This window comes from Anser anser (assembly GCF_964211835.1).
Source record: "Anser anser genome assembly, chromosome: Z".
Classification (NCBI taxonomy): domain Eukaryota; kingdom Metazoa; phylum Chordata; class Aves; order Anseriformes; family Anatidae; genus Anser; species Anser anser.
This window is the reverse complement of record NC_139723.1, coordinates 60598447-60742625: the sequence shown is the minus strand read 5'-3', so window position 1 is coordinate 60742625 and position 144179 is coordinate 60598447. Positions and strand designations below refer to the sequence as shown.

General features: G+C 38.2%; 4 protein-coding genes across 7 annotated transcripts; all 4 read right to left on the bottom strand.

Annotated features, from left to right (window-relative positions):
- Positions 1–8746: 8746 nt before the first annotated feature.
- On the bottom strand, positions 8747–14102 carry TMEM174 (transmembrane protein 174). Its single transcript, XM_083819009.1, has 2 exons — positions 12398–14102; positions 8747–11419 (listed from the first exon to the last, which is right to left on the bottom strand). Exons 1-2 carry the CDS (start codon positions 13027–13029, stop codon positions 11317–11319), a joined length of 735 nt encoding a protein of 244 aa, XP_083675135.1. The 5' UTR covers positions 13030–14102; the 3' UTR covers positions 8747–11316.
- Positions 14103–21075: 6973 nt separating this feature from the next.
- On the bottom strand, positions 21076–32979 carry TMEM171 (transmembrane protein 171). Of its 2 annotated transcripts, XM_083817659.1 has the most exons (7): positions 32809–32979; positions 31929–32029; positions 29982–30031; positions 26462–26589; positions 25276–25974; positions 23814–23955; positions 21076–21408 (listed from the first exon to the last, which is right to left on the bottom strand). In XM_083817659.1, the coding sequence occupies exons 5-7, from the start codon at positions 25901–25903 to the stop codon at positions 21192–21194; spliced, it is 987 nt and encodes a 328-aa protein (XP_083673785.1). In that variant the 5' UTR covers positions 25904–25974; positions 26462–26589; positions 29982–30031; positions 31929–32029; positions 32809–32979; the 3' UTR covers positions 21076–21191. The 2 variants fall into 2 exon arrangements, with proteins under 2 accessions (XP_083673785.1, XP_083673784.1); XM_083817658.1 differs by lacking the exon at positions 29982–30031 and having other exon boundaries at positions 32809–32961.
- Positions 32980–45679: 12700 nt separating this feature from the next.
- Positions 45680–142817, bottom strand: FCHO2 (FCH and mu domain containing endocytic adaptor 2). Of its 3 annotated transcripts, XM_083816933.1 has the most exons (27): positions 142683–142817; positions 142431–142520; positions 126447–126538; positions 122260–122334; positions 121112–121253; positions 120872–121024; positions 116647–116751; positions 111495–111593; positions 109980–110076; positions 91616–91660; positions 89732–89804; positions 85836–85860; positions 78198–78252; positions 75492–75670; positions 74903–74917; positions 74443–74467; positions 73684–73726; positions 72942–73036; positions 66092–66195; positions 63957–64086; positions 59262–59373; positions 58491–58646; positions 56103–56235; positions 53257–53456; positions 50377–50441; positions 48183–48347; positions 45680–47950 (listed from the first exon to the last, which is right to left on the bottom strand). In XM_083816933.1, exons 3-27 carry the CDS (start codon positions 126497–126499, stop codon positions 47928–47930), a joined length of 2367 nt encoding a protein of 788 aa, XP_083673059.1. In that variant the 5' UTR covers positions 126500–126538; positions 142431–142520; positions 142683–142817; the 3' UTR covers positions 45680–47927. The 3 variants fall into 3 exon arrangements, with proteins under 3 accessions (XP_083673059.1, XP_083673058.1, XP_083673057.1); XM_083816932.1 differs by lacking the exons at positions 142431–142520; positions 142683–142817 and adding an exon at positions 135747–136203; XM_083816931.1 differs by lacking the exons at positions 142431–142520; positions 142683–142817 and adding an exon at positions 135747–136173 and having other exon boundaries at positions 74903–74914.
- LOC310889924 (uncharacterized protein) lies at positions 66202–68785 on the bottom strand (the record flags this gene model as incomplete). Its single annotated transcript, XM_083818172.1, has 2 exons — positions 66202–68357; positions 68672–68785. 2 exons carry the CDS (start codon positions 68783–68785, stop codon positions 67785–67787), a joined length of 687 nt encoding a protein of 228 aa, XP_083674298.1. The 3' UTR covers positions 66202–67784.
- Positions 142818–144179: the final 1362 nt, after the last annotated feature.

Below are 144179 nucleotides of genomic sequence, written 5' to 3'. Positions count from 1 at the left end.
GACCCCGAGGCAATCAGCTGTAACCTCGCTGGCACTTGGGTCTCTTGTCTGGTGGCCGCGGCAGTGTGGCAGGTCCCAGGACCTGGGCAGGGTACCTATAATCTCAGATCCCTCCTGTGCTTTGGAAAAATCTCCCCCATGGTTTCTGTCTGTGAATAAAGCCATCACCACTCTGCTGCTGTGTGAGGTATGAGAGCATGTTCCCAGCAGAGGAATGAGTGGGAATATTAACTCATTCTGCACAGTCACAATGCAGTTCCTGCAGAAATCCCCCCAACACGCATTCTTCATCCCTGCAATGCATGTACATCATGATCTAATGCGTGTAACTCTTCTAGACACTCTATACAGAGAACAGGCTTTGCAAATTCAGGTTTTAGTACGCCAGAGAGAATCAGTGTGTTTGCAGAAAAGCAGAGATTTAACAGTGCCAGGAACACCATGCACAGGAGCATGGAAAGCAAGGGTTCTCCCTTGGAGTTAAATAATCCATTTCATTCTTATATTTAATAGCCTAAATGGTCATAGGTGACTAATGATTTCTGAATTCATCATTTTTGGAGTACCCAGCCATAACACCCTAAAGCTATATGATTTTCAGCCAATTTTCTGACAATCTGGCAAAGGTACCTCAAACACAGCCATCTCTAAAATCAGTGTGAGGAGGGAGACAGTGAAGGGGGCATGACGTTTGCCAGAAAGTGTTGAAGAGCAAGTGATGTAGAAGGGGGAGGGAGGGTTTTGTGCAGCAGGAAACAAGCCAGCCAGGCAATTACCATGAAACCAAGATGAAACAGCGGTTTCGAGAGAACTATTTGAGCTGGTTGGACCTGCTTTGTCCTGCTGCTGGCAGTGACCAGGATCAGGATGCTCAGGTTAATGGGTAACCTGTCTCCCACATGGTGCAGCAGTTTATTTTAGGGAACTTTATCCCCTGTGCTTACAAGTTGGGATCCCCCAGCAAGATTTGTTTAACGTGGGGTTGGTCGTGGCCATGGCTGGAGCAGTAGAGCAGAGCCCTGGAGAAGCAGAAGCAAACACAACCATCCCACCTGCAATATCAAGAGCTGTACCTGGACACAGGGGCATTGCATAAGGGCAGGTGCAAAGGAGAAGACAGTAGGTGATGGCCAGCCCTGCCTTTGTGGCATTTCTGTGTCAGACCATACCTGCTGGTGGGTGTGAGCACCAACATCATTGCGTGAGGGAGCCTTTCCTTCTCCTCTGGACACTGCACAGCCACCTGATCAGGAGCTGGGGAGTAAATGCCACCTGCAAACCTAGAGCACCAGCTCAGCTCCCTCCAGGTGTCTTGGGTTCAGGGCCTGCAACTGCTTCCCGCACCACCTCCGAAGCCCCTCTAAATTCTCACTGGCCATTTTCTGCTATTTCTTGTCACCCCATAGCTGTACCCATCAGCTATGCAACCTCCAGCAGCATTCCTGACTCTGCCCTTGCAGTTCCTCCTCCTGCCTGCCCCTGTGTCAGACCAGCATGTCCAGCACCTGTGTTGCTCCTAAATGCTTGGCTCGTCCTAGTGCTCTGTATGCCTGCTGCTGAGGGAGGAAAACCAGCAAAAATGTCACTCTGGGCTCCAGACACTCTTCAGCTACCTCGGAAAGTCTTGTCTGCTCACGAGAAACGCTTGCAGCCCTGTTACCCAAGATAAAAATTGATGCCTAACAGCGTTGTATCTGCATGCATGTGGACATCCCTATTTTGTCTAAACAGCGACATCTCCTGACACCCGAGCTGCAGCTGTGTGAGTAGGTTACTACTCCAATAAAGTTGTTGTTGTTATTACACACAGTAAATGGCCTCCCGAGGGCCACCCTTAACAAGAACCATGTATGCTCGTACGTTTCATTCTGTGCCAAGCATGCTGTCAGCACTTAACAGCTATTAATAATAACAGAAAGAATTACAAAGCTTCATGGGACAGAATAAAGACTGCTTAAAGGCAGCTCTTTGAGCACTGTCCTGCTCTGCTGGTGTTCATACATCCAAAATGGATCTATTTAAGATGATAAAGTTAAAATTACCAATGTAATGTAATTCTCAGTTTGAAGCTTTGCCAGACATTAAGTGTTAAGACTATTTCTATAAACAACATGCACTTTCTAAAGGAACTCTTTTTTACTGTGATTTCCTGGGGAAAACAGTTATGTTGGTGAAAATTCAAATATGTAGTTTATTCATATGTTAATGATGTATTGTTTATAAAAGCAGCAAAGATTTCTGTTTGGGCTTTTTTTTTTTTTTTTTTTTTTTTTTCCTGGCATCTATTTTACTAAATCTGGTGTGAAGTCTTCATCAGTCTTCAGCTCCTAAAGGTGGTTGATAAATGGCAGGAAATACCTGATACGAAGATAATTATTTTTTTTCAGGTTTATTGGACCAATCCAGCATTACTGGGGGCAACTGGCATTATTTTTAATAGAAGCACCCAGGAAAGAGCAGCTGAATTTGTACCAGTATTGTCGGTAATGAGTGTATTCCAAGTTTTAATGGAGGGCTGGGAAATGTGTTCATGTATGAAGCATGAAAGGAAGCATGTAATTTTCCACTCCTGAAGCAGGCAAATTTCTCTCAGTTCTCTGTGCCAGGATAGGCACAGTTAGCGAGGGACAAGAGAAACAGGTAACATAAAAAATTATGCTGCTGAGTAGCATAAAATTACGATTGGATGGCTCTTTAGTAAATGTAAGATGGGAAATGTATATGCTAGATACAAATTTTGAAATGTTATTAACATTATGCAAGGTATTGTAACTCCTATCATAGTAGCTCATATTATAACTGAACAGTTAAAATAACGTTATCTTCTGGTAAACAATGAATGCTAAAATCAACTTCTGAAAAGTACCAGAGGATACTTTTTTCCTAATATTTCTTATTTATCAGTCTTCAGCTACTAAATTTATAGTAAAAATATATATGAATTAATAGGTCAAGTCAGAGTTTAGGTAATTTAGGCGTGCCTGTGTGTGTGCATATCATCTGCATACACTCACGCACACCATGATACTGTAAATGGGCATATGATTCTGCAATCACACTGTTTTCTGTCCTCATTACTCATACTGTGCATGTAACTTGTCTAAACTACAAGTCCCAGTGCAGCAGCAAAGCATATAAGCAGGGCTTGTATACAGGATCCTGTTACCAGCTCCATGCATTTGACAGAGATTTCTTCAGGAGCAGACCATTCATCTTACATTTCCACATCAATTTCCATACTCCGCTAAAACAATAACAAGAACAACAAAAATAGCCAAGCAAAAGTGGTTATAGTCTGTTCTTTTTGTTGGGTGTATAAAAGCATGTGATGAATCTGGCAACCATAAAAATTTATGTTGGTTGTTTTATGGGGCCTGAGAAAATCTCTAATTTATATTTCTCTGCAGCAGTGTAATGTTGTTGCCTGTTATGAAAAACTGAGGGACTTAATGCCCTGAACACCATAATAAGCAGCTAAGTGCCAGATAATAGGAACCTGAATCCATTAAATTACACCTGCACCAACAATATTCAGGCTGATAATCATTTTGATATGATATTGTAAGTGAAATATTATCCAATTAGATCACAAGCCTGGTTCTGATTAAGAAGGTATGTTTATGCATGTTGAGATTTCATTATTCTTTTTGGAAGAAGGGACATAGCTTTGCAGCTCATTTGTGTGTGTGTTTTTTTTTTTTTCTTTACTAAACAGATGGAGGAGAGCTTGTTTTTTGTGAAAATAGCTGAAAAGTAACATAAAATACTTGAACATGTAATGTAAACCCATAACATTTTAGCAATGCTGCCCTGTGGGTCACCACCTCCTGTTCTCTAGGGCTAAGTAAACATTAAACATTTACACATTTGTTGCCTCAGTTTGATTTACTATCAATATTAAGTGCAATACGCAAAGCACAGGCTGAGAAGGTAGAGGTACTTAAAACAGGTAGCATAGTTTGTAAAAGGAGTTCATTTTTTCTCCTAAGTTTTGCCTGTTTTTTTTTTTTTTTTTTTTTTTTTTTTTTTTTTTTCCCTGCTTTGCTGGGTATTACTCTGTCTTCTTGACTTTTCCTTGCCTTCCAGAAAAAGTAGGGACAAATCCTGACGAATTTTAACATGGAGCTTGAACAGTTTTTAGAAGAGACTGTGCAGACTGTGCAGTTGCCTATCACAACAGGGGCCGTGCAATCTTTTCCACTTTGGTGCTCCCAGTGCTGTAGCCTCTCATCAATTGCCACGTTAGTTCATTTCCCACTGACAGAGCCTTATGGTAGGTGACTTTTAAGCAAGTTATTCTACCCTGCGGAACTGAAGGTTGGGGCGTTGTGTGTATCTGTGTTTGTGTATTCCAGTGTTTTGCACATTTATACCACCAGCTTTTTGAATATAGTGGAATTGGTTGAGGAATTCATTCCTAGGAAGAGATCTCAAACACGTTTATTTGGAAAAGTTAAAGGAATGACTTTAAACTGAAATTTTGATTAGAAAAGTATTCACTTGCGTCATTTGGTAGGGTGGAGAGTCCTCCCACCCATTTTTTTTCCTTCCCCACCACCAATTTATTATGCTTGTTCTCTTTTCCTCTCTTTACTTCTCATTATAAACGTGTAAGAATATGAACTATCATCCTGCAGTGGCATTCCTGCAATTTCCCATTTCTCCATCTTCTGGCTTTTCCACATATTTGTGCCTTTGCCCTGTGGCTTCTGTGAAGCTGGGTGGAATTTGAGGTTGATACAGTAAAGGGAAGGATATGAGGACGGGACTTTTACTACAGCTTCTTCTCCATATTCCTTCCTGTTCTATCCCAGCATATCCATGTTTTAACAGGCTGAAAATGCAAGCATAAAAGAAGCATTAGTCATTCCATAGTACTGCCCTCATCCATCCTGTCAAGGATGCTGTGGTCACATGCCTCATGCAAATAAAGACCACATTCAAGAATGTTAAAGTACAAGAACAAAGTCCTGACATGACTGATTTGCAAAGACGGCGAAGGTACCTTTTTTCCACAGCTTTTATGGGTAAAAAACAGTGCTCATTCTGCCTTTGAAGAAAGTCAACTGGTCCAAACCAACCCTAGTGCAAGGGTGCTCTGTGCCCCCAGAGCAGCACAGTCCTGGTCAGTCCCTGTCCAGCCAGCCTGGAGAGCAGGAGGAGCAAGCAACTCTGTGTCTGCAAAAGGCCAGAGACAGAGAAGAGACTGTAATAATGCAGATTGCTGGTACATTGCAAAGGGCTTTTGAAGGGAAAATATGGGGAAGGGAAATATGTAAGTCTTATTTGAACAAATACTGTAAAAACATTTATTTATATACTTATTTCTCCCTAATGCTTTATCAGGATTAGTAAAACTGCATCTTTGTACACACATGCACAAATTCAGAGCTGTGTGACTTTACAATGATTTGTCTGTCTTTCTCAGTCCCTTTCCATGGAAGGTGTTCAAGGGAACTGCTGTTCTGTGGGGAATAAATAAATAAATAAACAAACAAACAAAAATGCATCTTTATAGTTCTACAGAGAGTAATTTCTGCCAAAGTCCTGGTAGTTTCAGTTATTTTCCTCCATCCCTGAAAATAGCATAAGGAGAGAGAGTTCAACTGATTGTCTAAATAATACGCTTTTGAAAGTGATAACATAGCAGCTATGATGAGTGTGCTGTGGCACCTACTGTCATGCTAATATTTCACTTCCCATGTACTTAAATGCAGGTGGTGATATGTAGAATGCTGAAAAATAACTGATGGTAAACAAAGACGGGAAAGGGGCACAAACGACAGCATCTTCCACCACCTGGCCCCTGAGCGAGGCAATGCCGTGTCGCCTGTATAGACCTGGGCATCAGTTTGCTCCCTCCTGCACTGTGCTTGCATGGAAACTCGAGGCAAAGGCAGGGCAGGGGAAGAAAGAAGGAAATGCTGCAGAAGCAGATAATCAACGCATCTTTGGTAATGCCTCTGGAAATATCTGTATCCTAAAAAAAGGCTGCATTCTTCAAAGCTTTTCCCTGGGTTGGAAGGTTTGTGCGCTGCTTTTGGGAAACTTCTGGTCTGCTGTGTTTGCTTTTTGCCTGGGGGAGGCTGGCTTGATGAGAAACACCAGTCACCCAAAAGTGGGGCACAAAACAGCTCTCACAAGAAAAGAGGGAAAGCAATCACAGCCTTACCTATAGTCTGATGATCCACTAGCAAAAAATAACAAAAATCCCCTGCTATGTTCTAAATAAATCTGGCGCAATATAATCCAAATGGGAAAGCAATAATCCCATCCTAGGAATTTTAAAAGATAGACAGCAGCTAATCTGCTACAGCATGTCCCGTGGTGTTGATAAATAGATTGCCTATATGCAATCAATTGCTCATTACAGCTGCCACACAAGGCACACATATAAGCAACCATAGCATTACAGATTTCTCCGTGACCCCACGCTGTTTTTATACAATGGCACTGAGGGCAAGGAAGGCATTTCCTGATTGATCACTTGAACAAGGGAAATATTTTTGCCTGTTCCCTAAGGAAAAAGACCCTCCATTGCTTTCTAAATGTTGTTCAGGAAGCCACAAGCCTGCTACGTCTCACAATTAGACTCTGAGTAACTTCAGAGGTGGTGACACCGTACCCTGAGACCTCTCAAAGGTATTTTGGCAGGAAAAATAACGTCTGCTGGTACTGGGAGAGGCTCTCCCAGAAGCTTGCTGGTGTCAATTGAGCTTCTCACATAGGTCCACGTGGGTCTGCTCCACCACATCCAGCTGCTGCAGGTCACACTATGCTCATGGGGCACTGCTGAAGAAACTTTCCCCCCAGTCCCCACCTGCCCTGTGAGGCTTTGCGTCACGTCACTGGTGGTTTTGAAGCACGTGAGCTGATTAATACCTAATGGGTAAAAGCGAACCAGGAAATACATCCTAGGAGAACAACTTGCACATCTCGGGTGCTAACAGCATCCGGCTAACCGGGACGAAGTCAGCGCTACCCAGCCGATGCAGGCACTGCCAGGACGGTGCCGCACGCCTCTCTGCCAGTCACAGTGGTGCTGGCCTGGGCATGGAGCAGCAAGGGAGGTGTTCAGCACGTCCTGCTGACGGCTGTTCACTCTGACAGACAAAGTGGAGCCCCGAATGATACTTGCACCAGGCACAGGTCGTCCTGTGCGCTGCATGCAAGCAGCATGCCCTAGTTCTCCGCAAATGACTCTTGGACTCCCCCGGCTCCTTCCCGCAGAGAAGTCTGTCCCGTCAGGTCGTAGGGGTGAGGAAGAGGAGGAAGGTGGATGCAAGGGCACCGAGCAGCATCTCTCCCCGGGCCGAATTCCTTGCAGAGCTCTGCTCCTCCAGTGGGGGCGTGCACATCCTCTTCTTCGTGGGTTTACTGGGTCTTTCACCAGGGGGTATTTTTTTTCCCAAGTCAATTATTGACCCGCCTGAGAGCTCGGGGTACCTTTTAAGGGCATTTTTAGTTTCCGTAGCAAAGGAGAAAAACTATGGCCCAGATGGTCTAAAAGCCAGGAGGAGAGAAAGCGGTGGAGGAGGAGGAGGAGGAGGAGGAGGAGGAGGAGGAGGAGGAGGAGGAGGGGGGAGGAGGAGGAGGAGGAGGAGGAGGAGGAGGAGGATGGGGATGAAGAGGCGGCCCGGCGGCGCCCTCTGGCGGGTGCCGGTGCCGGGAGCCCTGCTCTAGGGGAAGGGGCCGTTACAGACTTGGATCTCCTCGCCCCGAGACCCTGGTTTCCTAAATCCTGGTGTTATTTAAAGATGATGCCTGGGAGGATTTCAGCACTTCTTCGGGCGATTCAGCTCCTTTTGGCCACCTTTTTAGGCTTTCCTGCATGCGTATGTGGGCACATGCACAGGAGCATCATTGGGTGAAAATAGGGTTTTGTGAGAAAGTGCTGCAAGAAAGAAAACCTTGGCTACAGTGGTTCCTCACAGATACCACAGCACTGGTGTGACGTTAAAAAGCAGAGTTGAGATGTAGATGTTATCTAAATAGTGGCTTGTGGCATTCAGCATTTGGAGACAGGTCCTGGAGTTCTGCCCTGTGCAGAACTTTTACTGTAATACCCAGTTTGTGCTCAGCTTTATACTGATGAACACATCCGTACCAATTCCATATATTAACCAGCTTATGGTCAAAATGGTATAAATAGAATCATATCAGGGAAAATCCCAGTAAATCACTCAATATTGCATAGTTTGGATAATCACATAAAACTTTCTATGGCTGGAATTCAAGACACATCTAACTCTAATAAAGTGTAACTCTACAGATCTGCAACAGCACTGCAGACAACTTGAGAGAAGGGGTAATTTTGCTTAAAGAGAAGTAGTTTAAATGAAAAACCTGTTAAGTAAAATCTCCAGTGTAATCTTCTGGGTGTTCTGAGGAGTTAAACTGGTATCATCCAGAGGGACCGTGTCAGTTTACCTTGGTTGAGGATCTGGCCAGATGTGTTTATTCTTTCACTCACCATAGGGCAGAAAGATATTGTAATATTCAGAGCAAAGGGCAAAAGAAAAGAAAATTGTAAAGACAAAAAAAAAAGTTAAAATAGGAAAAAGGATGAAATTAGAGGGTGGAAAGAAAAGGAAGAAGAAAAGCCTTCATGGAGATTGCCCTATTCTTAAAATAAAATACAGTAAGTTAGCAATCAGAACAGCAAGGAAATATCATCAGAATGGAGTTTCTCAAATAACTATGCAGCAGTAAAACACACTAACATAATCCAGACAGAAATCATCTGATGGGTCAAGATTATTTTAATACATAGCTATTAAAATTTATTTATTTAGCTTTCTCTCAAAAAAAAAAAAAGAAAAAAAGAAAAAGAAAGAAACTCAGGACTCCTTCAACATGCTTAGTGTCTATAAAAGTAAACTTTAAAACCAATATGGAGTCCACAGGGCAACCTGGATTTCCCATATTTACTCTGACAGTGCAATTAGATGTCATGAAAATAAAACCATGATTACCCCATGAAACATGCTTATGTCATGTATTTGGGGAAAAAAAAAAAAAAGGCAACAGAAAAAGGTATGTGGTTTCTGACAGAAGGCATTTTCTTGCTGTGGGGAGGGGGGCCAGGCAGAAATTTTGATCCTGATCCTGCAATCGGATTCATCACGCCTGACCTCCATGCTCCCGCAGTGCCTGCCGGGGTCAGCAGAACTGCGTGCTAAGTGCAGGCGTCTGCCCACGGGGACCCGGGGCCTTCCAGCTGCCTGCTGCGGAGGCCGGGTTCACCTCCATGCACACTCTGGAAGAGGAGCAAGAGATTCCCACAGGGGAGCCTTGCGCTTATTTTTAGTCCTCCTGTGCTCTCGCTCAGTCCCGCAGAGATCGCGCGGAGTGCTGGCCTTTCTCCAGCTACGCGTGCTACCTGCTGGCACCAGGTTGAGCACTGCTGAAAGTCAACCCGTCCCATATTTCCCCAGTGAGAAAAACCTCGCACACTGCAGTGACTGTCCGGAAGCTGCTGCTGCTGTTGCTAATCCAGCTTTGAGTCAGCTTAAATACTGTGTCCCAAATGTGACCCCTCGGTGCCATTTCCAGCACCACAGAGAACAACACTTTTGCAGCTGATTGTCTCTTGCACCCCTCCAAAAAGGCTTCGTTTCTTGGCATGCTCTAAATAGGCAGGACAGGGAGGTTGGTGTGCATCTGGAGAGGGACAACACTCTGGATGTACCTCTCCATCCTGAGCTACATCTCATGATCACCAGCGAGGCTGCAGGGGCACTCTGTGCCTTCCAGATGCAGAGCCAGGTACCACCTGCCTGTGCTCCTCCAGGCCCCAGAAGTCCTCACAGACTGATGACAGCAGGCAGGACCTGCAACAGTTTTGTTTCAAGCAAGAGAAAGCATCCAAAACCCAATTCCTGCTTTCAGAGGCGCTACAAGACCAGGAGACCGGCCTGCACTCACACCACTTTGTTGCCTTGGACTCTGACCATTCCCCCCTAGCAGCACGTTGTGTTCTGCCTGCTCTAACGTGTGTGGGCTGAGAAAAGCTTTTGGATTGAGCCCTTCAAGAGAGATTGGCAAACCTGTTGGGCTCCTGCACAAGGTAGATAGATTTTGACTTGTCCAGCTGCACTGGGGCACGTCTGGGCACACACAAGAGCAGAACTTGAAGCATGTGTGGAAATACAAAATAAAAACAGAATGACTCATGGCATTTACTGGCCATTGCCCTGTGGTTTAGACAGTTCCTGAACAAAGATTTTGAGGACCTCCACACTGATTTTGGAGGTTATGCACCTCCATTCCTTGTCAGATATTGTTGTAAATCCATTTGTGGATACAACGTCTAGAACCATGTTGGTGTTGCAAGTTGAACTCGATGAAGAAAGTCCACTATGGCAGGTAGTTGCCTTGATGCTCTGGGAGAACCTACAGCCCGAGTTGTGTGCCTAAGACCCGCAATGAAGAAAGAAGAGAGCTCAGGAGGTGCAGAAGGTGTCCCATTACAGCTCTCCTGCAGAATGAGGGTGCAGCAGGTCATAGCTAAAAAACCTTAAAAACTGGTAGGACCACACACCAGTGTCAAGGCTTCAGAAAAGTGCCATTTTCTTTTGTGGTGTTAACCAATTAATTATTAGGACTCTCGGTGGGAGACGGTGCTTTGTGCTCCATCAGGCAGGGAATGGAACTGAATCCAATGCAGGCAGGGTCTCTTAGAGGTCTGTGTAAAAATAGGCATAGTGCACTGTTTGTATTTTCTCTCTTCCAGGGTGCTCTGATTCAAGCAGGGTACTTGGAAAATGCCTACAGGACTGGCTCGTACAGGTGAACCAAGCAGAGGAGATTGAACATGTGGACTGGACTTATAAGTGAGTGAGCTAGTCTAAGGAATCAGGCTGAATTAAGACATTATAGGCACTTTTGTGGATCAGGCATTTGGACATTTTTGAAGATTTCAAAGGAATCAAGAGGCAGAATACATCAAAAATAAATCAAGTGTATTCTAATGATGCTGAAGGTCCAGGAGCAATCATGACCTTCCACAAACATCTTGTGCATTCATTGTTTGCATTGTTTTCAGCAAGTCTGAAATTCAGACTCCTTGTTGGGGAACCCTAGCACGGATTTAAATCTTTCAGTCTAATAGTTTTGCTATTTAGGCTGCATAGCAAGGAAGAAAATAGCTTGAAGAGGAAGAAGAAGGGGTCGGTTAAATACCTTCAGCAATACTGAACCACAGCTCAGTACCGAGATTTTGCTTACACTTGCTTATCATGCAAGTGCTAAAGAAAAGATTCTTGGGGATTATAAATCTGACGTCTCTTGGAAGTGCAGTTGTCCATGGTTACTTTACGAAGACAGTGGGTAAATTTCCTCGTAACGAGGAGGTGACAAGTCTTCACAGGTGTAGTCTTCCAGCAGTTCTTCTGGCTCACCAGCACTGTCCTCGGACCTGAAAATTGGAAGAAGATGAGGCACAAAAAAGTATTTAGCAAACACAAAAGCATACAAGTAACCTCAATTCAGTGTCCTGTCAGCCTTATCTGGACAAAGTACTTCTTGACTTCAGTGGGAGTTTTGCTTGAGAAAATGCTACAAGATGAAGTTTTACTGTAATTCAGCTATTTGCTGTATTATTTGTGGAGTGTAAAAATGTCAAGAGGTGACCTTTGTTTTCATGTTTTCTCTGCCTGTTGCACGTGGTGCTGAGAATGATGGGCCAGTCAGCAGTTTTGCAAATAGACTTTGATAAAGGAACTGAATGACTTAATTTCTAGGCAGGGTATAATTCTGAGTAAATCCTGTAATTAGAATACTTTCCCTTAACAGTCTGTATATAATTATTTTATGTCTGATTAAAGTAGTTTCCCACTGCTCTGTAATACCTGTGATCTTGTTTGTACCTCAGAAGTAGGAAAAGAATAAAGGTTGGAAGATTGCTAGAGTGGCAGAGTGTACTGTGACCAGCCGCAATGAGCAGGGAGAACATCTGGTACTGAACTGACTCTTTCATAGTTGTGAAAATGCTGTTTGTGCATTCACTCTTGTATTGTGACTCTGTTTGAGTGGACATAGAATAACAATCTTCTGAAGGCAGTAAATCAGCATTAAAAATACACATATAAACAAAAAAGCACATGTACAGGAGCATATGTACTAATATCTTTGAAAATAACAAGAGATTCAGTAGATTAAAAATTAAAAGGATTCATAAGTGAATTCTATTTGAAAATAGTGTTTTCCAGAAAAAAAAAAGTCTCTATGACATTTACTCAACAAATATTTCTAACCAAGGGGAAATTAAAAAAAAAAAAAAAAAGTCTGAAGGACAACACACTGGAGTAGCTTTTCTTTCCTTTGAAATCATACTCAGCACTTTAATTCTCAGAAATCTCTGTTCAACCGTACCAGGAAAATTCAGAAGACATACCTTTGGTTCCTTGTATTCTCTGCAAGAAAACTGGTGTAGCTCTCGTCTCCAGTAAAAGCTGGGTTGTCCAGAGGGTAGGCTGGGCAGAAGTGAGCAGAGCCTGGGCTGGGGATCGGGGAGGCACTGGAGGGAGCAGCACCACAGCAGCCGAGCACGGGGTGCAGGTATCCTGGATTCACAGCGATGCCTTCCTGCGATGGGTAAGGCGGGGGGATGTACTGCACCACGGTAGCACCATGAAAAGTTATGGGCTGGTTAATCCCGGTGAACACGAAGGACTGTCCGCCTGTGGCCTGGTCGATGTCTGATGTGTTTTCCTCTCTTTCTTTGCAGGGCTTGCACGTAAGCATGTTAAACTTGCAGACAGCAATCAGGATAAAAGTCACGCCGACAGACAGCAGAATAGGCCCTAGTAACTGGGTCCACTCCAGGTGAGTAATGCCATCATATTTTATCCATCCCATCACGGTGAAAGTGATCCCCACCAGTCCCAAAAACACACCTGAGAAAAGCAAAGTGGCACCAGCTTTGTCTCCATCTGACACCAGGACATCAGACCTGTTTGTCTGGTAAGGAGCGACAGAAAACACGTTCAAGGAGAAATCTTCTACATTGCTATTGTTCTGCTCCATTACCAAATATCACGTATCTCCTTTCTCAAGAGAAAGGGGGTTTGTAAAGGACTTTGCAGAGCATTTAAAGTCGAAGGTTCGGGTTAATTATACAAGAACATTGTGCGTGTATGGTTAACAGAGTCCATCATGTGAAGGAATAAACTTTGCTTAGAAGAATAAAGGTCTGAGAACTGAAGCCTGAAGTGACCACTAAAGACTTCTTGAATTACCACCATTGCTTCCGAAACAGCTTCACCCTTGCGTGGCTACTAATCCCTTTGTTTATCCCCTTCTTTAATTTGGCACCCACTGATCCTTCCTCACTGTGCCCTTGCCAGATGGGAGAGAAAGGAAGCTGAGGTCCCCACGGCTTCTCTCACCCCCCCCCCCAGCTGATGCATCCAACATATGGACAGCACACATTCGGCCAACAGCACTGCGAGGACTCGCTCCCTCGCCTTGGGCCACCACTCCAGTAACCCGGGTCTGCAGGGAAATACACGGCCACCGCTGTCAGTGACCTTTGTAGACGCGTCCAGACCCCTGCTGCAGCTGATTCTGCAGGCCAGACCTTCTGTGGTTTACACAAATATCAAAGAAAGCTTTCTGATGGCGTGCCAAGAGGGAGTAGTGGGAGGGTAAGGGGGAGCAGGGCGGTGAGTGCTGAGCAGCCTGAGAGAACTGCTGGCTATGGGAGAGCAGTTACTTCCAGCCAGACAAAGCATTTTCAGCTGTTTGAAGGTAGAATAATTACTCTATAATTTCCCCTTAACTGTAGACATTTTTTTTTGTTGTTGAGGGATTGCCACCCCTTCCTCAGAGTTTAGGCTGAGTAAATCCCCCCCACACTGAATGGTGCACAGCTGCAGGGATGAGAAAATGTCTCCTGGAACATGGTAGAGCAAGGGATCTCGTCCTCTAAGGTAAGTTGTGTATTCACAAGTACCTGGAATGTTACATTTGCACCAAAATTGAATGTTTTGTTGGAATTCCCTTCTGACAGTACTGTGTGGCTAGTAGAACACACTTTTGTTCCTGAAATCCTGGGGCTCCACAGTTGAAACTGGCATTGCATTAATGTCAGGATTAACCATTGTCCTGGCAGCAGCTGGTTCATACTCTGCACGTACCTGATCTATGGGCAGAAGAGTGTCCCACCCTTCTCCTGTTGAAGTAAACACCACAGCAGGATCAAGTCTTAAGCAAGGATACACCAGCATTGCTTATTTGTATCTGAAATATTAAAAAGACAGATTAATTGAATGTTGAGATTTCTGTTTCCTCGTGGTTTCAGAGTAAAGTAATTGCTCTTGGAGTGCTCCAGTAGAACATCTTTGTGCAATTCCTTACGGAGGAAAAATCTTCCACTACTCAATCTGTTTTGATTAGCATAGCAGGGGAGCACATGCAGTACAGAGATTACTCCTCAGGAGGTAGAACATATAATGCTATTTCCTGCTACCAGCAGCTTTGGGGAAGCAAGCTTATCCTGAGATTTATAAAATAAAAATAACTCTAGAACTAGAAAACTCACCTTCTTTCAGACTGCATCTTCAAAACTGATGAAAGTGCCCTTAGCCTATTGTGCATTCATATCAGTTCTGAACGTGGCTGCTCACCAAAATCGGTGCTCTCAGAACTGATGCTGAATATGTTTGCAGATGTGTCTTTCTCTTCTTATTTGTCAGCAGACAGATCTTGCAGAACATTAATGCTGGACTATTAAAAAAAAAAGTCAGTGAGGTTTACAAAGTCAGTATCATGGCTCTTCTGTTACTGAGGGTGCCAACAAATTTTCAGACAAATGCACTGAAGATCAGCCCTGCCCCCAGCACCAAGTCTTGTCAGAACCCCATGCACCACCTGAGCAAAGTCTAGGGATTGCAGTGTAGTGGCTTTGTATTGCTCCAGCTCAGTTAGAAGTGCTGAAACATTAGATAAGGTAAAATTGGTAATTGTAGCCAAATTGGCTAATGTGGTAATTAGAACACCACAAAATAAATAATTTTTAAACTTATATTTGGTAAAATAACTGGAATGAACTTCTGTTGCTGCTTTCTGCAAGTCAGATTTTTCCACGCTGTGAATCATTCCAGTCTCTGTTTGCTGAATCTCCCAGGCTTTCCAACATCCTCTTTAAAGCAGTCATATATCACATTCACTGCCTAACTAATGGTATACAGAGAAGTAATATCACCTTTCTACTCACAGCCACTAAAGAGCTCTGCAACTGTTATTTGCAACACCTCTGTGCCAGAGCTCTTCCTCACTCCGTGCAGCAGTCCTTAGATGCTGGCTGGAATCAGAGATTTCCAGGTCAGGTGTTGCACCATCCCGTGGGTTACTTTCCTTGTCTCTGGCCTAGGACGTGCCTTATTGGTCACTGAGCAAGTGCACAGTGGAGCTGGAGAGTGCAGGTGGTTTCTTCTAAGACTGCTTGTCACTTGAACTTCAGAAATGTGATGTTTGGTACAGCAAGATCTAAATTAAAATTATACCTTTCCCTGTAAATAGCCCCCTTTTTACCTGTAAGGTATAATTTTCTCTAACCCTCCCCATGTTTCTCCCATTATTTTCCCAGAGAGTGCCAATGCTGTATTCAGGCAGCTGTCAAGGTCTTAAGAGATTACCAGATCACATTGATTTTATAAGGCCAATACTTTCCTTTGCCAAGTAAGTGGATGTTCTGGGAACTCGCAGATGGTGATTTACTAAATGCACCCCTTTTACCTGGAGTAACTGCTAAATGAATGAAAACGGTCTTGTTAAACCCAGGAAGTGGAACTGAATGAAATTTCCAAAATCTTTCTCGTTTTATTTCAGAACAGTGTCACGCAGAGTACTGGTATCAGTTTTGTCAGACAGATAAATTGGAGACTACATCCCCACTATCTTCAAGTGACTCCCCTGTTTGTTTCAGGATCTTTTTTCAAAACAGGTAATTTTCAGGTCTCACTACAGTACTGCTCTGGTCTGCTTCAGGGACCTTACACCTGAATCCAAGCACTGCTTTATTTTCTGTTCCTCTGCATAATTTTCTGTCATGAATACAAGTCTTATCCTGCAATGCTTGCTGTTGGAAGCAGGTTTTCTGTAGTGCTCTGTACCGTCTCAGTTCTCTAACCAGTTTCAAGAGTCATCCTAACAAACACTGATGGGTCTTCACTTAATCCTTCCTTTCTCCTCTTCATCTGCTCTCAGTTCTTACTAGGTTGTTCACATTATCACTCTGTCATACTAAGGTTTTATTTCTTACATGCCTGTAATAGAACCAGATGTTTAGCCATAGAACATCCAAAAGGTGCCATAAAAAATAAAACCAAGTTATACTGTGGTACTGCACACTGATAAGCTTTTAGAAGAGAAGGTATAAAATATAACTCCATAATGAGATTTTCAATTACAGGGAGATCGAGGAGTCAATGATTTGACCCAGAGAGACCCTTTTCCTAGAGAAAGGAGACTATACTTGACATCTTTAGAGAAAAACACGAATTATGTGCGTTAGACTAGCACCTAACCATGAATTAACCTCAACCCCTGTGGCGATGTACTGCTTCAATACCAGCCTCAGAGCATAAACATGCAGAAAGGATCCAGTTCAGCCAGCTGCCCACAGCAGTATCTAGATACAGGGTGGTGTTATACGCTCCCAGGGAATGTTGTCTTGCCAGCAGGCCAACCGAATCAAAGGTATTTCCATACATAACTATAGAGATAGATGCATGTATGGCAGAGGAAGGAGCACAGATCTAGATCAAGGCTGACACATTAGCTGCAGAGACATGGAGGTATTGGCAGAAATGTCTGCCTGGACACAGAAATGCCCCATAGGCTGTGACTCTTAGGAGACAGGATGGAAAAGGGGTAGTGGAATACAGTGCTAGGCATAATGAAGTACAAGGTTGAGCTGGATGCACTCCAGCAAGTGCAGCTATCCTAAAAGAAGCATCATTTGAAAAATCTGTGTAATTTCATTTTTTCACATAAGAGTTTTCAATTTATCTAGCTGCTGGTGATGCAGGAAGAAAGACTTCTCCTAGAGAAAAGGTATCCCTTTATGTATTTATGAATATTTCTCATATCCAAAGCATTGTTGTGTTCAAGTTAGAAGCTGGGCAATGTCAATGCAAACATCAATGAAGACAGATCTTCACTTACAAGAGGATAATCAGTCCTTACCTCCCACTTTGCCTGTTTAAGTAAGTGTGAATCAGTAACCAACTTGATTTGCTCCCTAGCATTTGTATGTCAAGCACTTAAGCTAACCTTAGGGCAGAAACGGGGTTATAACACCATTAGCGTGATAGTAAAGTATGTCACTTCCTCAATAAAAATGCTATTCAGTATTGTTTTAAGCTACTTTTATAGTTTTACAAGGTGTTGCTTCCTTCATAATATAGGCATTTCACTTCTACTCCCCCCATCAAAAATTACTCCCACAAATGCTGTTCATGCAGTGGTAGCCATCAGTGGTAGATGAAGATCTGCCAGCGTTTTACTCACGTTTTCTGACCTTGCTGAAATGGATTTTGACAACACAGTAAGCAAATACTCTTACCCTGGCGTGGTTAGCTGTCAGTGTTGAGCAAGTTATGGAGTGAATTTTAAAGGAATGACAATCCAAGCCAAAAATAGAAGGTGCTTGCACAGCTGCAAGATGAACTATTCACTAGGCATCTTTTCAAGATGATACACAAGGAAATTCTGTTTACAAGCTTCATTTTAAAAGGTAAGTAAACCTACCCCTCCCAAGAAATTCAAGGTGGATTCAGCTGACGCTGAAGAGCCAGGCCAACAGCTTTCCACAAGGTGTGCTTTTTACAAATAAAGTGATCCACACAGGATCTACAGTAGAAGATCAAAACACAATAACCTTGAAGGAAGATTATGTTTCAGTTCAGGGTTAACATAATTTACTTGATGTACGTGGTCTCTTGGATACATCTAGGGAAAAACTGATTGAGCAAGTTGTAGAGAGCACAAAAGGCTAGTAACTACAGTTAGCAATCAGATGTCGCCTGTATCTTTTAAAGAAAAAAAAAAAAAGATATATTAAAGATTTATGTCTGTTTAGATTAATCACTCTTTGATTTTTAACCTTCTAAGGAAATGAGTGAGTATTCATTTGTAATTCAAACAACAGGAAAAAGCCAACATGGGCCTTTGTTTGCACATGATTTTTAAGGTAAAATACCTCATCTTCTGTACTCACTATATAACATCATGACAGACCCAGAGACAAGCTCCTTTGACACACACAGGATTTTGTATGCACAAGTCACACAGGGCAGTGGGCACCACTGTTAAGAAACAGGCTAGAAACACAATTAAAAAACAAACAAACAAACAGTAAGACATTAGATGATAGCTTGGATTATAGAAGGCATTTGAGGAACAGTGTCCTTTAAAAACTCACTACTTTAAAAAAATTGAGGGAAGGAGGAAAGAACAAAAAAACCTGCTGGCTTTGTGGCTCCCCTTCTTCACGTGGACATGTCCCATGGCTGAGTCATACCAGTGTAACCAAGGTCCACATATTAAAACTCTCTCTGTGCTGTGCTTGGTCATTACTCTGCATGTATAACTCCCTTAGCTCTGTCACTGGCTAAGTACACCTCCCTCACTGGCTGGTTTTCAGCTCTGTTGCTGGCTAAATGTACCTCCCCAACGTCATTTTTTTTTTTTTTTGTGTGTGTGTGTGTTTTGCTGCAAAAATTGCTGCCCCAGCATGACACAGAATGATGACACAAAGGTGGAAATAAATGGCCAAATGTAGGAGTTACTAAATATCTCCCTGAAGTACTCTGCTGGTGAGAGCTCTGCATGGTCATAGGAAATACAAGGCAATTGCCTTTCCCTAGGCACAGGAGGGAACTTGAGTGCTTAATTCAAAGCTTAGCATTCTGTTACACTCAGGTTCCCTGAAATTCATCAGGGTAGAAAACAAATCCTGTTTGGTTGGGGTCCCACAGCACGCAAGTGTTTAGGGACTCAGCTGAACAAGACAGAGACCACTCTTGCAAGATGTTTTAACACTGGTAAAGTTTACCACATGTATAGGGTTTACGTGGCAAGGTTTTGGTAGGAAGGGGACTGCAGGGGTGGCCTCTGTGAGCAGAGACCTGCAGTTGCCCCATGTCAAACCAGAGCCAGCTCCAGACAGCTCCAAAAGGGACCCACCACTGGCCAGAGCTAAGCCAGGGAGCAGCGCTGGTTGGGCCTTTGGGAGAGCAGATTTAAGGAAGGGAAAAATGGTGTGCTACAGCAGCTGGGAGAGAGGAACGAGAAGCAGCCCTGCAGCCCCCCAGGTGAGTGCAGCAGGAGGGCAGGAGGTGCTCCAGGCAGGCAGCAGCAGTTCCCCTGCGGCCTGTGGAGAGGCCCCTGGTGGAGCAGGCTGTCCCCCTGCAGCCCACGGGTCCCACACGGAGCAGATCTCCACGCTGCAGCCCGTGGAGGAGCCCCCGGTGGAGCAGGTGGATGTGGCCTGGAGGAGGCTGCGGCCCATGGAGAGCCCCCGCAGGAGCAGGCCCCGGGCCGGAGCTGCAGCCCGTGGAGAGGAGCCCACGCAGGAGCAGGGGGTCTGGGGGGAGCTGCCGCCCGTGGGGGACCCGTGCTGGAGCAGTTTGCTCCTGGGGGATGGACCCCGTGGTACGGAGCCGTGTGGGAGCAGTTCTTGGAGAGCTGCTGCCTGTGGGCAGCCCCTGCGGGCTCGGTTCGGGAAGGACGGCATCCCGTGGGAGGGACCCCACGGGGAGCAGGGGCAGAGAGGGACGGTGAGGGAGTGGCGGAGATGAAGTTTCAGGGACTGACCACAGCCCTCATTCATCTACACTGCTTGAGGACAGGGGGTAGAAGAAGGTTGCTGAAGAGGTGGTTGTAGTTTGCATTTAGTTTCACACTGTTCTAGTCTACTAGTGATAGGCAATACATTGTATTCATCTCCCTCTGCAGAACCCCTTTTGCCCATGATGATAATTGATGAGTGACGTTCCCTATCCTTATGTCAAGGCCTGAGCCATTTCCATTGTATTTTCTCCCCCTTTTCCTTTTAGGAGAGAGAATGAAAGAGCAGTTGTGGTGTAGTTCAGCTGCCCAGCCAGGGAAAAACCACTACACCACACTGAGTGGAGCCCAAAAAGAAACACTGGCACCTTCCATTTCAGGTCTCTTTTTCTCAAACTGAAAGGTTACAACAGGTTTCATGTCAAGTCAAAACACAAAGGTCAGAAGCAACTCCATTGTGAATTATCATCTCCTACAAGCAAACATTTCAATTACAGACAGATGAGCTAAAAGAGGGCTGCAAGGCTGCATTTCTGAAAGGTCAGGAAAGAGCTGTGTCAGTTAAAGACATGCTCTATGCATTTCCATGAAACAGCATCTCTCACATTAGCTGGTAAATAATGCCTGCTCCTGGAAAATACTCACTCTCACAAAGTTAATCAGTACTACTTGTATAAACCATAAATGATGACATTTAATAGTGGTATAATCCCCCTGAAGTCAGTCATTACCACAGTTAAACTGACAGCTTATTAACTATCCTCAGTCTTGCCTCAGGGCTCTTAACTGCTGGCTAAAAACTGATTTTCAGGGGGATTATACTTACATAAGGACCAGAGAGGGTCTAAATTAAACTGTGTAGGGCTTGTTACTAGGCAGATGAAAAAGTAACCACTTAAGTTCTCTATAATGTATTAGCTCCCCATCTTAAAGACTCCTATGGGCGATGCTCTCAGAAAACAAAGTTAGTGACTGCAAGGAAGTATTTTCCGCAAAAGTTACACAAAAATAGAAATAAAAGTATTTCTCAATGATTTCTTCTTTGACGCTCCAAACAGATGTAATTAAAAGAAGTTTGTCTCTACTTACTGCCTCCATTATAGAAAGAACTAAATATAGAAACCGAAGCTGTAGCATAACAAGATGAACATTTATCATTCTATTCTTGCAGTAAACTAAATCACTTCATAATATTCATTCAGAAGACCAGCATTATCTTGCATTTCTTGGAACAGAAACTCATCATTTGTTCTTGTTAATGAAAAGATCAGACCGAGCCACTATTACTGCTTTTATTAGAAAATGTAAATAGTCATAAAGTCATAAATCTGAGTCAAAAGTCACAAATCTGAGTGTACAATTTCATCTAAAAATGAAATCTAGCTGACAGTCCTCTATGAGCTGGTGTACGATGTGGCTAAGGAAACAGATGAAGATGATAGAGAATATTCATTACTTGTTACTAATACATTTTCTTCATATTCTGGAGGTGATTCAGAGGAGAGAGACAGCATTGGTAAGATATCTGAAGGTGAACTGCATCCAGAAATTGTACATATAGCTTCATAGTCTCTAGCAGCAACTGTTCTATCATCATCTGCAAGCTGTGCTCTGTAAAACAAAACAGCATATTAATATAGCTCATTTCTCTATACCAAGTGAAAAGTGAAATTACTCTTGACTTACATGAACATACATGTATGCACACTCCCTAAAAACCCCTGAAGCAAAGAACTTATATAGGCATTAGGATTTCACTCAATGTGCTGCTACATTATGACTCAAAAATTCTATTACTTCAGATGGAAGGGCAAACAAGCTCCTTTCTAATTCACATCACAGCCTGGCTTACGGGTATTAGCTGGTTTTGGCAGGGCAATCTTACTAAATCTTTTGATCCTTTGCTCCTAATGTATCTTCCTTTCTGCAGTCTATCAGTCTATTCTCCTCTTCTTTTACGAAAGACTGTTACTAGACTTAGAGTTGCATCACTAAAATAGCAATCTCTAGCAGTTTGAGACCTTAAATGAAAGGAAACTTGAATTTTTATAAGTCTTCCAGCAACCTGTTAAGACATAAGGAGTAGCACTCCTGCTCGGAGCCAGAGAAACAGAAGCAACTGTACACCAGACTACTAAGTTCTGTGAAAGTCAAGGAGAGCAGTCAAGTAGTCACTGCTTTCCTCTAACCGTCACAGCTAGATGCCAATTGGTTGCACCCACACTGTTCTAGTACGCTGCTCATCTCACCCTGGAGGTGGCCCTCAGCATATTGCTTCAGCTGCTTCCCAAGAAAAGGGAAGAACTCCTCATTCTTTACGCCTTACTCCCAGAGCCAACTTGTACTTGTGCGTACATCTGTATCCCCACCAATTCCGCATGTGGTGCGGGAACGCTGAGCATAGTCACCTCATCTCCAGTAACAGCATTCATAGAATCATCAAGGTTGAGAAAGACATCCAAGATCATCTTGTACAACTGTCCCGCTATCACCAATAGCATCCACTAAACCACATCCAACCTTTCCTTACACAACCCAGGGACGGTGACTCCACCACCTCCCTGGGCAACCCGTTCCAATGCCTGACTGCTCTTTCTGAGAAGAAATGTCTCAGAATTTCCAACCTAAACCTCCCCTGGTGCAACTTGAGGCCATTCCCTCTTGTCCATTGAATATGTATGTTTAGAGGAGAAAGAAGCCACTGACACAATTTCACAGTGTGATAAGCAGGAAGAAGTAAGCACCATTCTAACACAAGCCTCCTCCTCCTCTGTGGCACTTAGGTCTTTGGACATGAAAAGGGTTTGTGCTTGCTTGCTTCAGGGGAAGATAGAAGAATTTTGATGTAGAATTGATATCAGACACACAGCTAATACAGCTGGTCATGGAACTCACCACATCATGTGAGCAGAGAAATCTGGAGTACAGTGGAAAGCTGGTAGAGCAATCACTCAACAACTACAACCATGTGGACAGAGCTAGGCAGACAGGGACTCCTGCAGTGATGGTGCTTCATATTGGGCATAGTCTTGTAGACTAGAGTCATCCCATTGAACAAGCCTCACTCAAGCTACTGACCCACAGATTAAAACCAAACTCATTGGCCCCTCCAAAGGGTAAAACCTCCTCAGTCCTGGATCATTAAGGGCCTGAGAATAAGTTGGGTATATGGTATCTAGCTTTTGGCCAGACCTAGTCGAGGCTCCTGGTATGTGGCCTTACAGTAACCTCTTTCACCCTTGATAGCAACCCACTGCTTCTAAGCCACAGGGGGAGATGTCCCTGAAAACGTGTATAATGCAGGAGACTCTTCAATCAGCCAACTATTCTTGCTACCTAAGCCTGGTGGTGGCAGCATCTAGCAAATCACGCTCTACTCAGGGCATAGAGGAGTAGCTACATGGGGAAGGTACAACACCTTGTTATGAAGTTGGCATTGCAGCCTTGCTTTAAAGCTCCCTGTAGTCTCCTGCTCTTCTTCCACGGTATCAAGGTATCCTTCTGTCTCACCACGCTGTCACAGCAGGAACAGGGCAGACCAGCAAGGGCCTTTCCACAAGGCAGTGAACTAAGAGTCACAGGGAGCACAGTACACATGCAAGTGGCACTCCCAAGGTCATGGGACCTCTGGACGGGAGTCATGAAGTGTTCATCACACTGGTTCTACAGAGGCTTCCTAATGTCTGGCAGGGTCACCTTCTCTTGGACTGTTTATGGAAGAAATCTGATCTAGCAATAGCTAAATAAGGCCACTGATTTAAGATTTTGTCACAAGTTCGTTTCATTAATAAACTTAAAAAAATTAACCCTTATGGAATATACTTGGTAGTGTGACTCCCAATTCCTCTTTTATAGTAGGATATTTCTGTGCCAGTAAATAAGGTATCTGAAATAAGTTAAGCAGAGTAGAAAACTTTATAGTGCCTAGCAGAGAGAGTTAATTTACAGTTATTTAAGAACGTGTTGAACACCTTGAGAAATGTCATTTCCAAAAACAGACAAGAAAACAGTCTTACCCATCGCTGAAGATAGAGTGGTATGGTGGAGGATTTTCACTTGCAGGCAAGCCACTTGATGTAAGACAGTGTGTCACAGTCGGTGACATAGGGTCAGAAAAATAAGGTGGTGGAGGTGGTGGGAATACCATTATTGCATCACCTAGGGAAAAAATACCAAATTACTGTCTCTGAAAAAATAAGCATCCTTTTTTTTTTTCCCTCTAGATGTATCCTAGAACATTTCCTGTCTTTGAAATTACAGTATTTTTACTTGTCTACCTTTTAATGTAGAGTGCAGTGACACTACATATAGATTGTTACATTCTGAGCTGCAGAAATACATTGGAGTTACATTTTGGGATAATACTGTTTCCAATTGAAGACATAGCATATTCATAGATGGAAGAATTCATTTAGAAAATTCCACTGGGTGGTTTTCTAGCTATGAGATAAACGTCTTTACTGTTGGCTATCTTCAGAAACTGGAAGTACAAAGCCCACAGTTATCATTGACTCAATTTAAGGGTAGACAAGCATTCAGTTTTTTCTCATGTATCTAAAACAGAAGTTTTATGAATCTGCCCATATCTATTTCACTGCTATAAGAAAAGCATTCAAGTCATGAATGATTCTGATTACTACTTCATGTGGATTTTGAGTGCCTTGACAGTTTCCCTACCAAGTTACTCAGGCACACTATTAACACAAGTACCACAAAGCTACAGATAAGTAAGTCAGTATTAAATGTACTGTGTAGCATATCTACCAATTTCATATTTGAGGATTCTTTTTTTAATACAATAAGTTGTGCATAATGGACCTCAAGTCCTGTCAGACTACAGTTGAGCAATACTATGATTAATCCATTAATCCTTCCTGAGAACTACAGAGTTATCAGAATAACCTATGTATACAATGTATTCATGGGGTTTTAAAAGCAGGGTGATACTCAGGACAGCATTTCCTCCTAATAAACTAATTAAACACGGTATATTCTGCAATTAACAGAAGCACCTTTCATCAGTCAGAGATTAATTGCAAGATCTGGCCATTATTCAGGGAAATACAATACAAGACTTATGAATCACTCTCCTGCTTAGGGGGTTCAGATCTCCAGGCTAAAATGAGTCTCAAATATAGTCACAGAAGTCATTAGACCTGTGATTTACACTCTCAGCTACACTCTTTGGGAAAGGAAGTGAGATTAGATTCATTTGTGCCAGCCTATGTGGTTTCTTTTGCATAGACAATCAGGTGCTGCTTTTAATGCCAAAGGAGGTTTTCTCCTTGTGAAAAAGGTAACTGAAGTGATTGTACAGAAAACAAAAGACATAGCAACTTAAACTCTAAGACTCCACTTTGTCTGTTTGGACATAACAGAAACAACATGCCTATAGCCCAAACAAGTAATAGTCATAAATAAGTAAACCATTAGTGGAAAGAAAACGAGCTCAAATTAGAAGTTCACACATTTACCCACCTACTGTAACTTGTAAAGATTCAGGGCTCTGAGGATGTTCTTCATTTTCAAAAGATTCTTGGCTGAGATTGAAGTTTTGTTTTTTAACATGAGCTATCACAAAGAAACACAACCCAGTAAACACAATCAAAGGCCCCACGATTTGAAGCGACAGGAATCCACAACCCTGGAGATTCACATCAGAACTGCTAGTCTGGTTGAGCTGTACAGTGTGCCAACCAGGGCTGCAGCCAGGAACCCAAATGCCCAGGATACTAATTAGCATTCCACTCGTCAAAAATAGGAATCCAAAGATGAGAAACTGGGCAAACTGACAGCTCCCTCGACAGAAAACAAGGCTGTATACTTGCTCATTTTGCAATTGTCTTTGTCTTATATACAGCCTGGCCCTTGATCTTGCCAATAAAAGAAAAACTAAGCCAGTTACAGCCAGCACAGGCCCAGAAGCCTTAAGAACCCCATTACAGTCACTAAAGGTTTCATATGGGCATGATTGTAGAATAAAGACTGAGAGCAGAAATCCAGCACAGAGAAAGACTGCTCCAAAAAGAAAAAAGAAAAAAGTAAGTTTCTCATGTTGTCCATTATTTCCTTCACCTCCTGGTGCAGGAACAGCCACTGGATACATTACAACAGAATCTCCTCAAGCAGATATTTCTTTTTCCTGTTGGCATTCAGTGACAGAAAACTACAGTTGATCTGTAAACATGAAAATACACAAATCAAAAGAAGAAAAAATAGCAGGACTAGATACATAATGTTTACTGCTACATTTGCTACTCAACCTATTTGAATTGCATGCTTTTAGTATATTTTCTGTTTTGCAGTAATGCTGTCATGGAATAAAGGGCCTAATAAAGTTTGTTGCCATTGAATACACACAACAGGTCAAAACTTACTTTAGAGTTACACTGAAAACAACTGTAACACCCCACAATTGTGGATGTACAACTAATGAACTGTTTCTTTAGAAATACAGTCTTATGATTAAGGGGACGTTAATATCAAAGAATGAATACTTGAAACAAGGTGTGGTTAACTTCCCCCTGAACACAAAGCTAGGAGAAACTTCTGTAGCATATGGTAGGAAGTGGCAAGTGTTGAAAGAAACAACCTTAATGAAATTGAGTTTAGACGACTACTGGCCTTTTTTTTTTCTTAACTGAGTAAATCTTCTAATACATACCTTTTAAAGCATGTACATCTTGTTTCTTTTTCCACAGCCACTCGAGACTTTGCAGTTTCTCTCCGTAAGTCACCTTCCTGTCCTACATAACCACAAGAGCAAGTACACAGAGGATTTTTGGTTCCGTTCTGAAAGTGAAAAAAAGCCATGTTAAAGATTGTACTTCAAGTTTCACTGATTCCATAACCAGAGCTGGTACGTGTATCGCTCCCACACTTCCTTTCAGCTTTCCTTGTTTCTGAATCCTTTGTCTATACTCCAAGAAAGCTTTAAAAAGAAATAACAAAGGTGGCTCCCAGAAGGCTTCTGGACCTATCAGCCTGTGGGAGTTCAGATTCAGAAGTAACCAGAATACAGAAGTTAGTGCTGAGGCCAGTAACAGTTTTGTGCATACAGACAACAAATCTGCTGATGTTGACATACCAGAGCAGGGAAAGCCTGACTAAAAATTAGGACAGAGTGCCATCCAGTGAGCTCTAGAAAAAAATTTACTTATGTCATTACTAACAGGGAAGTTTGTACCGCTCTGACATAGGGATCAGATTGATAGCTGCAACCACTGAGATCTCTGTCCAAGCAGCTACCATCTATCAAGAGCTAACCTGAAACCAAGGGGAATTTCAGACTGGAAAATAGCAAGTTCAGAGGCACCATGAGAAAACGGTCTCCTTTGGAGAGCAGGAGGTACTTAATCCTGCCCATACTGCAGTGTTTCAACACTGCTCTCTTCCCTGCACCAGTAGTCTTCCAGGACAGGCTTTGTCTGTGACTTGGAAATACCACAAGGGACATCAGACTGGAGCAGTTTGTCAAAAATGGAAGCAGGTAACTGGTTTAATTCGCTGTTTCAGTTAACCTTCAGCATCTCCTCTACCAGTTTCTAGTGCCCTGCTACAAACTGAGACAACTGGAAGCTACAAGTTAAGTTAGACTGACTCCTCCTTACATATGCCTCAACAGCTATTCCACAAGAAAAACAAAATATTCTGTGATTTCTGGAAGCAAACTGTTGAACATGTGTCAGCCACAACAAGCTCCATGTCACTCCCCAGTAACTGCAATGCCCCACTGGGATGAAAACAAAACATAACCATAAAACCCACTAGTCACTCAAATACATAATTATCTAATTATCTGTCTGCAATATAAGGCAATCTATTGAGTCACTTAATGACTTGTAAGAGCAGAATCCCACTTAAAGAAAGGGGTGAACAGATATACAAACGAAGTTACTAGATCTGCTGAACATCAAACAGGACCTCTAGCAGCATGGGAGAAGGCAGAGAGCATGCTGGTGACAAGGCACAGTGAGCACAAGACCTGAAGGGCAAGGGAACAGGCTGTTCCACAGCAGCAAGATGACCACTGCAGGAAACAGTCTCCTGACTGGCTATCTCAAACAGCGTAAGTAAGGGACATGCCTCAATGAAGCCCATTACTCTGGTCAGTTCATTCATAAGCTATGCTAAGTATTTCTTCCCTATTCTGAGAATAACTTCCCTTTACTATGAATGGTTTGAAAAACTGCAAGTGGGGGCTCCCTTATCATAGAATCACAATGGTTTGGGTTGGAAGGGACCTTAAACACCATCTAGATCCAACCCCCTGCCATGGGCAGGGACACCTCCCACCAGACCAGATTGCCCAAAGCCCCATCCAGCCTGGCCTTGAACACCTCCAGGGATGGAGCACCCACAGCTTCTCTGGGCAGCCTGTGCCAGTGCCTCACCACTCTCAAAGTATTTCCCCCTTATATCTAATCTAGATCTAACCTCTTTTAGTTTAAAGCCATTACTCCTTGTAATATCCCTACACTCCCTGACAAAGAGTCCCTTCCCAGCTTTCCTGTAGGCCCCCTTTAGGTACTGAAAGGCCACTCTAAGGTCTCCCTGGAGCCTTCTCTTCTCCAGGCTGAAGAACCCCAACTCTCTCAGTCTGTCCTTATAGGAGAGGTGCTCCAGCCCCTTGATCATCATAGCCTTCCTCTGGGCTCATTCTAATATTTCTGTGTCACCCCCTGTGCTGGGGGCCCCAGATGTGAATGCAGGACTCCAGGTGGGGGTCTCATGAGAGCAGAGGGGAAGAATTCACCTCCCTCATCCTACTGGCCACACTGCTTTTGATGCCTTGATAGTACTGAGTATTATAGGAGTGTTACTCATGACTTCACTTTGGAAAAAGCAGCTATGCGGGGCAGTAAGGGTAAGAAAAGAAGAATAAAGAAATCTTGATAGATTTCAAACTGAAGACCTTTACCCAAGCATACTTCTAATACTGCATGAGTTGGAGTCAATTTGAAGGATCTGTTTACGAACAGAGAAAATAATTAGGTTGGTCACTCCTTCCTCAATTTCACTGGTCCTTCCTAAATTACCTTTTTTTTTTCCCTAATAACTACCTACACTCCCTGATGACTAGAATTTTTCCTCATTTTCATAATTGATTTGAGCTGGTTCAGAGTTATTGACCTACAAGGATACTAAACTGAGTAAATGGCCTCTGAAATACAAGAACACGCAAAGCCCAGTTTTAGACACAACTGTCTTGAGATATTTTTCTGTTGAGGCACATTAACCATTACAACAGCAATACACTATAATTAGAGAAAAGTCTGAATGCTTTCTTTGCAATTCCCTTTAGGGAAGAAAATATGGAAATAAGTACAAGAAAATTAGAACAAAAGGAAACAATGTGAAGTGGAAAAAAAATAATCAAGTGTTTAGTCTTTAAAAAGAAAAATCTAGAGGTTTGTTCTCTTTGCTCCAACACAGTGCCTGTTTCTCTTCCACTAATCTTGTTGTTATGAGATTAAGTTAAAACACACATTAGAAATGAAGCATGTGCATATTTTCTTAATTCTCTCAGGCCACAAAAGAAGGAACATTCAGAACAGCCTGTTGTGGCTTTGAAGATGAAAGCCACAGATTTTATGCTGCAAAATCCAAGGGCAGACTAATTTTCATTTGTGCTACCACCAAATTTTAATAGTAAACCCAATGAAAGATTAAGCCATATTTCTTGTGTTTCAAGAAGTACTTTAAGACAGAAGCAAGGCTTATATTGACTATGTGTTTGAAATACTTCCACAAGATTAGGTATCATATTGACACAGGGAGGTCTTCACTTCCTATTTACCCCTAGCTTGAAAGCAGACATGAAATAACAGGTCAGAAACTGCTGGCATAAAATTCAACAGTGTAGAGACAGTTAAGTATGAAGGAAGGAGAAACTGGAAACATGGCTTGTAAAGGAAGTCTGGTTATGAGCTTAACTTGAATGATATAGTGCTTTATCCTCTTGTAAGTCTGGCCTATGACAGGTATACAGAACAGGAAATAACGTAATTTTTGCATGTAACGCTTGTGATACAACTTTCACATTATGGATGAGTCAAAGAATTTAAAAATACAAATTTTGATTCTAAAAAGGGGACATGTTGCTTTCTGTTTGACCCTTCAGAGTTCAAGTTTTCTAAGATTTCTACTGCAAACACCAGGGCTATAAGCTTACTCTCCCTTACCCATATGAAATTTGATATCCTCATGCAGTCATGAATTCAGGAACTGAGGACTAAAAGAAAAAAAACATTGGAAGAATTAAAACACTTCTGTCTCTCTGTTTTATGTCTCCCAGAGTAGGCCCCATTTCTGCTATTTCACTTGCAAATGCACCCAAATCTTTTCATGCACAAGGACCACGCTCTTCGGACAAGAGGGAATGGCCTCAAGTTGCACCAGGAGAGATTTAGGTTGGAAATTAGGTGACATTTCTTCTCAGAAAGAGTAGTCAGACATTGGAATGGGTTGCCCAGGGAGGTGGTGGAGTCACTGTTCCTGGGGGTGTTCAAGGAAAGGTCAGACCTGGTGCTTAGGGACATGGTTTAGTGGGTGATATTGGGGTAGGGGGATGGTTGGACCAGATGATCTTGTAAGTCTTTCCCAACCTTAATGATACTATGACCAGGTCTAGTTTATACAATTATTTAAGAACTACAATATCTAACCCTTTTAGCTGTTGTCCACAACAGCAACTTCCAATGGACTCAGAAGCCATCTCTTTCAGATATTTTCCTTTTAACTGTTTTCACCCCTAATTCCAATTTTGACCTCCTCCTGCAAAGTCGCCACTGTCATTCTATGTTTTTTCCTTCTGGTTTCTAGTAAAACCATGAATCCTGATAGGACAAACTAACTGGAGGGAAAACCTCCCAACTTTATTCAGTTTAACTTCCATGTCACAACTCCAGAGGGCTCTCTCCTTCTTCTTCCTTTGCCTCTCACTCCTTGTATAACTCACTTCTCCATTTACATACAGTATGTCCCCCAAACTGCACTCTTGACAGTCAGCAGAACTATCTTTCTGTGAGCACAGCTGGTCAACCTAAAGTAAATTGGAGTTTACCACATTTTTCCACCCCCCATGTACCACCCGCTCACCCCAACACAATTTTTAATCACTTGTGTAGGTAAGGGCAAATGCCAATTAGCCTGATAGTACTTTCAGTTTCCTACTATCAAGCAACAATAACACTACCAGCACTAGCAAGTTTGCAGATGCTAATCTAACCAATTTGCTCTCATATATACGCAGAGTAATTAGTGCCCAACGTTGTTCTCATCTCACATAACATCTGACATCCAAGAAGAAGGATTTTCAGAATTTAAAAGATGCACAAAACAATCTCCAAGCATTCAGTGGATGTCACAGACAGAAACTCTACCAATATGAGTTGACAAAATGATTATACCAGCTCACAATATAAGAAGGGTAACACTGCGTTGTTAGTTCTGAGTGTTGAAGGTGGGATAGGACTAAGCGTCTGGAAGAGTGCTGGAAAACACCCGCAGTAGGAAGTTACAGAAAACAGGATAATCCTGACAGTCTCCAGGCACGTGTGCAGCAGGGATCCTTCTCACCACAAACTGAGAAAGTGTCAGGGATTCTATCCTGTGCCAGACAACTACACTCCTTTAAGAAGCTGCCAGCTACGATCCCTGTGCGCTACAGAGAAAAATGATTAGAATAGAAGCTGGCCCCGATCCTTTTTGGTAGAGGTGTCCTTGCACTGATGCCATGGTTGGATGCAAGGATCCCAGAAGGGCGCATGGCCACAAACAGACATTTGCAGACCAGTTCAGCAGACGACTGGTTGGGTGCCATGCAGACAGTGAGGATAAAACCCATATTCAGCAACAACTCTGAAGGATTCCTGGTAGGTAGGATTCTTTTTTACACAGAACACTCACAGCACACAGGAGCTGGGGTAAAGCAGCTCTTGTTTTCTCACCAGTAGGGAGACTAGGTAGAAAATAAATAGAGGTGAGGCCCAAGCACACAATTAAAACCAGAGGTGACTTTCTTCAGACGCATAACACAAGGCAGAGCAGTTTATGTAAAGTTCTGGGAGGATCTGTCCCACAGATCTGATCGACATTGAGTGACAAAAGGCACAGGCAAGGAGACTTACAGATCTTTGAGGCGATACGCTTGTGACCATCGAGACGACCTAAGACTCCACAAGCTGTCCAGAGCCTTCCTGTCTGAGTTTCTTGATGCTGCCCTTGGGCACTAAAAGACAACCAACACATGGACAAAGCAATTAAGCTCTACTCCGTTCAGGAAAAGCACCATCCCACCAAAAGACCCCACCTCGTACTCCAGCCTGTCAGACAGGCTCTCCTCCAAGCCACAGAGGATCTCAGAGGGGCAGGACGATGCCTTGAAAGCGCAGCTCGTGCGTGTAGCAGCGAGAGCCAGGTGGCAGCGAGCCTGCCCGGGGCGAGCTGGTCCTCACAGGAGAAGCCTCCTCACCAACCCCATGCCACCAGCACGGACAGCAGCGTAATTCGCACAGGGCTATGTAATAATTCCCCATCCTCCCGCAGGCCCAGAGGTCCCTGCATGAGACAGGCAGGCCCAGGCTCTCCAGGGAGCAGCAGAAGAGCCTCTCTGTTACTCCAGGACACCACCGCCCTACAAAAGCGACGCGCAGAGGACCAGCCATCGCCTCCACCCCTCACCCGAAGGGAGCCAGACCCACACCGACAACAGCAGCACAGCCGGCGGCTGTCGGGTGGCACAACACCCCGCACACCCGCCCCACGGAGGTCAGCAGGAGAACGAGACCTCCTCCGACACCCTCCTCCGGAGCCGCCGCTCTGCCCCGCGGCACCGTCCCCAGCCCTCCCTCCCCTCAGCGCGGGGACCACCCGCCATCTTCGCGCCCTCCCGCTCGCTCTCTCGGCAGCAGCACCCCGACATGGCGGCGCGGCAGGTGCGGGGCAGAGCCGGCAGCTCGCTCGCTCGCTCCTTCTTTCGCTCCTTCCTTCCTTCCCAGCGCCCCTTACCTGGCCGGCCCGCGGACAGCTGCCGTGGTTCAGCCAGCGCCGCTATTTAAGCACCTGCGCCCGGCTCCGCGCACCTGGGCGGCAGCGGCGCGGGGCAGGGCTGAGCCGAGCCGCCCAGGGGCCAGGGGCGCGGCGGCGGTGGTGCTGCTGTTGGTGGCTGCTGCGGCGGCACCGCCTCCTCGTCCCCGCCTCCCCCGGTGCCGAGAGCCCCGCCCGCTGGCCGGCAACGCCCCTCGGTCGACCTGGGCTTCTCCTGTCAGCCCTGAGGGGCGTCCGGCAGCGCTCCGGGGCGTGAGGAGGCTGAGGCGGGAGGCGACGCCATGTCAGCCGCCCCGCGGCTGTGAGGTGACCGCCGGGGCTGAAGGCCGGCCGGAGGGGATCCATCCGGGATGGGCTTCCCAAAACCGGCCGCAGCCCGCCGGTGTGTTTGCTGCCCGGCTGTGAGGGGAGCCGGCCGGCCGGCCTGCCGCCGTGCGGGTGCCGCTCGCCCCTCACAGCCCTGCGTACGTGGCCCGGGTCTGGCGCACACCCGAAATACGGGTGGTTTTGGGGTGAGGCCGATGAGTGTTGCTCTCGGGAGGGTTGCGCCACACCTGCCATCTCTGGATCCCTTTGGTCACAGCCTTCTGTGTGTCCTTGACCTGAGACGTTGGGTTTTGAGCAGGATTCCCCTTGCTTTTCATGGTCTGGATGTGCCTGGTGTTGCTGAAGGTGACACAAGGTGATGCCACGTTTCCTGCTCCTCCTGCCTACCCTTGGCATTTCAGTAGGATTCTATAGTTAAAGCAAGCAAACAAACAAACAAAAAACAAAAACACAAACAAACAAAAACAACAAACACTTCTGCACACTGGGAAAGTTGCAAGGCATTAAAGATAGGCCAAGCCTAGGAGTAAGAGATTTCCTTCAGTGGTGAGTCAGTTCAGGCAGTGGAAATGTGAGGAGATGCTTTCCCTCCAGCTTCCTAGGTGCTGGCAGCATGGAGGAGGAACGTGGCTTTGGCAGCAGAGATGAGAGCAGAACAGTGAACAGCAGGCTTAGGTGGAAAGGTAAAGAAAAGTGGGAGTAGCTGTGCAAGAGGACAAGGAGCTAAGGGAATAAGGTTGGGATGTACCACTTGTAAGTGCATGGAGCTGTGGTTGGACCTGAATGACCATGGGACTAAAGCTGCTCCACTGGTTAGGCCCAGACTGGCAGCTAGTGAGGTGCAAGGGAAGCTTGGTCTTATGTGAGTCAAAGTGAGACGAGCAAGAGGAAGAGTGAAAGGTGGAATGATGCATAGAAAATAGATGGCAGGATGGAAAGGGAATGGTTAAAGTCTTGTTTGACGGGGAGATAGTTTTGTTGTATAACAACACTGAGAGAAAGGGAGATATGTATGTTTTTGGAGCGGATCTGGATTTGGGTTAAAAATAGGGAAAACTAAGAGTGAAAAGTCAAAGACTGGGGACTTACTAAGTTTGAGAATACGTGTGGGGTGTGAGAAGGATGGGGTAGAAGGCTTCAAGTTTTCTAGAGTTGTAGGTTTCTGGATGTTATTGACCTTCTGTTGTTTCTATGTTTTTATGTCCCAACTCAGCTACCACCAACTTGAAGGTCAGTTGTGAAAACTCAGACACTGTTGTGAAGGATCCCACGGTAAGGAGAGACTAGGAAGTGATGATTTCTATATTCAGTGAAGAGTGAAGTATTTCAGTAAAGGAGAAATAAAAGGAAAAAGGCTTGAAACAAGCAAAAGAAGGTGAGCATCATTTGTTACGAACACAAGCTGAAGCTGAAGTCTTGAAAAAAAAGAAGGAGCATCAAAATGCACAGTCAGACTATTTTATAATGTGTGGCAACACTGGCACAAGGAGATTAATTATGTTTATGTGACAGTTTTCTATTATCTGATTCTAGTTCTATTGTTGTCCAATATAGAGCTTTAACAATAGTAATAATAATAAATTATGTAGTGCTTATTTCTGTCTTGTCAGGCTGAACTTTCTTCAGTTGTCTGGTATCCTTAAATGAGAGGATCACTGTTGTTCTATAAGATCTCTCCCTTTTCCTGTTATGTAAATACTTCTTGTACCAAACCTTACACACATTAGGAATTTCACATTTATTAAATTATTTTCTTTAATTAAAAAAAAAAAAAGGAAAAGACAATCACTCTTCTTGACAAAAGTTAGCAATCTTGTTGTTTAGCATCTACATGCAAACAAGATTTCTGTCCAAACCTTTACATCAGCCTTTCTTCTCCACCCTCCACTTGGTTTTCTCGTAGTGCTAGGTCTCCAGATTTGACACCGATGATGAGAGAAGTCATTTCAGGAATACCATTCTTCCATTTGTGAGATTCTGATTCAACCTGATTTCAGTTTTCAGTGGATTCAGTGGATTTGAATTCATGTCATATGGCTATAGTCATTAAACTGTAATCTTGAGCCATATCTTGTGATTTAAGATAAGAATAAATTTATCTTTTTATTTATTTATTTATTTATTTATTTATTTTAGCTTTTCACATAGTAACTGTTTAGTTATAAGTTATGCATATTTTATTTCTGGATACGAAGTGGTAATGTTTGCAAAAATGGAGGTAAATTGATTTTCCCTATACCAGAAAGTACTGAGAGAGTTGTTTGTATAAATCTGGACATGGTTGTAAGAAAGACAGTGGTTATAGAAGTTGATGCTAATGGGGAAAATAAAGTATTTTGGACTGGCATAGAAAGCAGTCCTAGGGCTATGGAAAGCTATAGTGCATTCACAGCTGGAGCGTGACAGGAAACCCAGAACTACCAGAATATCATTGCTTTTGACATAATTTCCAGGCCTGCAGTCAGGACCACTAGTGAAGGCACCAAAAATACAGATTACCATTTTGGGATGATGAGCAGGGAAATAGAGTTGTTCACATTTTATTGGTTGGGAATTAGTCAAGGCTGTTCTGGTGGAAGCAACTATTAAAGCAATAACCTAATGAAATACAAACTAAAATTACTAACTTGCTACACACAGACCTTTTTTATTTTTTAATTTTTAAATTAACACACATAAATGACAAAGTCATTTGCGTGATTTCGATTGCCTAATGAGGATGATCTCTAGAAATGAAGACAAGTACCGTAAGGAAAGTTAAGCATATTTCATCTTCTAAAATTCTACAGTGCAGAAGAGAAGTTAATTTGTTATGAGCAATATGAGACTGGTCACAAAAATCACAGCTGTTGGAGTAATCTTTTCTCTTTTGAGATTATACGTGCAAAATACAGGACATGCTGAGATTGTGCTTCAATTCAAAACACTAAATATGCTCTGCAGAACGTATTTAGGTGTCTGAAAACACGGTGAGAGAGTCCAGGCTTTTCTAATCTGGCTTGATGAGAACGCACCCACTAGAGAAACATCTTGTGTTTATAATTCACTGCACACTTGGAAGTTTTTCAGTTCTGTTTTTCTGAAACCATACAAAATCCTTGAATCAAGGCCGGTGCTACTTGCTTTGTCTCAGTGAAATCTGACCTTTAATTGGTATGCTTTGAAACAAGAGCTGTTGAAGAACACATGGAGGTAATGTGCAGCAAATTGTACTTTATAAATTATAACTTGCTTACTGTGACAGTGTGGACCAAACAAAATGATGGCACAGAAGCCAAGGGAAACCCAGTTCTCCAACTCCCATTGAGTTCTGTACAGACAGTTCACAGCAAGCACTCAGCGTGCATAGTTACTGTGAAGCTCACCCGAATAGCTAAGGACTGTGTGTTTTGGTTTATTTAAGTTCTGGTAGACTCAAAAGGGCTATACTTAGAAATATAAGGATATAAAGATGTTTGTTTTATTAGAATTGTTTTATTAGAATTGTCAATTTATAGGCTGAGGACAAAAGCATCGGTGCCAACAGCCAGTAAGCTTTTGAACCAAACTTAATTAACCCTGAAATAGTTGTTCTTTTGCAGTTGTTTGGCAGATAGTTACAAAAGAATTGCAGAAAAGTGCAGCATGCTGGCTGCACTGGAAGTGGGGGGGTGAATTTGACATCGACACCCTTCTCCCAAAGCAGCAGCAAACTGCTGCTGCCTTGTGCTCATGCTATGCACCCTATTCACCTGTGAATGTCCCTCCTGCAGGAGGAACTGGAAAAGTCCCAACAACAAAACTGACAAGACTGCTTTCTTCAGGGCCTGGGCAAGCCAGGAGTGCTCATAATTTGTCTGTCTGTCACTGCCTCTCCATAAATCTTCTTTCCCACCCTTCCCTCTGTTCCTCTAAGAAGTGTGTGAATGTGACAGTTCAGTTTTTCTGTTTGTAAATGAAGATATTTAGAGAGAAGAGGTCATTTAATTAAAGGTTACACGTTGACCCTACTAAAAATCAAATAACTTCGTTTTGGCCTGTAGAGGTAGTCCTGTATCTCATGTCTGCATCTTAATTTGTCGTGTTTGCTTATCGTGCTTGTGTCTGATTTTAAGAGAAGGGTGTGGCGGATCCTCCAGCTGGCAGTGTTGGTAACCCTTCACCTGTGGCGCTGAAGAGTCACGGCACTGGGATGAGGAAATGAAGGTCAGCCCTTCATGTGCGTGCTGCTACGTGCTGCACCTGTCGGCATAGGTGTTGGCTGCAGACACCTGTACCCCGACTGGTGGCCGTGCTGCCCGTCTGCCAGAGCTGAAGCCTGGAGAGCAGTAGAAAACACAGTGGGGTACAAAGATGAATCTGTATTCTTTAAACAATGTTTTTAACCTGGTACAAGTGGGAATCTTCATTCCATTTGGGGTGCCTCCTCTTCCTACCTCTCCCCTCTCGCTCTTCCCAGCCTTTCTGGGGGAGTCACGAACTCCTCTGGTGCTGGAATGACAGCTGAGGCTCCCTGACGCTGCTGTGGATCTCTTCTCTTCCTGCATGTAGCAACTCAGTGGCTGGGACATTTAGGATGGATGTGGGAGTCCCTAGTCTGTGGGATTCAGTTAGGATCTAAACTGTGATCTTATATATACTTGAAACGATTAAACTGGATAATGCTGGACTGTGGCTGGGTGAAGTAACCAGGTTGTTGTTGCTTTTGAAGTTGTGTCCCCCTGCCCAGCTCTGGGGAGACCCAGAGTTGAAGCGAGGTGCCATTTAGGTACCTGGTGACTGTAACATCCAGGTAATTCAAAGACAGATTTAGACGCTGCCAGGAGGATAGCACAGGAGTGTGATTCGAGGGAAACACTGTCTTCTTGCTCATCTTTTAAACAAAGTTTACTCCAACTGTTTTCCAGACTACTCCTTTTTTAATCTAATCCTGACTATTCCAGAGAGGTGCTTTTAAGTGGAACATAGAGAATATATTGGAGGCAAGTCACTGCAAGCTCTCTGGCCTGTCCAGGTCTCTCTGAATGGGACTTGCAAAAGGTACACCCAGGCACAGCCCTCTGGTGTACCACACCTCACAGTTTTGTGTCATCACCAAACATGCTGAGGATGCACTCTGTCCCTTCATCCAGGCCACTGACGAGTGAGTTGAACAGGTCTGGACCCAGTACTGACCCCCCGGGGACACCGCTGGCTACAGGCCTCCAACCAGACTGCGCCGCTGATCACAGCCCTCTGAGCTCTGCCATCCAGGCGGTTCTCAATCCACCTCACTGCCCACTCCCCTAACACACAATTCCTGAGCTTACCTATGAGGGTGTTGTGGGAGACGGTGTCAAAAGCCTTGCTGAAGTCAAGGCAGACAACAGCCACCGCTCTCCCCTCATCTACCCAGCTAGTCATTCTGTCATAGAAGGCTCTCAGATTGGTTAAGCACGATTTGCCCTTGGGGAATGCATGCTGACTACTCCCGATCACCTTCTTTTTCTCCACATGATTAGAGAAGACCTCCAGGATGAGCTGTTCCATCACCTGTCCAGGGATGGAGGCGAGGCTGACTGGCCTGTAGTTTCCTGAGTCCTCCCTTCTTGCCCTTTTTGAAGGCTGGCGTGACACTGGCATGACATTCCAGACCTCAGGCACCTTCCCTGTTTTCCACAGCCTTTCAAAGATGTTGGATGGTGGCGTACCGATAACATTGGCCAGCTCCCTCAGCACTTGTGAGTGCGCCCCATCCAGGCCCAGGGATTTGTGGCTATGGTGTTTGCCTAAATGATCTCTAACCCGATCCTCCCCAGCCAAGAGAAAGTCTGCCTTTCTCCACACTTTCTCTTGTGTCCGAAGGGTCTGGGATTCCTCGGGGCTGGCCTTAGCAGTAAAGATTGAAGCAAAAAAGGCATTAGTGTTTGTGAAGCTCTTGAGAGCAGAGGATACTGTGTGATATTTGCTGCTTTATGAACCAACCAAATGGTTAAGTTACTGCTGATTACGTGTAGGAGGGTTGTTCTCAAACAACAAAAAAAACATTATAACAAGCCCACTTTGTATTCAGAGAGGAGGACTTTTGTAGGGAAATCCAGATTTCATTGGGTTCCACTGTGCAAGATCAGCTATTTTTTGAGGACAAATAAAAACAGTTACATAAAGTTCAGCTGGCTTGCTGATAAAACCAGGCTGTAAATGTCATCACACTGGACACACTTTCATGTAAAGTATATCCCTGGTAGTGTTTAATGGTGCTTAAAGTAGCTAAAGAATCCATAATAAAGCCCTGTTAATCCTATACAGGTTCAGTTCACCTTTCTCTTAGAGTGCTGTTGCTGTACGTAGAGTTTTGTCTTTCTACTTATGTTCATGTACACTGTAATGAGTTCACTCCTTAGACTTTGATATTCTGAAATAGACTCACACCATTAGCGCCCTGTTTCACTCATTTTGCAAGTCCCATGGCTTTTTTAATATTCTTCATATTGGCTTTAAAGTAAGCTGAATGAAATTATGTTAAGATCATTTCTAATGTAATAAAGCAAAACAAAACAAAAGCCAGGGAAAGATAACTTAACCATGGCCAAAACCTTCACCTGATTATAAATGAAGCTTTTTTTTTTATTTTTTTTTTTTTTAGCTGAGGATTCTTGCCTGAAGTGATTTTTTTTTTTTTTGGTACTGTTTCACATGCTTTAACTAATTATTTTGATATAGATGCAGAAATTTTATTTCTGTACAATCTAACAATTTGTTCTCCTATATTTTGGACATCAAAGAAGAAAGGCAGATTACTGATTCTTCTGAGCATGGCAAGTGTGTGACTTCACATGTACATACGCAGGCACTGAAGCTGAAAGGCTTTTTCTAACTTGTAGGACGCTGTAGGATACACACCTAAGCTACATGTCTCCCCATGTGTCAAGTGATTTAAAGAGCTTTGCAGCACCACAGGCACTTGGCATTTCTCAAACTCAGATTTCTCTTGTTTATTCAGGAAGCTTCTGGCCAGAGGTAATTTGTGAAAGCCTTGAGACAGAGAGAAATGGAGACGGTTGGGATACGTGCCACAAGGAAGTATTTCTTGATATTGATTGTATCTTTATTCTGAGATATGGTCTGCAGTTTTACACCATGAATGACTTCAAGCAGGTGATTGTTGATAATACTTGTGTTATCTGGATAAAGATTCCGGAAGCATAAGAAAAAAGTGACAAGGAGGTTGCTTCTACTGACGTTTGTGTCTTCTCTGCACTGTACTTAGCTATACTGCAGTGTATAGAATTTTGTGGATAGAGCTCTAAGTTAAGGGATAAGAATGTTTGTCCTCGTCCCATAATATGGGCTTGTATCACATCAGATAGCTTCATCTTCCATGAGAGCTTACTAGGGTACGAGACAGACACTAACACACTGGGAGAAGATGAGTGAAGACTGCAGTAAGATTCTTGGAGAAAGAAGCAACAGAATTGCATTCTGTCCAAATTAAAAAAAAAAAAAAAATCTAAGCATGTTAATATGTAGGGTAGAGAGTGTTGCTTCTGTTGTGGATGAATGAGATTTAGGAAAGGATGTAGGTGGGGTAGTTTGGACTAAGTGAAACTGAGGAATTACCTTTTGGCAGGAACTTCTAGTCACTCTGAAGTTAACCTTGTCTCCAAAACTCTTCACATAGGCAGATCTGTCACAGAAGCCTGTACCTTTTTTGCAGTCATTCCAGCAGAAGTAAAAGATGCCAAAAATTCCATTTCATAGATGTGAAAAAGACTAAATGTACCTCACTATTCCACTGAGGTCAAGAGAGTGAAACCAAGGTTTCTCCAGGTAATTGGTTTCTTCTTTAGAAGAAAAACACAAAGGAAGCTGTTGAGGATGGAGCTTCAATCAGGTAGGCATGAAGAAAAGGGAGGGAAACGGTAAGATAGGAGTAGTAGCTAAATATACACTAACTAAACTAATGGAAAGCCAATATAGCCTGGAGGAGTTTGCATTGGTAGGTGGTGGAATGATGGTTTCCACAGAAATCAGTCTTTGTTGGATGTTTTTGTTAAGACTAACATTTTTATTTCCAGGGAGTTCATTAATTTGGTAAGACCTCAGGTCTTTGTCCATGCTTTGAGCAGGTGAAATGGCTCGATGATTTCTGGGGTTCCCTTCCAGCCTCAGTTCTTCTGTGGTTCTTTGAAGTTCTGCAGGTTTACAGTCAGAAGTTGGCACTGTATGTCTTTTAAAAACAGTTTAGGAAAGTCCTTAGTTATCCCAAAGCAAGAGGATATTTTGTCCGAATTATTTATTCCTAAAGCCTCTTCATGCCTGTTTTGTGTGATGACAATGTGGTCCAAACTGTTTGTACATGAGATCTAGCTTATCTTTTGTACTCCGGCCTTTCGTCATCTGCAAACATTTATTTTTTTAAACTTCAGGTAATCGGAAAAATGTTGAGTATTATGAAGTTTGCAGGAATCCAGCAGAAATGTGCTTATAGTTGATTTCTTTTTTAGTTACACCTTAAGGCTCAGTTTTTAATCTATTGTGTGTTTGTATTGTTGTAAATTCTACATTACAATTATTTGGACTTTTTTTTTTTTTTTTTTTTTTTTGTACTGGTGCAGTGTTAGCTTTCTTCCAGTCTTCTAATACTTTCCAGCACTTTAAGGCTCACTGAAAGGAAAATTAATCGTTCATAGCGTGGCTTATCCAGCTTCCTAAATTCTTGGATGTTTTTTATTTGATCTGCAGGTTTAAAAATATTTAGCTTGATGATTTTTTAACATTCTCTTAGGTACTGCTGGATTGCAAGGTATTTTCACCATGTGACTACATAACCTAGGTGTCCTTTAAGAAATGTGACAAAACGATTATTAAACACTTTTTAAAAAATGTTTTTTGTTCTTACTGATTCTGGTATTTCCATTCAGTAAGGGTCCAGTAACACTGTGGAAGTTAAAAGATTTTTGTTGTTTTTCAGAACAAACTCCTTTCCATCGCCCTCAGTTAAGCTACCAGCATGGACTTCCCTACCCCCTGTGTTTATTTGCTTTTCTTATCAACCTCTCATAGTTTATAACTTCTGGTTTTACAGCCACTATTAAGAAAAGTCTCCCATTATGCCATCTGAGCTAGCTGCTTCAGTTCCTCTCTCTGGCTGTGGTTTAGTGAACAGTGGAGCCAGGCTTAGGATGCATTGCAGCTGAAAGGGGAAGATCTCGTTCCCTGCCCCTTCACTGCTCTTGGATGGGGAAATGCCCGTGTGTGGTGTTTGCCAGCCCCTGCCGGCTGGTTCAGCTGGCTAACCTACCAACAATCCCTCCCTCTCTCTTTTTCTTTTTCCCCTCTCCTGAGTTTGAATTATGTCTGGTTGGTGACTTACGTTGACTCATAGGCAGACACGATGCACGCCAGAGCTGGTGCAAGGTGTGGTGGGTGAAGTGGACAAGTGTGGCGTGCGCCTTTTGGCACTGTCAGGATGTTTAACTGGCCCATCATGAAGCTGTAGTCTAAGCCAGTTTAGTTGTTCTTAATTACTCTAGACCTCTCAATCATGGGATTGCTGCTTTATAAGCATCAATAAAATCTAAAAGTTGACCTTTTAAAGTACTACCTTCCCATAATATTAGTTTGAATTGATTATAAACACCAAACACAAGTAATGGTGACTTGGTTGTCAGAAATATTTGGTTGTGCCACCCGGTCAGGCAGCTTAAGATGAGGTATAGCGTATGATTCGGTCTGGTAACTACATCAAAAAGTGTTTTATTTTTCTTTCTTTCTTTCCACGACCTTCATGCTCCAATCTCCAATTTTGAGCTCAGTTTGGGGCACCATAAATTAATGTGCATACTTCACAGCTTCAGTGAAGAGGACTAAACTGACAATGGGTATTGCTGGACACATGAGCAAGATCTAAAGATTAGATCCAGATGCTGAAATAATGTCTGGTAGACTTCTGTGAATAGTGGAAATGGTGAACCTATCTTTTGGATACTGTTCCTGCAATGTCTTGGTACAGGCACACATTCACCTTTCTGATGACTTGAATAGGAGGTGTAGGTGAATCTTTGTTGGGAATGATTCCTTAAGGGTAAAATTCAGCATGGTTTTTGTTTAAAAACTGGTGTTGAGGTTAGAGTCACATGTTTAAGAAACAAGACATTTTTGGAAGGCTTCTGTTCAACCTGTGGCAACCGGTGACTTTTCCTAATCATTTTTTCCTAATCAGTACTAACCCTGGGACAGCCTTAATAACTCTGTATTACGGATGGCTATTGATATAACCCAGCAATGACAGTAGTGGGGAGGGGAAACGAAGGCAGTGGAGGCTATGGATATTATATAAAGAATGCATCTAATTGCAAAGCAGGAGGGGAGAATCAGCAATTGTAAAAATCAGCTGCTTCATTTAATGACAGTGAAGAAAGAACTGAGCAGAACTGAGCCATTACTGAACGCATAACCACTGCTAACTTGCTGGAGCAGAAATGAGACCTTCAAGAAGGGAGATCTGGTGATGGTAAGAGGAAGAGTTGAATTGCTATCACAATTGTGAAGTTGGCATAATTTATGACGTGATTATTATCCTGTTTTGTTGTTGTTTTTTAAATATCTGAATTCTAAGAATAAAAAAAGATGCTGAGTCACATAACAAGGCTTTTAGCAAGAAATACATCTGAGACAATGGCAAACAAAATGATTCCTTAGGTTATAGCAATTGAAATAGCCATCCCAAATTAAAAGAGAGATATAATGGATTCAAACTGAAGTGAAAGCAAATATAGAAAATGCAACATTTGAATATTAAATTCTTAATAAGTAATTCAGCAATTGCCTCATGTTTCTAAGATTACTCTTTACAGGCTGAATGATTTCTATCGGTATTGAGTTAACTAAGGAAGAACTTAAAAATCAACATGTCAGTAAACACAGAGGTCACACAGCATTGAGGAGGAATACTTGGTAGTGTAATAATATGCACAGCTGAAGATAAAAATCAGGTTTTCAATTAAGAGGCCTGGTAATCAGTCCAATCAAGGGCACTACACAGTAAGTATGCTATTTGCTGCTTTAGTACCTTGGACTGTTTTTAGCTTACTCTATCCTTACAGGAATTTCTGATTTTTTTCTTGCGTGCTCTAAAGTAAACTTGCCCGTTCATGGCAACTGAAATGGAAACCAATTATCTAGCAATTCCAAGAAAACAAAAGGTATGCAGATATTAAGATGCCTATCTTAAGCTTCTCAAACATGCAAGACTTGAAATGTAATGCTTTTTGGCATGATGCAAGACCTTCCTGGCTAGTTGGATGGCAAAAACCACCACACTTGTAACTTCCACACTGTTCCATTTGATAATCAAATAATTCATCTGCTTCAAATGCACTACCTAAATATTATTTGGCAGTGGTAGAGGTAGACGATTATCCCTGAAAAACTACCTGATAATACACTTCGATAATGACAAACCAGCTTGAGCAGTATAAATCCAGTTTGTAGTAGCTGTGAGTAGTACCTGGGCACTGGCTTACAATAACAAGTCAACTGTTAACAGAAGTGCCAGAGCAGTGATCTCCGACACTTTGAGTTAAATGACTGCTGGAAGGACTGAGCAGAGTTGTACCCTTTCACATCCCTAACCAATAACTGAGGATGCTGGGTAAATAGCAAGGAAATGGCTTATGAACTCTCCTTGCCACAGTCCATTCTCCTGCCTTTGCTGAAGACAAGAGCCCTGGGCTAGACGGACCATTTGGTCTGGCTGTAGGGCAGTGGCCAAAGGGCACCTGCATTCTTCATTCCTGCCTTGCAGCAGAAGATAGCAATCAAACCCCACCTTTGGACTATTACTTGCCAGCATGACAAGAATGGTACTTATTGAAATGATATCCAGCCAGCTGAGAAAGTCAATTCAATAAGTCATTACTTATTAAACTACACAGACTGTGAGACTAGTGGGAAAGAAACGGACACAAACATACATTTGTTCAGCTTCAAACTTTGTTTCTGTGCTCAAAGCTTTGAGGGACTATCTATTCTCAGACTGTGAGAACTGAATTACCCGCCGTTATGACTGCGGAAACATAAGTCAGAAAGAATTACTTTAGCCTCGCCATGGACTTTTTTCATGTGCACTCAACAAAATATATGCTTATTAAGGAAGTTAGGGAACATATAGTATTTTATGGCACTATTTAGAGAAAGCAGCTACAAGCTAACATGTCTACAAAGTCAAGATTTTTCTGACAAACGTATCTGCAGTTTTGTCTGATAGTTAAGTATACCAATTTAGTAAAGGCAGAAGACATTGTAGATATCTTCCCAAGCATTCCAGTTTAGTAAAGATGTAACTCTGCAGAAATCATCTTTCCACCCATCCTTTTTGCGTTGTTTTAAAATATAGAAAATAGATCATATATTATCTCTACTCCTTATTACTTGCAAATCAATTAACACTTCACAAACATTTAATACAGGCATAGTTTTGTTCTATTATCGTATTGTATCTCTGTGGCCCTGAGTGCAAAAGTATAAGCAATATAAATCAGTATTTAAATTATATATTACATGTTTATTATGGGTGCAACATTTTTTAAATTTACATTTTATGAAAAATCAGAAGTATTTACAATTTTTGCAAGATAAACTTGTATGCTCTAATTTACAGTCTGACGTAGTAACAATTCATAAAAATTCAGATCCTTTAGAGTTGTGTTTACAAATTATTTTTTTTAGGAGGCAGCTACAAAGGATATTGCTGTATACACAAGCAAGAACCAGCTTGCTACTTTTTTTTTCTTTTTTCATCAGATAGCTACATGTATTTTTTACATTGTTTTTGAATTTCTTTACAAAAAGTCTACATAAACTTGTATGGCTTCAAAATTGTAACCTGCACCCAATGCAAATGTATGTATAATCACCTGAATGAAGACTAGTTTAAAAGTGCTGAAACATAACTACTTCATTTAACTTAGAATTGAAAGTAACGGTTGATTAAAAACGGCTATACAGTTTTGGGTTTTCCTAATAAAACATACTCATGTTAAAGAGCATTTGATTGCAAAGCAGATTACAATTAAGATTCCAGTAAATTGACTGTACCATTTCATATTAGTTAGAAATTCATCATTCAGTAAGATCATCAAATTAAAAGCCAGATATACTCTTCCAAACAGGTCTAAAGTACAGTATCCCCTTAATGCTAATAATGAAAATCTCATCTGCAAAAGTGTATAGTATACCTTAGAATTTATGTAGCCTCTGCAAAGCTTAATTTACTGTAAAGCTTTAGCAGTCCAATTTATTACCGGTTCTGCATGAATTAGTTCTAGCAAGTTGTATTGTTTTAATATACAATTTAAAATAGATACTGGTATTGTGAATGGTCATATAATATCCCCACTTGCACGTTATTAAATTATTTTGCTCCAATACTTTTGATTTCTGCATTGAAAAAACACTTGATAATAAAAACACAAAATATTTTCTAAATTAGAAATTTACTTAAAAAATGTTACTAATGTGTCACTTCCCTGTGCTTAGGCTGTGTAAGAAGAGTAGATGACAAATATTAAAATCGGTGGTTACAGATAAAATTTAAGCTAATAAAAATGGCAGTACTTGTCATCCTGCTGCCATAAAATACCCTTCTGAAATGCTATTCCTCCCAAAGTATTATGTTTACATTCACTTCACACAATTCCAAAAGCACTTAAATTCCAAAGACTTGCAATCAAAGCGAAGGGAAATGCTGTGTGCTCTTATAATCTTCAGTGATTTTTAAGGATTCTCATCTTTGGTGACATTAGAGTTTCTATATCAAAATTTCAGTGTCCTGCATGATGCATCTCCCTTTACTATGGCTGCATGTATTGCAATTACCCCATGAGGAAGTAATCCAGTATTTTAAACCTCTTTTAAAACAATCTCCAGTTTTTGCAGATCTCCCTTTTAAATCCCAGTCAAAGGAATTTTTATAAAGTTGTATGTATTATACAAACAGCATGCTTTCTTTATGAAGGGCCAAACTTTGAAAAAGGAAGTGAGGCACATGAATAACAAACTGGATAGGCACAGGTTTCTTTTAAAGGCACAAATGTTATGCAATTCATATAAAAATAAATTAAATCTACAGCATTAATTCAAACAATCACAACGCCCATAAAATTTACTAACTGCAGAAGTAAATCTCTTCTGTCTTTTGCAATTTTATAACACATTGCACTTAGGAAAAATAAACAAACAAACACCTATATAAAACAACTTAGATGTTAATAATATATGATACATGGGAATCAAGTTACATTTTTATACACCTCTAACTCAAATAGTTTTATGGCATGAGTGGATGGAAGAACTACATGAGTTTGCCTTTGTTTTCTTTAAAAACTGGCAATTAAAGAATCTGATATTACTTATGGAAAGCTCAAATATTTCTTACTTGCTCTCCTACATTTTAAGGTTTAATGCTTACAGTATAACATACAACTTCATACTTTCATTACAACTATTGATTACCATTTTGACTTCTATATAAATTTACTAAAATTTTAACAAATTTTCCCCAATATTGCAGTTGATCATTTACAGACAGTGTTGAAGTTAACTTCAGTGCTATTAAAGTAATAAAAAGTTTGCAAAATGACTTTCAAAAGTGCATTTTCTGTTCTGTAGTTCAGCCTCAAAGTAGGTCAACATTTAAAAAAAATTAATGCATGTTAAAATAGTGTTTGAGAAGTAGAGGGGGCAGAGTGAGCTTCTTGCACTCCTTTGATCCAATGACTTTCACAGGTTCATCAGCAGTCTGCCATATACCGTCCTGAAAAATAAAGGTAGTTTTTTTTGCATTCAGTAGGTAAAATAGATTTTGTCAGTATTTTCCTGTGAGCAGTTTAACTATGGAAAAACAAAAGACATGCGAAACAATTTTCAGATGTGTTTTAAGGAAAGGTAAATATGCATCACTTGTTTAACAGTTTCATAATCCATAATTTAGCACTACAGAATATATCATGTATTAATTTGAATACATAACCATTTCAACATCTTACCAGTGGCAAATCTTTTCTTAAGTAGGGAAAGCCGATAGCCGGTGCCTACTAGCTCTACATCTACTCCTGAAAGGGTGCTTCCTTCACTTATGAATTGCACTGCAAGTGTTGCTGGTTTACTGGGTCCTTCTGAAAGTTCAAATTTTGCCCTGAGGGATCCAGAACCTATAAAAAACAGTAATGTACCAAGAGGAAAAAAAAATCTCATTCTTCTAATATAGACAAGATTTAATTAAATACATTTCCCAAAAAACTTTAGTTGATTTGTCATAGACATTGGTGAAGCTCACTTCAGTGCCATTATAAAGTAGCAACAGTTCAAAATTATTTTAAAATACACTTCTGTAGCTAGTGCAAGGCATTCAAAAAAGCATGCTACTGCTCCCTTTTTCTAGTTCTTTAACATTTTCTTGTTCTTGCACTGTCTAGCGGGAAAATGAGATTTAAATAATAAATAATGGAATAGTAAAAGTCAAGTACCTTTGCTTGCTTAAAACAACTTGCTATTCCTAGTCAATAGGAACAGCTAATTGATGAGTAGAGCTAGTAACTTGATAAATTTGCCATAAAGTCCATTCCATTTCTTTAGTATATATATCATAGTTTGGGTAAATGGATTCTCATACTCAAGAGCTTTGAAAGTTGGTTGTGTTTTACCTCTGTGATTCACCACTCGCATAATGTGTTGGATTGTACAAAAAACACATTTTACCACCCTGTACACCAGAATAAAGAGACTTCAAGGCATTTGTCCTAATATGAAGTCTTTCTGTAACTTCTATTGTTCCTATAACTGTAAGCCTGGCATAATATTACTTCCTCTTAAACACTGGATTGTGAGTATTAAGTATTTGTGCTCAAGAGAAAGGGAAACAACGATGGTGGGAAGAGAAGGGAATATAGTAGAACCAGTGGGATATGCAGAAGTCTGCTGAACACACAAGATGTGATCTGCATCACTAGGAGTCCATTTTATGCTGCTCTGCAGGTGTGCAGTAGTTTTTCATCTGGCTGCATTCATGTTTTAGTATGGCTTTTTTTCTTTTAAAAGAAAATATGGTTTAGAAAAGAAAAAGAAAAGAGAAGGCTATCCCTACATAATCAAAATGGAAGAGAAATGGCAAAGAACTGTGAGGTCAGTGAACGGTAAAGTACACCAGACTACAGAAACAACCTCTGTCAGATTAAAATACCCTCAGATTTTGTTCAAATGACCACCACAACTTTGCAGCCTTTACACCAATTGAAGAGGGCTTCCCTTTCCAGGCTTATAGTTCCTATATGAAATCAGACGTATTTACAGGAAAATCTATGCTTTCATAATGCTCTTCACTAAATTCTTAACAGGACTATAGGCCCTTCCAAGGGCCACAAGGCCATTTTTTCCACAGAGGCTTTGTGGATGAGATGCTTCCCTTTTGCCCCTACTTTTCTAATTCAGAAAAAAACATTGCAACTACAAAGGCTTCAAGGACTGTGACATCAATTAGACTTCAGGGAAAGGCGGCTGTGTGGAGGACACCTACTGATACCTCACAAAATGCTACATAAACTACCACTCTGAGCAGATGTGCAGAGTCTTTTTTTTTTTTCTCAGAGCTGTATGCAAAAACAAAGACCCTCAAAATGCTGGTCAAGAATCATCTAGAGTTGAGCCTGTCTCAGCACAGCATTTTATTTTATTTTTTTCAGTTCTTCCACTTACCTCTTACTACTTTATCTCAATTGTCAACGTGTGGCAAAACAGAAGACAGATAGATCCTTTTTCTGCAAATAATTGCTCATTTTCAAATAGCATTGATGTAATAATTTCCTTACTAAACCTAAACTCTATTTTAGAGCTCGTAACTGCTTTCAAGGGGGTTCACTATTTTTCCTTTTAAAATTAAATGATTTGTGCTGGTTTCAGATGGGGTAGAGTTAATTTTGTTCCTAGCAGCTCATATGATTCTGTGTTTTGAATTTAGGATGAGAATAATGCTGATAACACGCAGATGTTTCAGTTGTTGCTGAGCAGTGCTTATGCTAAGTCAAGGCCTTTTCAGCTTCTCATGCTGCCCTGCCAGCCACTGGTAAACAGGATACAGCATGAGATGAAGTGTATACACGCATGAGGATGCAGAGGCTAAAATGATTACATTTTTATTGTTATCATTTTTCTGTAGAAGAAAACAAAACAGAAAAATCAACTTGCCTCCATTCTCAGACTTCTCTGAAATGCTAGATATTTTCCAACAAGCTTTCATCTGGTCTGCATTCCTGTAAGAGAAAGTTACAGGTTAGTTACAAGCATCAATTTTTAGAACATTATTTCTGTACATTTACACTAGTACTTTAAAAGACTACGTATGTATGAACTACATCTCTAAATGGATGTTTATGAAAATGCTTGATTATTTTGTGTAAGTTTGTGGAAAACTATACAAAGCAAACAAGTGCACTGCACCTGAGTTCACAGCAGAGCTCATGCGTACATGACACCTCTTTATACAGTTAACACTGTCCTATGCCTAGGTTGACAACTCAAAAATATTTGTCTTCGAAGGGCAAAGACAGGCCAAACACACTGGAAACAGTTTGAAAGCTGAGTTTTTATGCTTGATGGTGATGGTCTGAATGGGAACAACGCTGATTGCTCTCTCCTATGCGAGATTCTTGGCTGTATAAATTTTATTCCATTTCCATTCTAATAAAACTATAGTTGGCAAAAGTGGCACATGGTTTAAGCTTATGACACACAGATTTACTTCTGATTATATACAGGGACAGGAAAGGAAAGGGCACTGAAAATTGGAGTCTCTAAACTGATAAGACATTTTGATATTGAGCAGCTGTTCCATCATAGGAAAGTTAACAACATAAAGCTGTGAGTGGCATGAAATGCTGATAGGTGTGAAATTGTCTTTGACATTGGTATAACAGGAATGAAATGTTCACATAAGTAGCACAGATGATACCAGTCATTTGCCAGAGACAGAATTACAAAACTGTTATTAAAAATAAAAATAAAAAAGCACAACGGGCCACTGCCCAACCCAATAGGCCAAAAATGTAGCATGACAAACACTAGAACTGTATTTATTTTTTGTCAACTTGCAAAGCTTAAAATTCTAGCTTTGGGTGGTTGCTTAGTTGAAAGGCAGAATAGCTGGGATTGAGTCCCCTACTCTGACGAATCTGCTGTGAAACTGTCACTAAGTGTTGAATCTTCCTACCTAGCACTAGAGGTTCCTGTTTTTACTTAGGTTTCACTATTAAAGGGTTTTGTGGAAGAAGCCTGGACAGGGAGAAACTGGTCATGTGCAGGCAGGATACTGAATCTGCTCCAGTAGAAAAAGCTTAAGATGATCTGGTTACAAGTTTTGCTCCCTTGAAATAGAAAATATAGAAAGATTCAGTCTTGGCAGATTTTTTTCCACTTAAAATCATTCTGTATTACCACATTGTCCTATCAACACATTTAAGAGGACTGCCTTCTGAAACATCAAAACCTACTTGATAAATATATCAAGTTTATTTTTCTTCTGAACCTTGCTTTATAGGAAGGTTAACGAAGTTTGGTATTCTTTTCTCTCATAATCTTCATGCTTTACTCAGCTGAAAAGACCCTCTTGACCCCCTTGGAAGTAAACATCCTGGAATTATATTATACCTGGGCAAGTAATTTAATGTTACCAAACCACAGGTGCAGTGGCTGAATTCTGGTCACGTTTTGCTCATGCATGTACTTCTCTGCCTTTTCCTACCACCCTCTGCTTGTTTTCACAAATCTGTAGCAATATACAAATCTGAGGCTTATGTCTCACTTTCAAGTGCTGCTGTAAATGGCCTGCAGGCTTAGGAGGTGGTGGCAGGTAGCTGTGAGTCAGATGATAATCGTGACAACTCTCGAATTGAGAGACAATGCTACATAGCTTATAAAGTACTCTTCCATCTACTGAGTTATCTTTTAAAACAATTTAAATCAGACGCTAATTTTTAAGTTAAAATACTCAAGAAGTATAAATCTGTATGTTGCAAGTAACAATGATCAGAGGATACAAAAAATACTAATGTATGTGGAACCTGAGCGTGACACTAACTTTATGGAATAAGGAGTGCAAGTTGTAGTGGGCCTGGCTGGGATGGAATTAAGTTTCCCCACAGCTACTCACACAGTGCTGTGCTCTGCATGTGTAGCTAGAACAACATCTATACCAATGTTTTGGCTAGTGCTGGCAGTGCTGCCACAGCATCAAGGCTGGCACAGCATCTCCAACCCTCCACCCTCAAAAGCCAGTAGGCTGGGGTAGGCATATGCAAGAGGAGGGGAGGGGACGTTGCCAGGGCAGCTGGCCCAAACTGACCAAAAGGATGTGACACGCCATGTTATGTCGTGCTCAGCAACAAAAGCTGAGGAAGGGAAAGAAGAAGAGGGGGACACTCGTTATAACAGCGTATGTCTTCCCCTGTAAAAGCTACACATTTTGAGACCCTGTTTCCGAAAACGTTGCTGAACATTGCTTGCTGATGTGAAGTAGACAAGAATTGCTTTCTTCTTTTGTTTCTGTGAGTCCTTTGCTTGTTTTTCTTTTTCTATAATTAAACTGCTCCTTATCACAACCCATGAACCTTTTTTCATCATATTTTCTCCCCCGTTCTTTTGAGCAAGGAGAGTGAGAGAGAAGTGTGCTGGAGCTTAGCTAGCCATCAGTGTGAAACCACCACAAATCCATATACATGGATATATTTACACACACACAAATCTATATAACATTTTTTTTTAACCATTAAGAGATTCTGGCTGCAAATCATGTTATTAAGAATAACTATCCTGTCTATTGGACCAAAAGAAAACACTGGAAATTTCGTGAAGACCTGTATTATTATACAGTTGGAATGGCTGAATATAGTTTCATTTTAGTCTGTATGAATTGGCTGCACATGGTCTATTTGGACCAGAAAATGTCCTATGCACTTTATTAAGAGAAAAAAAAAATCGACTATTTCTTCCAATGAAATTTTTTAGGCTATGACCCTAATGAATACAATGAAATGAACTTAAAATAATAGAAAAAAAAAGTATTAATGTTACCATTTTGCAGGTGGAAGCGACTGCATGTTTGTTACTCCTCCATCTACTGGTACCACAACCTGTACATTAGACAGCATACTAGGCACATTCATAGACTCTGGATTGTATTTATAATCCACTCTCACATCAGTAGTGCTAGCATTACATTTCCAGTAAGTTGCAAGATTCAAGGGAGTGGACTGGATGCCATTTGAAGATACCTGTAAAAAAACCCAACCAAACAAAAAAACACATTGAAAGCGGCTTAATTACAATATCTACCCTTTTGGGCAGAATTATGGAATGATGGTAATGAGTACAACTATAGTATAACTATAAATCGTGACAAAAGATCAGAAGAACAATCGACCTCTGAGCCTTTGATCTCAGAATTCTATAGACTGTTGCAGCCTACAGTAATTGCCACTCTTTTAATTTTAAAATAAATTATTTTTAAACGATGCTTTAAATTCACTGTGGCCCATGAGACATTTTCCTGTTCTGGCTTTCTTAAGTCCAAATAGTTTTGTTTTAGTCTTGTTCTCTAACTCACAGAAGTTACCAGTGGCAAACATCCTTACCAATTGTGTACCACATCAGTTCAGCTCCCCAAGCAGCAAGCAGCAAAAGAGAATACCTGTCATTGGACAGGCAGACAGCAAAACAGTTCTTACATACTAAAAGCATTGTTGTCCTGGCATAGGAGAGCTGGAAGCTGCTGCTTCTGTGGTTGAGCTCATGCTGCTGCCCTGCTGCATACCCCTACCACCTTCCTCATCTGCTTGAGGAACCTTCTATTTCCCTGTGCCCTGTCTTCCCTTTCCTTCGCAACTCAGGACTCTTTCCATCTGCCATGGCTACTGCATGCCAATGCCTCACTTTTCTCCAGTGGTAAAGGCCTCACAACTCCTCTTTCCACAGTGCTCATTTCTGCAATCCAAAGAACAGTTCTGTTCTTTCAATCTTTCTTAGGGTTTCTGTGATTCTTCCTCTGTTTTTCTGTGAATCTAACATTCTTTTTATAGATTCAGTATGGCAATATTTTGAACTATACTGAGAGGATGTGGAAAACTACATTGGTATTAACAGCTGCATTGGCAGGCCTAGGAAATCCTTGTTCTCCCATTCAGATGAACGTGTCATTTCTGTATTTTCATGAAGGTCTTCGGTTGACATCCCACAGAATCACAGAGTGACTGAAGTTGGAAAGAACCTCTGGAGGTCATCTGGTCCAACCCCCCTGCTCAGACAGGGCCACCTAGAGTCAGTAAGCCCAGGACCATGTCCAGACAGCTTTGAAGTATCTCCAAGGAGGAAGACTCCACAGTAAGAGGGTTTCCCGATGTTCAGGTGACACCTCCGGTGTTTTCAGTTTGTTCCCATTGCCTCTAGTCCTGTTACTGGGCACCACTAAAAAGAGCCTGTCTCCGTCCTCTTTGCACTCTCCCTTCAGGTGTTTATAAACATTGGTAAGATCTACCCCGCCCCCATCTTCTGTAGGCTGAAGAGTGAATCCCAGCTGTCTCAGCCTTTTGTCACAGAAGAGATCCTCCAGTCCCTTCTTTGAGTCATCTTTGTGGCCCTTTGCTGGACTCTCTTGAGTGTGTGCATGTCTCTCTTATACTGAGGAGCCCAGAACTGGACTCTGGCTGTGGCCTCACCAGTGCTGAGTAGAAGGGAAGGATCACCTCACTCGACCTGCTGGCTACAGTCCTCCAAATGCAGCCCAGGATACCACCAGCCTTCTCTTCTGCAAGGCACTCTGCTGGCTCATGCTCAGCTGTGTCCACCAAGATCCCTGGGTCTTTTCCAACAAACTGCTTTCCAGCTGGGTGGCTCCAGCATGTCCTGGTGCCTGGGGTTATTTCCCCCCCAGGCGCAGGATTTTGCACTTCTCTTTGTTGAACTTCATGAGGTTCCTGTCAGCCCTTTTCTTCAGCCAGCTGGGGTCCCTCTGGATGGCAGCACGACCCTTTGACCTATTAGCCACTCCTTCCAGCTTTGCGTCATCTGCAAACTTGCTGATGGCAAAATCTTCCCCATCCTCCAGATCATTAATGAAGATCTTAAGCAGGGCTGGTTCCAGTAGTGACCCCTAGGATACTCCAACTGGACTTTGCACGACAGATAACCACCTTCTGGGCCTGGCTGTTAGCCAGTTTTTGAACCACCTCACTGTCTGCTCATCCAGCTCCTCCATGATGATCTAATGGGCGACAGTGCCCTACTGAAGTCCAGGCACACCATATCTACTGTTCTTTCCTCATCTACTAAGCCAGCTGTTTCATCACAGAAGGCTATCAAGTAAGGGGAAGCATGACTTCCCCTTACTGAATCCATACTGACTACTCCTGATGACCTTCTTGTCCTCTGTGTGCCTAGGATTGTTTCCAGGATAAGCTGTTCCATATTTTCTGAGGGGTCAGAACATCACTCACTCTCTTATATTACATCTGATACAGCATCCAAAAATAAAATAATTACAAAAGCAAATGCAATTGAATTACAAACTCAAACAAATACCTGAAAAATGCCTAAATTCATGTAAAACTTAAGACTTTGCTAACAAATACCTAAAGAAACAGTGTTCAAAGTTTTCACACTTGAATTGGAGTAAGGTGTGAGCAAGCTGAAACAGGTCATGAATTCAAGGGAATCCAAGGGAATGACATGAAGGCATAACAGGAATGCACTCAGCCTGGGCAGACCCTATGGACTGGAAACAGTGACATACCCAGAACTGATCTAGATGCAGGGTGACAGTTCATCTGTATGCTATCAGGCAAAGAACAACCCTTATAAATTCTGTATAGATAAGAAATCAGCCAGAGTTCATTAAAAAATTCCAAAGGGAAAAATGTGTTTACCTGATACTTTAAAACATCCACATTATAATAGGATGCAGATGGATTCTGCTCTGATAACTTCTTGAGGTAGACAGTTATAGCTTGCATGTTCATCCAAAAATCCCTAGTACTGGAATCACTTTGTGACTGATCACTACAAAGAAAAAGAAAGGTAGGACTGAGAATGCAACACTGAGTGTTCTTTTTTGCATGTCTAATAACTAAGACTAGATCCTTTCCCTTCTTCAAGCAAGAGTTTGTTATACTGCTTTATGACACATAATTATACCTTTTTAATATTAAGGAAAATTATCAGCTTGTTGTATCTAGTAAAAATTCTCCTTCCATTCAAGGAGCAGTGAGTTTTCTCCACTGACAACTGACACCACGAGATTTAGTCTTGGATTTTATATTTAATAAACTCAATATTGGCAGGTGCCATGGGGATGTGCCATGAGGATGTGCATGAGGTCTGGATACAAAGGGTCTTTGAAAAGGAATGTTATCCAATTTGGAGTAAGACCTAAAATCGTAGTTAATTTTGGTTATGTTATAGCATCCCTAAGATTTCTGCTACATGTGTGTTACTATACTTTCACATCTGCAGAAAGCATAAGCTTTCTAAAGTTTTTCCATTAAAAACAATTTTCAAATTATTATAAACAATTGCCTTTTAGGTACTCATAGTTATATTCAATCTATGAAGCAATTTATTATATCATCTCTCTATGTAGTTAAGAGCAAACATGACTGCATGATCAAAATGCTGGTTTGGAGCTACTGGAGCATGAAAACCTGTTTGGCAGGTCAAGAATATTTTCAGTTCTGGTTGCATCATGTTTATTTTGAATAAGGATGAAATTTTTAAGAATACTGATTCAGAAGCAAAATACAAATCATTTAACAATCAATAAGCTTCACTGAAGCTCTGTGGATACAGTGAGGACCTGCATCCATTTGCTAAGGAGGTCTGCAGAATGTGTGTGCAAAGCAAAAGCTGAAAATGAACATCTGGACCACAGTAAATATTACTGCAATGGGTTGAATCTAGAATACTGACTTATACACAAGTAATCTGTTTGATTTATTTTGACTTTGATTCTCAATATAGTATTGTAATTCATGCTACATCCATTTTTAGTAAAATATAGATGAACACTTACTTATCACTACATGGACCTTACACAATTTAAGTAAATTAAATCTACAGTAAAATCCTTCTGCTGCTCCACAATTAAGTGCAATTCAAAATAAATTCTGATGTTTCCATGAATGTCACTCTCATTGAAACATTCCACCTCAATAAATATTAAAGAAATGATAGCATTTGCCATATATGATGAAAAGTTAAATTATTATCATACAGTTAACTTTGTAAGTTTCTGTTACATGCATTTTTTCTAGTTAGAGGCAGGGTTACAGCACTCAGATAGGAATATTAGACATTTTCATGTTTTGCCAAAATGTACTTTTTCAGTATAATTCATTGTCAGATATAGTTCTGCTAATATTTCAGGTATATACCATCATGTCAAAAAGCAGCAAATACATTTTTTTACACTGAAACATTAAGTATGAATGATCACAATGATTAAATGTGAAAGAATGGATGCATATGGTTTGTTTCAGTTATTTCAGTAATTTTTAAAAATGTACCACCTAGAAGTGTTTAATAGGTTTTCAGATAATTTCTCCTCTAAATGGAACAAACAATTACAGCTTTTAAAAATGTCCTTTTTTTTTTTTGAAAAGAAGTCAAAATGCTGTGATTTCAACACTTATTCTACTCAACCTCCAGCCTTTTTTCTTAAGAATTCTCCAAAACATGTTGCTATGCACTTGATATATATATAGCCATGTAATGGCTCTAATCTACTGTAGAAGCAATACAGCTTAAAAATACAGTAGTAACCAACAAATGAGATTAGGCATAGCTCCTACTATTTGTCTTCTACTTAAAGCCACTGTTTCATCATTTAATCATACCACTGTTACTGCATAAAGAAATTTGTATGACAACATAAGAATTTCCTAGTTTCAATATCTAATTTTTCTTCATATCTTGTACTTTCATAACTAGTTAGATTGTTCATATAGTTTGACTGGGAAAAAAAGTATTTTTTTCCAATAGGTTATTAAACCATTTCATGTATAAAATGCATGTAAAAACACAGCTACCTTTGCAAAGTATTTCTTATGGCTCCTGTTTTATTTAGCATAAATTTCAGTACCTTACTGAGATTTTTAATGGTGGCAGGAGAAAGAAACTGAGCTAAACAAGATTAGTTCATAGAATTAAATTACAGTTAAGCAAATCAACGAGATGGAAGAGAACTCTGATTTACATATAAAACAAGTGAAATTTTAGAAATCACACAGTTTACTATTATATTAAAAAAAATACAAAACCTGTATACAAGTTGTGCATTTGGAAGAATCTGCTCTAGTTTGCTTGTGTTTTTTACCCTGAAGCAGAGCACAGCTGGAGATGGGTTGCTGGTGAAGACTTTAATAATCCCACTTGGGAATGATACTGTCATATCACCAGTGATCTTCACAATACATCTAGGAGAATGAAAACATCAGTTTTATTGCAACTCATTAACTGCATGGTTTTAATTACTGATTTTAAAGCAATCACTGTACTTGCACAATCTGATGAGCTGAATTCAAAACAGAAAGTCAATTTTAAATGAGGGTAATGTGGCACTGTAACAATGTACCATCACTTTCAATTTGGCAGTCAGATGAAAGTGAAGAAAAAAGTGCAGCTGGTTAAGCATACAGTAGTCTTGGTGGATATTATTCAGGTTTTGAAAACATGGCACAACTATGCTTAGGCAAGGCCTACTAGCATAGCAAGGGATGTGACAGGGTGAATGAGGTGCTTTATAGAGCTGCCCAAATTTACTTGTAGCACCTAGCTGACTACGATAAAAACCTTTCTAATTTTCAATGTTTTCACTGAACATATTTTTGTAAAGCAGGGATATATGAGCTCCTAGCAGGATGCAGGACAATAGAGAGCAAAGAGCCACTGTTGTCACTTACACTCGGGGAAAAAAAAAACTGAAAACCCCTTCTAATGCACATACATATTCCCCAAAATATTACAAGTATAAACATTTTTTTTTTAAATTGTAACTTATTACATTCAAAACAATTCACTATTTAACTAACTTTGTGGGATCTGCTCCTTTAAAGTAGGCGTTAACAGATTCAGTAAGGGCTACTGCAACAGGCAAGGTGTCCTGGTTTCCAAGGCTGACAGGGCTGGGACCACGTGAAACACCTAGAATACATACAGTGTATAGGTTTAATTTATAAAAGTTTAGCAATAGATTTCAGAATGGTTGACTACATCTGTCATTTTCACAAGATGTTACTACCATCAAGGTCACAGTAGGGCCTGAAATGGTACTTGAACAGTTATTAGAAAAATATAGACATAGTACAGTACAATCACACCACCAAAACACTGCTTAGCAGCCTAAGAAAACAGGACTATCAATATGACATATTGTAAATGGACAGACACAAGGAAATACATATGAGCTAGAGGAATGCTGCATTAAAATGGCTAATGATAACACCAAAGTCAACAGATCCAAAGGACATTGGACATTAACTACAATACTTAAAAAAACCCACCAACAACAAAAAACAAACCCTACTGTATGCTTGTTGCATGGAAAAATGTATGATAAAATGGTGAGGGAAATGCAAAGAATTCAGCTACAGTATGTATGAACTTAAGTGCATATACATTTATATTACTCTACATAAGTGAACTGTTGAACATTCTTTTAACGACTTCAGCCAACAAAGGTTAAAATTTCCAAGCAGAAATTGCTGGAGAAATATTTTGCTACGTTTTCTATTGTTTTTGTAGTAAGGGTTCTGGGAATACCTTGGAGGTACTTGGAAATATACAGCAGTTCACAAGAAAAATAATTATCAGGCTTACATCAGCCTTCACAGGTGCTTGTGCATATACAACAGAGTTGAAATGCATAGCTACAAAAATTAACTCAGACCTCATGCTATGGCTTTTTAAAATCTGTACGACTGAGAAAACCGGTTGTCATGGGATATTACTTTTATCAGTGTTTTCCAATGTGCGGCCAGCTACTTAATATAAACCACAATACTGGAACTTTCATCATTTTTATTACTGCAGCTGCATAGTAGAGAGCATCTTACTGATTTTTTGTACCACTGCTGAAATGGTTTATATTACATAATATATCTATCACAAAGGAGGCACAGTCTTTCTCATGTCATAAGCAAAATGAGAAACTTGATTTTCATACCGTGAAGCAGAAACAAAATGCTTCTGTATAACATTGCTAATGGCAAACTAATCTCCTATTTACTTCAAAATAGCAGCTGTGCCTTCTGGGCTCTTTCATAAACAAAAAGGAATTTGAGACCTTGTTCTTCACAGAAGGTCTACTATGTGATTTTATGCTTAAATACAGAGATAAGAGAAAGAAGTATTAACAACAGAACAGTAAAAGACAGGAGAGCTGGTCTAATTCTGCTACTTTCATACCTTGCCCTCCATCATGATTTCTTGCCTAAGGTATGAAAACGTTCAGAATACTTCTCTGTGCTATGAGAAGGTATTAGTGCAAACTTTAAGCCCTCTTAGATGCATAGTACTGCTCTAGTCACAAGTGTTCAAAACCAGAAGATTCTTCAATGAAAGAAATGTTATGATGCTTTTTTTTTTAATATAAACAGTAGATCAATTTTATTTGTTCTTTCAGAGTACTCATAGGTCATGTTTCCAGTGTTATGTTTCTCTCCATGGAAGCTAGCAATAAAAGCTGTCATTTTCAGTAGTCTTAGGAATGCAGAAATAATGACTTCAAAAAACAAATAGGCATTAAAATTCTGTGTTAACAACAACCGGACCCATTCACAAAATTCTGTCTGATGAAATAGCGAACTCCAGAAGTATTCTCCACCTAAGTCAAACTATGCACTTGATGGAACAACAAACAACTGCAGAACCCATAAGAGGTTTTTATATCATATTATGTCAGATTGTCTACAGACTTATAAATTGTATCTAAATCTTTTCCTTATAAAAGTGTTGCAGATATCTTTACAGTGATATTTTAAGATCAAGAGTAATGTGAATACATAAATTATATTCCTATCAGTAAAAGACAAACATTGATTTCTTCACCAAACAGGGAAATTTATTAGTAACAACAAGGCTATTTTACATTTTTCTGGTAATACCAAAGCGAATATATATATATGTATAAACATTTCTCTGAGGTGTGTCTTAGGGACTACTACTTATTTCCACAGCTCTCCATCTTCATTGCCCTTTATGATTCATGAAATCTAATCATTCTCCTTAAAAACAATGAAGTGAAACATATAAAACTGTCTAACCTAACACATGTGATTGTTTTGTTGCCTTGCAGCTGAAAATATAAGCCTAACAATACAATGCACCACTATCCTGCTTCATGGCATTCCATGTCTGCTGCACCCTTTCAGAGGGGCAGGAAGCCATAGAGCTGTGCCAAGGTGGACTTGCTGCATCTCAGACTGCAGCACGGCTCAAGGGTCCAGATGTTCTGCAGTACCTGCATAGCTGGCCTTGATGTCCTGATCACAGTTAACAGCACCTCAGCTGTGCTGACACATACCGACATTGACACTGTTGAGGAGGGTGGCAAACTGCTGAATAAAACCTCTTATCATTGGTCATAAAAATGCCAAATAAATAAATTTGACCAAAGGGTTTCAGTTCAGTTCAGGAATAAAGACTCAGGTGATTTTAACATTGGCTAAGCTGTTTTGGCAAAAATATATATATATTTAAAAAAAGACTATCTTTACTATCTGTATCTTCAAAGCTTTGTATTATATGAATATATATAAATGTTTTTACCCACTTGTCTTACGAGAATAAGGACCATCAGAGTAAAAATGTAGTCCCTTTTTTTGAATAAAAGCAGTAAAGCAAAACTAAAGAAGCGAGACCAGGTGTCAGCATGTTTGGAGAAATAGAAGACTATGCTGCAAAGAAGTGGATAAATAAAGTTTTGATGATTTTGGTAACATATAACACATTAAGAAGTTGCACTTTCTAGCTATTTGTATCTGCCAGACACCAGAAATAGCTGGAGAAACTTGTTCCAAAAGAAATACAATTTTATTAGGTGCAGTGCATTAGAATGATTAGTTGACATGTAAGTCTGCTTCTAATACTATACCTGGTGGTGCGTCACAAAGCCTTTCTATTGGATGAAGTGTTCCAATCAAAAGATCATCCTCTATTACATTTAAATGAAACAAGACATTGCAAGAAAACAAAATATTTCAAGCAAAAATATATAATTTAATATATATATAAATTCTTTCCAAATGAAAATTAAGCTAAAGCATAAAAGAAACGCACAATTAGGCACACCTACAAGTTCACACGGAACAAGACAAGAGTCAGCTCTCTATTATTCAGAACAAATGGGGTGAGGAAAACACTAGATTGTGCAAAAGCCAAAAGACTATAGATAGTAGTGCAGAGTATCCTCATGCCCCAAAGTCATTTTGCCATCTGCATTGCCCTTCCCATCTCTCCAGGTCTATTTAATTCACACACATGGTGCAGTGAACTGGCCCTGTTCATTTTCGGTAGGCCAGGTTAACAACCATGTCAAATCTCTGTGGCAGCACACACCTCCTTACCTTCTTCCTCACACACACATGCATACACAGAGAGCTGGAGCTATTGATGCTGCTGCCACCAACTTCTAGTTCCTTGGGACCAGTGCTGAGGCCTGAGGAAGTGAGCCTGGATGGACTTTGACAATCAAAATATCAGTTACCTTTCTATGATGATTCTCAGCATTTGGGAAAATGGTAGACACTGAACTGTGCCACCACCACAGCAGCTAAAGCTGGTCAGACCTTACTAGCCTACGTCTTGCACAGTGAGGAAGCAGCTGCACTGCTTTCCATATGGAACTCCCCGCTAGAAGCTGTACAGATGCTCTCCTGAAATGTTGAGCCAGGCTGAGAAATCCTTAGCATCAGTACGATTCACAGACAACTAAGTGTTAAATCAGAGTCTAATTTCACTTTGAACTAAAGTGCTAACAGTGTTCAGAAATGAAATATTATGCTTCTGCTAACAAAACTAGTTAGAACGTCTTTAAAAAACAACAAAAAAGCAAATGAAACACCTCAGAAGTCTCCTTACTATTTGTTAAAACCAGATATAAAAATTGAGGACTTTCCTTTAAAAACATGAGAAAATCTTCTGAAACTTGTGGCAGCACATAGAGACTGATTTGACTTTTTTTCGATTGTTCTTTTGTTTGTACCAACAAGTTCTGCTTAGTTAAAATACTTCAATAATTTGAAGGAGAAGATGCATTTTTTTTTTTTGAAACTGCAATTACAGAATAACAAACAAAATAAAAATAACATAAAATAACTGTTTTGAACATTTATATTCATTCAAACTTATCAGTATCCTAAAGTATTCCTGTACCTATAAAATAACATATTCCAAACAAGTGCACAATAACACATTGTGCTCAATGAACGCATATACAACCACACCAAATATGAACTTACAGAATATTTTAACTTTGAAAAGTATTTCACTAAAGAACATGCCATAATTGCATTAATGGCCTAATCTAATCAAATCCACTCTCCTGGCAGGACAGAACACTGTCCTGTCTCAGTATCATTTAGTAGCAGGTATTTCAAAAGATGCTTGAAATACCTACACTAGACTTACATGTGGAACAACTAACTCCAAGGAATGGTTTTCCTAAGAGGTGAAACTTAGTGGTGGAATTATACCACTACTAAGTTAGTATGGTTAATTTAACTTACCAACTGTAGGTGTGTTTGCTGCACTGAGGGAAGCAGAAGAGGATATTGAGGAGATGCTCTCAGCACGTGCCAAGGGAGCTGCAGGTGGTGGACTTGAGTTAGAGGTCAATGGAGGGCTGAATGGCCTAGGCTGAACACAAGAGATCACAGGAGTATTAAATAGACAAAGTGATTTTAAAAATAAAAAATACTGTAAATGGAAGAGTTTTTCTATTTCCCCAATTGGGGAATGTATCTTCCCCAATACATTTCAAAGCATTTCTTATTTCTTTTAATACTTTATCTATCCTAGTTTTGGTGTAAAACAGAGAACACACATTTTCCTTGGAAATCAACTCCACTATTTCATAGACTATTGATACCATTTTTTTCCCTGGGTAGTGAAGTCTAATATTTTTGATTGTGTAACAGCCTGTCAATAGTTGAACTGTATTACAGCAGCAGAATTTAAGCCTACAGCCCTGTGCATGTGTGCACCAAATGCAGATTTGCACAGCTAAAGGAGAGCTACTAACAAACTGGAAGCAAGTCCAGCATAAGACAACTAAAACAGCCGGGGTCTGGGGAACATAAGAGAGAGTAAGAGCTGAATGACCTGAGTTTGCCCAAGCCTGGAGAAAAGAAGCCTAAGGAGGGATCTACTAGCAATCTTCTACCAGCTAAAAGGTGTCACATTCTTCTCAGATGTGCAAAGAGCTATAGCAAAGGAACTTCAGTTGAATGTATGGGAAAAAGTTCCTTCTTATAGGCTGGGACAGCTTGCCCAAAGAGGTTGTGAGATCTCCCTCCTTGGAAACTTTCAAAAGTTGGCATGTCCCTGAACAATTTGATTCAATTTTGAAGTTGGACCTTCTTTGGACAGGAGGTTGTCCTAAAGATCTTCAGAAGTCCCATCTACCCAAAAACTTTGAATGGCCTTGTAAATCACTTGACTGTAAAAGCACCAGTTTAAACTAATCAATGATCACTTGGGGATTAATCTATCTAAAAGGTACTGAAACATCTATTTCGGCTGGGCAATGGTTATTTTATTTCAGTTCTATCACTCTTGTCAGCGAGTATATGACTTTTATACAGACTGTGGGAATTGTAAATGTGTGTGACATATAATGAAGACAACTCAGTCTTCCACTTGTACAGAGATAATAGCTGATTTCTAAAACAACAGTATAAAATAAATGTAACTTTAAGCAGAATCATACTTTATAACAGAAAACTACCAGCTAAATTCACTTCTATTTGGATGATAAGAAGAGCAGATTCCTTTGTCTAAGAGCAAAACTACAGTTTTATATTGGAATGAGAAAACAATCTCAAAATAGACCTTACAATATTACAGAATAGCAAAATAGTTAAAAATGTTTCTGTTTTGTGAACATGTAGGACCAAAATTTTGTCTATAATGAGAAGATGGTGAATGTATCTTGCTGTTTTGAAAGACAGGAAGAGGATATTACCACAGTCACATTCTTTCAAGTCATTAAGTCAAACAAAACCCAAAGAATTACAATATTCATAGAAAAGATTAAGCATGGCTTGGTTTGATATGCTGCCTGAGTACTTGCATTCTTTGCCACAATCTTTATTGGCAGGTGGACCTGCACTGCAGGCAGTGAGCAGAGATGACCTCTCACTATCCTGATGGGCAGCTGCTGCAATCTGCCACCTCCCTTCACCACCAACCAGCACCAAGGGCAGGGTGAAGTCACAGAATGGCTACTTGTGTCAACACACAACTGATAATGATCTACTTAATGCCACTCATTCCCCAAAGCTTTGGTGATATTCCTAAATCAATGGAGCTTTACTAACAACTTTGCTAGAGTTTCACATTTTGAATACCTTAATCCCACAAACATACTATCTTTGCATTTTCAAACTATTTATTTATTCACTTAAAAACAACTGGCTGATGCAAAAATTATGTTTTAGACTTTTCTAATTCAATTAAGAATTATTTTTATTATAGTAATATGTTTACCAGAAACAACTTCCATGCCTACTTGGTAATGGTGAAAATCTGAGTATGTGATTCCTTGAGCACTGGCTGGAAAGTAACTCCATTGTAACAGTGTAAATTAATGGTATATCTGACACTGAGTTATAAAAGAGAATTTAAAAAAATCTATACATACTATTTCATTAATTCCACTAAGTTTCCCTGTAGACAGCTTTGGTCTTGAGGCAGGCCTTGGTGGGGGTACAATGGTGCCTACAGAAAGAGGAGTTGTGGGTCTTGCTGAAAGAAAGCAAATTTAAGGAAATTAGAAAGATCACATTGAACATAAATACGTACTCACTTGAATAAAATAAATAAAAGTTATGTTTCTATTCAAAGTCCCTATTTTGCAAGTTCCATTTTATAAGATTTACCACTAATCAAAAATGCTTCTAAAATAGGACTATATGATACCCTGAAAAGTGACTCTAAAAATGGCATCTTGGGATTTCTCATTGCTCTCAAATGACTTTATATCAACTATTCTTGGAAATTTATAGGTAAAAATATGGTTTTCCCTGAGCTCCCTTTTGAGTATAATCTATGTGGTTTCAAAAAACGGGACAATCTTTCATGCCTCACCATAAATGGAAAATTCAGTGGAAATTCGTATTTGGTCCTGGCTGACAACGGGGCAACTGTTTGCTTAAAATCATGCCCTTTGAAATCATGTTGACTCCAATATGTAAATGCCAGTGCAACAAATATAATTCAGTTAATTACTCTGTTGTTTGCAAGAACACAATAACTCCTCATTATCTCTTAGCTGACCTGTCAGAACTAAAAAGTGATTAAAAATACTGCCCCCATGTCCTTCTAATGCTAACAGACACAACTAACAGACGGTGGCAGCAGTACAAAGATGCCACTTTTACATAGTCACTTTTCTGAATAGAACTGCATTTCAAAATAAATGTTAAATGCCATCCAGTGAGTATGCCACATCTAAAATTAACTTCAAAATAGAACGAAACCCTTATACATAATTACATTCCCAGTACTTCATCTCCCTCAAATTATTCTGGATGGTTCTTTCTTAAATAATTAAGTTAATGTTATATAAAATGCAACTTTAAGCATGGAATTTTCTCAGGTATTCAGCATAACTCTGCCATCATTGAAGTAAGGGAGTTTCATTGCTGACTTGGAAGAAATTAGGCTAATACTGACCACATCCACCTTAAAAGTTGCAAATTGAAATGTCCCCAAACAAATTCGATTCTGAAATATCATTAATTCCTTTAAAATTCTCGTTGTGCCCAAAGAAGGCAGTGAATGCTAAACACCGAGTAGTCTGCTGCAGTATCAAAGGTATTCAGTGAAACATGGCACACTTGCCCAAATACTTTTTCCCATTGCCCTCTTAATATGAAGCATTACCATGATATCATCCACCCTTCAAAATAATGGGCGTTAAGAAAGTATCATTCTTATTCCAATGTATTTAACTTTATTTAACCTGAAGTTATACAAATATATACAAAGCTGGTTCAGAATGCATCTGTTTAAGAATGGAATTGTTTTTGCATAATCAATCATTTAATCTTTGAGACCTCACTGCTCTCTGACATCACAGATAAGTACATTCATATTTCTAGAGAAGCTAAGTTTCACGTAGTTAAGAAAAAGCAATGCCTTTAATTGAATAATTCAAATTTTTCTTCTTATGTCAAGCTGAACATTTATTTTGATGTCCTAACTTTCAAGGAAGTTGGTGCTAACAAGTAGTTTGTTTAGTACATTCTAAGTTAAGAAGACAAAGTTAATTTTAACATCAGGTGAGCAAGAATAATGAAATGAAAAATCAGTCCAAAGCTTACTTTTTAGAGTCAGTTATTAGCAAAGAGCAGCACACAATGCATGCTTGTCATACCCTTATTTGTATGAACACAAGGAGACACTAAACTATATTCCAGTAGTGCTGAAGATGATGTGGAAGAAATTTCAGCAGCAGTGCCAGTTTCTTCAATGAATAATTGTTCATGGCATATAGCACTATTTGAAAGGTCACTTTGATCCTCAGAAGCACAGCTGTTGGAAGAATTCCCAAGCAAAGCAGAAGAGGCAAGGCAGGCATTTTCAGTTGTGAATGGCAATTTTGGGGGCTCCTTCTTGTCTGTGCTTGTGTCTCTACTTGTAAGAAGTTCATCAGCAAAGGAAATCCACTGACTGAGAGACCATGAAACAGAGGATAAAGTACTCCCTGATGGTGCTTCTGTAACACCAGATTTGCACAAAGTGCTAATGGTAAAGTCTGGTGAGGATGGGCTTCTAGACCCAGAATCTGTCTGGTGTCCAAGCAAAGACTGAGATACTCTACACCCAGGCAAATCATTGGTAGATGAAGAGCAATTCCTATTGTGCTCTCTTAGAGTAGCTGAAGGAAAAGGGAAGAATTGAAACTAGAGGCAACACCGAGATAATAAAAATTTCAATATAAATCTCAATATAAATCCAGACTTAAAAGGTGTATTCAATAATCATTGCATGATGACTACTAGCCAGCATGAAGAAAAAAAAACACACAACAAAAAACAAAGTGTTCTACTAGGTTAAAAATCCCACTACTTACAATTAAAGGAAAAACAACAACAACAACAAAAAAAACATCCACATATCATAGGTACTTTGTTCATACTTTCAGCCAGGTCACTTTCCATTTGTTAACTAAGCCAAAAAGTTATTTATGGTGTTTTTCTCCTCTTAAGGCCTTTACTCTCATGACTTTGCTTATTCCTCTGACTGCTTCCTTATTGTGGTTTAACTTCCTCTTGACTTTTTCTTTTACTTTTCGGTGTCCTAATCCATTTTTATTTCCTCTCCACGGCATTTCTTTCAAAGTTATTTAATCAAACCTATCCTTCTATGTTCCTTCTAAACCCTCCATGCTTGTAATGGAAAGGCTTAACACAAATGGCTGCCCAGTAAATGAATGAAGACAATGAAGTCATGAGATCCTGTTTAATATTTTTCTGTCTGTATTCTAGAAAGTGACTGTATGCATGAGGCATCATCTGCCTCAGTTTATTTTTCTTGCTCATCCCAGAGTCTTTGGGGTGCTGGAAAATGGGAGTTTCCTACAAGTATTCCCTGCACTTGGCTGTTGCCTGTTGCAGTAGATGACAACAGAAGCAGCAAATGCAAGGTTAGTCAACTCTCAACATCTTGCAGATTGGCAAAGCTAAGAGCAACAGCAGAGTGGCATAAAGAATTAAAGAGAGCAACACATTTAAAAATTCATGTCAGAAGTGTAAGTCACTATAGCTATCTTTCTGTCATGAACAAGTACATTCCCTAAGCCCAAATAAACAGAGACCTAACACAGTTTTCCCTTTCTAACAGATATTTTAAATATCATTCAAAGACTTTGAAATACTACTACAAGTCCTATACAAAAGCAATGTGGAAATGCTATTTTAAAAATACCTGTTCATGAAAATGGGGAAGATAAACAAAAAGCATTTTTACAGTTATCAACAGCTCACTAAAAATGTCTGTTTTGTTTGTTCAAGATAACAAAGTTAGTTTAAACATCTAATAAAGCAGGACTTCACAGATGACCAAAGTTTACCTCTGTTCTGCATAAACCAATGCCTGCTCAAATACCATAGTGGTTTAGGTGTTCAATGATTAACAGAGTAACAAAACAGTATCTAATGAAATGTTTTAACAGTAAAAAAGTATCCGTGGGACTTGTTAGATCACATTTACATATTCTGTATATAAAATAAGTAAATAATTATATACTTGAGTAATTCAAGTTTTGGATTGAGATTTTCAAAAGCTTTAAGCATCTTGTCTTATAAGCTTATCTTATTAACATTCAAGATGAAGATAACACTGATTTCAATAGGTTTCAAAATAGAATCAGATCAAAGTATGTATTTTTTGAGGTCTTCAGAACTAAGATGCAGGTAAATGAACATCAGAAGCTAATTTCATTTAAAGAACAATATGAACTACTGCAATTAAGTAAAAATTTTCCCAAATGTGCTACTAATTTGGTAACACTTTAGCACGCTCACTTGCTATCTAACTCCATGGATCATTTCACTGATGTAAATACCACACTTAATTCCTAGAACAACAATCCTTTAAATAATTATCATCAGATAAAATTGCAAAGGCAAAATATGTAGATATTTATATATTTCTCATATTTAAAATAGACTTTCATACCTAAAATTGACTTATACCCATGAGGCATTATATTCCAACAATTTCAATCAAACATAGGGCTCTGTGCATAAGTCACTTTCATGTACAAGGCCAGGTGCAGATGATTCCTCCTGAAGTCTGGCTACTGATCCCAATGATCTGTCATTACTCACCAGCCAGAGGCTACGCTCTCTAGTTCTGCTGACAGGAGGGACTGTGTGAACATTTCCTAACCTGCTTTACCCTCCTACTCATAGGTAGCAATAAATATCTGATTGCAGACAGAGCTTCAGATGGTGGATGTGGCCCTCCAAGTCCCATGCTGCGGGCAGTGCCTGTGGCCTCTCTCTGATGCCAGGACAGATGATCAATCCCCTGTCCTACAGGACAGCTGCAGTGCTGTCTTGGAGGAGCTATGCCACCAAGTGGAGGAGATAAAGTAGGGAATGAGCAGGCTGTGCAGCATGCGAGAATATGAAAGGGAGACAGATCTTCTCTGAGACACAACAGCTTGAAGAGCCTCAGACCCCAACCACAGTAGACAAGCAGGTAGTGTCCACCCCCACTATTAAAGTAAGCACAACCTCTAGAGAAGGGGAAGGATGAAAGCTGGTGACTTCTGGCAACAAGAGGAAGGCATTTGCCCCTTCCAAGGGCTTATAGCTACAGAGGAGGTTCACTGCCCTTGCAGCTGAAGGGAAGCCAGATGGACGTTAAAGCAGTGAACATGGTCCGCCTGATCCTACACTATGCAAGAACACCTGGAAGAAATGGTAAGTCACTATAACGGGTGACTGACTCCCCGCTACAAGCGACAAAGGCACACATCTGTTGACCTGAGATATCAACTAGAGAGGTTTGCTGCCTGCTGGAGGCCTGGATATGGGATACGGCGGAGGAACTGCTGAAGATGGTTCAACCCACTGACTACGATCCCCTGCAGTTCTTCCATGTGGTGCCTAAATGATACTGCTAGGTGAAATATGGACAGTATCAAAAACAACTACAGAGCTCTGAAGGCAGTAGTCAAAGGCATGGGGGCCCACGTGGTTTTCCACTCAATCCTGCTGGTGAGGGGAAAGGGTGTCAGAAGGGCACTAACAGGACACGTCAATAATTGACAGCAGAACCAGTGCTGGTGACAGTATTGTGGGTGCTGTGACCATGGTACCTTGCTTACAGATCAGCATCTGCTTGGGAGAGACTGGATCCACCTCACTACATGGCACAAAGACATTTTTACCAATAGGATGGCTGGCCTCATAAGGATGATGAGGGACTAAAAGAGTAACCAGCAGTCCTGTGAGGGATTTGAACATGGTCGCTGAGCAAACAGCATGCAGTCATGTGACTGGAACAGATTACAAAAATTAACAAAATGGGGCTTAAGAAGGGTCATCTCCATCACTTCCATGTAAGCAAGGAAATGCCTACAAGGCACTATTACAGAAAGATTGTTCAAACCCTTTCTAGAAACTCCACATGCTGGGACACCTCTCTGAGGTGCCTGTATACTAATGAACACAGTATGAGGAATATACACAATGAATTAAAAATCTATGTGCAGTTGTAGGGCTCTGAACTTGCCGGGATGGTAGTGGGACAGCTCCTAAGACTGAAGTAGGAGTCAGGGATGGAGTACGGGCAGGGATACCACCCGCTGGATCAGGCTGCCCAGGGCCTTGTCCAACCTGGCCTTGAACACCCCCAGGGATGGGGCTTCCACAACTTCTCTGGTCAACCTGTTCCAGTGCCTCACCACCCTCTGAGTGAAGAATTTCCTCCTAACCTCTTATCTAAATCTCCCCTCTTTAATTTGCTTTTAAAAACATTCCCCCTTGTCCTGTGATTGTCTGCCTGAGCAAAAAGTTGTTCTCCATCTTTTTTTACAAGCCCCCTGTAAGTACTGAAAAGATGCAATGAACTCTCCCTGGAGCCTTCTCTTATTCAGGCTGAACATTCCCAGCTCTCTCACCCTTTCTTCATAGGAGAGGTGCTCCAGCCCTCAGATCAGCTTCTGAGCCGTCCTCTGGGCCCACTTCAATAGATCAAAATCCTTCCTGTGATGGGGACCCCAGACCTGGACACTAACAACCACTAGCAGAACAAACTAAGCATCCTCTACGTTCCTTTACAGACTTCAACACCAGACCAAAGCAATAATATGCTACAAAAAAAAAAAACATTACTTTGAGAAAACGCAACTTCTTTTCAGCATATTTCATTCATATATATAGAATATATATATATATAGGTGGTGCCACAAACTTCCCCCTCATTTCAGTCTTAGTCCTGCCATTTTTCTCCCACTCCCCCTGGATTCTGCCCACACATCTCCTAATAGAATCACGGTTTACTATAGAAAGCAGGTTAATTACTGCAAAGTTCTATAGTGGCTTTGTACTATACAGCTCAGCAGGCTTCCCTGGAAAGAAGCTACCCATCCCTATTCACAGTGCAAGCTCAGCTTGGCTCACAGTTGTTCAACAACCTCCATTTCATCTCCCAACCCTACCAGCTGAAAAAGTAGATTATATTATTCCTCCAGAACAGATGATCATTTTTTGGGAAGGGAGAAAAGGAGATTAAAAACAAAAGCAAGAGGGAATTTTCCTAAGGTTTCTTGTGTTCTCTCTTCCCACTTGCTCCCTAGCCTGAAAGCCTGACGTATTGCATTATTGTTGTGTATTACTTATAACATAGGACACTGCTTTTAAAAGTACTTTCATTTCAATATCTATGCACATTCACTTGCAATGACTAAAAAAGCAACAATAGAACACCCTGAAGAATATGCAGAAAACATTTTCTACTATAAAATATCTTACCTGAGGAAGATGAGGATGCCAAGGAGGCTGAAGAGGACGATTCAAGAGAACTGCTAAAGAGTGGATCCCATGCCAGAAGGTCACTGTTCCCCTTTCTACAGTAAGAGTTACAATTGGAATATAAATGAAAGGCATATATACTTATAAAAAAAAAAATCAAATTACAACTTTGATAGTTCATCTTCTATATTAGTTAGTCCTTGCATCTAAAATAAAAAAAAGTACTTACAAATTGTAGGTAAAGGAACTCACTTACACATAAGTAAACTATCTGAACTGATACCTTTATCACCTTGGTGCAAGTTTGTGTTTGGGCATATATCATTATGTTAGTACTTAACCTCATTTTCAGTAAGAAATACATTTACAAACTGATTTGTTTCAGCAAACACATATATGAACAATGTATATATATCTGTCTAAATGTGGGGTTTGTGATCTTAAACGCTCTTAAATGGAAACTAACCTCGGCAGTTAAAACATGAGTTTTTAATAAAAAAACAGTATTTAGTGATTATGTAATTTTAAATATCAATTCAGACATAACAACAAAGCAACAAAGTAAGTTACGAGGGCAATAACAAGTGAACAGGAATCATTACATGATTAGTCCTTAACTCTTACCACACAAGAGATGCTTAAAACAGCAGTCGATGTTTCCAATGAGTTTCTGAGCATTGGATCAAAATAAGAACAAATTCCCCCCACACTTCATTCGACATAATATAAAAGTTGAACTTACTCATTAGTTGGAGCAGAAAGTTTTGATTTTGTTAACTCCTCACCTAAGCAAAGAACATAGTATGACCAAAGCTGTGATACACTAAAATAAAAATCTTTCAGCTTTATTACACAAAAGTAGTAAATGCTTATCATTGCAGTTCAAACTTTATCATGGATTTTTAAAATGGAAAGAAGATGCATTATTTCTGATAACATAAATTCAGATGCTCCTGAAATACTTTCTGAAAGGACTACACAGAGCAATACATTTTGGGAGAAAGTGATCACTTGAAATTTCATCCTTATATTATTCTGTTTACACCAATTTTATTCTTCAGCAAACCTGTCCTCTTTTCTTACTGGAAAAAAAAAGAAAACCACACATACAAAAAACCTAGAGGATATACTTTCTCTCTGAAAGATAGTACTTAGTGGGTTTGTGGATCTGTGGATCACACCTTACTAGAGATGGTGGAAGGGTTTTAAGAACTTGCACAAGAGTCATTTCCCTTTGCTCTTGGACTTGTTCCTCAGCAACGTCACAGACAGCCTCATCTGATTCCCAGAACAGGGAACAACTAAGTACATAGAAACTGAAGAGATCTTCATGTGTTTTCTACTGTTTTGAAATTTAGACCAGATAACTTAATTTTGTCCTTTGAATTTACCACTGGTACTTCAAAAGAAATATCACAAAGGTACCAACAATAAAAAATCTATTTTCATGCTAAGTTGAAAAACTAACATAAATAGACTAAAAGTTAAATATTGCACTTACTGGATGAATTTCTGTTCATTTGTGCCTGAAGCAGAAGAAAAAATATTATTATTGTTGTTGTTGTTGTTACAACAATTGCCAAATAAAACACTTAATAGTCCCAGGGCTCATATTTCCACTCAATCTTCCATGAGATATTTTACTTTCAGTGCCAGGCAGAACATTCTGGAACTTGCAGAATAATAGAACAAGAGCCATAACAGAGCAACCAGCGCAAACCTGTCACACAGGATATGAAAAGGCAGGAAAGAAGATTGCAGAGCTGACAAAGGGAACAGTATTATCAAATCTCTTTTCAGGCTAGGCCAGTAGAATTTCACAGCTTTCATATTACATGAAAGCTTCATCATGTCTGACAGATAAGAATAGAAACATTCCTAACATTTTCCCAACTCCCTCACATAGTAGACTTACTCAATTTTCATTTGAAAACACGAATAAAAAGCCATTCCGTACTTACAGGACTGTGTCTCTGCTTTCAAAAAATGGGGAAAAAAGAGAAAAATCACTGTTAATATTTTATTATTACTTTCCTTGAAATCAGAGCCATCCTAATTCTACTTTGACTATTGCACTAGAATACTTCAAAACTATTTATTTCTAATTTCATCTCTTGGTATAAAGGATAATTCTGTGGTTTGGCAGAATACATACAGTAAAGATGCTCTTTAAGAGTTACACGTACCCACACCATATAATCAATTTTAAAGGTTTGCATATTATTGAATACCCATTAGTTAACTAAGTTTGCAATGCAATGCACACCTAACTTCACATTTATTCAAATGTATTGTGGTGGCAACGGTGGAAAGACAAGGATTGAGCACTTCTCAGACTTAAGAAAAGTTAAAATCTGAGAAGAGAAAATTACTTAACATTATATTGTGATAAAGTGCAGGAAAGATAATCTAGTGCACAGTAAAAAAAAAAAGAATAATAAAATTTGAAACTAGAATAAATTTTGGACAGTAAATTACATGTTTGCAGTAAAGATTCCTTATCACTTTTCTTCTCTATTCATTAAAAATACAAAGAACAAAATTACTTACGGATGTTGCTGGAGAAAGGGCAATGTTCCCTATAGATACTTTTAATTCATCCAAGGAAGGCATGGTATATTGAGAGCTATTATTTGGCTGTACAGGTTTTATTTCTATATGGAACCTCCTGGGTTCATCATCTTCAGAGTCAGAATCACTGGATGAATAGAAGTGGTTCTCTTTGGTATGTTTTTCTCAGTTAAGGTGGAAGTACTACAAATTCACTTACTTTACAAATTACAAATTCATACACAACTGATAAACAATACTGCCTAAACTCTTTGTGCACTTATACAGACATCTCAAATAGATCCCACAAGTCAAAGTAAAAAAATTTAGTTTTCATATCCCACTCGTCTTCGAAATGGTACCCCTGTTATGAAAGGCACTACTCCGTTCTATAACTGAAAAAGTGCGTATTTGAAGGCATCAGGGTAAAAATGAAGATTTTACAATGGCAACACTTCTGTATGATAAATTAATGATTTGTACGATTCCACCAAGGATCCTAATGCATGTACGAAAAATGTATGAATCGCAGAAATCCATAAAAATCAAGTAAGGGAAAACACTAGGCTTTTTAAATAGCAACGGAATGCCCATGGTACCTGCACCAACCATAACTGCAGAGGAAGCAGCAGCAGCCACCACAACTTGCCATTTTTGCAGAGTGGCATGACAATTTCGCAACAAAGGATGCCAGTTACACAGGAGGCTGCACAGTAAATGAAACACCAGAATCAGCTACTTAAAGCAATGTCAACATTCCTAAAAAGGAATCACAATGACAACTCAGCCCTCAACACAAGCGAAATATAAAGATGAATTTAGCCTTGATTCTTTTTATGTACATATACTGCACTGGGAAAAACCTCTGAAAGGCCCATGCTAAGTCTTAAAAGATGCATTCGTTTTGACAAGAAACAAGGTGAAAAATTTTCTCTATTCAAAATTTTCTTGCCACATGGGGGGAGAACACATACCCTATACATTGCTTCTTTTTTTTTTGTTATTTGAAAAAATGCCAGCCGCTTGAATGATATCTCTTGAAAGTATTCCCTGACAAAGATTAAAATCCTGAACCATAAGTGCATTACAAATCCAATTTAACTGAAAGAATCCCTGAGATCTGGTGAAGAAAAATTCAGATGTCTTCATCTTACAGGCTATCTGTCCTCAAAAATGGATCACATCTGGAAAAGAAAATTTTAAGACAGGCCATTTTTCATTTCACAAAATTGCCTTGCCTGTGAAGTTACTGAGTTTTATGACTCATTTACTACAAATCAGGCTGTTGCATGCAGGTCTATTAAATGGTTACTGGCAAAGATTATTTAGATCTGAATAACGTGAACTGAAAGGTCAGCCAGTAATTTTTAGGATGAATGTTCTTCCAACACTTAAGATTGGCCTTACTAAGATAGACTGCCATTATGGTAAATTAATGTCCTCCAACAAATCACCTTAAAAGTTCCCATCAGCAGAATAAATATCCACTCTTGGATGCTAGTGGGAGGAAAAGAAGAAAGGAACTGATGACTTCCTGAATCTGGTCAAAAGCTTCTGAAGCTGAAGGGATTGCAAATCATTGAACTTTGTCACTAGATGTATGGCCTTTTCCATTTCTTCATGACAAAAGGGATAACGGAGAAAAAGATGTCTGGGTAAATCTTTTACAAAGAATGGGTGTTACTCACTCCACTTCATAAACATATGCAAAACATGAAATAAAGCCCTCCACAGAACTGGATAAGTCTGTCACTTTTATACCAGTTTTCTAAATGAGAGGTAACATGACTGTTTTCATCAGTACAGGAATCTTCACTGGGGGCAAGAGACGCATATTCTGCAGAGATGATGAAAACAGAAACTGTGATGAATTGGTTCACTTTAAGGTGCTTTAAACTTGTTAAAAATTGTCACTAATATAAATGTAAACTGTAAATTTACCTTTTATCTCTAGTCCTCTGAAAAATCAGCGAATACATTTCCAAAAATTAATAATCTTGCTAACATAGTAGGCTTGTTTAGATCTATAGCAAGCCAGATCCCAGCTCCTGAATAGAGCCTCTCTCTGTTTCTGATAGGAGAACGAAAGAAGACAAAAATATTTTCCTTCAAAAGAAGAGCAGAGAAAATCACGTGTCTCCGTAAAAAATTACTCGTAGTGAAAATGTATTCTACATATTGAAACAATTACTAAAATACAATAAAAGCTGTAAGCACCAATTAGAAAGTGCATGTGGTGGAATACTTAATAAAGAAATTCTATTTCTAGGCTGTTGGAGCTCCCAACCTTTCTAATGGTATTATAAAAATGTGGAAAGGGTGTGGGTATAGAACAGGTAACTGTTCATTATGCTTAAAAGAGTTCTACTTTGCAAACTCTCTGAAAGGTTTTCATGGAGAAAGATCTTCATGGTCACCTTAAAGCTTTTGTTCAGGCTTTCTGTTATTGTTTTGTTTACTGTCAGACAAAGAGAATCCTTTTACAGTTCCTACGAAGTCTGATCTAAATTTTAACATTTATATACACAAAATCTAGGCTAGACAAAATTTTGTACAGTTTGCAGAAGCTATAAGCATAAGAATACAAAGTTGCAACGTAAGCTTGAATGACGTCTTCCTTTACTTAATACTTTAATCAGCACTTGCCCTCTTCAAAGAACTGTAACAACATCAAATAATTTGGCACAACAATAGTAAAAAGGATATCCTGTGTTGTTTCTGGTTTAATGCTGTATCCTTCATCATCTACATCAGGAATGTTCTAAAAATGAACAAACAAAAAAAATGTGGTATTGACAAATAACAAAACCATTCTTACATCAGACTGGATTTTATGTCAATGACAAATTAAAATTTGATTATGACACCTCATGAAAGTCATCACTATTCACCAATAATTATCGCAGTTATCTCATGTTATGGTCTATAATTCGGAAGAAGAGTGACAGGCAAGATACCTCAGAACAGGGTGCAACAAAACAACCTCTGAATTTCCTGCGAAAAATGGCAGTTTAAATGCATCTGTTTTTACTGGTATGCTAGCAAAAAGGTCAGTAGCAAGTTACCTTTATTGCTGAGCATTAAATAAGGCTACAGGTTTTTGGCTCCAAATATTTTCCTAGTTTCTACTTCTAATTCTTTCAGCTGAGCCCTTTGAGGCTCTGATGGTGCAGGAACTAAGCATTTACTAAACACTAGTTAATACTTCAGTAAGTGAGCAAAAGCATTCCAGGCTATACAGGTTGCAACTTTTCTCCCCCTTGATAAGGCAGCAAGCCTGCTTTATCAAAGAATATGCACATCAGTTAAAAAGCATGGATGAAAATTAAAAATACATCCTCAGCACTGCCCTGGATTTTCAAAGCTAATAATCATTCAGGAACTTCAAACCATTTCAGTTTTTCAGTTCTTGCAGGCACTTAAGCATAAATTGAAGAGAATTATGCTAAAAATCATTTAGAATTTTTAGCTAAGCACTTTGTTTCATAAAAGTGCTTTGGAACGAGAAACAATTTTTTAATATGGTAATCTAGATTTCAGAAATATGCAAAAAAAAGGTCACATATATATTGTATTGGTATATATTGCATGTAAAGGAATAGACTAGCATATATGGATACTTTCCCCATTCAAAACAGAATAGTAAAGGAAAGGACCACTAATGACTTTGTGAATTGAAATGCCACAGTTAAGGTTATTAAAAAACAACAACAAGTTCTTATAAAAATATAATAATGTCAAGATTCATACAAAAGAAGTGTTTTATTCTAATGTATCAAAAAGTTTATCCTTTCTCTGTTAGAAAACAGGTACGGGTAAGCAGTTTGACCGAAAAAGAAACATATATTATGGCCAAAATATATCTTTCTGATACAAGTCATGAGATACAAGAAAATAACCTATACTAGAGACTTCCAGTGGGCTAGCAAGCAGCCACTTGACTTCACCTAAAATTTGAAGCCAAGCTTAAAGAAATATTCAACCTGAATAGCTTTAGAATTACAGAGGAAGATAAACATACAGTTGTTCTTATATTCATTTTATAGGCATCACAAATGTGATGTCTCATATTTTACTAAGAGAGATTCTTTTCTGTACAGCCCTCTAAATCTAACACTTCTGAATTAAGTGTAAGGAATTTAAACATAGATCAAACTTTATGCTAAAAGGAGTAAGAAATATGATCATATATAGGAGATACAATACAGTACCTAATTAAACAGCACAACTAAAGCAAAAAAAATATTTAAACACAAACTTTTAAATGCAGAATGTTTAGATGCAGTTTCTTGAAATTTGTAAGACTTTGCCTTCACCAGTGTTTGATTTTAAAAAATTAAAAACAAGAAGAAAAAAAGTAACCCCCCCCCCCCCCCCCAAAAAAAAAATGTAATAAGAGTAGGATCACACGGTCCAGTACCTTAGCTCTACTTGCTCAAATCAGGGTTCTTAGCTACGCTTGACCTCAGGCCGACCTTGTTTATATGCCAAAAAACACTAATGAAACTTGACATCAAAGTAAACAGAACAAAAACATACAGCTAGAGGGTAGGTACACGTTCTTATTACAACTTCTGCATTCTGAAGTGATTTAGTTGTCATAATAGACAATTTTCAATAGAGTTGGATCACTCACGGTTAAGATGAATTGAAAAACAACAACAATCTTCAAACAGACAACATTTAATTTTTCTTCCAGCCAGGCCATATATGTAAAAGATATTATTACTGGGGACACACAGCACAAACAACTTAGCTGACAAATCTGTCTGTTTTGGTTTATAATTGTAGAACAAAAACTCAGTTTGCAGAAGATATTTTCATAGCATTATTTTAGCTTATTAAGTAATCTCTAAGATAAATTGTATCTGTACAAAGCACTAAAATCTTAACTTTCTTAAAGTATGCAATTTCTTTCTTAATATTTTTATCTAAATATTTCTGATCTTGAGAAGATATTTGAAGCAGCTATTTCTCAGAAATGTTACTTTAGCGTATAGCCTGTATTCGTAACTTCAGACAAGAAGTTAAAATTAGTATTTTCAAAACAGATGGAAATGTACAGCTTAACTTCTGAACACATGAACTGTAAAAGCCCTTGCTCTTACACCTGCAGGACTAGATTGCCTTTTTTTTTCCTAACACTTTCCAAAGAACTTTATTTGTACTTCTTTTTTTCTATTTTGAAATTTGAATATATATCATTTAAAACTTCTGACTTTACATAGTGTAAGCAGAGTCAGAAATCATCAGGCTTTATATTTCCAGGTTTCTCCATGATTCATATTGATCTTGTACAAAATTCTTATAATTCTTAAAATGCCTTCTGTTTTCCTTAGTAAGATACTGAATTCACATTTTTGTATGAACTATTAGCAGATATAGGTGAATGAATGAACCTTTATACTGACAAATTGTGTCATATACAAGCAAAATGTTACTTCACAGTCTTACTTAAAATTAAGCAGTAATTTCAAAATACTATTTTCATGGTGATCAGTTTTCCTTACTTTCTGAAACATGAGACTGTTATTTACTAATTTACATTTTGTAACAGCAGTAGAAGACACAGCCCTTTGGATAAGCTACATATTCACAAAATTGATGTTAATGAAGGCATTTACACCTACCAAGCTAAGCCTCCTCCACACTTCTACAAAGACAGAACTACATATAAGGTGGTAGATCATGGTGCATCTTTCAAATACCAGGCACGCAATATAGTCAAGATCTGATTTGCCTACCACAATGAAATGAGGAGAAAAAATACAACCTCCATGTATACAAGTCATTTTTGAACTTCAGCAGAGAGAAAGAACATCTTTACAAATTTTGGTTTTCCATAAGAGGTAGTTATGAATGTGAGTGGGGATGAAGGTTTAGCCCCCTACCCAAACACTTTATTTGTTGTATTTCCACGGAAAAAAGTGCTCAATATGGACATGACTTGAACTCTGAAAGTCTCTGGAAAGTGTACTTCCTAGGAAGAAGGCTTCACATTCTCAGAGGTTCTGTTAAGTGACTAAACATACTGTTATAAAAAAGCACAGAGTTTTTCCCTGTGCTTGTAGATGTAATACAACACATTACTGATTAAGTTTATATGTAGTTTCGAATATATATATATATATATAGTTTTAGAGTTTATAACTTGATCTCTACATTAGTATGTTTTACACACTTTCTGAGATGAATATCTTTTTAAAAATAACAAAAGGATGTAATGAATAACAAAGTAAAACTACCTATACAAAAAGCATAAGGAATGCAAATTCTATTGCCAAAACTCATTTTTAGAGTTTGGGTCAATACTTTGGCTCAAATTCCTTATTCTATCCCATCTGGCACCTAAAAACAATGGAAGATGCCTAAACCACTACCACATTATTGGCTCCTCCAAGGTACATACAAAGGATGAGAGAGGAGACAGCTGCAGTCTAGTTACTTCATTTGTCCCTTCCTCAGCAACATTAGCACTACTCACAGGTTGGTTACTGGGTCAAAAAACAACCTTAACTGATCTTCAGCAAGATTTCTGCCCATTTTCTCTTCTTCTGGGATATCTACAGTGAGAGCTACTTATCAAGTCTTCATCAAGGCATGCTTCAAGATACTGATAAGCAGAACAGTTCACTGTTTCTTTTTTTGCCTGATGAACTTTCTCTCATTTTACTGAGGAAGACTGACTTCTTTCTGTACATCCAGATCAGCAAACTCAAAGCACACTCAAAGTGAGCAGTTGAAGCTTATATCCTGGAAGAAGAGAAAAAAAGAGCCTCTCTACTTTTAACATATTTAAGGTGCAAATTTGACCTAGGTACATCCTCATGGCTAAGACAGAGTTTTACATTACATTCTCAGCCTCCTCTCTTTACGGTGTATACAAAAGATATGAAAGAAGAGAGCATTCAGTCACTTTCTTCCACTGCCAGAGATGCAGAAAGAAAGCAAAATGAGTATTCAGAGTGCTCCCCTCCTGTACTGTACAAAGGTTCATATCCTATATCATCACCAGCTGCTCAAAATAGATCAGAAGTAAACATTACAAAATACAAATAAAGAAAAACATTTGAATATAGCAATCCAAATATAATTAAGGTTATACTTGTGTTCCACATATTAATGACAATTACAAATTCAATCATTCCCTAGAAATAAAAATGGTGTATAATTACATAGAATCTTAATTATGCTATACCCTTTACGTATTAGATTAATGGAAAGTTTTAGACGCCCCAATATTGTTTGCATTCCAGTTTCCAAGGAAAAAGGGTTCGGCACTGTTCAGTGCATCTGTGACTCCCTTCTTAATTACTTTTGAACTTACTGGACAATTTCAAATGGATTTGACAGAAAGAACAGAGGACTCAAAGATAATTACATTACTACAGTTTTCATGAAAATAGGCAGTCAAGTAGAAGAGAGAGATCTGCTAGTATCCCAACCAAAGGAAGGGCTGCAATCCAAACTCAGACCTTACTGGACACAAGTGGAACCTTGTAAATGCTTTCCCAGAAGAAAAATTTCTGCTAGAGCTTCTATCTTCCTATACACCTAGAGACATGTCAAACTCATGGGAAACAAGACAATTAGTTCTGCCCGTGGAGCAACTTGCTAGGTAATAAACACTTACACAACCAAACTTCAATTGCTGTCTCCTTCTAGCATACACACAGCTTTCTACTTTTCTTAATTATTAAGGCTTTACTTAATGGAAGTTACATGTGTAGCCTGATATACAATATCACATGAATTTCATATCTCATGACATACTGTGATCCGTATTTCAACAGAGAATGCTTACTGAAGTGTTCAACCTCTTTAACAAAAAACAGTTCTCAGTTCACAGCTGCCTTCAAACTCATGATCACATAAAAACCTGTTATAGCAACTACAAAAAAAAATATTGATAGCAATTAACAATTTATTCATTTGCAATAAAATTATATTTTCCAATATATATAATCTAGCAGCTGCATAAAAAGGATGAGCATAAGCACATAGCTTGCCACACACACATTTAAAAACTTTCATTTTGGTACAGAAGACCTTTCTTAGGACAATCTTGCTGTTTTGTTTTCTGAAAACAGAGAGTACAAGTAAGAATATACTGCATTATACAGTTTGGACTACTGACAAGACCCTGATGGAACTGGCTACTTAATATCTATTTTCAAAGATCCATGAAAAAAATGGATCTGGTAGATAACTGATATAACCATGGATAACTGGTAGATACAGTACTGAAGTCAGTTCTTACTGGTTACTCAGCTTCTACAGTCAATACATTTACCTCAGTGTTTAAAATTATAAATAACTATAAGGTGGTTACCTCCTACAGTCCTTTCTCTTGAGTGAAAAACAACTAAAATTCTTGGTAAAAAAACAAAAGCCAATTTTAAGAAAAAGATCATGATAATATAAAAGCCAGACATTGAGATTTTTAGTAATTGACCAAACATGACCAAAATCACAATATTAACCATTAGTAGGGGACACCTTAAGTCAGTTGAATTTTCTAAGGGTTCATCCTCAGTATTTTTCTGGCAATCAAACAAAAATAACAATTCCTTTTTCTTTCTGCAATAATTCTATTCCAAGTTCAATTTCTTGAAACATGTAATGTATTGTGAAGATGTATACCAAATGATCCTCATAGAGATAGCCAGGTGCAATAATAACTAGCAATAATTACTTAGACCAAGTTTTCAAAATGAAACAGAAAAGATGCCTTACGGTAATACAAGAAAAAGAGGAAAAACATATGAAATGTCACCTTCCAGAGGAAGATGCCAACCCAAAGTGTAAAACTACACTCGGGATAAGTTGATTGTAATGGGTGAAATTAATCTCATCTACGGTACACTGCATCATTTTTCATGACAGTAATGGGTTCTGCTGTTAAAGCATTCTACCATTCAGAATAATAATTTTGTTTGCAAAAAGCAAGAAGAAATGATAGACTAATATTTAAATTCCAAATGTAATCAAAAAATTGTGGGCGTTAAAAAGAAGAGGAGGCATTGAAAGTATCAGTTTTGTTGTTAAACACTATGGAAGCTAGTGTTTGTTTGTTTTTATACATAAATTACATCTAGACAGAACAACTATCTTATATGATCATATGGTGTGCCTCATGCAGCCAGAATGAATGTCAGACTCATTTACAGTTGAATTAAATATCTTCTAAAAATGTAGAGACCAAAATAAGCAAGGTAGAAAATAAATACTGCAAGTCAAACCCAGTTGTGCTTCACTCCAGTGACTCAACCTGAACTGTCAGAAGACATTATTTCTATGTAAAGTCTGATAAACTTGCTTTAAATTAAGATGACTTTATAGACGATAAAATAATTATCTCATACGATTCTTACAGGGCTGTGCATACATATACAGTTCTATTATGTGGCAAATTTTATCTTCCTTATGTAGAAGAATGGTCCTATTAGATTTTTTAAACTAAATTCCTCAAACAAAAAGTTTTTATACTACATACTAAAACTTACAGACATTATATGAAGAGACAGGTGCACATGGAGACTGAATTTTTTTAAGATAACTGGCATCTAAATAAATTAACTGAAAAACAAAGCAGTCTATCCAAAGTCACTTAAACCATTCTGTAAATTATTCCCTACTATAGCTACAGGCAGTTCCAATATCCATTACATATAATTCAAGACAACATCTATGTTTTTAAATAAAAAGACTTAATTAAGGAAATAAAAAACTATTAACAATTGTAACTGTTACTTATTTTAATTTAATAAATAAAATTCTAAGATGCAGCACAGATCAACTAAGAGCAACGGAAGAGTGAAAAGGTGTGCATCTAGAAATTCTAGTGTGCATCTAGAAAGTCTACATTTAAAGCAGTATTTTACAAACTATATTCCTACATTCTATTGCCATCAATCAAGCAGAACTCCATTAATTTCAGAAAGGTTCTCCAGGGAGACAGTAGGAAAGCAGAAGAACTTGATGATGCAAAGTTGGGTCCACATGAGAATATAGTGAACTTTTAACTCACTCAGAATCTATTAGTCAAGCACTTCAAACTATTAACTGGCAAAACAAAGTAGCTAATAATTACAGTAAGAACATCTTGTTTAAAACCTAAAATTTTTAGGAAACATAAACGCATTATAGATGCATATTTTTATGTATTGTGAAAGATTATGATCTGAGAAAAAATTAACACTTCAGTTATGTTACCAAAATATTAAGTTCTCTATCACATAAATAATACTTAGCAAGGACTATATATAAATATAGTTTTTTTTTTTAATTGCACTGTTTGACATTGTTAGCATAAACATTTGTGTTAGAAATAAGTCTACTTACAACTGAGTCTGCGTCTGGACACTCCCTATTAAAAAAATAAAGAATATACACAATTACAAAACACACAAATGACTTTATTCATCCAGTTCTGATACTTCTTCTAATATTTTCAATCTGAAACATTGAAGTTAACCCATTTGCCTCTCAAAGTCTATTAAAATTTTTGCAATAAATAATCCACATTCAACTGAATGATATTTAAAAAAGAAGCTAAAAGTTCATGCTGAAAACACTACAGGAGAAAAATTCACAATAAATGCTTTAAAAACAAACTCACTTCATAGTAAAGACAAAAAGAATCAAGGGAATTCAGGAGTACCGTGGTTTATTTTGAATTAATAACTTAATGAGTCAGGTCTCTGTGGACAATGTGCATAATAAGTATAAGTCACCAGACTCAGTGAAACATTTTGGATAATAACTAGCTCTTAAAACAATTAAGACTATTCTTAAAGGAATTCAGATCTTCTTTCTTTTGAAAATTCATTCCTAGTTCATGCTTGTCAAGTAAAGTTGCAGTTAGACACCAGAAAATGCAGGAAAAAATAAAAGTATCTTCTTAAGAAACACTTTAAAAAAAAAATTTAAAAAGTGGTCGGAAGGAACAGTGATTACAGTGATCTCTTCCCACCAATATATGCAAAAAACAGAAGGAATCACATTTACTGTATGTGGGAATACCTGAATAGCATACAGGTGATTAAATCCTCTCTAATCTGCACCCTCAGAAACAACTCTGTAAATGCTAGTACAACAGAACAACCGCATTTTGGTGCTGTCAAGTTGAACATCCTAAATTTGTACTTATGAAAAATTTAAAAAAGGAAAAAAAAGAGAGAAAAATAAAAAAGATTTTGGAGCAAACTACATCACCTCCAAAAGGTTAAAAAAAGTTATAAGTAAAAACTACAGTGTCCTTAAAAACAGGTTTGAAAACTTGCTGACATGGGAACATGAACACAAAATTCAGTCCAGCCTATTAAGGAACACAGCGAGATGAAGGGTCTCATCTCCTCTCCTCTAAAAGGCTACACACAAAAGAAAATGTGTGTAACGAAGTCAAATTGTTCTATGTCATACCTCCCCCTGCTGGCTAAACTGAATTCATAGCAATAGAAGCAACTACTTTATTTTGCAGCTTGAAGTATTAAGACTTCTCTCAAAAGGTTCTAATTGCTGGTGAAGTAGAAAATGAGGACATCGAGTTTTAGATGGATGTGCTTTTATATTGCTAGATGCATAATCTTTTAACATTAAAGAACTGGGTCACGCTTTTAGTATAAGGTAACATTTCAGAAAATTGGGACTTTGTGAGAGAATCTAAAATTTTTAGCTAAAAACTAAACCAAATAAATCATGTAAAGCAGTAATTAGGAAAACAAGCAAAACCTTTGACTGAACCTGTACAGCAAGAATATACAGCGTATGACAATTACCCGTGTAAAAACACTACTGGGCACAACATCTGGTTTAGGTGTCAACACTTCAGAGATTGATCAACTGAAAAGCCTAAAAAGCATGAGAGTTATGTATTCTAGGTCTGGAAAGCATGTCCTACACAAACTAAACAAACTTCCAGTCCAGTTTAACAAGAAATTAAGAAAGCACTCTCTGTGTGCAGAGAAGTTTCTCTCTGTGTGCAGAGAAGTTTCTGATGATACAGAGCTCTATCATGCACAGCTTGTAAGCTGATCATCAGCTGAAGACGAAATCAAGCAAATACAGACTAGCAGTAAAACTCTTTAAATAGATGATAAATAACTATTAGAATATTTTACTTAAGAACTTAATGGATCCTCTATACTTGAAAAACAAATATTAAAATGTGAAGTTCTAAATATGTGATGATAGAAATTCTGGACTAGTGCAAAAATCTTTGTAAAAACCTATGGCATGTGTTACACAGTAAATCAGTATCATGCAGTTATATTTCTTTCTTTTTGACCTCCACATCTATTCTTTTTTGCGTTGTGTGCAAATATAGAGACAAAAAGCATAATATAAATCAAGTTTCGGTTCAAATTATTGTAAATAAATCAACTTATTTTCCGATTTCAGAGTGGCTGCATTCATTTTTGTTATCTGATGACATCACCATGTAATGAAAAACAAAATTTCTCCCTGGAAGAAACACTCAGATTATCTTTCAATTTTAAATATAATGTCTTTGGAAAATGTCAGCTTTCACAAAAGTATCGAGACCCAATGGATAAGCACACAAAGCCAATTATTGACTCAGTAAGCACACAGAAGCCAATTTTCAACCCTCAGTACCAAAGAAAATTTCTTTCTGTGATGGGTCAAGGAAAAACATGACCACGGAGCAAGGATACATTAAGTGATATACCTGCAATGAATCATTTTGGAGCTTCCTGGCCTTTTACTAGCTCCAAAAAAATAACATTAAGAACCTTCAGTCTTTGCTGGGGCCATGTTAAATTTCATTCATCATCTGCCAAAGAATGGATGGAAGAAGATGCTTGGCTTGCAAGCTAATAAAAAATACAAGAGATCAGCTTGTGTAACAACCCATGTAGTGGCAAAATATTTTTTTGTTGGACAGAAAAGCTGACAGCTATAGAACTCAATCGTGTAACAGTATTCAAAACTCAATATGCAAAATCACTACTTTGCAATGCAGTAAATGCAAGGAAAAAAGGTGAATGTACATAGTGCTGTTTTACACTGTGAGTTTTGCATCACAAAAGAAGTGTAGTAAATAACTTTCTAGAGAGAATTCATTATTTCTAACACTATTTCTGTACACAAAAACTCTTTAAGCTCTAATATCATCATTCATAACACATTAATTTAAATATTTTAAACTAAATCATCAGAAAAAAGTTTGTAACTTTATTTTTAGGTTACTGCTGACCAAAATCACACTGCATACATTTTTCTCATCATTTACTTAAACATAATTAAGTACACAAGAGGGGGTGGGGAAAGATTAAATCACAGAAAGAACAGAAATACAGAAGAATGACTTAAAGCAAATAACACCTTGGAGCCCCAGTGCATCTTTCTTGACAGCATGAAGTAAAAGGATGGTTTAGAAGTGTATCATTATTTAAATCAAACACCAAAAGAAAAAAAGCTATAAGGCACTTTTTGTATGTGTGAATAATCAACATCTGCAGTTCTTAGGTTATGAATTTTTCAGAACTGTACTAAAAAAGAACGTATACAGATGTTGCCACTTTGAAAATATTTCTATATTGTTACATTTTTGTTAAATTGCAAGCTATTTTCTGTTGAATAAGATATTTCTATTGAGAAAATGCTTCTAGAAATTTAGAACCAAATACACTGTAATACAGTAACCATAATTACTAGTACATGGAATGCTACCAATCCACGCAAGAACTTTTATTTAGACTCACTCTATGGATAGTCTTAACTCCTGGGAGATAGAGTGAATATAGCAGAGGGTATAGCTGGGATATCAATCATGAGTTAAAATGATGATCTTTCTGACATGAGTGTGCACATCATTTACTGGAAAAACATTCTGTACCGTATACAAAAGCTTCTCTAACAGTAGAATAACAGAAGCTTCAAATCTGCAAACAGACATATAGTACTTTTTCCACATCTACAGCTATTATTTCATTAGGAGTTCATGTGAAAATCACATTATCTACAACGTTCAAATGTAGAAATAGGGAGAACTACTTACCTCTGCAAAGAAAAGAATGAAACATGAGTAGACTAAGAATACATTATTTCTTTAAAACCCTCTGTTACAAAATTCTTAAATAGCTGTGACGTTTTCATATTGTTAGCATTCTTCTAAATTTGCCATAAAACCAGTTGTTAAACATCAGCTCATGTTTATCTCCATACCTTTACAAGTTTTCATACAAGACAAAGCTTCCATTTGGGAACATACTTACACAGATTCAGTATCTTTTTCTTTTTTCATTATTCCTGATAAACCAAAAGGCTTCCTCTTCCGTGGTTTTATCCCTATGGAACAAAACCTTTTCTTATTTAAAGATCAAAAAGATGAGTATATATCTATCTGTGTCAAACACTTGTGCATATCAATGTCAATACCTTTTAAATGCTGCTACAAGAAGTGACAGACAAATCTAGCAGTGGAAGTAGTATAGAGAGAAACTAAGGGTACACAAGCTATCTGCAATACATTCCAGTATATTGTTAAGTTAACACACCAATCAAAAAGCAACACATTAATAATTTAAGTCATTATAAAACTGATTTGCATTGTACTTGCTATTCTCAACATTCAGTATGCTAGACTGCCACTTCTTTTATAAATGGATGCACTGCTAGTTCTTAGGAAAGGGACCCAGCTCATGGAAACTCAAGAGAAGCCATTTCTCCTGCTAATCTTGAGTAGCCAACGAACTTGGATCGGAAACTCAAACTGTCCCTATCAGCTACTGCAGTTCAGCACCCTGTTCTTATTTTCCTGAATGTTCCTAGTAGCTGCAAGCCTCCATCTCTCCCCAAACCTAGGATCTTTGTAAAAAAGAGAATGTCTCCTAGGATCTTTGTAAAAAAGAGAATGTCTCTTAGGTTTTCCAGCTGAGGCTCAGCTCACGATTCCTTAGTGCTGTAGATAGCACTGAGGCTGGTTCCCAGTGAGTCTGGAATCATGTCTTCCCCGTTTTTAACGCTAGATACATATGGGTATACTACAAAAAAAAATTTCTTTCATTCCTATTTAATGTAATAAAATAAATACTTCTGAATATTTCATCGGCCTGACATTTCTACTGCTCTCCCCATTTTTGCTGTAGCTGAGTAGACTGTCAATCTTTAAGCAAAATGACTAAGTACAACTAAGTGCATGCATTTGATCCAACTAGTCTACAGGGTGGTTTTTTTTTCATATTATATACTATCTACAGCAAGCTTTTGAGCAGAATGGTGGAAACAATTTGGTTTCCCAAATTTTGAAACCTATAGTTCAAGGGCATCATTAAAATTTCATTATATTACCCTTTACGGAAATACATCACACAGCACATAAGGAACCTCTCCGCTCCGAGAAATTTTCAGGGTGAAATAATTTAAACTTCTCAAATCTGGTAGCTGTAAACTCAGCTGCATCTTATGTTTTCAAAAGTACACAAATTGCTCCAAAATTATTTTAAAACGCTATCGTGAGATTTATTTCCTTTTTGTGCTTTATCCAGTCCAATCCAGTAACAAATAGAGTATGTGAGTAGTTTCTGAATATTGATCCCCTTTGTTTTAGTCAAAAAAAAATTTAAGCTTCAGCTGCAATCTTGGCAATTTAAAAGTTTTTGGACACTACAGCTATACTGTTGACTCCTCTGTCCCTAAAGTAAATACACAGTGTATGCAAATAAAACAGTTCTTAACCACTTAAAACAATTCCCTAAGCAAAACAATTCCCAACAAAGAAAGGTTTTGTGAACCATAACACTGCATTAAAATTGGTACAACCAACATGACAACAATGGAAAGAGCCTGGGCCACATTTTGACACTTGTTAATGGAGTTACACAGTTGTAAGTCAACCATATACAAACCTCTGCAAAGACAAGGTCTTAGCCAAAGTACATTTTTAAGAAACATTAAAATTCTCTGACATCATGCATTAGTTTAAAAAGTATTGTAGGTCTTATTTTCTTCTAAATTTGTTTCTTAAAAGAACAACTGCTTCTTAGTTGATTGAAATACTTTCAAGTTATATAAATTCAAAACCTGAATACAATTCACTACTCAGTTCCAGGTGCTATCCACTGAACTGTTATGTAAATAGTTACACTACAGTATCTTACCTTCAACAGCACTGGACGTATTACATTCTTCAAATTCAATAGGGCCTTAAAGAAATGGCAATGAAGATAAACATTAGCTTAAATTTAACTCAAATGAGGGCCAAACACTAAAATATTTTAGCCACTATTAATATTTCTTGAAATTACCAGATAGTCTAATTGTGACTTTAAATGGTAAAGGTAAACCACGGTTGCTCTGTCAATGGTCAAACAGATGGTAAAATCATATATATACAACAAATCATTAAATATTTTCACTTTTTCATAGTGAAAAATTAAAATTCTAGTGCACACTGCCCAATTACAAGTTAATTGCCTATGCTCTTAAAGCCACATGAAACTATTCTGTTTCCTTTTCTCATTCAAAACTGTATCTCTAATATAGCATCAGTGTGAAGTTTTAGACTTATCTTCTTTTAATGAAAGATGAGCTATGTAAAAAAAATTGAAAACCAGAAAGTATAGCTATAACTCTAATTTTGAGATTCACACCTTTCCTGACTGTATTTTTAGTTCCCATTTTTTCTTCATAGCTAATTACCTAGACAGTAAAAAGTGATGTGTGAGCACCGTTTAAGTGTTGTATCTAAATAAATTCATTATTGTGACTTCTCATTAGAGCTGACACAAGGTAGCAGTCAGGTGTTATTGCAAAGGGTAAATCTAACTCTCATTTCTTCAATCTGTCTAAGTCTAGAGCTTGTTTAGCCCCACTATGAGCCACTTTAGGAAGTTCATATATACACTCATTACAGATAAAATAGAGAGCGAAAAAAAAAACCAAACCACACTGTTCCCAATTCTGTAAGATTGCCCAATTTTTTTTTTCCTCATCCCCTTTTTTGGGGCTTACTCATCTGCTGCAAATGAGACTGAGATCTTGCAAATTTCAATTACAAGCAACTGGAAGTAAAAAGATTGTGGAAACTTTAAATACAGAACAATTTTCACTTCTGCCCAAAAGCATATGTGCTAGTAAATACTCTAATTTATTTATCTTCATTGTGAAATTAAGATTATTTTGGAACATCTACCATAAAACCAAAAGTAGTGTAATTTTCAGTGTGTTTTCACATAAAATAAAAGGTGTGCTTGCAAGCATTTTCCATCATTCTCACTTGCATACACTTCAAAATGAATGTGATACTCTTAGTCTTAAAATAACTAGTTGATATAAACAGATCTTATATACAAGAAAGATGACTACAGGCTTCAGATTGTTTTTTTAAGCAGTACAACATAGCAAATCACTGTACTGCAATTAGAGATGCCACAATGAAAGTAAAAAAATAATTTAGCTGTGAATTAGTACTGTGAATTACACAACTGGGATTAATTTGCATTTGATTTATGCAGTTAATTATCTCAAATGGTTATATTTGTAAAGTAACCCCTAAAATGTACATTAACTCTTGAAGTGTAAAATTGTGTTCAACTCAGTATAAACACCACATTTTGATGGCATTTCTCAAAATTGCAAATAAAAAAAATTACGTCAAACAAAAAGGTAAAAAGATAATTGAGAAACTGATGATGTAGCTCCATCCTTGGTAATGTTAAACAAACTGAATTATTTTAGGCATACTAGACAAAAGCTACCAGATACTTTGAAATCTTGCAGATATCTAGTGAATTGGTTTAAAAAAAAAAAAAAGATACTCAAAGTAATGACTTATATTTATTGGAATAATGACCAAGTCTGTAATATTTTCCCTGCTGGTTAAAAAACAAACAAACAAAAAAAAACACATTTGTAAAAGCAGCAGTAGCATGAGAATCTAGGACTAGGACACCTTGATACCTCATTTATCATAATGTAGTTGCTTCGGCTCCAGATGAAGCTCTTGAGAGCAGAATATCAAAAGACCAATTTCAAATGGCAGTCTTAACTACCCTTTAAATTTCAATTGCTAAATAACTTCAAATGCAAGTCTAATTATTCCACACAACAAGATAAAATGCAAATTCCAAACAGCTCTCTCATTCCACTATATATTGTAAATATATGGACATGTTAGACTTCTCTTCCAATCATTTCTCCTTTGCTCTCCTTGAAATTCATTGTAAAACAAAGTCACTGTGCTCCACAAGTCAGCAAATCTGGGTTATCTCACAAAATGAAAAAACAGCAAGAAAAAGAAGAAACACTGATTCAGAGAACTGTCACATCCCTATAACAATTTCGCCAACATTTTATTTTAGTTAATTAAACACTATTGTACAAAACACATTGAAGACAAAATTCAGAAAAAATACTATAACACATAGAAGCTCAAGAACAGATCCCTTACTTATTCAGTACTTCACTTCAGACAATCTATTTTTCATCAATTTGCTAGGGATTCAACTACTTCTATTTCTTGCTTCTATGCATATTTCCATTGGGCCAGGAAAAAAACAAAAGCCAAACCAACCACAAGCACTCTTCCCCAAAACAAAAACAGAAGGAAAAAACTGTAAACAACAGGGACTTAAACATATTTTTAGAAGAAAACAATACTAAAGCTTTTTCAGAATACCATCCTTCCTCTTTACCATTCCCAGTTACTAACACAGACGCCCAGACTTTTAATTCTTCTACTTTAATGATTAAAATATATATATATATATATTCAAGGTTCCAGTAAAACTCATCCTTATTTCAGATATCTTTAACTTTCACTTCAAACACAAGCATAAAAGATTGATCAACATGAACACATCAAAGTTTCTGTATTTTGTCCACTACACTTGCCTAATGTTTGTCTTCGAAGGTAGATTATTTTTTTTTTTTACAGATCGATAAGCTCTTTACTTCAAGAAATGAACACTCTTACTTAGTACTGAAACACACAAGGACATGAAGAACAGGTAAGTATTTTCATTTAGAATTAACATAAGCTGGCCTATCCCCACCAGCCCGAGCTTACAGTCTTTCAAAACCGTATTCTTTCCTCATATGGAAGTCTACAGAATACAATCTGAAATATTCTTAAGAATATTAAGAATTCTTAGTTACTTAAGAATAGTCAGAGACTGTAATGTGATAAAAGTGCAAAAAATTTCAGCAAGCAGGTCCCATTTTTCACTAAGATCTATGAAGTTAACTTGGAGATTTTAAATGCACTTTCTTCTTAATGATACCAATTATCTAACTTCATGCTTCCTCAAAATGTGCAGTTAATACAGAAAACCCTTCTCCCCACATGCTTTTTCCTTTCTCTCTGTCTGCTAGCTGCTATACCCCAAGAAAGATAAATCATGAGAACAGCTTTCTCTTACAAAAAAATCTGTGAATCAGTTAAAATTCTAAAGCTTCTTTTCATCTTAACTTACTTTTTCCATTTAATTCAAATTTCTATAAGGCTCTTTTACCATTTGGAATCTCAGATATTTAAGATGCTTATGGCTGTCACTAACAAATTCACAAACAATAACAAATTAATTCTATGATTTTCCTCCAAACTCCATAATTTTTTTTTCTAAAATTTGTATGTAACCTTCTCCTGACATATTGAATCATATACTTGTAGCAAAGGCAAGCAAGGGTAAATTCATACATTGTGCACTTTTTAGCAGAATAGAGTGAAATTTGTAGTAGCTCTTAATTTTCTGGAGTTTTGTTCCGCAACTTCAGATCTCCCAACAGTTCTGTTCCCTACAAGCCAGCTGTAAAGAGCAGCACATTTTGCCTTAGAAGCGTTATTTTTAAGCCAAAATAACATTTCAGAAATAGATATTTTATGTGGTGCTGTATGGTGAGCCAATTTAGAAAGCAGAACAGCTGTGATGAGCATTTGGTAGCCCACAAAATAACTAGAGTTTCTTGCAGGCAGACAGCTTTGAGCCTAAAGAGGTAATAATACTGTTGTTCAGCTCAAAGAGTGTGCTGTTGCCACATCATCTTCCACTACAAGATGCAGCCAACCAAAACTCCTTAGGCACACATACTGCTATGAAAGCAAAGTATCAGTAAGGATTTCAGAAGCTTTCTTAAGAAGTTCCACTACATTATCCACTGTATTTGTGTCTCTGAATAACAAAAGCACCTGTGCTATCACTGAAAACAAACAAATGAACAAAAAAACCCACACACTAAATCAAAAAGCTTTCTTCCCTTAACAACCATAACCTCCATCTTTCTAATTCCTAATTTCTTAATCCTTCGAAAATCCTCAAAAATTCCTAATGGGTTGGCAATAATGGAGATATCCGAATAGGTGTAATATATAGGTGCATGTCAAAGCATGAAAACTCGTGTATTGCTATCACACTTTCATAACAGCTACACGGAGATGTGGATGCACTACCTCTTCACTAGGAGGAAAGAATTTTTCTTAACAGACTTGTGCCCAACTACTGCTGCACAGACAAAAGGTTAACTCCAACAAAGATTTCTGCTCAAAACCTGCATGATTAATTTAATGGCACTGATACTTTTGTCTACAGAACCAAATGCTGCACAACCTAACTTCTGAGATTTTTGAAGCAAGTATACTGATGCACTTGTCCATCGCAACATCCAAAGAAAGAAAAGCAGTCATTTCACATTTAACAGGTATTGGTGATGACAGGGACTGAAGCCGTTCCCTGAAGTAGACATTTTTATGGATATCTCTAGAGTCCTAGCCACACGGTAGCCCAAAGCACTGAAAAGTGTTACCACACTGCAATAATAATGACGATAATCTGCAGTACTACAGTCAAAGCACTGAGATTCTGTTTGTACTTTTTCTCACGGAAAGCCAAGAAAATAATGTGACTTGAGAGGGAAGACTATTCTCAAGCATTCACCTGAACACAAAAAGAATAAAGACATAAAAAGAATAAAAACAAATATTAGAACTAAACCAGGACTATGAAAATCAAAAATACGTTTTAAGACACTTATCAGAGTAAGTAAAAATTCATAGCTGAGACCACCCTTCACAAAAGTCTTTGCATTCATGTTCTTTTGGTTTAGGGATGGATAGTTTCAGGCTCCACATAATTTCTTCACAGTCTGGTCTGCTCGTTGTTACATTGAGCTACGGAATGGTAACTCAACGATTTAAATATCTGAAATACTTGTACATAAACTTAAAAAACTATTTGATACTGTATGTACCCTGGGTAGAAAAAAAACTAATATGTCTAAACGAAGGTTAGCATTAGTCAACAGAAAGAAATATGAGTATCTTGTGGGATTTCAGTCACTTAAGGATACATACCTAGCCAGCAGGATGCTAATGAGATCTTAGCACCTACAAACGAAGGGGGCCTCAAAATTTAGTAAGCTCCTCTAATTGTATATCCACATTCCCAGCAAGCGTCACCCTAAAACACTTTCCAAAGCAGGCTGCTGCAGCTCACAGCATGCCACCAGAAGGGACAGATACAGACAGGAAGGAAAGGCAAATGGACAATGGCTTTACAGACACATGAAAGCAGAGGGCTGCTATTTGACTAGAGACTGAAGCAAATAAATCAGGAGTGGGTCAGTTCGTGGTTCTTGAAAATGAGGAAGCTTTGGTTTGCTAAAATAGAAAATGGCTATTTGAAGAAACTGACAATTTTGATTTTAATTAATCTAATAGCTTACAGTGAGTGACACTAGCATAACTAAAGTAACTGAATCTGGAGCTCAGGATGCATCTCCCAGACTATTCAGAAAATATAGGTAGAGTTCTCTTGTTACGGGAGGCATGTATGTGGACTTCCATGACACCAAAAAGCAAAGTGGATGGCTAACAATAAGGAGATACTGATCTTATTCAAAGATGAATGAAGAAAATGTAACTGTGCTGATACAATTGCACTGTTAATTTTAATTTAGTATCTACTACATATTTAGCCTATGTCTGTGGGAACGGTTTTTTCAGAGTATACACAAGACAACTACAGAAGAGGGTTTATAAATAACAACCCTCATGCCTGCTAGCAAATTTATGTACAAAGTAACACCAATAGTCTTCAAGACAGTTATGTTCTTTGTCAACGACCTTGAAAACCAGTTATAAAACCTACCTCTAGTATGCGGTCAGGGAGACTCTGGAAAAATAAAGGTTTTGCTAAGGTCAGACAAACAAAATTATTTGCACTTTGCATAACAGGGGAAAAAAAAAGTTTTATTGTTTGAATTCTTAAATAAACAAGTCAGGTAAAAAAGCCAACTACTATCACCAGGAAGGCAAACAATATTATGTCATTCTCTGGAAAAGAGCCCCCAGTAAGTATACCAATGAACTGGAAAATCCTGCCAAGCTAAAAAAAATAAAGTAAACAAATCAAGAAGTCAATAAATCAACTACCAACTGTTTTATATTTGTACCTGCTTTTGGTCCTTTTTAGTTTAAGGGGGCTATACTTGACAGAAAGAAATGCTCTCCCACCCAGACATGTATTTTTATTAACTACATTTAATTGCCAATAACTGGAAATCCCCAGTCACTCAAAGAAAAAAAAAATTATATATATATATATATATATATATTCTGGCCTTTCCTCTACTCCAAGGAAACAGTTTACATATCGCACGCACATATATAAACATTAACATATCTCTTTCAACCAAAAGCTTTTTAAAAAACTCGGTAAATCTGCACTTGTAGTTACAAATACAGTAACAAACAATATCCTTGTTTTTGATAAAAACAAAAGTTTTTCTCTTTGACAGTAAATCATGCATGAAAGGAGGACAATTTTTTTAAACTGCATATGCTTCACATGCTGCTTCAAATGGCAAAGCTTTGCGTGCCTGGCCCAGTGCCAGTTGACAGCTCAGCTGGATATCAATGCACATTCTGACCCCCCTTGCAGTGTGTCACTTCTGAATTGTTTCCGCAGTAGAAAGTTTATTCAACCTCTCTCTCAAATTCAGTGGACCGACCATCATTCTGCTATTTAATCATAGCAGAACAGGTTATTTTTCTGACAGCACTAAAGCCAGAGAGCAATTCCTAATGAACAGCTTGATACAAGTGGAATTTCGACTGTTTTAGCCTCAATTAATTCTGCTGTCAAAACAAATGACTGCTTTTAGTGTTTAGATGTTAAGCTGCATCACAAAGGTCAATTTTGTATGTACACAAACATATAAGCAATCTTTTTCTTGCCATCCTCTGATCCTGATCCAAGCTTTCAAATTTAGAAACCAGGAAACCAAAATTGTTTCTAACACCAACTTCCCATTTTTATTGCCTGTCCAAGAAAGATAAGCAATTTTCTAAAAAGAGCAGGAGAATTTTATTTTTCCATGGAAAAGGATTTCTAATCTAGAATTAGAAAAAAAAAAAAAAGGGAAAAAAATTAAAACAGTTTATTTATAAGAATGCATTATAAAGATACATTACAGTCTTGGAGGTAAATAATGTATCTGTGTATCTTAATCGTATTAGTACCAGACTGTCTCAAACAAACATTAATTCATGGATTTGGTCAGCTCTATCTCACTAAAGAGGATAAGGGACATAAAATACAATAACTGACCTGAACATAGGCCTGACTGAGAGAAAATACTGACATTGTGGTAAAGCTGTATCCTTAAACCTAATTCTACAAATAATTTTTATACTGTTCCACTACAATAATCACTGAATTTCTGACAAATCTTTTTTACATACTCAGGCTTACACATCAATCTAGCTTTTTTGAGATGCTTGAGACTTGACTGAACCCTCTTTCTCAACATTCATTTTGAAAAAAAAATAAAATAAAGAAAACTATAGTATGGTGTTAGTTCTTCAGCTGAAAAACTGGAAAAATATAGAGGTGACAATGGAAGCATAGACAACCTTGCTTATCAGTAGCAACGTGGGTAGCACTTCCAAATGACTTCTTCTTTAGATGAACAGATTAACATAAAAGGAGAGCAAACTTTGCCTCCATCCACTGAACAAGCAATTTGTTCTAACCCTGATTCTGCTGTGGTGCTTTTAGCCCCTCACGCTATTCACTGGATCAAAGGAAACATCATTTATCTCAGGCACTTCAGGTACTGTGTATACAACTCCACGAGTACACTAGGCACGCTACTCTCAAGGGGCAGTATTTCCCTATGGCTTACACAGCAACAACGAACTAGAAAAGCATCATTATCCTCATAGTTTTAAAACAATTACCATCAATTAAGATGTTTATCAGCAGAAAGGAGAGTACATTTTTTCTCTAAGATGACAAACATCTTCAGTTACAAATAAAATAATTTTTATTGCTCAGATAACACAAGAATTTTCAACAAGAGACACTAAGCACATACTGAAAGCAGTTCAAAGTTTGAGATCCAACTATCCTACAACACCAGAATATGACAACAAACACAGGAAATTTCAGCAGTTTCATGAAATTCATGAAATGAGTGGCAAAATTAACGTCAGTTAGGACAACAATCCGCAGAATGCAATGCTCCCAAGTCTCTTTCTTGATACCACTCCCAGACTCTTTCTCAACCTCTTCTACTCTCTTGCTTTGCACTTTAACTTCAACTTATATTTTCTTTTCGGCTGGATAAACAACAGGATGTGAGATATAGCAGGTTTTAAACTCTCCACAAGCTGGCCAACATGCAAACATACTGCCTGCTGTCTGCTGACTCTCAGTATGAGCTACTGGACATATTGCAGGACGTATTTGGGTTCTTCTTTACCTGTATCCTCATTTTTACCTGATCTTTGCAACCTCTACTTTTCCATCAAATTTAGGTGAAAGTAGCAAAGTCTTGGGAAAATGAAACGGCAGGACTGCATATACCTAGTTTATAATAATAAGCGTATGCAACACACAGCTTTGTCTGCCTGCAGGATGAATGACTCATCTGTTGCAGGCAGAACATGCAAGTATGTAGTGATGAAAAAGCTGCGTAGACACATTCAAGTAGTGTTCTTCTTAGAGTCAAGTCAGCTGAGATTTTTTAATGCAAGGCATTATATGTACATTAAATAATATCCCTCTTCTTTAAAGAATCACTTCTTTGTAACTGTTGCACAATGTCCCTGCAAACCAAGAGGGGTATGGTTTCTTTCTAAGTCCTGAACTCAAATCCATGAAACCTTAGGAGGTTAAAACCTTTAATAGGACCTCTTTCCAAAAGAGAGGAGAAAAAGAGAATTAAAACAAACAAACAAAGAAACAAACATATTTTCTGGTAGACAGAACAAACATTTTTTCAGGTAGACAAAAACAACTTCATGGGAAATACACGTCTTCTTGTTTTGTAGCACTTTCAAAGCGCTTTCCAATTTATGTGTACAGAAGACTCAGTTGTTAGGGCAAGGAAGAAAAGAATTTAAGCTTAATCACCTTTCCACCCCAACTGTAAAACAGGAAGTACTGATTACTGTATGCCAGTTTCCAGTGCTACCAACAAGCAAAAAATTTGTTATGAAATTCTTCCTAGTGTGTTTTTTCAGCATAGCTTTGACCTTGAAATATGTCTCACTGCTTAAAGAAACTAAATATGCGTAATACTATTTTTTATTTTTTTAAATCCTTCTTTGGATATTAAAAGCATCTAAGCAATATCAGGCAAATGTGACAGTTTCAAAATCAGTGGTTGCAAAGGAACAAATGTATGTGACAAGATCCTGATTTTCCACTTCTATCTAATCTTCCTGAACCAGACAAATTATCAAAAATAATGTAGCACTACACAATCCTTTGAACTGTATCAGCTACAATAGTAAAGCTGAGAAACATACTGTGAAACTAAATTCCAAAAGCTTAGGAAGTTTAATGCTAGTAACAGCATTTCTTACACTGTTTTTTTAGAGACCATCTTTCCCACAAAACTAGGCAACCAATTAAGTAAAATTCTTCAAAACAAATCCATGACATTACATGAAGAATTTAAATTATGAACATTATTAATAAAAGACAGGAATTTGAGATATTATTGTTATGGCTAAACTTGGGCTTAGGTATGAAGAATGCAAGCCTAAGAGACATTTAAACCAACCAGCAGAGAGAAAAGTGTATGTATTAAACACATGTACATGTAAAAAAGCATCAAGAAATTTCCATTTTTGTAGCATTTAATAATTTTGCACATATGAATCTAGTCTGATAGCTAAACAAGATGGCAAATATCTGTACAGCTATTCAAGCAATAGGTGCCCCCCCCCGCACCTTCCAATGCCAAAATGCAGAAAAATCAGTATCGATCATTTAAAATCAAATTGTTCACGCAGAAAGCTTTCTGGATGCAGAAGATGATGATTTATGGCAATTAAGAAGACAATCGAAAGATACTGAAGAAAAAGGTGCTGAGATTCTGCACTTTCTGACAACTACCATGAACACAGGAGGTCAAAGGTAAATTAAGTGAGAATTCATTTCCAAATCATAAATGATATTCTTGATCAAGAAAGAGTATAATACACAGATCTAGTTGACCCAGTCAATTCACCGTAAAAAATGTCCAATGATAGCTTGTTCTGGTGTAAAGTACTTCCATGCTGCAGCATTACCATCAATGAAATTATGAGAAATAATTAATGGCCTATTAGACTTGTCAAATATTGTCTATCAGACAATTGTCCAATAATTGTCTATTAGAAACATGTCCGCATACAACTTAGTGTGTAAACTGTTTAAGTTTGTATGTTAGACAAGTGTAGGAAGACTGTATGCTTAGGATTTATTTTAATTTTATTAGAAAGGTAAAGTGTATGATAAAATATCCAACTTGAGACTCCTCTATTTGCTTCCCTAGTTGGAAACTATATTTTTCCTCAAAAAGTTAAATTACAAGATTCAAGATGTTGCTTTTCTCTAACGTTACAGTTTAGTAAGAATGAACTACAGCACAGATGTTTATAAGGAGTTTTCCAAATCTTTCCAGATTTCAGAGAGTTTGTTTTTGCTAAGCTTTATCTTCTGAAAGAAAAAAAAAAAGAGAGAGAGAGAGAGAGAATACACTTCTTCCAATTGTGCTTCTCGTGAAAATTTGAAAAGGCCATTTAACGTTTACTGTGTCCACAGAACATTTTCTACCTTAAAAGAAAAATGTCTTTAACAATTACCCCCTTCCTCCAGCATTAATTTCATATGTTATACTATTTATATAAATAAATTACAGGTCTTATTTGCTATATTAGTACAAAACATGTCTCATGATGCTATTTCTATTCTCAGGTGTTTAAAAGCTCTTCATAAATAATTTATTATTATCGTAGTAGTACCTATCCTGCCAATTACTTCATTTTCCGAGGAGTCTATTACCTAATTAATACCTTAAATTACTGAAATTGGCATTTCTTTGCTCCCACAACCTATAATAATTACTTGCCTTAGTCTGCAGCTGTTTTTTGTTGTTGTTGTCTGTTTGTTTGTTTGAGGCAGGAAAATTCAAGAAAAACTGACAGTACTTCTTAGGGAGTCAAAGCTTTTGTTCTGTTGCATCTACGGTTGTCTAACAGTTTCTATGGTATTTTTCATTTTTCCCTTGTCCCACTTTGGTTGAATATATTTACACTACATTTCAGTGTTTTAGCTAGCTCTGTAGAAGAAATTGTACTAATATACTGCAGAACTGTAATGAAGCCGAAAAAACAAGAAGGGTATGGTTCCAGACAGCGCGGCACATGCGTTTTTTAAAGGTTATCTTCACATAAACTTTTACCACAGTTCGACTGTTTCTTGGGTGTGTGTTTTTTTGGTTTTTTTTTTTGTTGTTTTTTTTTTTGACAAACCATTGAAGTTGGTTTCCTGCTGTTCTACTGTTTTCTCTTTCAGCTAAGCTTGTGGTTGGTCTTTTACAGATTTTCTTCCTAGTTATCACAGGCAGCTCTTGATTTCCCTAAGTATTTCAGGAGAATTGGACTTTTCTTTCTCAGATAGAATGAACCCAAATTTTTCACACACCAGGAAAGGATCACCCAGCTTTCAAATTCAGATGTGGACTTCTGAATGTGTCTGTCTGTGAACATGATATATTCAAGAAAGATACCACACCAAGAATAATTTTTGTTATTAATATGAATTGTTCTTTCTACTACTTAAAACACAATCGCTCTAAAATGAAAAGCTTAATTAGCTTCCTCATGGCACTACATTTGTAGCCCAACCTGCCAAATAATGTTAAATTTCCAGTTGGCTGAGAAATTCAGTACAATGCTACCAGTCTTCCACAGGCACTAAGAGATTTTCACAGCAAAACCTGTAGTTTTGACTCTCCAGACCGTTATAAATAATAAGTAATTTATTTTCTTCGTTTAAATCAAATTTGCAAGTTAGATATATGTAATTATTTAAAATCTATGCTGGCAGATAAGGTTTCCTAAAGTCTATGGCAGTTTAGGCAGGTTTTTTTATCTATGACAGGACCTAATTTTTGCAGGCAAAATCTAACAGAGACCTAGGATAGGAACTAAGATGCATGAATGGACTGTCTTCCTTTACAGAGAACACTATTGTGAATCCCTTGGACACTGTCATTGTTGATAAACTAAACTCCTTCCTCAGTCAGCCTTCTGTGTAGAATTATGTATGGGCACAGGCTTTGAAAAACTGAGACACTTCTGGCTATTTATGCATCTATTCACAAGTGTTGGCCGTATTAAAATATTAACAATACTTACAGAAAATATAAAGAAAATAATTTATAAGAACGTAAATAAACAGTTGCTTTGTTATAATTCCTTGTGGAAAAGAAGCTCAAAGATGTCATGCAGACCTGTTCAAAAATTAGTATTAGACATTTGCAGTGTTTATTTCCACCTATTTTGTTGTTTAACTTCCTAGAAAAGTATTTTTTATAAAAACTACAAACTATTATGTTATCAAACAAACCCATGGAAAATACCAATGCCTGCCACACCCAGCACTGTTTGAAGTCTTTCTCTCAAAGCAGAGTTTATTATTCAAGTACATAAAAAGCTAGCAGCCTTAATCAAAGCTAGCTTCAATATTCCATGACCCTTGTTTTGCCTCTCAATCTCTGGGAAAGGACTAACTTCATTCTGAAATTTCATTGACATAAAACATTCGTTCCAAACACTTTTTTTTTTTTTTGGTCTACATTACCCTATAGACCTTGTTCATTTCTTCATAAGACAGAAGTATGTAGTTTTACACAACATAGTAACTTAAATAAGAATGTTAACAAAGAGGAAGCATAACTGCGCATTCACACTACACTGGTTACTTTGGACTAGCTTCACAGCTGTGGTGCAGCTCACTTTAATGCTCTTGCATTCACTTTGGGAAAAATACATAAGTATTCACTTTTGGGAAAAATACACGGACATTTAGGACTAAAATGCCCACATAACAATTAGCGAAGGCCAACAACATCTCATAAATTCACACCTCAGCTTTGCACCAACTCTCACCAGAGCCAACAACCAGCCACATAAAACATTATTCTAATCAAATGTACAACAATTCAGTTGAGTTAATTGAATCAGTACTCAGTTGAATTAAAGCCTAGGTAAAATTTGTTTTTTAAATGTTTACTAAATTGAAGCTTTGATGCCTTACAATTCTGGTAATAGGCAATGCTGGCAGCATTAATGAGCTTGTAAGGAATCCAGATTAAACTGCTTTGATTGCCATCCAAATAGTAAACATAATGGTTTGTCAACAGTTTTGCAGCCTGTGAAATTTCCATATTGCTTTCAGCAGGAATGTCATTCCTAAATAAATCATTTTTTAAGATTTCAAAATAAGGCTTCAAATGCTAGCACTCCAGAAAGAGAGCTCCCAGATGTGTTGCCTCAGAGCAGACAAGGATCATCAGCATATTGAGGATACCGGAATATATTTTTCTGATATGCTCTGCCTTATGAGGCATTGACGATCTTGATATAATAGCTGTTTAAGTCAGTCTAGACTACTTCAAAGCCTTCCCAGAGAGCTGAATTTCAAAATGATTAATAAATAAATAACAATTCTGAATTTATGTCTGCATTTGATATCCATGACCTTATACTTCCTGATAATTGGACTTACCAGGAGCCTTGAGACCATTTTTTCTTGCATTGGCAAATAAAGCAAAATAGGTTTCAGCAGCTCTAAAAAGCCACAGACCAAACATTTATTAACCAGCATTACTGATTAATTATTGACTGAATTGTCATTTTCTGGGACTGTTAGAGGAAGGAAAAGGAGTAAAGACAATACATCTGTCACTTTCTGAATCTTGGTATCTATGGAAGCATCATTCAATTAAAAGGACATAGACTGTTTTTCCCAGTATCTAAAATGACAAGGACAAATTAAAATGTTCTGCTATATGTACAGCTATGTCACTGTGCAAGAGCCAGTGACAGCTGGTCACCAGCAATTGTGGACAACTGACATTCTCAACTACTTCTGTAGAAATAGCCCATGGATTGCCGACACTCACTTTACAATGCTTGAACAAAAGCAGACTTGTAGCCTCTCCTAAAGGTCAAGTTTATTGGGTGAACAGTATGTGAAAGGATACAAGAAGTATTTTTATGTACCTTTGTTTTCAACAGCCTAAAATCTAGATGTTTGACTGGTACAATTAGAAGACCGTGTATGTAGCTGATTCCTCTTCCTCACATTTTTCATTTGCTTGCATGGATAAGGATGTAGGGTCACAGTGAAAATCATGTTCTGTCTGATTCTGATTGTGCAGATGGATCAAGCTAGCACAAAAGCAATGATTTTTTTTTAATAGTAGGAAAAAGCTGACCCCCAATTCCACATTCAACAATGGCACAGCATATGTAGTAATTGCCATCTGTGGATAATTGTTTAATTGGAGGGTTATGGAGCCAGAAAGGATTTTGTCTTTCCATTGTTGTCTGTATTACAATATTTTTTTTTGTTTTCCTCTTTATTAAATTTTTAAGAAAATTGAGAAAATAAGAGCAACAACTTAATAAATTACCAACAACCACTAACAAGGACATCAGAACAAATTAACAAAAACAAATAGTCTGGATTTGGCTTTTGTTTGTGTATTTTCGGACAATGTAGCACAGCTGAGTCTTCTCATCTGGCCTTCGAAGCTAGCTTCTGGGTAAACTGTAGTGGGCTAACACTAATACAGGGCCAGACACACAGACTTATTTTCGTACATAGGAGAACACTGTAAAAAATGGAAAATCATTCATGACCAGCTACAGCTGGCCACTGGCACTCACAAGTATCTTTACACACAGTATGTATTATCCTGCCAATTTCAGACATAAGATCTTGGAAGAACATGAGCTCGTACTTCCTAACAGTTTCTGTTTCATGCATCAACTTTTCATAATGAAACAAACCAAGTTTTTATAGATGATTAGAAGATTAAGTAAATACGGCAAAAAGTCATTGATATGTCACTAATCTGTAATTTACATCATCTCTACTATAGATTTAACACCTACTTTGGGTGGAAGAAAAGTAGACATTTTCTGCCACGCTATAAATGATTTTTCCGAGGAACACAGAACAGCAGCCTATCACAAATAGAAAGTAGATTAATCTGAAGTGGCCAACAATGGTTTTGATCAATGTTGCACAACAGAAGCATCTTTCAGCTGATGGTATCTAACCTGCTATTCGACCTAACAGCAGAACCAAATAAACTTTAGAAAATAGTTCAGATAATGTATTAAACTCTGACCTGGAGCATGACTGTTTGACTGTTTATTGAAGGGTCCTGCCACCTCTTTTTCTGTTTTTCAAGGTTTTACATTTAAGTGATTTTTCTTTCATTTTGAATTAAAATATTTGCAACTTAATATACATGGCTTTTTTTTTTTTACACTGAAAGAGAGTATGAAAAATTATGAATAGAACCTCTTCAAATATTGTATATCTTTAAAAAATATACTTGAAGTAAATTCCATAAGAATTAGGAGATAAAGCTCAAGAGGTAGGCTATTTAGGTAGCAGTTAAAAAAAGCCTTCAAGTAAGGAAGTCCATAAATAAGGTTTAGAAAACTCATAAAGCATTACTGCTTGAAAGAAATTTTATTTGTACTAGAAAAAATGCGTATTAAACTCTACTTGTTGCAGTACATCAAGACTTCAGGTATCAGAAATTAGCCACCAGAGGGAGCCCATATAATCTGGTATAAGGGATATGATCGTACAAAGAGAAATTGAAGTTACACAGATGAGAATTTAAGAAAATAATTGCATGTACAGAGAAACATTATAAGTTGTTCCTAATCCACAAAATAAACAGCCCTTCTACAGTACTTCCTTCCAGATTCATATTTATATTTAGATCTGTAGAAATAGGAAAGTGAACCCTGCTGTAAAGTACTATGACTACAATTTTAAAATACTGAAATAAACTAAAATACTTTGTTATGCATTATCCTTTTGTTTGTTATTGTTGTTCTCAAAATTCAGTATTTCAGAATGTTCCACAAACTGATTCAGTATATTGGTCTACAAATAATATGGGAAGGTGAAGGCCTACACACTACTGATGATTATTAAATTGTTTCTTTCAAATATATTCAGGACCAGAATCTTAAGTAGCAGTGAGAGCACTAAGACATTTTTTCTACATTTGTTTTGTACTCCAAGTCAGTACCATTTTTATACATTGAATACTTAGATTTATCTGAGAAGCCCTCTCCTTCTGCAGCATAATTACTAAATTCATATCACAGAAAGACTTCTAGAATTTGCTTCATGGTTAAAAATGTCTTTCTATTAAGAACAGTTCTCAATTGTGGAAAAGCATTTTTGAATCAAGAAAAAGCTGCTCCTCCCACACTGGATGTTTTCATTTCGTTCTTACAGAGGTGATACCTCACTTTGCATCCCAAATATTTGTATTTGTCAAAGCTATATGACTATAATAGAAGCAGTAATTATAACTAAGACCAATCTTTGACACCTCACAACTTCTTGTGAATTTCTATTGCTACTGAATTTGCCTATGCTTTCTCTCTGCCCCATGGCAGCTTTACAAAATTAATATCAATATAATTTCACTCTGTAAAAAAAAAAAGACAACATGCATACATTTCCACACTAAAAACATAATCCTTCCTTAAACCTTTTTGCTGTTAAAATAGTTACAGAATTGAAAAAAATAGAATTTGCCATGGCAAAAGTTTTTATTTGACTCAAGAGAATACAAATGGAATATGACAAAATCTGTAAAGCAGCTAATAAGTACACAGTGTACAACTTCTCCCACTAAATTAAAAGGTGAAGTGCTACTTTTCTTATGATTGCCATGTTGTCTGACAAAAAAAAAAGTGTATTGCCTGAAACACACAGTGCTCTAGAATACGCTAGCACAGGTCTTTGTAACACACAGAGTCGGGATCCTGAATATAAGACAGTGACCCCTACACGTGACATTTTGGCCACAGCTAGTCAAAGAGGCTTGAATACTGAATTTTCACCTGTCTTCATCCTGAATTCAGTCCAACTGAACATGAATCCCTGAGGTGTGTACTTTTTCTTTCTTACTCTTTACCAAAAAAAATGTAAGACACACTGGAAAAGTTTGACAATTTTTCCATATACAATCTTGCCTCATCCCACTCATGTACAAGCATTAGCAGATCACAGAGTGAATATGTAACAATGTTATATTAAAAACACAGCACAGAAGCATTGTAAGATACCTAATAACCACATTTAATAATTCAATATAAATGCTTAAGATCTAAGCTACTCCGTACACCCTTGCTCTGAAAAAAACATGTTTTGATACTATAAGGCAGAGATGCTAACAAGGACTCCCAACACTCCACACTCCAAGAAAAACAGTATTACCAAACTTCTGTATTCACACATCTAGTGACCATGTTCCCATGCCTGAATATTAAACTGAACTCTGTATTTTTCCTGTAATGTTAGATACACAGTAATGTGAGATTGTCCTTTTACGCGAGCCCAGGAAACACAACACACCCAACAAGCAGTACTTTCAGAAAGTACTCGTAAATTTGTGGCTGATAAAGAACAAACCAATCTACACATAATCTACTAAAAAGCATGATTTTGTAAGCTAACTAAATAAACCAATGGAACTGTTACAACAATTCTATAATCAGCTTTACAGACACCTGTTCTGAATATATCCCTAAATTTGTATTAAATTTGGAAATATAATTTGTGCTGAAGCACATAGAATAAAGGCAGTTTTGTGCAAGGAACTTCATTTTCTGGACAAACTTCACTGACATCCCAAGGAACAGTATAGTTTAAAAGCTTCCTCAGAAGTCCACATCTGAGGACTCTGAGCTATAAATTGTTATGCTTTATGAACACGAGTCCTAGAAATACATAATAAACTGTGTGTTGTTAAATTTCTATGAAATATTTAATATCAAAGCTAATGAACTCTGAGAATTTTGAAATTTTAAGTATGTTACAACAATAGCATGTTAACAAATAGGGTTTGCCTTTTGATTAGGAGAGAAAATCTACAGTATTAAAATTAAAATTTGCTCCTCTATTTTTAATCTCTTACCAGGTCTTTCCTTGCCAGTTCCTTTTGACTCAGCAAATTTCTGTATTAAACTCTCAACTGTAGTATTTGTCATGTTATTAATAAACTCTTCGTGAACCTTCAAAAAAAACAAACAAAATACCACACACAACAGGAATTTAAAAAACAGTAATTAAAGAAATTTCATTAACTTCAGAAAGTGTTTATTTTTCACTCTGGAGTTTAAAATGCTTCCCTCTAAAATATATTAACTTCCAGAAATCAACAGGCATTTTATCAAGGAAATCCCTTTTTATTGCTTTAGCATTGGTAATTATGTACACAATACACATACAAATGAGGAACGAAAGAACACAGACTGATGACAAGTCTATGATTTATTTCCATTTCTTCTATCTAAACTACTTTTCTATATACGCTTTTCTGAATTTGTCAACAACATGCCCCACGACAATGTCAGGAAGACAAACTGTCCCCTTAAGCCAGCACCAGTTAAGGGTGTGAACAGTTACCACTGTATTATCACAGTTTCCACCTGCTTGAGTAAAAGCGTTACTGTTTTAATGGTTTTGGTCTGGCAAAGGAACATGCTGTTAATATGAAGTTTTTGCAACAAGGCAGTAATATGTTTTAGAAATAAATAGCATGAACCTTGTGACCACCATTCACCAGCAGAAAACCTCAAAACTAAGCAAACTAGTGACTCAAAGTATACACAAATAAAACTGCAACACATCAAAAAAACTGAGGACTACTTATAAGGATTATTAGTTAGACCAGCTTGCATCTGAAGAAAAGATACTACAAAAACTTATTTTAACACTGTTACTGGAGGCCTTTCCCTAACAGCATCATCAAAAATTTTGAAACTTTTCAGACAATATAATTCCATGTTTTAGTTAAAGAAAAGAGGAAGTACCCGTATTACGTGTAAAATGAGTGTTAATTTAATATCTAAGGAACAGAGCTTTGAAATACACTAAACATCCTTCAAATGGTCAAAAGACATTATTTTCTGTTAGCACAAAATTTATTGTTTGTTCAGACTTATTCTGTAGAATTTGTCATATTGAATTTATAATTGCAACAGGAAGCAGTAAAGTTTTTGGCTCATATTGAATTTAGATATTAAAAAGATTTCCAATACAATGAACAAAATCAGAGCTGATCCATTCAATAAAATTTATCAGAGAGGCTTGGATAAGAGAATAGATTGCACACATCTGAGAAGACCAAAATGGCTATTTAGTAGATATTCAAATCTCCTTCAAACTTCTGACAAGCAAATTCAGCACTGATACAATATATGATACCTGTGGTAAAAAGAATCAAATCTGCTTCAGTCTTTTAAATTCTGTGTTTTGTTACTATTTATCTCCTTCTTATTGTAATTTTAAAAGTTATTGCCATTTGAAAGATGTAGTCTTGCAATTACACAAGCACAAGTTACACAAACACAGTAAGGAATGTTCCATTTAGTAGTTAAGAAAAATATGTAGCATAATCCAAATAAACAAATGATAATATAAAAATTACCTCTCCTATTTGTAAATGAATTTCCTTTATGGTATTTGACAATGATTCTATAATCTCTTTCATATGAAGAAGATGTGTTTCTTCAATGTCTTGAAATTTCTGTCAACCAATGGAAGCAATTATTCATAATGAAAATAATTTTTGAAATGCTAAAACTTACATCATAATAATTAAATGTACTAAACAGAAAAAAAACAAACTTTTTTTCCAGATCTTTATTACAGTGATTACAGTATTTAAGAAAGGAAGGTGTAAAACTCACAGTTACAAAATAATGTGCTTTATAATATATCCTTTTGGAACCATTATCTAGCTTTTTTACTTCCTTTTTCAGCTTTCATCAATCTTGATTTTTCAAAAAATCTGACCTATTTTTACCAAGAGAAAATAGGGTTGAAGAAAAAATCTCTTTTCTCCATTACTGAAAGATCTCATGATTTTTCATCTAATTTCAGAAGTCCTATTACTGAATCTGTTTTGTACTTCCTCAGCACCCTCTCCTCCTGATCACAACATATACATACTTTCTCCAGTTAAATCGATATCCTTTGCTTCTTTAAATATAATTAATTTGTTTTATTTTTAAACTGACTGTATATAATCTTTGGAGTTTGTTTGGAATTTGTTCCCCTGTTCCACTTTACCCACACTTCCATCATTTTAAGAGCACTTAGAACATCTCTAAGAAAAGAAAAATTTCCTCATTCTACCCAACCCTTAGCCATAATCATCTTGAAATCTTTCTTTACTCCTGCTCTCTACTGATTCTCTTCCTACCTCCGTAACTGCCTTTTCAAGCGTGACCAAACTTCGGAGCACCATTTATTCCTCTCTATTTTTACAAGGTTCTCTGAAGATCATCTTTACATTTCATACTTTCTGGTAGTCTGATTCACAAACACAAGCATAACTCCATACAAGTCAAATATCTGTATCTTCTAAACTCTCAGTCTGTCTTTTGCCACACTCATATATGACTCACTAGACAACAGTAAGCCAATAAGCAGACTAGAATAATCTTTTTTTTTTTCCCAGCAGCTTTCCTTGTTGATCACAGAGGATAGGGTCAAACTCTGTAGACTATTCTATGATGCCACTATTTTTACCAATTGCCTGATTAAATAAACTGCACTATTTTGCTTTCAAACATATCTGTGGTCCATGTCTATACATACTCTCAGTCACAATCAGGGTGCCAGCACTTGTACACAATGTGATCTTCCAGCCTACTTCTACTACCTAATGTTTACCTAAACTCAAAGTGAACTTTTGAGATTATACGAACACTGCTGCCTTCAGGTTTGGTTGAAGATCCCCATAAAACTGTGCAAAACTGATGTATCATTCTCTTTTAAACTCTTCTCTATGACGCGTATCAAAACAACCGGCCATTCAGAGATTTTTGCCTGTTACGTCAGTGGATACCACGATTCCCCTCAAGCCACTCCTGCCATTCTCGGTTTCCTTATTTCTTGTTTATTGTTCTATCTGCAATAAAGTCTTTGAAGTAGAAGCCATCTTTGCCTTGTACAGTACATAACACAAAGATTCTGATCAAAGACTATCTCAGCACTGCAATACAACCATATCATTCATGTCACAGATAGAATCATTAACAAAATTGTTTACTTGAACTTGCCTGTTCTGAAGGGATATACTGAGACATACTGAAATGTATCTATAATGCTAAGACCCAAGTACAAGTCACTTCTTAGTGTTTTATGCTAAATTAAAAATGAAAAATCTTCAACTATCCTTAACTGTCTAACTCAGCATACACAGCGTGTGATCCATTTTTAAACATTCTTTTCAGTTTTAAAATGTGAAGAATTACTACTTTAACTTTATGTATATATGCAGATTGCTTAACATCAAGGTCATCTGAACAGTCAACTGTACTTAATTCTAGTTAAGACAGAAGGCTTTCAAAGAAAAATAATTTAGCGCTTTCAGCTATTTGATCCTTTCCAATAACTGACTGGATAACATGATTTTTTAAAAAGCTTCTGACAAGTTGGAATACTTTGCAAATGAGACATCATGTTTTCTTAGCAATTGCAGAGCAATTATATAATACAATCACAGCCTTACTCAGAAAAAATAAATCTTTCAACATAAGGAATTTCATTCAAAACCAATTTCTAAATGACAAATTAACTATATTATTATTCTTCTATAATCACAACTAAACCTTCCATCTTTATTGCAGCAAAAAATAAAACTTGCAATTCAAAATTAGGAAGATCGTATTTCAAAATTTAACCTCTCAAAATCATGTCTCACAAATCACTTCACTTTGATAACTGCAGATAAGATAGTAAATGACAAAAAAGGAAAAATGAAAAAAAAAATGCAACAGATTCAGTGGTGGAGGGTCAACAAGGAGGACAGCTAAGTGAAGACATTACTACATGATTACCTGGGATAAAGCCGCATCAATTCAAGATGTTAGTGTTCTCAGAACAATTTTATCTGAACAGCCCAAGACAGACTGAATAAGCCAACTATTTTTGCAATGAAACAGCAGAGAATGACCACATTCCTAATTTGTTTCCTGAACTGGTATATTTCAAGTGAAATATAACCCAAATTAAGATAATCTGGGGTGTGCTTAACTTAGGAGGGGTCTTACACATATTCACGGGTTTTCTTATTTTTCCTATCACATGATATTTAAAGTAGCTGTCTTGCAACCAAACTTTAGATGCAGCTACGCTATTACACTTAAAATGCAATAATTGAATAGGTACGACTTACACAGGTAGAATTTTCAGTTTCAGCACAGACAGTCATGAAAGGTATTAAGAGTTTTCAGTTATCTCTTATCATCTTAAACGAAATATAAAGTTTGAGTAAAAGGGTTATTGCAGCTAAAGAATAACCGAAGACATTCAGACAAGTATGGCCTGCCATGAGAGGTAAATATGTACCATTTTTGTACTGGGAAAAAAAAAGAAGCCATGAGTATCGTCATGCTTTCCCAGCTATAATATCCACTATGGCAAAACCTTTTTTCTCTCTAATGTTCAGTCATGCTTAAGTACCTAATACCTACCTAACAACATAAACAAGGGGGGGAAAAAAGCATCTTCATATTGTGTCTCTAGATACAAAATAAGTCTTTTCTTTTCTTATTCTTTTGTTGTACTGGATTCTTCAAATGGCTTTTCTTTTAGCATATCACGAATAGCTCAGCTAGTTTGCTTGCTGAAAGTCTCTACATTTTCCTTCACTGATTCACTGACAATAAAATCCATTTCAAATACTCTTCATGTCTATCTCCTGTCAGTCTAAATAAGAACTCTATTACTCATAGCTTTCTTGCTCATTAGTGAAAAGTTTACAGCGCAATTTAGCAAGGCCAGTTCATTAAAGTCATACTTACACACTTCAAGCCAGCTTAAGAACACAAACCTCCACCCTTGGTAACACACTGCCTTTTCCTTTGTGCCAGCACAAATGCTTGTGTGATCTCTTAATAAACTAGAACCCACATCTCCTCTGGGTTAATGTTAACCTTCCTCAATACATTAGTTTTATCTGGCTTAGCTCTACAAGGCTGTTTCTCAAACAAATACACGACAAAAGACCAGAAAGAGGGCAACTACTGCTTTTGACTGCAACACTAACTTAAAACATGTATTGAAAACAGAGCTTCGCAAATCAGAGATGATAGAGAAGGACAACAGGACATAGAACCTTTACCACAGCACCCATGAATTTCCTTAATGATTTTTTTTTAAATAAAACCTTTTATAACACTGAATAACTGCAATCATCACTACACAATTAAACAAACAAACAAAATATTTAAGATTCACATTTTTACAAGGCGAGGAAAAGAATGTACTTAGCCAAATTCAACTCAAACTGAAAAGAAAAGCTTGGGGCATAGCTCCTCTATCAGAACCTAGTCAAGATACTGCACAAAGAAGATGCCTACTGGAAATTCTCCAACAAAAGGGTATCAAGACTCCTAATATAAGTCACATTAAAGGCAGACTTTAGCAGTAGTATACCTGAGCATTTTTTTGTCACAAATGCCTGGACTGGGGGGTTGCAAGGAAGACTTCTGGTATATGATATATTTGCTATTTTTTCTTTAACGTCTGTGTTGAGTATGTATTCAGAGATGAACTAGATCAAGTTCTAATCAAGTTTTCAAAGTAGAAAAGCAGTTTACAGTTTAGGACAGCACAGTTTTTCTGTATCAACCTACACAATTCCCTTACTGTAAAATTCAATTAGTTGAACTATTAATTTAATTCTTAATTTCCAAGAAGTTAAGGAAAATGCTAACACTTGTACACTTCTACATTAATAACATGTAATAAGTATGACATAATTTTAAAAAAAAATTCATCTTTGAAACTAAGCAAAAGAGCAAAGAATTTCCAACCAAAAAGAAAACTCCAATAACTCTAATCTTGTAAAAGCTTTTTTTCAACCAAAAAACGTATACAAGTAATTATGTCAACTAAATATTAAAAAGAGCAGAAATGGTGCATTTTGCTTTTTGAAATCTGGGACAGTCTTCTACCGAAAGATTTAAAAAAAAACTTTATAAGAAGAAACAGAATGTTCAAGCATACGGAGAACATGATATCCTTTGTAATACACATTAAAACACCTTAAAATAAAAAACAAAAACATTTGTTCATTTGACATTTGAATAGAGGTAAGGGCTTTTGACCACCTCAGATAAGCACTTAGGGGAAGACTCTTTAACAAGCTGTTACTGAAATGTTTTGCTGGAATGATAATGAAAAAACCATAATGGGTCACGGTATTGTAACTCCTGTCAACGAATTCTAGGTCACCAGCAATTCACAGGATTTCCTGCATCATCACAATGCATCTACAACACTTACAGAAGTTCATTTTGTTTTCTTACTAAAAATTTCTTCAAAATGTCTTTCTGAAGTGCTAGTATTTCAGTGTGTTATTCAAGGACACTGCCATCACAATACATATGGCCAGCGTTTGTCTTTCAAACCTATTACTTTTGACAGCACAGTTTACATCAATTTCCAAAGGAGATCATTCTATTTTGAACTAATTTTTCAAAAGCCTTGATTGCTGGTATCTTCAGAGAGATAAAATAAAACATATTAATTTATTTTAAAAGTGTCTTGTTTAATATAACACTTACCTGTGCAGTTTCTGTCATTTTCTGCTCAAAATCAGATTTAACTGTAGCATATTTCTCCACATACAGTTTATAGGTATCTGTAGCTTTTTTCGATTTAACTGCTGCCTATGGATCAGTACAAAAAGAGTGTCAATCCAATCATATCTAAGGCTTTTAAAGTCACTATCTGAGAGAAAGCATAGGATGACGTATAAAAAAGATCCAGGGGCATATTAAAACAGCAAAGTGTCATAACAAAATTTTACCACCAAATAAATTAGATTCAAACTGTTACAGATTTCTGCATAAAATCATTATGCTGCTTAGAATAAGTCACATAAAAAAGGTAACAAAGCAACTACCTCATTTAAATTCCTTTCTCTTATCATCAATGACTAATTTATAATACACTTGTTTTGAGATCAACATTTTAAAGTATGTGTTGCTGAAATTAAGCTATTTCACTGATACATAAAATATTTAGATATACAACAACAAAAACAGGAAAAAAGCAGGGTTGAAATTCAGAGTAAACAGTTCTTAGTGCAATTCTGAAAGAGTCAATTGTAAAAAAAAAAATAAAACAAGAAGGCACTTGTTAGAAGTGAAAAGAAAAAAATAAGGAATGTGGAAAAAATAATGGAAAATGAGTAAGAGAAGATATTTGAAAGTGAAATTAATGCAGAACAAAGTGATGGACAGGTTCATGCAGCTCAGATTTGTTTCTAATAGTATTTTTTGGCATTATAATGATTTTTTTCATTATTTGTTTTCAATAAACCAAAGTTTTCTTTCTGTGGACTTGATATTTTTAAAAGATAAAAAGAAATATAGGAGAATCTCAATATAACATGGAAAAAAATGAATGAAGTAACTGTTTTTGGTGGGGAAGTTATTTTCAAATTTTACAGCATGACAGGAGATTAAGTTTTTTGAACTTTGATATTTTTGCTACATCCAAGTAAAAAAAAAAAACACACAGATTAAATAAAAATTATTTCTCATCAGCTTTTTTCTGCCAAAGAAGTTCGAAATACCTTCTTTATCTGAATGAAATTTCCCACCAGTTGTAACAATTCAGAAATACTTTTCAGTTAGTGACATGAGTGAAGACAGAATGTTTACTATTCTAGTTCTGAAGAGCTTTCCTCTCCTCTTTCAAAGGGATTTTATCAGTCCCAGATTAAAGACAGCAACTACTACTCACTTGCGGTGAGTTATAAAGCTGACCACTGTCTATAACATTCAAATCAATTAATACAAAGATGCCCTCTGGAAGAAGATAATTCTATTCTTCCTCTTCCAAGAAAAAATAACCCAAAATCACAAGTAGCAATATACCATTAGCACTTGTTTATCAGGGGAAACATCAAACAGGACTTCAAAGGATGAGGAATTGAAGGTGCAGTTCAATTTATCAACTTACTGAGAAAGCTTAAGCAGACCTTGCTCATGTAGTACTCCAAACCCAGCAAAACAGAGCATCAAAATACCTTATTGTACAAAGAATATGGATCCTTCAGGCATTAAGGACAGCAGGACAGGATGTATCAGACCGACCTACAATTTGCCCTGAATTTTGCTTCATGATTCTTTCTCCTGCATATTCACACAGGGGAACTCCCAAGAAGAAAACTGTCCTATCTTGTTTCCCAAATATGCTTTACTTTATTGGAAGTACAAGGTGCTCTATAAACACTTGGTTTTAAAAATAATTATGATTGCTTTGCAATGAGAGGATTCCGAACTTGATCATTTGAAACGAAAGGAAATGCCAAACTAAAAGACTTCAAAAAAGTTTCTTTTGTGAAGTATTATGTAACTGAACCCTGCGTGCATGGGATTTTGACAAACAAAATGTTCTCTGCCTCTTGTCATCATGTTTAACTATGAGCAGAATCATGAGTGTTGTCTGCTGAAGAGTACATACAGAAAACAATCAGCAAGACAGACAATGATGGAACGTGAACATTGCATGATTAGCTACTAATCCCTTCTGAAAACAGGACGTATCTATTCTCAGGTACAGCAATTGCTAGAGTTCTATTTAGCAGTTTTACAGTAACTGAAATAATAAAGATTAGTCAAGAATTTTTTGTCAAGTCACTATAAATACAGAAGTTAACATGTCAGAGAAAAACAGGAAGTTATTACACAAGCTAACACTAACTATCAGCTGCAATTAAAATTGCAAGCTTTCATGCCTCCTCAGATTCTTTGATAAAGTATCTCTCGAAATATTAAACTTAATGATAAGCTCTTAGCATACTGGCACAAATCCTCTGTCTTGTGATACAGTAGGTATTGTGTGATTTTGAGAAAAACACTCTTGATGTTCTGCTAAACATAACAAAATTATTCTCTGCCAAAAGAAAAATATACGAAAACAATCTTTATCACGATTCTAAAAGTACAAGTGTAAATTTTAATAAAGACGTGATGGAAGGGATGTGATAGTCACAGTTACTAGCTCCCACCAGAAACGTTTTTGAAGTACTAGCTGAGTTTCAACCATGCTGCCCTATTGTTTGGACAAAATTATCCAAGAAAGATGCATAAAACATCAGAAAGTGGCCCTTGTCCTACAGCATTTCCCCTCCTTCTTCTACAGTGACATAGCTATTAGTAAGACTGATTTTTTTGATTGTTTGTTTCTGACCAGAGGAGGGATTATGGATTATATCTTAAAAGCAAGCCTTCCATCAAGTCAACTTTTCTAACTGAAAAGTTCTGAACTACTTTCAGAAGTTCAGAAAAGTAAATATATTTTGAATAGACTGGCAAGAAAACATCTGCTGTCCCACATATTTTTGATTCATATCTAGAATCCAACACAGATTGCTATTTGAAATACAAATCAGGGGAAAAATAGATTTAAATTAAAAATAAAACAATCAGAACATTGTCAACTGGATCACCGTTGTCATCAATGAACCAACCCTATCTGCTCCACCAAGATTACAGAAAAAAGGTACTACGACCATTTTAACATGAACAGACCAGATAACCTCAAAAGAAATAGGCAGAGGTATCAAGATTAAAAAAGAGAAAGTATAGAGACAGGGAAACATAACCACTTCCCTCTACGTTGTTTCCTGAAATCAAGAGAAAGTTTCAGTTTTCCCAGCAGGTTGATGTAGGTGATCGTTCCCCTCTACTCAGCCCTGGTGAGGCCACACCTATAGTGCTGTGTCCAGTGCTGGACTCTCCAACTGCTAGATAGAGACAGGCACACTGGAGAGAATGCAGCAAAGGCCCACAAAGACAAAGGGATTAGAGCACCTCCCCTATTATGAAAAGCTGAGAGTGCTGGGCCTGTTCAGCCTGGAGAAGAGGAAGCTCAGGGTGATCTTATCCATGCCTACAAATATCTGAAGAGAGAATGCAGAGGACAGAGCCAGGCTCTTTTCAATGCAGCCCAGTGACAGGACAAAAGGCCATGGGCACAAACGGAAAGACAGGAGGTTCTATCTGAACATCAGGAAACACTTCTTTATCATGCAGGTGCCTCAGTACTGGCACAGGTTGTCCAGAGAGGTTGTGGAGTCGCCCTCCTTGGAGATCTTCAAAAGCCACTTGGACATGGACCTGTGGTCCTGGCTTTAGGTGTCTCTGTTTGAGCAGAGGGTTTGGTCGAGATGGTCTCCAGAGGTCTCTTCCAGCCTCAGCCATTCAATGATTCTGTGAATGGATCAAACTCTCCCATGACCCAAGGACAGTACTAAATACAGCATCAGGATACTTATCCCTAGGGATTTTGATCTGTGTAATTGGGAGCTCCTAAATTAGCTTTGAAAGTAATGTAAGCTTGTTTTTCTTTTCAACGGAACAAACTTCAAATACTCTGACGATTAACTACTTTGTCCCTGTTGAAAGGACAATGTAAAAAACTCTCTACTCCTTAATTCAAAAAAGAGGGCATTGAGTGTTTGAATATTTACATAAGAAAATGCATTAAAAACGTAGTAGATGCTGAAACAATTACAAGAAATTTCTGTAAAAGCCACTAAATGAAATTACCGTATGAGGCAGTAATACAGCATAATTAGAACTGCAGTGCAGTTAGAGAGAACAGATAAGGAAGTAAGTGTAAACAAAACCTAACTAGGCATTCAAAGGATCATGTACATTATAAAATAGCTACAGCTTACCGCTTTTAGCCCGTTCTGAGCATTTCACTAATACAATGTGAATGTGTTACACCTGGACAACTCAATGAATTTTAAGAAAGATGTCACAGAATTACCTTATCGATTTCTCTTGGTGTTGCTCCTTCCTTTTTCAGACGTTCTTGTTCAAGACACTTTGCATTGTAGTTTTCCTTTGACTTCTGTAAGGCTTGAGTGATACTTTGAATGCTTTGCACTGCTTCCAATGTTCCTGAAACTTCTTCTTTAGTCTGCCAAATATCACATAGTCATCAAAATCCAACCTTCTGAACTTTAATGTTAACAAGTCACTGGACACACATAAGAAAAAAAATAACCTTTTTATAAGCTTTAATTTGTTCATCTCCATACTTGTGAACTTCTTTTATTAGCTCTTGTAATCTCCGCACCAGATCCAAGTGGCAGCTTGCTAGTTTTTCTGTTGAGGTTTTGAAAACATCCCAAACTGGTGCAAACGTCCTGCATTGAGGGGGGGGGAAAAAAAAAGTAATGTTCATCTGGATTTTTTTCCTTTCAATCAGCTAACTTTTGTAAAATAGTGCTAATGTATCAATGTTTACAGAAGTTAAGCTGTGCTCCTAAACTGAAGCAAATAAACAAAAACCCAACAACTGCTATGTTATAAATAACGTTATTATATCTTTCAAATGTACTATATGCTAACTTTTCAGTTTTTGCTGTTTTAGAGTCAACACAGGTAAAATATAAAAGTTTACTCAATCCACTCAGTCTTCTCTGTCATCAACACATGAGAATGACAAGGATATTCCTACAGATGATGCAAGAATAGCTCAAAAATTTAACATAAGTATATTTATGTGCATACTGTAATAGTGCTACATCTACTGATAAAAGCTCTCCATATTTCCATTTTCTGAAGTGTTAACTCTGTCCTCAGAGATGTTAAGAATGTGACTTTTCAATAGATTCATTCCATAATTTCTTTTTTCTTTTTTTGAGGTATGTTTTAAAAAATTAAATGATTAATGGATTTTTTTTTTGTAAGAAAGATTAGGCCTACAGCTCAGACTTCTTACATGAGGCTAAAGGCTTTTATTTTATTTGCAGTAACCACAGCTAGAAATAGAAATAAATTCACTGCCACATTTGTAGACAATATGTTCTCTACTCAGAACAATTAGGTTTGAGAGCACTTAATAGAAAGTCATGTTCATTATTTTGTCTGAGAAGAACTCAATCTTAAATATAGACGAACAAACAGCCCTCCTCATGTTTGGTTGTGTTGTCGTGTTTTTTTTTTAAATATCTAAATAAAGAACTATACTGTCTTTTATTTTTGTCATATCTGTATACTTTGTATGGTTGCATACTAGCTGAAGGACTAACAATCATTTTTAAAGGTGGCAAAGTTACGCTACTTTCAAGATTGCCACTAAAATATTCAGAAGCAAACTGGATTCTTAATATGTATGTAGTTAATTATTTCTCTCTTGTGCACACTTACCCAAGTTGTGTGTAATTGCTCGCTGATTTAGCTAGTTTTGTCATTGACCTAGAATATGCTTCCTCTATTGTAGCCCTGTCAAAGAAAACAACCAAAAGCACAATTGAAATTTTGAAGATACTTGAAGACAGATAAGCATGAATTCTAAAAATGCAAAGTACAGGACTGCTAATCTTGAGCTGAAAATTGTTCCATTTTAATGATCCCGCAAAAACTATATGCAAAACCAAAGAAATATGTAAAAAAATAAATAAATCTAAGAACATTGTGACAGAATGTTGAAGGGAACTGGAACAAGTAAAACTGAAGGACTCAAGACTCGCAAAAGGCAACACCTTCCTTCTTTTATTCTCTGCTTTTTCCTGTCTTTAGTAACAGCTAGAACAAAGTGACACGATCACTCATCTAACACTGTCTCAATACCTGAGATTTACAGAGCAGCATGATCGAATAAATTTGTAATAAAAACATTACACAAACTGAATGCTTACTGAGCGATCACATTTGTTCACCATAAATATAATGAGGTCTTGTGTAGCCTTTCTAGTTTTTTTCACGGTTTTAAATTCTATGCATAGTGACATTTGAGTCTGGAAAACAGTGAAGTGACATGCAGCAAAATGTATTCTGTTCCACTGTTTATACTTATTTTTTAAAGAAAGTTCTTTCAAAATCCAAGGGATTCAAAATCCAAGGGTCACCATTAATTCCTCTCAGGAAGAATGCTGAGAGCCTCTGTTGGGGCAGCTGTCATGGAATAGCTGTCACGCGCAATGTACCATAGCAGTGACTCCTTTCAAGTCTTTCCCACACCAGTCTTCCTATTGCTAAGGTTAAGATGCACACTATTTTCATTTTTGACCCTAAGCCAATACTCAGTACTTATGAAAATATGAAATGAAGTAGTAATAGTCACCTGAAACTCTGACAGATGTATTTAAGTCTACTGAACTTCAAAAATAACAAGCTAATCAGCTGGACAATCAACTAGGAGATGGCGATTAAAATGTAAAATGCAGCAACTCAACTTCATTTTAAATCTCACCTACAAACAACTACAAATTTATTCACCACAAGAAATTACACAACTTTCTTCTCCTTCCTCATATGTAAGTATTCTTGATGATCGGAAAAAGGTTTTAAGTTTCCAAGGCTGGGAAAGCTTACTCACTGAAAAAAGTACATATACTGATGTTTCTTTAATTATCACGATGAACAATGTGTTTTGATAAATTATCAAAAGCTTCTATCATTTTTTTCTAGATTTAATAGCTCCACACTTAAAAACGAACAAACAACAAAAAAAGCGCTTTTTGACCAAAATCCACAGCTCTTTTCTTCAGAACAATTTACAGAATACTTTAATGAACGATCTTCACAACCCTGAAGTTATGAAACTTGCTACACATTATCAGCATACAACAGTTACAAACAATAAAAACAAAAAGATGCTGCTGACTGGTTGGGCACATTTATCTTCAGTTGTTGTATCAACTGACTTCCCAGAGCACTGATATACCAGTAACATACTATGAATGCCTGGTTAAACTAGTTTTTACTTATTTGAAAATGTCTTTGGTTGGGATCTGTTAAACATTTAAACTGAAATGGGAATACGTGCATTGCCAGTTTCTTCTGATCAAGGAGTTCCTTTTTAGGCCATTTATAGACAACTGGTGCACAAAAAGGTTTGAAAGACTTCTAGAGAAAAGCCAACACAACAACTATTCGGTTCCTAGTTGAGACCAGTTTCTTATATATACACATTTTAGGTGTTAAATACATACAAACATAACACACAGTTGACCTACAAAATCTTCCCAGTATGCAAAGTCTGTATTTCTAAACAAGAAAAGAAAGAAATGTGGGGTAACCCAATCTTTATACATTTTCACTCCTTTAAAGACAGCATGTCTATGCACTTTATCAAGAATAGAGCAAAGACACCTATGTTTCAGAAGAAAGACAGGTATCCCACCCGATCAAAGATTTAACAGTGCTGAGCAGAGTGCTCCCCCACATGTTCATTCTTTCAGGAAACACATTTCTGAACCTCTTCGAAGGCAGTAACTACTAACTAAGCAACTCTTCGCCATTCAGAGCAGCAGCATATCCAGAAAAAAAAGGCAGTGAAGAACTGTCCAAATATGTAACTGTCCCTCAGTCCTGTAAGAACTTTACCATTAGCAAGTACTCCAAAAGAAAAATGAGACAGTGAAACAACACTGTTGAAAACTGAATTGCAATTGACTTGGTAAATCAACACAGCCTAGAAAAATTATCTCTCTCTAATAAGCTCAGAAAGTTGCATATATAACAGAGACTAGAGTGCCCACAAGGATAAACTGCTACAGGTAGCAGTCTGAGGGTCAGACAGACCACGGTAGTTTTCAGTGTCCCACCAGATCCAGGACCTAGCCAAGGGGAAAATCTTTTGGTCCTCCCAGGAATATCCAGTTTTAACAGCACATACAGTACAAATACACTGTGTTCTTTCAAATGAACACATTACAAACATAGATACAATGGTTAAGTGCTCTAACTTTTTAAAGTATTATCAGTAACTCATGATCTGTCTCCTCTACCTATCCAGCAATTTTCAACTTTCACTCTCCTGTGTTTCCACATTCGAATAAAGCTACTTGCTACGTTCAAAAGGAACCAAAGGCAGCAAATGTGAACGTATGCAAGTTTGGTTTTCAGAGACAACAGCCCAGAAAACAGCACAGCCCAGGTACAAGCAGGGCATGAAAACACAAAATGTAGGAGGCACCTAATGAATCTCGCTCATCCACTTCCACATTGCCAGCAGAAAGGAGCAATGCAAAATAACATTCTATTCTATGTTCATCTATGCAGAGGAAGGAGGGGAACAGGTAACTGTGGACAACATCTCTTAATTACTTTGCAATAAACAAAGATGCAGAACAGAATGAAGTCAAGATAAGCAGTTCTGAAATAAAATATTTTTAGTGGTTTAAGTCAACATGAAAAACATTTAATATTTTAGACTAAAGATGACATAAATACCAGCTTCAGAAGCCCTGAACATTTCATACTAAACATCAACAGTGTGATATCCCTCCAAAGCAGGCTTTTACTAGAACCCTGTCTGGCTTCATAATGTGTTTTCTGGAATCAGGGACTCTTGAAACATAGAATTCCCTGGGTTGCGTACACCTTCAGACAGGAGCCTGCCCATCACACTGGGACTCTGCAATTCACCTACTTTGTGGAAAGATTTTTGTCATTTTCTCAACTCCAAGTCAGTTTGCAACTATACAAATGTCAGTGTCACTGAGCACCTGCCAGATCCACAGTGGTTACATTTTGCTGAGGTCATTGCAGGCCACAACAGAAATTCTGATGAAAAATTCCAGAAAACAAAGGCTGTTTTTTGGATGAATTTTACTGCAAGAAACCTTCACTGGAAGAGGTTTTCAAGTTAGTCTTTTACAAGTTTTTTCCACCTGTCATGTGGTGTCATTAACTGAATAAGACAAAATTCTGAACAAGACATATAATTAATTTCATCTAGAATGTAAATTCTTGCATTCCAAGTAGCAGCAATTGTCTTCTTCCATAAAGAAGACTGAAAACGGCAGTAAGACAACTGTTTAGGAAGTTGTCATACCTGCAGATTTCATTTCTCTTCATTCTATCCCATAAAGAACCTGGCTTATTTTCCATGTATTATTTTCTTATCCCAATATACCACTCCCTTTTCTTTTAAGAACTTGATCTCTCGACATCTTAATCTGAAAGGATAACTTTTAAAGATCATAATTGCAGTTGCTACTACCCCAACTCTACAGCTATGGTCAAAAATTTTGGGAGACTGATACTTTGTACTTGTTAAATTATTGTTTTTCTTCCAACCATGATGAAAATTGGGATTAATTTAAATAAACTGAGGGACCCCTAATGTGATACTCCAGATTTTTGCCTTTTTTTTTCCTTCAAATCAAATCCGAAAAACTGGAAGCTTATTATTAATTAATGCTTAAGAGTCACTATCCGGTTCTAAGTGAATGGAATAAATCTAGATATTCTTGTAGGATATGAGAGATCTTGAAACACTCACTGATGTTTACATATTTAGCATGTTACTGCAACACGTAGCAAACTGAAATAAAAGCCAAAAATAGTACACTAAAGACACAGAATCAGCAAGGATGAATACTTACCTTTCCCTAATAAAGTCTGCTAATTCTTTTGTTGACAAATGTCCATGCTTCATATTGTGATAGAGAACGTCAAAGCCATTGTTTCTTTCCCCCTAAGGATTAATAAAAAGACAGAAAAACCATGAAACACAATGTGCTAAAGCAATTACAGAACAAAGTATAGAACCTATAAAATTTAATAACTGCTCAAGTTTCATGAACTGAATGATTTCTAATGGTTCAGCTTTTACTAACTGCTGTTAGTTCTCTTAATGTAAAATGAAATAAAATCACCCTCAGCAGCCTCTACTATGATTCTACCGACAACTCCTCCTTTCCATATATTTAGGCTACATTCAAAGCCATTTCCGTTTTGAACTTCTACAGCTCTTGCATTCTTTTGCTTCATATCTTATTGAATACATACTTAATACTGAACACCCTCTTCATTCTCGCCTAACTTTCATTATTTCCCATGAACTAAAATTCAGACTTTGGCATCACTGGACTTCCTACCAGTCCAATTCTTCACAGATCATTAGTCTTTTTTTTGTGTGCGCGTGTGTTTTGTTTGTTTTGTTGTTGTTGTTTGTTTGTTTGTAAAATCAGTAAAAATCACTAATCTCTTTTTTCCCTTTGTAATTTCCCTTTGTCTATTCTTAAATCTAGTTTTAAAATTTAAAATGTTTTCCGATCACTACAACATATCTCACCATTAAAATTAAGACACTGCCCTAAACACTGATTAAGAAAGTGAGCCAGCTTATCGCCTTTGGCACTACAGTGAACTTCCTGTGGACAGGAGAAAGCAACAATAGGAATTAAAAGAAGGCGAGGCAAGGCATGGTACAATAGCACTGCTACTCTTAGAGTTTTCCTGTGAAACTATCCATGCCCCTCCTCCCTTCCAAAAGCTTCAGATCCACATCACTGCTGCTGCTCAAGACACAGTAGTACGCCCTTGGGAAAGCTGCACGGATGTTCAGAGTGGAAGGGAAAGAAGGATAGAAATACAATCCTGAACTTTTAACGACAGCAGCTCCACATTTTCAGTGAGAGGAGCTGGGGATTTGGTCATAAATCCCTCCAATCATTTCTGACCTTTTTGTTCTGAAAAAAAAAAAAAAATTTGCTTGCGCAGCCTTAAGGCACACCTGATCAGGGCAGTTGCCCAGCAGCTGAAAAACAAAGCTGACAAATAAAAACGAAGGTCGGTGGTCCAGATCACGATGAGGATGCGAACAGCTGCGCTGCTCAGCGGGAGCAGCAGAAGCAAGGAGGCGTTGGGTGGGTGGCTGGAGGAAGCTTGCAGCGCCGCAGTAGCAGCCCTCTGGAGCATGCATCAGTCTGAGCACTAATGCAGCAAGCTCCCTTGAAGGACACCACGTAGACACAAATACATTTATTTACAATTAACAGGTGAGTGAACGGCAATTTCATTCAGATTACTAGTAAGGATTTATTTGCTTTAGTTCTTCCAGGCACTGGGAAAAACTAGCCAAAAAGAAACCCGCAATCGAAAAAGAAACAGCGATAAAATGACTGAAAACCAGCAAATTAGTTTTGAGGAAGCCAGATATCTCCAAACACAAGAAGTAAACAGTTGCACTCCTACTTATTTCTCCTTGCAGTTTGAAGCTCAGAATAATTTTGATTACACGTGCACTAACAGGCGCCTTATTATCTTCATGTATTTACTCAGTATAAACCCTGATGAACACCACCACATTATAAAACACCAGATTAACTCTGTAATTGAGAAAGTACTGATATTTTCAATTAGAATACAAAATCAAACTCTAATATAACAGTTGTTGTCATGCCCAAATCTGGAGGTTTTACAAACAAGCATTAAGCATGTCTTCTAGAAAAAATAATAAATTTCTCCTTTATCGTGTGTGCTTTCTTTGCTTTACTTTAATGCGTTTCTCCTATCTGAACCAACCCCCTGACCTAAATGTGCTGAACACAGACTTCTTGTGAACTTTTAAGTGTGACTGTTCATAATGGGGTAACTTTTAATCTTTCCTATACTGGAGGCTCCATAAATTTCCTGCCAGTTTAGAAACACAGGAAGGGAAGCATAGCCATGACCCTACTTCTGGCTGCAGCCTTCCTGAGTGCTGACAATCTATCAGAAATGTAACTCTGCAAATCCTTGCGGAACTGAATGATCCAGACCAACCAATTTCCATCATCATCTTGTTCCCTAATTGTAAGTGTAGTTTAATGTAAGGAACTAGTTTTTCCACTTAAATGAAGTCTTCTAATCAGTTCTAGTCTTGTTCCTAACATCACGTTGAACAGCAGACAGAACAACAGAGAAACAGAACAGTTAGTTTCATAAATGAAAAAAGCTCTCTGAATGCCACTTATTTTATATATGATAGGTAGTTATCCAAGGCTAAGTGAAAAATCTATTAAAGATTAAATGAAGCAGCAAGATCAAAGCAGGCACTGTGACTTAGTCCCATGCAGTTTAAATCTGGTGCAGCTAAAAGATGTTTTCACTTGCAAATACAACACCAAGTGCAGCCTATCTTACCAATATCAGGCTCCACCTAAAAGCACTAACATCTAGACTTTGAAACTGCTTGATTATTTACAAGTTACATAATCAAGAGTTCTGATAATTAACCTAAGGACAATTCTCTAAACTACATTACCTTCTACTCATGCCTGGGGAGACATTTGTGTACTTATGTCAAATAAAGCATGATATCTCGGTGCAGTGAGCAGATGTTTTTCTGCTTGGGAAAAGCTATATTGCCTATCCATAACCACTCCATTTAGTGGTTATTTTTAAGAAGGGTAGCTCAAATACTCACGTACTGAGCATCACAGTTAAGGCTCTGTATTTAGGATGCAGATGTATGCTGAAGCTAAGAGAAAAAAAAATGTAGTTCAATTTACAAAAATACAAGTACTTGCCCCCTACATGCATATATAGCATCAGCACTGTTTATTTGTGTGTTTTTTTCCTTAACGCACTCCACAGATGTGGCATCAAATTCTGTACATGGGAACTGTAGGTATAGCCAATTAATCTTCACTACGATTTTTACGTGCTCCTTCCTGATGCCAACAGTAATTGCTGGGATCACTGAAAGCCCAATACGAACTGTCTTAAAAATAAATAAATGCAGCAGGCAGTAGAAGGAACTGGTGAGACCTTCCACTCCTGCTCAGAGGCAATTACCATCCCCTTCCGTAACAGACTGCCCATGAAGTCTGATGCACATCCCTCTGCTAGCAGCACCTTGGGAGAAATACCAGCCTGTATGCAACACACTACCAGATCAGTCTGAAAAACTACTCTGAATGTCATATCAGGGTTAAAATACCATCTGCTGAGGATGACCCCATTAAATTACACTCAAGCTTATTAGCAGTTTTTCCTTTTTCCCTAGAGCTAACAGAACTCTCTCTTCCGAAGCTGGGGTTCTTGTTGAGGTTTCCCATTTTACGCCACCACAAGAGAGCTCTTTCTCAGATATGACATAAATGTCTCCTGAGAGCAAGCCATCAGGAAAAAGTAAGACTTAAAATACAAGCAAACACCTCACTTAAGCCCACAATAAGGAATACGGACCAACTTCGTATACAAAATAAACAACACTCCCAGAAAGCGAGGGTAGACAATCATTCCACTTCCCTCCATGGAGAACTATCTGCAATGATTTTCTCATGGAAATGAAAGTAACCCTGTCAGCAACTGAGAAGTCAGAATTCAGCATTTCCATGACTTGTACATAACAGGAAACAGATTACATGAACTCCGTTTTACTAAGCTACTTAACAGACTTAGAAAAAAAAAAAAAAAAGACTAAGTTAGTTTGCTGCACATAGAGATAATTCCGAACCTAAATCTACATTTTGTAAACTAGCCAGAAATTTTTGGGCCATCTGTAGCACTGTTTATTTCCTACGTTTCTAATCAATTTGTCTAAGTGCAAGTTCTGTCTGCTTTGGACTAAAACTGTTCAACATTAACATGTATTAGTATAAAAAGCTAATACTCTATTATAGCACGCTCCTTTTTCCTAATGTAAACAAATGCTTCCCAACTATTGACGTGATTATAAAGTTTCCATGATTGGTCAGGTACTTACTACTGGTTTGGCCAGTGTGAGAAGCAAGAAGAGGACAGCTGCAAATACTGCTTTCACTGCAAAACTCAGTGGACAAGTCAATAAAAGGCACATGCAGTACTTTTTGATTTTGGTCAAACTTTAGAAGCTTGTTGAGAGATTCAGCCAAAGTTTAACTTTTTCCAACTAAGTTTGGCAAGTAAAGAAACGTTTGACAATAAGTGAATTACCATCATTTTAGCCTATGCTTTTGTACCACACGTGAGTAGTGGCTGAGTATGCACGATAATCCTTCAACCCCCTATTCAAACTTTTAAACATGATCACAATACCACATTACACTGAAGGAATAGAACAGAATAAGAAAAGTATACTTTTGACTTCAAACAACTTAAATCATAATCTGTTGACTCCCTTTTTTTATTTTTTTTAATAGCCTACCAAACCTCCAGCTTATTCTCCAGGAAATAGACAAATATTCAAACTGCAACATTCAGAAGTGCTTCTTCGACTTAAAGACAGGTTTTCTTTTTAACCCTAAGAATTTTAGGTCTCTAATTTACTTCAAATTGTCTAAAAATGAAAATTGGATAATCTCCAAATTAAGTTAAACCTTACAACCGTCTATGGCAAACATGCAATATCAACGACATATGACCAAAAAGAAATTCTCTTGCTAGATAAACCCTAAATAGAAAAAGCCTAGAAAATAATTAATATGGAAAACAGAGTCACTTGCTTCAGTTTTGGTGGTGAGAATAGGAAAGTTTGTATCCTTTGCCTCTTCTATGGGTCGCTTCCAGAGAAGCTGTCCTACAGCTACTTTTACGCTTAAAAGTACTGCCCATACTACTATCAGATGCAAATATGAGAAAACCACACCCCTGAAGTAAGAGTATGCATATAAAACCCCTAGCAAGGATAAATCTTAACAATTTATAAGCCATTTTGGAAGAAAAGTTTTTCTGTATCAAAGTCTCAGAGTCGCACTGACAGGCCAAATAATAACTGTAGACATTCCCATAGCTGAGCGCAGGGAGAAGCACAACTCCCTCAGGGGGGGTGAAATAAAGCATTATATGAAACTAGACACAACTTTTACAACCTTTCTGCTATAAGATACAAGTTTAACAGGTTACAAGATACTTTATTTTAACAACTAATTTACATATTTTAGTGCATCAGAGACTGGCTGTTCATTCCCCTCACCCTAAAATGAAAGTTCTACATATTAACCAAAAAACCCTTGCTCTTTATCCACAAAGTTAGATGTATACTGTTTGCTACGGCTTGTCCATTTGTACCGTTGACTTCTTTTCGTGAACTCATAAGGAAGTATGACTTTAAAGAAATAAAGCTATAGAAGTCCAGCTAACCTCAGGTAAATTTAAACAAATTTTAGATGCTCTGATATACGTTGTTGTCTTTTTGTTTAATCAGTTACTGCTTACTGCAGTTTCAAGTAAGTAATGTTTCCTGCATAATTAAGCACTGCCTAATCTAGCGGACATAGTCTACACGAAAATACTCCTCTGATGCATGTGATGGTGTTACACTTTTGAAAGCTGTAATTTTGGATCACTGAGTGTCTGAAAGAGCTACACAGAATTGAGTGCATGGAAACACCCAAAAAGTAGTCATCTGACGTTTACACAGGCAAAGTATCTTCCTCGGTTCTGAAAGTTTTGAGAAGTTTGAACACAAAGCAACCTGGAAATTTCAATTTCCTTCTTCCAGTTTCAGTAAATTAAATACAGATCAGCTACATAGAAGCTCCAGGCATACAATGGAGGAAGGACGTTTTTTCCTCTACATCTAGGTAATAAAAAATATTTTGGGGACAAGAAGATGGAAAATTGCCAACTCATGCTAAACGAGTACACAAAGAGGGAGGGGACTGAACAAACATTGCACAACAGCTCTCCTGAAAACTGAGCATCCATCTGCACACCAAGCCGAAGAGTAGCACTGCATAAACATATGAATGGGCCTCCAGATGGAAGCACGACAAGTCTCGGTGTCAATCATAGCCTGTAAGTGCGTAAGAGAATACGTCTTACATTTCTTAGAGCAAGCCTCTTCACAAAGCTGAGATTACTAACCCCGGACACAGCCAGCCCTTACATGTTGCAAAAGCCCCTAAGAAAGGAACCTTCCTGGCAGCCCTCCTCAAAGGCTACATGTAGCATAAGCAGCTAAAAAGATAAAACAGAAAGAAATTGTCAAAGCTGACTTAAACATGTATTTTTATGCCGCAGAACTTCTTGAATGTTTAACATGTGCACCATTGCAGAGACCAGTTTCAGCTATGCATAAAACTTCAATCGGTTTAATCAAATTAATTTAAAACAATTTACAGATGTATGCCGACTGGCTTAGAAGTGGCTTATTTTGGTTGACTTGAAACAGTTTAATAGACTTACAATTAACGTGGGTATCGCTTGCACCAGGCAATTTAAAACCAAACTTATGTCAAAGCTTATGCAACACTTCCTAAGCAGTGCTAGGAAAACAGTAAGTAATGATAATGAATGCTTTTTTTTCTACTGTACTGGCATGAGTGTATTCAAAGTGACAAAACCTAGTTATTTATAATGGAAATAACTTAGGAAAGTGTTCCCTTTAAATTACATCATTGTTTTGATATAGCACATACATAGCAGCGAGCACCCAAGTTTTATGACAACATCCTAATTAGGAGTGGGGAATGTTTGGCCATGTGACTTGAATGCCTGAAACTCAGTCATAAGAATCAAAGCCATTTATAGTCTGCATTACTCGTTCATAATTTCTGATACCACAAACAAATGAAAAAAAAAAACACACAACAAATCACACACACAAAAAACCAAACCTATATGATACTGACTTTGAAAAGCTCAGGAGCACCACACTCTACTGGCATACCCCTATGTTTTTCAAGTGACAGTACAGGTCTCTGAACTTCATGTCCTGAAAATAATCTTGCAATGACCTGATAGAAGCAGTCAACAAATGACAAGCCCAAAAATACCACAAAGTAATTTTTTCTTACATTCCCTGCCAAAAAAATAAAATTGCAACTATCCAGTTACTTTTAAAAGCAGTACAATGTGGAAGTCTAATAAGCTTCAAGACTATTACAGTAAAGAAGCTAAAATTTGTTTTGTCTATACAAGAACCCTGTTAGGATCTTCTTAGAACATAGCAGCCTGAACAGTATGCAAGAAACGCATGTATATTCACGTCACCCCTCTCTACCAAAGAAATCATTTGAGACCCTCAAGTTTCTTAGGCCTTTTCCTACCAATTATTGCAGGTTATGAAGCTGGGAGAGGGTCTTCCAAAGCACAAGACCCAGAGTTCCATTTCCAATGTGCCATTTCAGCTGCGAATTGATGGCAGCATGTACGTAATATAATTAAGTATTAATTATAATGTTTTGGATTTATTCCACATCAGCGCTTTAGAAAGTATAATTAACCCCATTCCATAGGTGACAAACAGGACAGAAAGGACGAACAGAAAAGTAAAATACTTTGCCCTGTGTTACCTAGAAGGCCATGGCAAAAGCAAGAAATAGATGACACTTCTTCCAAAGTTCAATGCAATACCACTTTTCTTTCTATTTACAGATTTATCTTCGTTATTTTTAGTCATCATGCGGTCAGTGCATTTCAACAGCAATCTTCTAATTTCCGTCTCAGCATTCTCACCACGTTTCAAAGCAGATATAGATGGTACCCTGAATCTTCCAAAGTAACAGTTCTGAACAATAACCCATTCTGAAAAGCTGGACAAGCCTTATCACTCAAAACGCACAAACCTACGCTTGTTTTTGAGGACATACTTTCTGATGTTAAAAATTATACATATGCATAGCCACTACAGTTTTTCTAGAAAGATATTTGCCCACATCAGCAAGGAGGCAGCCATCCTCATCGCTTTTTATTTTACTTTTACACAAAACAAAACTCTGTCCGTGGTATTACAAAGGTTTCTCGTCAAATTTTGCCAGTTTAAGACCCTGTCTACTGTCTTTGCCACCACTGCAAGACAAGCGAGAAGAACGTGCTTCCTGTCCTACTCTATGTCATTTTTGGAGGCAGGAAAAAAATACCTGCGCCAACAGAAGAAAAACTCCTTTTCTTGGCACCCGTTTCTAAACCCACAGTTGGAGTTTGGCCTGCGAGCTGTAAGACAGGGACTTTGCAGAGCAGAAAGGGGGAATGGGAAGCGTTGGGTAGACGTCTACTGCCTCATATTTGCTGGTAGCACTTTTGAAGGCACAGAGAGACAACATAGAAAAATAGCCCTCTATCTTCATTGATTTAACAAAATTACTGGCTTACTACTGAAATTAGCCACAGATAAGCACACAGTCAAAAGCTTAAAAAGTTGAAAGTTATAGTACTTACTGCAGTTAAATGGAAAAATATTTTATTTCAATTGAGGTAGCTGGATAAAAGCTTGTATTTCACTTTATTTGTAGGAGGAGATACTAACTTTTCAAATGAAAACTTGACTTTCTACATTAACTTAAATATTTATTTATGTTTAAAGATGAAAAGATTTCACACATTAGTTTAATACTCATCTCCCACAGCAGAACTGCAATTTAAGCGTCTCCACACGCCATGGGAACAAACGTGGGCTCTTTGCACCCGACTTTAACGTTTTGTCGAAAACAAAAAGAGCCAAAGCAAAAAAAAAAAAAAAAAAAGAAAGAAAGAAAAAAAAAAAAAAACCAGCTGCAGACAAAACACGAAACCAGGCTTACGCCCGGAATAACAGCATATCGCATTTGGGAAACGAGCTTTCTCTAGACGTTAGGAATAACTATTGTTTGTGCAGAAGCAGGAAGATGGGAAGGTCTGAGGTATTTTCTCTCTCTTTTTGTGTGTGTGTGTGTGTGTGCGTGCGTGTCCCGGGGAGCTCGCCGACCCCCACCAGCCGGCGGGGAGGCAGCGCACGGCGGCAGCCCGGCGAGCCCCGACGACGCAGCCAGCCGCCGCAGCGCCCCGGACCCGTCCTCCCCGGCTGGGAAACACGCCCCGGCTCGCTGCCGGCCCCGGATCACCGCTTCCCTCCCCGATCTCCCTGCGGAGCCCCCCCTCCGCGCCCACACACCGGCACCGGGCCCCCCGCTCCCCGCACAGCCTGAGGGGGGGGGGGGGGGGGGGGCTGCTCCCGGCCTGACGGGGCGACCCCCGCGGCACCCCGCGCCCCCCGTCCCGCGGCGCTGCCGTACCCAGAAGCTCTCGGCGAAGTACGCCATCATCATCCCGCCGCCCCCGGCGAGCGCGGCCCGGCCCCAGGCGCCGAGTGGCGAGGGCGGAGGAGGAGGAGGAGGAGGAGGACGCGGGGGAGGAAGGAGCAGCCGCCGCCTCCCTCACACGGCCCCGCCGCCTCCCTCACACGGCCCCGCCGCCCCTCGCCGCCGCGCATGCGCGCAGGCACAGAGTGGACACGGCGCTGCTACGCAGGCGCCAAGGGGCCCGCCCCGCTCCGCCGGGAGAAGGGAGGGTGCGCATGCGCATGGAGCCCATGGGTGGGAGGGGGGTGACCCGTTGGGTGCCGCTGTCCGCCTGAGGGTGGCGGCGGCTCCTCGGGGACGGGGCTGCCTCTTGCCTGCGGGGACCGCCCCTGCCTGGGGAGCGGCCCAGCGGACAGCCCCTGCAGATAGCCTGACGCGGAAAAACACAAACGCAGGCGCAGAGGACGGTGAATTAGTGTGTGCGCAACAGCAACGTGCCCGCTCCTCAGCCCTGCCTGTTAAGCAGAACGTAGCGTTACGCTGCCTCGTAGAGTTGTGAGGGGACAAACGGCTTCAGAAGGCTGAGCTTCAGCAGTGCCAGTCCCACACTGACAGTCTGATCCCTGAGTCACATCACAGAACCACATACTGTGATACATGTATGTCACAGAGTCCTATACTTGCGTCCTGTATCTCTACAGGGGCCGACCACTGTACTCACCCCAGGCTGGGGTGAAATGGTGCAGGAAGCCCAAAACAAGGGCAGTGCCCCTGTGCTTACTGTCCCCTGGCACTCATTAGGCATTGCCACCACAACTGCTCCCAGTCCTCAAGTCTCACCTACATCTTACTGTTTCTTTTATCAAGGGTACAGCTGCCAAAACTATCTACGGTCAAACACCAATTTTACTCAGGGGCCAATGCATCCAGAATAGGGTAGATGGTCTTTATGGAGGTTTTCATGTTGATTAAACACCTCCATCAAAGCCAAATGGTTAGGAAAAGCGTTCTGCAGAAGCTTAAAGAACTATAGACTTTAATTAGGCATATATTTTAAGTGCTAGGGCAAACGAGACCACCAAATTTGTATCAGCACAAGTCAGTGTGATTCATTCTGCCTTACACAATTTCAGCTACCTTCATCCTCCATGAACATGTAAAGAATATCATTCCCAATTGGTGTAACCCTTGCTGGTAACTGGCTATACCTTTAGCACATTGTTTCCTGTAGCTCCATGGTAGCTTTAGGAGTGCCTCTCTTTCTAGCAACATTCTCCTTAACTTTCAGTGTATGCAAGGTTCGCTGAGTCACCAAAGCCAAGACAGAAAAATTCTGGACCCTTTGTGTAGTCAGAACTTATAAAGAAGTCCCAAAAGACTGCTAGATCTGGATTTCTCTCTTTTCATAATAGTAGCAAGCATGTATATGGTAATTCTAAACAACAATATGCTGTAGTACTACATTAAAAAAAATGCTTTATGCTTCTGTTTACATGATATAAGCAAGCATTCTGCATTATGATGCTCTTAACCTAAAAGATATGAACATAGTTCATTTTGTAGTGTGCATTGTTATCTGTAAGGATGTACTCCAGGGCAAACAATGGAATAAAAACTGCATGATCAGAGCTGAGTTTGTTTGGTTTTGTTTTCCTCCCCTCTCTCTATAGCAGATATATATATATATATATATATATATATTTTTCCACATGGATAGATACTATGCTATGATGGAAGGGGAGTCAGGTTTATTTATACATTTTAAACATGACTTCCCATCTTCCATTCCTATCTACCATTTTCAAAGGTATATAGTCATCCTGTATCTATTACTACATCAAGATGCAAAGCAACTGCTGCTGTTCTGCAGCAATCTACCATCACACAAGCATCAAACATATCCTCAGGCTTTCTACAAGTTTCTTTCCCACAAAAGTTAAGTGAAATGCAAAATCTTAGACCTCAACTTTAAGCATCCTGCAGCACAGGTACAGTTATCTAGAAAACCACTTTGATATGGATGAAGATCAGGAATAATAATTATGTTCTTAAGGTACACTGAAATTCCCACAATAAAATTAATATCTTCAGGAGTGAACTTTCTTTTGAACTCCATATACAATCACAAAGCTCTACCGGCAACAAAGGGCTGTTTTCAAATTTTAACATCGTGCATGCAGATCTTGTCACTTACCTTGTATTTAGAGTAGCACATACTGAAAAACCCTTATTGAAGCCAATCTTATTACACACATCCCTTCTTTGGAGACTAGGCTAGATAAGAAAATTCTTGATTATTGATTACCTTGATTAAGGTGATGCTGGGTATTATGTAGTGAGCATGACTAAAAAATCAGTTCATGTGCTACATCAGTGCCATGTCAATAGCCAGTCAGTCTCTACAATTTTTCGGGCATGCCTCTTGCATAGCACCCAGCAACAGGTATTAGGATGTATTAGAACTCAGTATCTTGCAACTGAAGTTAAAAATTCAGTATAAAGACATATGATGGGGATGAAATTTTATGTACTGTTACAATATCTAGCCAGTGTATTAATGTCATTCTACAGGGCAACTCTGCAAATTTTCTAGATAGAGAAATCCACAATGGGTTACTAAATACAAAGTCAGTGTCACTTATTCTGGAAGCCTATGAGAATACTTTGCAAAAAAATACCATTTATAGTACTTTATTCTTTTTCTTTTTTTTTAGGTATTGTCTTTTATTGTTTGCCAAGGACAGGATGCTGAGTTAGGTAGGCTCTGTCCCAGCACAACTGTTCTTTTGTTCTTATAGTGCAATGGGAGTGGGCAGAAAGGAATGCTGTTCTGATAGCCATAACTATACAATGAGCACTGTAAAATACAACAAACATTCTCATTGCATATTATCACTAGCTTTCACAGAAGATTCAAGTAATTTTCTGGATTACTAAGTTTTTTAGTAGAAATTTTAAAAAAGCAATTCCTCTCCTATTTTTGCCATCTACACAAATTTAAGGTTAAAGAACCATAACAATACACCTCACAGTAAGAGTATGAAGAGCTGAACAGATTTCTTGGCTATACCAGTTAAGTTATATCTCATGAATACAATCCTCATTTTGAAAAATGATGCCATTTGGTACTAATGTAGGTTGCATATGTGTGAAAGGAGGTCTTCAGCTCATAATTCCTCTCCCAGAAAAGCATCCCCGATTCCAGTTTGCTCTCTCCATTTCATTTACCCATCCTCCTGTATTGCCAGCTTCTGATTTTGTAAGTTTTAATAATAACCTATTTTCAACAATCAATCTTTTTAAAGACTAATTATGCAAGGCATAGCATATATGCAGTGAGTTCTTATTGGGAGGACCTGTCAAATATGATACAGAAATGTAGAGTGCATTTAGACTACAGACATTAGACAGATATCATTAAAGAATAAAGATTGTATATTGCTTTCTACCTATAGAAACTAAGTTAATCTACCTTATGAGTAAGCCATTTGAAAATAGATTATGAACTTTAGGCACAATAATTGAATACAATTCTGGGGTACACCCATGGTACATGAACCTACAACTGAAGGCACTAATACTTTAAAATGAGAAAAATGAAGACATCAAATAACCTGAATTAAATTTGGCTATTACATTACTGTCATAATGAACTGCCAAAGAGCTAGTTGATATTTAAAGCTCTTTATACATTAAAAAGAAAGAGTAAGAAACTGATGCAGGTAAAATACATAATCTCACACTGCGCTATTTTTTTTAAAGAGAACCTGAAGAAGCAGATGGAGTTGGACCATATTTATCCTTCTCAGATACATACCAAATTGAGGCACACCCTTGAAATGCATTTACTTTACTTTTTTAAAATAGTTACACAAAGAACCTTGATAAGAAAACAAGAACTTTTACTGACAGATTCCAAAACAATGAGCACTAGAAAATGTACAAAGCCTTTATTTATTTTTTTCTTACAACCGTAGTGGAGAACAAAAGACGAGGCAAAAGGAAGACAGCAAATTGCTAGGAAAGTCTCTTTCAAGAGCCATTTAACTGTGGTAAATATTATCAGGTTGTGTTATAGGATTTCAAGATCATCAAGAGCATGTTCTAAGCACACGTTTGTACCTGGCTAGATGCAGACATTACCCAGAAGCTTAATGATTCACTTGCTTCTGATCTAGACATTACCTTCATGACTAGAGAAGGTTTTTTGTTGTTGTTGTTGTTTGTTTTGTTTTCTTAAGGTACAAAAAATGTAATGAAGTCCCATACACGGTAATTAAAGCTAGAAAGGTTTAGAAAAAAAATCTGGCTAGGAGTAAGAAGCTAAAAAGTTGGTAGCAAATACACGTAACTTAAAATAACTTATCCAAAGGGTACTGGCAATTCTCCAACACAATCTTAAAATATTCCCATCTCTTTTCAGAGATATACATACAAACTGAAGATGTGGTCTATTGAGAGATCACAGGTGAGACTATGACCAAATTACACTTGTGGGCATAAAAATAATTATGCACATAGATAACTACATTTATTACAGTAAGAGATCAGCTCAATTTTTTCAGCTTTCTGTAATACCTCACCTGAGCTATTTCAAAGTTGCTAATGATTTTTGTGTTCTGTTGAACCATTCACTAGCAAGTTTCAACTTCCCTGGAATGATGTATTCCATTAGGCTGCATCATCTGACTCACTGTATATGTAAAACCACACTTCTATTGATCTAGTCAGCAAGCTTGATCACATCCCATTCATTACTTCAATTACTTGAATTATGAACTCAACAGCATTGTTTCAGAGTGAGTCACTTAGTACCAATACTCGACCTTTATTAGTCTTCTGCTCATGCTGCCAAAATCTTGCTTCATCAAATCAGTTAAACCAGATGGAAGTGTTAGTTGGCATTAGTAACTATAAAATGCAGTAGTTTAATGGCTATAAGTTTCATGTTGACTCTCTCCAGTGACACTTCAGTCCTGCCTGAAAAATTCTGTTATTTCTAATATATTCAGGAGATGTATTATTATAGATACACCATACTGAGTTATCTCATCTATATTCTCTGAAAGGTGGGGCAGTAATATGAAAAACTATTTTGCTGTGATCCTGTCAGGTAGAGTCAATGGTTAGCTAGACTTTGTTGCTCTATCAATATTTTCAGCCTGAAAATAGGTTAATCAATGCACTTGGAGCAGCTTCTTATTTGTGGCCAACCAATGAAAAAGAACTTAAATTAAAAAAAAACAAAAACAAAAACAGAATTGTTTAAAGGATTTGAATTAAATGAAAAGCAAACAAATCTGAAGCGTTTAGAAGACAAAGCTCTGATGGTGTAACTTCACTTAGTACCAAAATGCCACATAGTACCTACCACACAAGCAAGCTGTGATTTCCAGACCACAAAGATCTTCTCTGATAATATGAAACAGAAACGGTAGCTTGTGGTAGAAAGGCATGAAGTTCCACTAATAAGATCACACGGTATCTCAGGAAAGTGTTCTAAATGCAATCTAGTGGAAAAAATGCTGCTTGTGTTTTTAATTAAACACAAATACAGCTCATTATTATTACTATACTAATAAACAAGAAGCGCAAAAGCTCAGGAATGAGTTTTATGAGATATAGTCAAGGAATAATGAAAAAATTAATTTGGACAGATTTTTTTTTTCTGTTTAGGTAAGAAATCATTGGGAATACTATGAAAGAGGTAAAACAAAAAAGTACAGGTACTGAAGTAGCATTGCATGTTTGAAATCTGAATGGCAGTAATGGACAGCATAGGCAGTGAACGAGTGGGTTGCATTTGGGAGGAAGTCATGCTATGTGAAAATATAAACTTTGATTCTTTACAGCATCCATAGTTATACATACTAGTGCTTACCAATGGCAGCCATCAACTTGAGCAGCTGGAAGACAGGTGAATTTCATAGTGACCTTATCGCTCGATAAAAATCACCTTAAAGCTTAAGTCATTATGAAGATGTGCAGACTTGTATTAGCAATAATTTTCAGGGCCTCCTGTCTCCACACATAGAATAATATCCTGTTATTTCTGCCACACTTTGAATTAAGATAAATAATTAAGAAACAAATGTATGTGAGATGCCTATTGCTCTTAATTAGGTAAAGCTCTGAGTTGTACCAGTGGGCAATTGACCTCTTCAAGTCTCCACAACTCCCTTTTTAATGCTGCCATTTTATGGACTGAGTAAATGAATGCTTGCAAGTAGTGGGAGCTGTGGTCAAAGGTTCCAGCTAGCTTCTGTCTGTTTTTTGCCCAAGACAGACAATGGTTTTGATGTATAAAACCTTTGGAAGTAAGAAGGATTGGAATAAGGAAAATTAAAATTAGTTGCATCTTCCTCTGGAATACTGGAGAAAGTGATGCAACTCTCTTACTCTCCTCTGCTAAGGTATATAAAGAATGAAAGAAAATGGCCACTTAATCCTTAGTCATGCAATTCATCTGTCCGTCCAAAGTACATCTGCTCCTAGAAGGAAAAGGCGTGTGAGTTTACTAGCCTGGGATTATTTTGGGTATAGTTTCAAAATGTTTATTTCAGCAAGCAGCGTTTGGAATGAAAAACGTATGTGCAAGACAATGACCAGAAATATGTATAATGACTGAATTTTTTTTTTTCTAATACGATTAAGATAAAGGATGGCAATGCAACATACCTTGCGTCAAGATGCCATTCTGGGAAGATGTAGTGGGTCTGGCTGGGATGGAGTTGACTTTCCCTGCAGCTGCTCTGCCTGCACCTGTAGCTGGAGCAGCCGATGGTACCAGTGTTGGTCTCTTGCTGAGCAGCACTGGCACAGCACCCAGACTCCCTCCAAACCCCCCAGAGCCAGCAGGGGGTGGGCAAGGTGTGGGGAGGGGACATCAACAGGGCAGCTGACCTAAAGCGACCAGGGGACATTCCTTACCTTGTGGTGTCACACTCAGCAATAAAAGGTGGGAAAGGGGAAGGAGTGGGGCAGGGGAGGCTCTCGTTATGAAGACGTCTGTCCTGCCGAACAACTGCTACGTGTATTGAGGCCCTCCTTCCTGGGATGTGGCCGAACATTGCTCACTGACGGGAAGTAGAAATATTTTTTTTTCCTCTGTACTTCCGCACAGCCTTTGCTTGTTCTCCCTCCCACCCCTTCCTTTTCCCTTTAATTAAAATAGCCTTCTCAACCTGTGAGATTTTTTTCCTTCCTTTCCAGCGTACTTTCTTCTCCCCCTCTTCTTCTGAGGAAGGGGAGTGAGGGAGCAGTTGTGGTGGAGTTTGGCTGCCCATCAAGGTAAAACCACCACAGAAGAAAAACACCAACTCAGAATTATAAAATTTAAGTCAAAATCATATTTTTATATTATTATTTTTTAAGGTCTCGTTCACTATATTTGAGTTTTCAAACTGTAGAATCCTTCAGTTTCTTTATCTGCCAGCCACAGAATCCTCTAAACAAGCCAATCTGAATGTAGCTCCAATAGGTGTGTATTGACAAAACTGCACGTAAAGTTTGTTCTACACATGGGGCGTTCCTTGACAATTATGTCAAGGTAAAAGTGTTGTCAAGCTAAAAGTATTGTCAAGTTACATTGCTTCTCATTGTGTACAGTACCATATTAGAGATATAAACTGTTTTGAATTTGCATTAAGTACCAGGGGAGCAGATAGAAATAATGAACAGTTTAATTAATTAATCTTAGTGTTATTGCAGTAGTTACACATCCAAGTTAACCTGTATGCTGTAAACAAAGTGGAAGACTAAGTTCCCCTGTATGATCAACAGCAAAAATTTATGACTATCCAATTTGCCAAGGGGTGATAAGAAAAGGAAAAATGGGTAAGAATGCTGTCATCGTAAGACTTCAAAGTTTTATTTCCATATTTTAAATATAAATTAATATTTGACAAGAAGTGTTTTGAAGCTACAAAATAGAGTATGCCAGTTTTCACTTTCACAATTCAAATGCAAGTCTGGCAAACAAGAAAAAATGTCAAAAAAATGAAAATCTGTATGATTCAAAAGTAATTTCTTGTACGTTATCACTTATACATACATGCTCTAACAAGTGTGCAGCATAATTACATATGTTTTTCTTAAAGTGGACTAACTAGTGGAAAAAACATCAAGTCCACCACTTTACAGATTAACATTGGTGCATCTTTTGGGAAGTTTCAGTAGTGCTTATATTGCTCATTTTACGCAAAACAAGAGCAAACGCCTCTGAAAGAAATGGACTTCGGATGTCAACAATTTATATAAGCAGTATGTTTCATTCCGAGTCATTTGGATTAAAAAAAGTTACCAACATTTATTTGCGATCATTTAACACACGCAAAAAAATTTATGCACTCAATATTCCTATTGACATGCTTCATTTTTCATTTAAGTCTATCTTTAAGTTAGATACAAAAGTAAAGTGAAAGGGAA

What these genes read in the sequence shown, in the direction of transcription:
- TMEM174 (XM_083819009.1), bottom strand. Translation starts at nt 13,029, where the DNA reads ATGGAGCAGAACAATAGCAATGTAGAAGATTTCTCCTTGAACGTGTTT. An exon ending in GAGAATACAAGGAACCAAAG is followed by an intron (nt 11,420 to 12,397) that starts GTATGTCTTCTG and finishes TCCAATTTTCAG; the next exon opens with GTCCGAGGACAGTGCTGGTG.
- TMEM171 (XM_083817659.1), bottom strand. Translation starts at nt 25,903, where the DNA reads ATGTATCCAGTGGCTGTTCCTGCACCAGGAGGTGAAGGAAATAATGGA. An exon ending in ATCTTTACAAGTTACAGTAG is followed by an intron (nt 23,956 to 25,275) that starts GTGGGTAAATGT and finishes TTTTTTCCCTAG; the next exon opens with GTGATGCAATAATGGTATTC. An exon ending in CACTCTATCTTCAGCGATGG is followed by an intron (nt 21,409 to 23,813) that starts GTAAGACTGTTT and finishes TTTGTTTTACAG; the next exon opens with AGCACAGCTTGCAGATGATG.
- FCHO2 (XM_083816932.1), bottom strand. Translation starts at nt 135,779, where the DNA reads ATGATGATGGCGTACTTCGCCGAGAGCTTCTGG. An exon ending in AGCAAACACACCTACAGTTG is followed by an intron (nt 59,374 to 63,956) that starts GTAAGTTAAATT and finishes TATGTATTCTAG; the next exon opens with GTGTTTCACGTGGTCCCAGC. An exon ending in AATGCACAACTTGTATACAG is followed by an intron (nt 56,236 to 58,490) that starts GTTTTGTATTTT and finishes TTTTCTTTGTAG; the next exon opens with TGATCAGTCACAAAGTGATT.